The sequence below is a fragment of the Helicoverpa zea genome, chromosome 23 (genome assembly GCF_022581195.2).
Source record: "Helicoverpa zea isolate HzStark_Cry1AcR chromosome 23, ilHelZeax1.1, whole genome shotgun sequence".
In the NCBI taxonomy this organism is placed as follows: domain Eukaryota; kingdom Metazoa; phylum Arthropoda; class Insecta; order Lepidoptera; family Noctuidae; genus Helicoverpa; species Helicoverpa zea.
In genome coordinates this window covers 9,312,102-9,456,280 of record NC_061474.1, presented here as the reverse complement: position 1 = coordinate 9,456,280, position 144,179 = coordinate 9,312,102, and the positions used below count along the sequence as shown (strand labels likewise).

The 144,179-nt window shown below is 35.5% G+C and overlaps 5 protein-coding genes across 5 annotated transcripts; 2 read left to right on the top strand and 3 right to left on the bottom strand.

The window, feature by feature from the left end:
- Positions 1-954: 954 nt before the first annotated feature.
- On the top strand, positions 955-4,816 carry LOC124642062. Its single transcript, XM_047180362.1, has 3 exons — positions 955-1,109; positions 1,941-2,196; positions 4,145-4,816. The coding sequence occupies exons 1-3, from the start codon at positions 972-974 to the stop codon at positions 4,465-4,467; spliced, it is 717 nt and encodes a 238-aa protein (XP_047036318.1). The 5' UTR covers positions 955-971; the 3' UTR covers positions 4,468-4,816.
- Positions 4,817-18,070: 13,254 nt separating this feature from the next.
- On the bottom strand, positions 18,071-18,916 carry LOC124642009. Its single transcript, XM_047180300.1, has one exon. The coding sequence runs from the start codon at positions 18,909-18,911 to the stop codon at positions 18,111-18,113; it is 801 nt and encodes a 266-aa protein (XP_047036256.1). The 5' UTR covers positions 18,912-18,916; the 3' UTR covers positions 18,071-18,110.
- A 19,642-nt stretch (positions 18,917-38,558) lies between these two features.
- On the bottom strand, positions 38,559-47,352 carry LOC124642090. Its single transcript, XM_047180397.1, has 3 exons — positions 47,058-47,352; positions 43,613-43,725; positions 38,559-38,772 (listed from the first exon to the last, which is right to left on the bottom strand). Exons 1-3 carry the CDS (start codon positions 47,350-47,352, stop codon positions 38,587-38,589), a joined length of 594 nt encoding a protein of 197 aa, XP_047036353.1. The 3' UTR covers positions 38,559-38,586.
- A 16,351-nt stretch (positions 47,353-63,703) lies between these two features.
- Positions 63,704-100,953, top strand: LOC124641968. Its single transcript, XM_047180247.1, has 5 exons — positions 63,704-64,116; positions 85,640-85,726; positions 93,365-93,557; positions 98,456-98,706; positions 100,419-100,953. Exons 1-5 carry the CDS (start codon positions 63,783-63,785, stop codon positions 100,496-100,498), a joined length of 945 nt encoding a protein of 314 aa, XP_047036203.1. The 5' UTR covers positions 63,704-63,782; the 3' UTR covers positions 100,499-100,953.
- A 9,933-nt stretch (positions 100,954-110,886) lies between these two features.
- On the bottom strand, positions 110,887-120,189 carry LOC124641729. Its single transcript, XM_047179895.1, has 4 exons — positions 120,172-120,189; positions 115,943-116,100; positions 114,458-114,657; positions 110,887-111,113 (listed from the first exon to the last, which is right to left on the bottom strand). Exons 1-4 carry the CDS (start codon positions 120,187-120,189, stop codon positions 110,887-110,889), a joined length of 603 nt encoding a protein of 200 aa, XP_047035851.1.
- Between the last annotated feature and the right edge of the window lie 23,990 nt (positions 120,190-144,179).

Genomic DNA, 144,179 nt, shown 5'->3' with positions numbered 1-144,179 from the left:
AAGGTATTATATTAAAATTACACATATTTTAGTTTCACATCCGACTCAAAAGAAAGTATATAAATTATGCGTGTGGCTTTAATTCACGCATTTATTTCTTTTAAGATATTAAAGAAAATTATTTTGATACTTAGGCTTGGGTATATTTTCTCTTGTGTTCGTCTATCCTAGTAGTTTCCTGACCTAGTGTAGACCCGCTTTGCTTAAAGGAACTAGTTGTGCCCCCGATACCACGCACACTATGCTAGCCTTCATTGATAGAACTAATGAACAAAACGATGTTTATAATATCGTATACCTTCACAAAAATGACATTAATGAAGAAGAGTTAGTTAAAGTTTTAATACATGAACTTACAGTTAATCCTAAGTTTCTTTTGAATTTGACCTATATACATAAATCAAAGATTCAGGAAGCATAGCAACAGTAGTCGATAAGCAAGAGACACATATTTCTAAAAATATACAACGATACTAAATTTAAAATTCAAATCAGTCTATCAACCAGTTTTTATGGTTTCTTATGCAATATTACATCAGAGTTAACACATTTACCAAAATATGAATAACTTATATGCATCTGACCATCTAGTTTCAACGTACTAATTTATTAAACTCACGTGTCAAAAAATTTCACCTTAAATTACGCCCAATTTTATTACTAATCTTGATAGGCAGCTTTGCTACAATTACGTAGGCATTGGCTTTTTGAATTGCGGCTTTTAAAAAGAGAACCTACAATTTCGTGTACGATAAAACAGGACCCATAAAAATCAATCTTCCCTACATCATAATCATCACCATCATAAAAAAAAGTATTCCACCTGTATTCGCTTCTATCACATTCGTAACACGCTCCTCACTTGCGCATTTCGGCTCGTACCCCGAAGTGGGGGGCCGTAGAATAAAACCGCTTTCTGGTAGTCCCCACACTACATTTCACTTACCACCGTGAAGGAGTGTAGGACCAAAATGAAGGCCTTTATTGTACTCTTAGTGTGTGTGGCAGCTGTGAGCTGCAAGCCAGCAGCTTCTGAGGATGACGTCCTTGGATCAGTCGTCGGGGTCGTCAAGAGTTGTGCCGAGGAAGATGTCTGGATGTGCATTAAGGTGTGTTGTGTTGTGTTACAAGTGTGTCCTCTGGACTTGAGCTTTGGTCATCATCTTCGGTCCCTTTAATCAACTTCTTCATCATTCTCAATTTTTAACTCTTCACTAATTTAAAGCTCTCTTTGCTATTGATTCTCTGTCACTTTATTTATTTTTTTGTCTTTAATTATCTAAAAAGTCCCAATGTTAATTAATCTTAATTGTGCTACTTAAAAAACTATCTCAAATCTAGAAAAATCTGTTTATTTTCATTCATTAGATTCTATTTATTTCATAATTAATTTGTACTATAGCACAAAAGCTAATTACAACAATGAATCTTTCAATTTTATTACGACTGCCAAAAAATCTCCATTTTCAATCCAATTAACACCTTACTATTCATACTTAACTCTTTATTCACAACATTTGACTGTCCCAATTATTCAATCAAACTCAAAAATCTACTTGAAACTGGATCATCTCATTTAACTAGATCTGGTTTATCTTTAACCGTCCAGTTATTATTTACTTGCAAATCACTGCCATCACGCTCCAACTGTGTAACAACTTAATGATTTAGCACTTCAAGTTAAACGGCAAATGTTTGCAAAGCTATTTGCCGCTAACTCACTGTCTACACAAATACTTGCTTTCTTGTCTAGCAAGCTTTCAAGTTCATTGGTGTATTTGTATTGACGCCTAGAACCTTCGTAAATAAATTACAATGACATAGTAATTAAACACCTTACAATTTTAACTTTAGCATCAATGCCCATATTAATCACATTTAACTTCTAAGTTAATATTAACCAATCTAAAATACTTATCCTTTATTTTCTCTTACCACAGGAAAAATCGATGAGATTCCTAGAAAACGCGGCGTCTGCGCGGGAGTTGAAACTTGCTGATGGCCTCGCGATCTACAACCTTGGCACTTCTCGCTCTGCCAGGTCCTATGAGCCCCTTCCTGAAGAACCTCAAGCTAGGGAAAACCAGGTGGAAGCCAGGCTGGTGGATGCTGCTGCCGACTTCATGGAGAACCATGTCATCCAACTGCGCATGCCCAAGAGCACTGTCGAGGATATGAAGAGGTCCCTTGAGGAAGGTTAGTATCGATCTTTTGTTATTTGCGAATTAGTACTGTCAATGAGGCGAGCTACTTAATCGATTAGTAATTTTAATCGGAGGCAGAAGCAAAAAATATAGAACACATTTTTTTCCGCTATGCAAAAGCTCCATTTCACGCTAAGCTCAAGAGACTATAATAGTCAATAAATATTATGCTAAAAATAGCTCTAACAAAACTAGGCTTCCATTAAGTGAAATTAAGGAAAAGAGCAATTCTGAACTTCCTAACACACTTCTCATAAAAATGACTCGTGCGTAATATTATTCTCACAAACTAAAAATAATTACACGTGTATCGTCCAATAACGATGTTCACACAAAAAAGCACAGATTTATCACCATGGAACCTGTATTTAACATCTACTATATCATTAAGGTGCAATTCTCGTAAGTGATCAAATTATTTCAACGAAACAAGTGAAAGTATATGAGAAATACAACCATGGGCAGTTCCCAAAAGATTCACAATGAAACCTTGTTAAAAAGGGCCAGAAATTCTCTCAAAAGTTCAATCAAATTCTCATCATCTATAAAACAAAAGCTGCTACTAATATAAGTAGTAATAACACAAGTATGACTAAACAATTTCACGGCTCATTGTCGGTTGTTTAAGACAGTTCGTTCTGCCAATTCGTTACGGCGATTATGAAACTGAATATTATGTAAGCAGCTCATTCTCGAACTCACAAAACTGGTTTCAGGCAATTTCGATGGTATCGATAAAAAGTTATGGCCTCCCAAATTGCAAGTCACTGTTGTAGAGAAAACCATCCAGAAAGCTCTCAATTACATTTAACATTAAACAAGTCACGACATAGACTCTCATGGTAACATCATAAAAGTAAAAAGTAGTAAGTCATGTTCATATAATTCCCTGCATAACTCTCGCCAAATAAATTAAAACATGCCAAAACCTGTTCTGCGCGCATGAGAATTTTAAAATAGAAAGTACGATCAAAAATTAATCTGATGTTACACATGACGGGATGATTAATACCGAAACTAAAACAGGTACATTACGAAATATAGAAAATTTGAAACGGACATCCGGAACACCATGAGAAGCTAGAAAACGTCCGAACGAGTCTCAAGAGGGTTTCTCTAACCCATTAACAAGGTTGATTATCGTGGAAAGCGGACTGTTTCTGGTTTTTGCTAGATGGCCATAGTACACGTCGACTATGTAGGCCCAACTAGTTCTCAAGTTCCGCTAAGACGCGATCGAAATCTCTATCAAGAAACGAGTAAAAGTAATGCTCCAGGCATAATCTTGCTAACGAAATATGGATGTAGGCTCGAAGCTTTCCAATTGCTACCAAACACTTTCTAGGTGAATGGGGTTATGCAAACCTGCTGTTACATGGTGAATTTCAATTTCAGTTGGTAAGGACATTGAATCTCAATGAAGTTTCCATAGTCGATTAACATTTGAACCTAAATAGTAAATTATCTAAACTGGGCACGCGGCTATTTTAAATTCTAATACCGCGATTGCCTACAAACACCTTTTCTTATTCGACCGACTGCAAGTACGTAGTATACAGTAACCTCGACTAGAAAGTGTATTAAGTTAATTAAAATTTATAAGCTTCCGAGCCAACGATGTTTTGCTATCGATGCTGTGCTTTTTAGATAATTTTAACTCATTACTTTTAATAATTTATTGCGCATTATAAATTCAGTCGTCTATTCATTTTATGTGGTCGTTTACGGCTGCTAGATTTTCTAATTGTGCATTGAATTTCCTCGGAAACTTTTACTTCATTATAGACTTTGTTGGAGCAAATCCAACCTCATCATAGTTAGACATTTCAATATTTTATTTCGTCTTTTAAATCATTTTCTAAACTTCAATAACGTTAAACAATCAATTTCTAGCAGCTGATCATCAACAGTCTTCTATAAAAGTTTTGTTTTCTTCACAGGCCGTGGCAAGAAGAAGAAGCTGAAGCAGCTCCTCCCCATCCTCGCCCTCCTCCAGCTGAAGATCCAGTCCCTCATCCCTCTGTTCCTCGGTATCATCGCCTTCGCTGCCGTCAAGGGTCTGATGCTCGCCAAGGCTGCCCTCCTGGCCTCCGCTTTGGTCCTCCTCAAGAAACTCCTGTCGAAGAGTGAGCACCATGAAAGCTACGAAGTCGTAGCTCACCCACACCATGAGGAACACTTCAGTCACGGAGGTGGCGGCCACGGTGGTTGGGGCAGATCCGCAGATGCCCAAAACCTGGCCTACAGCGCATACTCCAACTAAAACCTAAGATAGATCTAAGTCCCAAGGGCCATGGTTAATCTTCATGTAACTTAGTTTGGACCTCATAACGATTTAATTTATTATTTAATAATTTATTTAAATTATTTTATTGTTAATTGTTGAACGAGTGAATCTTGTCTCGAATTGTTTCATTAGCATCGCCGATTTCTTTTTAAATCTTGACGTCTTTCCTTTACTTTATTATTACTACAATGTACCTGTTTTTATTATTAGTATAATTTTCTTAAAGTACAAATGTATTTACGATATCAATAGCTTTAATTATTATTTTTTGTTCACCTCTAACCGACTGGCAAAGCCAAGGAGGCTATTTTTTTTTTATTTTTAGTATAAATTATCAAGTATGTGTTCATTTCCTACTAGTCGATCTATATTTTCATTTTCTTTATTTACTTTTATATAGCTTTTGTAAATATGTTTCGTATTGACGTATATAAGTAAAATATTATTGTTTGCATCTTCGTTTGTTGTTATATTATATGTATTTATACTATGTATATATTTATCTTAGGTGATGTCTTCGTGTGTACAAATCTTTGCTCATTCTTGTAGCTGTTATAATTTATTATGAACCACCCAAATAAACTAAATATAACAGTTGTTTTAATATTTCTTTGTGTTATTTCATCCTCTTACATTTTTTTATCAGGCGCTTATACCAAAAAACTTCCTGAAAGGAAACAAAAAACTAAAGCTTTACATTATATTTTAAGAATTTGGGCAATACTTACAAAAAAATATACAATAGTTGACGATTCTTTCATCCATAGTTATACCTCTACCAGTATTGACAATGTAACTACACAAATACACACCTCTGTTTCCCAACCTACCTATAGTAAAAGCCAATGACGGTTTTCGATGACAACACAATTAAAATTCAGATCATCCCCCAAAGTATACAACAGAACAGAATATGCTTATCAAACAGGTCCGTATAGGTCACCACATTCCTCAGTAATGACCCAGACGACCAGTTACTGGCTACTAGACTTCAATTACTTACTACATAGTAACATTCTTGATGACCTAAATGTTGGCAAAACTTCCGTCTGGCTTAAACGTGAGGTAGATGCCAAAAAGATTAAGTTTCTAACACTGTTGGCATTTGTTGTGAGTGTTTTCCCTTTTGATGTTGAAATAGGCAAAAGGTAAAAAGTGTTTATAGGTAAAAAGTATAGGATTACAAAGGAAGAAAGAAGATACATTATTCGTGTAAGTTATGTCGCATACACACAAAAACGGACAATAGAACAAAAATATAGCTTATTATGAATATGCTTTACAATCGCGCAAAACCCTTATTCAAACGCAATTGAGTAAAATGAAAGAAAAAAAGACCAAAGGTACTAGTATAATCATGAAAAAGGGAGAACATGCTTTTTCAAAAGAAGAAAAACAGGATGATAGACATTCATCTCGTTTTTATTTGTCAAACTAAAATAAAATTGCTGATTTTCTAAGTTTATTTTTAATTAGTGTAAAAGAAAGTCTAATTAAACAACAATAAATTAATAATGAGGAAAGTAAACGGTCCTATTCAGAGTTCAACTTGACTCTCAATTTAAAAAGCGTAACGACACGTGCTAATACAATTATAAAAATACTTTTTATTTTAAATGACATTTACGCAATATTTTATGTTTTAGGAGAAACTTGTAGCTTCTGTGCTTACTGTAGCATTTACGGATTAAGTTTTAAGATTAAATTAATCTCAAAAAACCACCATAATACTGATATTTTATGTGTTGTAATCTATTGGTATTGTAATCTATTTGCCTTTCCCAAAAAATAAGCTACCTAGCATTGAAAGCTTTTTTCAAATCGAACCGTTGGTTCCTGAGATTAGGGCATTCTTGTACAACTGGTTCATACTTCAACAACTGGTTGATCTTGGACAACCCTAGAAATTCAATAGAAAAGCGAAATCTTCTAAATCCAATAAACTGCAAAATCTATTTATAAGATTCGAAGTTTCCATAGACTCGGCTGACGGTTCAAAGTAACCATCTATCAATTCTGATTTCAATACACTTGAAGCCAGTTCACAGGCCAATTACCTATAAAGTTCCCACACCATAACGCCTAGCAACCACATAATCTATAATCTTTACTATATCTATACAAAACTGTGGAGTGAGTTTGTTTGTTTGATCGTATCCCTGAAGCTAAGAATGTGATTAAAATCTTTGGATAATCTATTTGAAAAGGAATTTAGGTCATTTCAAATTATGCAAAGGCTCGAAATCTATTCTATGGATTTCTGGAAAAGATTGCTCTTAGAGATAAGACCGCACAACATGTCATCTACTTAAATAAGTTCTAAAGTAAAAAATGAAATTATTGGTGTACCCAATCAAGTATATCTATCTAGAGACATAATTATAGTTCACAAGTCAAATGACAAAAATGCAGCATACGTGAATCAGGTGATAGAAACAGGTGAAGTCACAGTTCACAACAAGTATAACAACAAAACAGAAGCTAAACAGAAAGTGTACAAACCAAACAATGCTTCGTAAAACAATAGCTTTCAATTTCTAAAAGCGTGCGTTTGACAAGACAAGACAGAAATACTTGATACAGTCACGCCTCTGATAGGCATGAGTGTGCCGATTGACTCGACGTGACATGCTCTTGATTTCGAAGGTGTTGAAGAAATATATGGAACAGTTACTTTTACTGTTCTTGTTGGTTTTGAAGATCCTCGTGAAGGAATTTTTGGTGGAAAGTGATTGAATTTTTAATGTACATTTTGTTTTGTAGGAGTTTCAATTTGATGTGGTGATCATTAGCTACATAGTCTTTTTATATGTATAGGTAAAGGTTTTTATTTGAGGAAAAGATGAGAGAAAGAATAATATAGACATGCCGCACTTACATTCATCTCAAGACCGATTTATGAGTCCGATGTAGACCGACTAAACGATGCAGTGTGCTCTAAATCTATTTAATTAAGGCAAGTGATAGGTATAGCCTTAGCGATATTGAATTTTCCGAAAATCCCAAATCACTAACATTTAATCATATTATTCTGCTACAATTCACAATGTAGCATTTCACGTTCCCAAACCGTGCTACAGATCAATTACTGCCCACATTAACCTACCCACTAAACCGTAACATTACATTATTAAAACCTCCTTCATTGTCTTAATCTTCCTTATCATGAGCAGAATCGCGTGCATCAATAGTATGTAAGTCTTCATTCGTGGTTTCCTTTGCGTTTCCTCTATGTTATGAAGAGGAACTCACGAATGTACTGACATGCATACATTGTTACATGCTAGATAGGTAGGTCATTTGTTAATGTACAGAAGCGATTAGCCTTGATTTTAGTTAGCAAAATGTTTATTATGAACGATGACTTCTGCTGGTGCTTCAGCTATAGGAAATAAAATCCTAGTAATGAAAAAAAGAATTTCGTGGGACTAGCAGCGTTTCCCAACTACACTAGAGTCGGCTTCCAATCTTAGCTGAGTATCAATGTTTTACCTGAAACATACTGCCTATCTGAATTTATACCAATCCAATAAGACAGATTACCACATCCAAGAATTTTCCAACGACAGCCGGGATCCACCAACAGGTAATTTCTTTGAGCTTTACTGAATCTTCAGACTAATCTTAAGACAATTTTTAGTTCAATTTGGTGTTAACTATTGGCAATTTGAGTCTAACTGCCAGCTAAAGCGTCGACCTCGTGGAGTCTACTCCTCTCCTATTTTCAACAGTAGCTGTATATAGACATGTATGTACTTACTTGCATGTTTAGTCTAGGCAAGTTTCTAGTTCGATGCAAAGCTAGCGTTTGACCTCCGCAACCCTTTGGGAAATCGAAGTTTCTCATTATGATATAATTGTATGGATAGGTAGTAGGTAGTAGGTTATTTGTCTGAGAATATCTGAAGATGCAATAATAATTGGCTTTTATAAAATGCTAAAATATCTTGTGTGAGAAGATGTCTGTGCATATTATAATTGGGAAAGTAAATAGGTACATAAATAGGCTGAAAATGGACGTCTGCTTCAAAACTTAGCACCAATCTCAGTCCTGGAAGCTATGGTAAACTGCTTAATTGAAACTTATAAAACATATCATATCAACGCAAATAAATCTTTAACCAGTTCAATAATTATTTTTAATAAATCATGTTATCTGATTTAAATAAATAATCAAAATAGAAATAATGCCATCTATGTAAAACAGAGAAAATCAGATAAAGAAAACCGATAGAGTTTCATGGCGAAAGACTTTCTTTTCAAATTGCCTATCACTTTTGCAACTCAACTTCGCAATGTTGTCCGGTTTTTAATATTTTTTTATACGACATTTTTTTACTGTGTTTAATGTAAAAGTTTATTTAAACAAATATTATATCAGCTAAAATAGAGAACTATATACTCAATTTATTTCAAAAACACTTCCAGAGAAACTTAAAACAGTGCCATCTCTTGTCACGTCGCGGAACTATTTTCACGGCCAAGTTTGTTTACAACGACAAGTTTGCAAAGAGAGCAAAAGTTCAAGGTTCCTCCGCTGCGCGAGAGTGCAATAATGAGTCAACGAACTCTCAGTGAATATAGATCTTTATTTTTATATTTTTTCAAGATTGCTATAGTTTTGTTAGTCTTTGCTGTGAATGAATTGCATTGCAACCTAGTTTGTTTAGTTTTTTCGTTGCATGTTGCGATCTGATTTATTTGGTCTAGTTGTCTAGCCAGACAGTTATTAATATCATTACTGTAGTTTTATAATCTTATTAGATTAGAAGTAGGTATGCTTATTATTTTTAGCTATCTATTAGACATGACATGGTTTAATCTTGATTGCAGCTGATTAGATTGTCTAATTGAAAAGAAAATGAATGTTACAAAATGATCTCTCACAAAAAAGCTCGAAAGTAATGATAATAACCTATGTGTAAATAACAATCTTAATTTATGTTTTGTTTACACAACTTATAGGTATCCGGTTTTATCAATAAAATTACGTTTTCATTCATAAAGTTTTGCTTACCAAGGTTACGCGCCGTTTCTTATGAATGAAGTCGTCGGCCATGAGAGTAACATTCTTTTTGTTCCGCACTGCGGCAACTAGATGGCGCTATTTTTTGTTTTTATTGCAAAACTCGGTAACTGTGGCACTGGTAGTAGTTTATTTACTTTGTTCGTCTTATTTTTATGTTATGAGGTAAGTTATTTAATAGTAGCTTAGTTTGCTTTGTAGAACGTTGCTTTTTTTGTTCTTTATTGCAGTTGCAGTTATGTTCTTTTATTCGGTATCTAGTTTAGATTATTGATATCAAGTTATTGTGGCATCAATTTAAATTGTGATTTGATACACTGATACCTAGTTTAGTCTGGTACCTAAGAAAGTATAAGCATTTTATCATAGTGCTGGAAATAGTTCCCTTGGGATGACGGTGATACTAAGTGCTGATTGACAGAAGCTATTTAGGAAATTTATGAATTATTGTAGGGAAATGTACAACCAGTCTTACCTAGGGGTTGCCCAGTAAACTGGGTTGAGGAGGTCAGATAGGCAGTCGCTTCGTAAAACACTGGTACTCAGCTGCATCTGATTAGACTGGAAGCCGACCACAGCATAGTTGTGAAAAGGCTAGGCAGATGATGATAGGCAGGTAAGGTTAAGGTTTTCAAGTTTAATTATTATCTTTAATAGTTGGCTTAGAAAAAAGTCGTGGTGACCTAGTGGGTAAAGGACCAACCTCTCAAGTATGAGGGCGCGGGTTCGATCCCAGGTCAGGCAAGTACCAATGCAACTTTTCTAAGTTTGTATGTACTTTCTAAGTATATCTTAGACACCATGGACTGTGTTTCGGATGGCACGTTAAACTGTAGGTCCCGGCTGTCATTGAACATCCTTGGCAGTCGTTACGGGTAGTCAGAAGCCAGTAAGTCTGACACCAGTCTAACCAAGGGGTATCGGGTTGCCCGGGTAACTGGGTTGAGGAGGTCAGATAGGCAGTCGCTTCTTGTAAAGCACTGGTACTCAGCTGAATCCGGTTAGACTGGAAGCCGACCCCAACATGATTGGGAAAAGGCTCGGAGGATGATGGAGTTGTCTTAGGTATGTCTGCTTACACTTCTAAGTACATAGGCGTGAATATAATCTCTCTGTATGTGTCGTCCGTTTTTCTTACGTCGAACTCGTTTTCCGAGGCAAGTTCCTGCTTTTCCGACCCAGTTTACAAATATCTGGTATTTTCTCTCTATAATCGTCGTATCCTATTGATTGGAAAGATTGTGCTGTTTTTAGATAGCTCTGTTAAGTGTTTAATGTTATTAAAAGACAGAAAAGAAGCAGAAAGCTCAATGACCATGTGTTTTCCTCGGAAGTGGGTTTTAGTTAGATAAATAACTTGGACTATATAGTAAGGTTTTGTATGTAACCAAGGCAAGGTTGTTAAGGCAAAATTCCACCGTTGTACGGCACTGTGTCAATCACAAATGTTTATTCTGGCCTACTCGGTCTAGCAAGCAGTAACAAATTGCATGGGAACATTATATCCAAGCTTACAGACCAAAAGCTAAGATACAAAGACCAACAGCCTTACTATAAAAACTTAAACATCTGTTGAACACTTGTCTAAAAAATGTGGCTGCAAAACGGACCTTATTTTTAAACGGTTTTATTTAGCTCACCCCGTTTGTTTTATTTATTCTTGGGTCAAATTTAGTAATTCAAATGTAAGTACCTTCCTGTTGTCAGATTGATCTGAAATTTGGTACACACCTTTAATTCCGATGACAATACAATATAGTAATATCAATAACATTGTAAATCCAATATGGCCGCCGATACAAAATGGCGGATTACATATTTTTCTACAACCCCCTCAATATGGGTATCAAATGAAAGGGCTACTCAAGTAGAATACTGTCAGCAACCCCAGCGTTGCCCAACAGGGCCAAGGCCTGCCTGGGCTGCGGGATTGTCCGAAAGAGTGACCGTGGTCGTGGTACATAAAAGGCCTATGACGAAACACAACGGTTTTTAGTCAGTAAGAGTCTGGCACTCCCTCACCGCTGCTGAACCATATATAGAAAGAAGAATATTCGGTAGGCATTATCATTAAATACTAAAAACTAGAAAATAAAAAATTGGTAAAAAAACTTTTAAGTTAAACGGTTTTATCTTATGTGCACTGAAAACTAAAAAATAAAAAAAGAGTTACTTACCTGTCAACCTACGTAGGTGGTCCCGGTCATATTAGACTAAAATAAAAACGTGGGGCCCTCTGAAATCCTACCTATGGCAAAGCATATCTTTATACTCTGGTAGATCATGAGCTCGGCGTTCGCTGGTTAAGCCGCTACGGCTGATTATTGATTGTCAAAATCTCCAGTTACGATTATAGTAAGTCGATGCAATCCACACCTATAATACCTCTAGAAGAAAGTACTACAGCTATAGTTAATGGGCCCCACGTTTCTATTTTAGTCTAATATGACCGGGACCACCTACGTAGGTTGACAGGTAAGTAACTCTTTTTTTATTTTTTAGTTTTCAGTGCACATAAGATAAAACCGTTTAACTTAAAAGTTTTTTTACCAATTTTTTTCAACGTCATAATCTGTAATTTTTTAGAGAAGTGTTTAACAGACGTTTAAATATTTTTGTGGTACATACGACGGCAAGAGCTTGACTTAGTTCATATAGCCGTTTTTTATACTGGGTGTGCAGAACGCAAACTATACGAACAAAGTATAGAAGTATGAAAATCTGCATCAACTATGAGACCTAAGCTAAATCAAATTAACTAGAATAAGCTCTTTTTCTGCATGCCTTCTTAGTATGAGAAGAGGCCTGTGTTCTGCAGTGGTACAATAAAAAGACTGCTGATGAATTAGAACGGTATCGTGGATTTTGTTAAATTTTCATTTTATTCAAACAATTCTACAGTAATGCACTTAACAATTACTTACGAAGTGAAAGTTTTAAATACGTGATGAAATGTAAAGTACTCGCATTTTTGTTTTGTTTTAGTTTTACGCGTTATGATTAAATGTGTTTACGAGATTATCGTGTGCATGCGTTTCTCTTTGGTAGTACTAAGCCAAGGTTATTTGAATAAGATATCAGTTTTTTAAGATTCCCGTATGTAGGACGCTTGTATGAAAACGATCTATGTATGTATGAAACTCTTTACTGTATAGTAAGTCGATCTATCATAACGTTAAACAAGACTTGGTTTGTCCATAGACGCTATTAGTAGGATCAGCTTCCAATCTTAGCCGGATGCAGCTGTTACTGATTTAACCAGTATTTCACATAGAGCGACTTCTACCTTATTCTTCTTCGACTGCTTCGAAACTGACTTACCTAGGCAACCCGATAACCCTTAAATTACCATTGATTGTCAGATTTTCTGGTTTCTGACTACCTGTACTCTTCTATTCTTACTATAAAGATGGGCCTTCACATTATTGGTACAAAAAAGTTGATAGCTATAAGAAATTTTACTTTTATCGTACATACAAACGTGCGCGATGAGTGATTTCTCCGGAGTCCGTACACCTTTCTCTGTTAGGGGCAACAGTCCGACCTGGATATAAGGAAAGCTGCGTGGTGTATGTCATAAGCGGTAGCGGGGAACTTGAGAAGAATTAGAGTATATAATATTGGAATAATGTACAGGGTGGATCGATCATTCTTAGGTATGCATAGTAGTATGATAAATGCGAAAGTGGCTCTGTACGCCGCTATCTCGGATCTACACACCAAAACTACTAAACCAATAATGAGAAAGGTACATACATATTTGTTGTTCAGGTTGGGATAAATTACTGGCTGTTTCCCGCCGATCCATCCACATCTGAAGGGCACTAATTTCCACATCTAGATATAAAGTAAGCTATGTCCTCTCTCAGGATCTGTCCTCTATCTGAGTATCAAATCGAAATCGTAAATTAAATCAATTCATAAGTTTTGGCACGAAAGCTTCACAGGCAGACAGACAGACTTACTTTCGCACCTATAATTACAATGAGTAAGCATTTCATACTTAGTAAGCCAGTAAACTGACCACAGTAACCACAGCATTGCTATGAATTCATTCGCTCACCGCAGCTATTATCGACACTAAATCACCTGATCTTGTCAAGTGTATTGATAAAACGTGCTTGTGGATTCCTTGCTTAGTATGGTGAGATTTCTTGAGATGAAATGCGTGTTTTCTCCTTCTAATTTGATCTGGTATGCCGATAGCATCCTGATTGGATCACTAACTTAATTTTTGGGGGTGCTACTGTCAATTTAATTGATACGATAAAGTGCTTAATTATTTAGCTTTATTTTAATACATGGATAATTTATTTTTGTCGGAGATATGTTAGTTTTTATCGGGCTGCAAGATTCAGTTCCTTTGGTACGCGGACAAAGTCGGGGGCCAATAGTAATCTGTTACACTTACATATTTTTGAATTCGGTCAAATTGCAAAAGAAACGTTCCTTATTTTACAAATTAGGACACAATTAAACATTTAAAATATAATATACAGAGTTAGTTTTACTCTTGAAAACATCAATACCAGTCGGGTAAAAAAAAACGGGAAATAATGAGTGTAGCCACAAAATTATTTATTGGACACATGATTAAACTTCTAATTTTATAACTAAGCAACGGGGAAATGACATAGCCTCTAAAAAACTAATTCGTTTTTTTTACAACGCCAACTACTAGAAAGCTTCAATAAAAGATCATCAATTATTGTAACTTGTCCTTCTTATTTATACATTGTCATCTAATTTACTAACTCGGCCTAATTTTTCCAAAAACGAGCCAAGAAAAACGAGATCAACGTTTTTCTTGGCTCGTTTTTTTTTTTTTTTTTGATGGTAGAATTTAATTTGGATTCATTTTATTTAGCATATTGCCATTTATAACCTTTAATTAAAAAAAAACATTGTATTAAAAATTGAAGTTAGTGACGAAAACGAATCGGTGCAAAACCGACTCCACGTAGTCTTGTCTGCCCTACCCCTAGAGTGCAATTCAAAACCGCGTAGGCGCGGAGGGGCGAGGCGGCCTGCAAACTGAGGCGCAGGTAGTTTCAGCGCTCGCCGCCGCGGCTGAGGCTGCGGTGGTGAGCGTGAAAACCATCTGCGACGTTAAGCTCGCATGGGACCGCCGGAGCCCCACAGCGCCGGAGCTGTGACAGAAGCCATGCTTGCGGCATGTTGCATGCTTACTTCCATGCTGGGTCAATTAATATGGGATGAAAATATAACATTTCAAACAAAAAACTCCGTAGGTTTTAAAAAGTTAAAAAATTAGAAGGTAAATAAATATTTTTATGATGTCATTTAATAGTATCTAAGAAGTTTACTGTTAGAATACATGCTACAAATTTAGATGAAAAAAAATAACCATCATGCTGAGTTGTATTTAGAGTGGAAGATAACTCTTGGCTAAGATAGTATTATTTAGATGCTCGACGCTTTATTAATTGTGGCTGACTTAGTAATTTAGAAAGCAACATAAATTTTTGGGGGCGAATAATGATATTAAAAAGAAGCCTTTTTAATTAGCACCCAAAAAAAAACACCAACCACAAAAATTAAGGAAAAGTAATAATCGCTTTGTTCTCATCGCTTGGCCCACACCAATTAAAGTTAACTCATAATATTTGTACAAGGAAATTATAATAGCGCTATCTCCGTACGCGGAAACACTATACATGCTTGTTTATGCACGTTTGGGTTTGTTGTTTATGGTGCATTTAGAAAACATCTCGAATATGTATGGACTTTTATAAAGAAGAATTTTGTGAAATATGTTCTCGGTATGATAAGATTTAACGTTGTCACTGGTGTTACTCTTGATAATACATATGAATACCTGATGTAAAAATAGAGTAATTATGCCGCTGTAAGCGGCTTATTATAACAAAGAATCATTAGCATTGACTGCTGCCTTGCATATCGTGGGTTCGGTATCCGCCCGGGTTCACTTTAAGTAAGGTACCTACAACAAAAAGTAATCACACGTTGTTTCAAAGGCCTATAATAACATCAAAGTGATTGAGTCTGAGCGTTGTATGCATGATTGGTGAATGAAGAAACTTCTGGCAAATTTTAAAAACAAAGATGTTCTATAATACAACCTTATGAAAAGAAAATAATTTCAACTCTATCTAAAGCTTGTGGAAAATAAACATATTAATGTTACACATTTTAAACATCGACTTGAAAGATCATTCTTACTGGTCAATACTGAGAACTTATTACACTCTAATTCCAAAATAATTGTGAGAAGAGATAGTTTAGAGAAATTACAAAGTAATTACGTTCTTACAATAGTTAAGTTCGTGGGATTTGACTACGAATTTTTAAACCACGCAATAGATTCCCATGATAATGAGTGAGAATGCTTGTCTATGAAAAATTAAATTGAAATTAAAAGATTTTATCATAATTTGTGTAAAAGTTTTACTTGTAATAAAAGGGAACTATAAAGACGTTAAAGGTGTGTGGTACATTGACGCACACAAATGTTTCTTCTGGTCTATGCGCGCTATCAAGTTACTTGCGAACATTTCTAAAACGTCCGCGAAATTGTCACCCTTGTAGCTATGAAATCATGCTGAGCAGTAGTAGAGTTTTTACACCAAGTTGCTTGGACAATCCATCGTCGTCGTCGTAGTTATCACACGGCCTTAAAACGTCCACTGCTGGATAAAGGCCTCCTCAAAGCTATGAGAATTTACCCATAATCACCAGTCTGTTCAATCCCACACCCTTTAAAAAAAACTTAAGTGGCCTTATTATAAAACGTAGTCTTAAAAAGTACCGACTTTTGTGCTAGGTTTAGATTAGATTATTAACTTTATTTGTACTAAATTTTGGATATGGTGGAAAAGTTTGCCAATACTTGGCAGCATTACAACAAAATATAAGTACCTACTACATGTAGACTAGATCAAGATTTCTATACATAACGAGCAATAGACAGACAGACACGTGCACATTAGATATATATTATAAAGTGCCATTTCTATTTCTTTACGAGCACATTACGATTAAGTAGACTAGTATGCCATTACTGAGGAAGAGCAGTTTGTATCAACTTATATTGCGATGTTATATTTTTACGAGAAATGGAAAAAAGTTTCTTTTAAGACTGTGAATTTTTATCAAGTTCATATTGAAATGAAGTAAATGTGTATTTGTATTCTGCAAATATCTACATAAATATTTATTTCATTAAAATAAAGGTCTAAGTCAAACCCTAACGTGAAAAGTTGAACATCGTTCATTGTGAACATTGGTCAAAATAAAAAGAAAATAAAGATAGTTGTAATAGTATTATACCGGTGATAATCAAATTATAGCTATCACAAAGGTTTTTGAAAATTATCAACGTCCATACTGCAATTTTCAAAATAAAAGAAGCTTAAGGACAGGGGTGAGGCTTTTTGAATAAAAAATGTGGATTCAGATGTGGACGTCATGAATCCTTTTTATCTTAATCTATTCAATGTTTCGGGTTACCCTTACCACATATTACTTAATAGTTATGTACATGTTAAGTACTTACTTTATTTAGGTGGTCAAATCTTGTAGATTCTTGGCGACCGAGTAAGGAATTTAAATAAATGAAAACATTTTTCCCCGATCATCCAAGGATTTTCAATGGCGTATTCCAGTTGTAGGTACACCTACATAAACTCGCTTATATCTTAAATCAATATATTATTTCAACTATATACCCATGTTTAAAATGTTTTGATCAAACCTATATGAAAACTACTCCCTTTGTAGCATTCATTGACTAAAGCTTAGACATATACAATACAAATACTTACAAACAGTAATTTGTCACAGCGATGAATACCAGTTGCGTAATATAAAGTTCATGAAAACTCATATAAGTATTTGTTAAAAATAAAATATTGGATTGGAAAAGCTTAACCGCATGTACTGAAATAGTTTTTCAAGGTAAGAATTGCGTAATGTTTCTAGGATTATCTGCACACGTCTAAAAGAAAAAGATTCTGTTATTTTGTCTATGCTTTATTTATTATTTTAATAAAAAACACAAAACAAAATTGCATATTTTTATTTGTAATAATATAACATTTAAACATCTTTGTATCGTTAATTACATTATTACATCGATCATTATTTATTTTAATGAGTATTTAGGAAGAGTCAGCTATATAACAATAATACACAATATTACATAACAAAACATATTTAACATTTTATACCTAACATACTCGTGGGGAAACATACATAAAATAATTAAATACATATACAGTCTTACATATTAATTATTACTTAAAAATATTAAAGCCAGGTACTGAGTTTTAAATAAAAATATACATTACCAACTAAATACTAACATAAAACAAAGTATATACAAATAAATACATAGGAAAAAGATAAAAAAACAGACTTGACTGGAAGTGACTAAGAAACGAAACGGCGAAACGTCACCTAACAATTGGCGAGTGATGGCATGACGTTAATAAATTAATAAATAAATCACACAATAAATAACGAGCACTCACACATCCATACAAGATAAATAATACTTAAATACGTTGAAGATCGGAGAAATCAGTGGAAATGGGGCCACGGAACCGGGTCGCTAAGGTTTCTGCGCGGAATACGCGATGCTCTGAGCTTCGAGCGAGCGCCCCCAACCGCCGCCGCCGTGGCCGCCGCCGCCTCCGCTTCCGCTACTGCTGTACGAAGACCCGCCCGAGTCGCCGCCGTACCCGCTCGTGCCGCCGCTGTAGTCGTGGCTCGACGTGTGATGAGGATGCGCAATAACCTCGTACGTCACATGCTTCTGCTGCGACAACAACTTCTTCAACCCAATGATCGCTGACAACACTAACGCGAGCTTGCCAATCAACAACGCCTTCCCAGCAATCAACGCAATCGCACCAATCGCCAAAGGCATCAACGCCATCATCTTCAAAGCCACAGCCGCAATCAAAGGACCCAAAATCTTCGCCGCCTTCTTTTTCTTTCCACGACCTTCACTAATTTCATTGTCTTCAGTAAACGATGACACTGTATCTTCCAACGCGCGCCCTGCACTTGACACCGCGTCAATCACATCCGAACCTTTCACTTCAACTCGTAAGGAATGCGTTTCGAAGTAATTCTTCAACCGCGAAACAGGATCTAGAGCCCTCGGCGCTCCGGTGTCGGTAGGCACGTCACCGGATTTGACGACAGTCACTCCATCGGTTAGGGAGAAGGATTCTTTCTGTCCGATCATTTTGTCGACGAATGAGAAGAATTTGTATTTGAGGCATGTTGTGGATTCCTTTCTGAGGCAGTCGGTGAGGCCGTCGATGTCGTTGTCTGTGTGACTGGAGTCTTGAGCGGGGAGCGCGTGCGCGGCCGCAACGAGGAGCAGGAGTGTCGTCCGCCTCATGTTGAGAGCTGGGTACATCTGAGCGCCGCCGCTCGCGTCGCCTCTATATAGCCTCCCTCAAGTGAGCCAGCCTCAGAAGTGGACTTTCTCAGCCTGGAAGTAAAAGTAAGTCCAGGTTTCATAACGAAAGGTTCGTGCGGTCATTGCAAAGGTCGCGAACTTGGGATGAGTGCGCCAAGGTAGTACTTTTGGCGGTCACGTATGTAAGGTTATTCTGAACTACATATTAGTAGGTTAGTGCAGTGCGAAAGTTCAGTGGCTTTTTTAATTGTTATTGTTTGGTTGGGAATTGGTTTACGGTTAACTGTTTCATTCCATGCTTTTGAGTCTTGCCTACATTTTAACGGAGCTTTGCATTTTTTATTGTAAGTTTAATTTACTTTACGTATGTTTTCACTTTCGAAGATTTAACGGTTTAGCCAACTGGTTGAAAACACTAACTGGTAAATCCATTTTGCAACGTTTTTATCTGCATGTAAGTAACTGTATGTAAATACAGTTGGAGGAACCACCTATTTTCACTTATCATGACTTTGTGTTTTCGTTTGAATAAAGTTCAAAGGCCTTGTGGTTTGAATATGATTTGATAATAATATCTATAAAAACGCTTAACCGTACTAGTACAAGGAAAAGTGCCTAGCCGAACTGCATTTCTGAGACTTCAAACAACACCTACCTATATAAAACTTTCCTTATTAATAGGTCCCTTAATTTAATATCACGATCACCTTAGTTTTCCTTAATTGGTTCAGGAGTTTGTTTTACTTTGCTTTTACTTTATTTACAACTCAAAAAAAATAAAAGAAATGTTGTGATAGGTCCAAATAACAGCGTGTAAAGAAACGGATAACCTAAAGTTACCAATCCACTTTTGCTTTCATACCATGCATCTCGACGAGTCACAATTTGGCAGTAAGCAAAAATAATTGCCCAAACCCTGTGCTTCAACTTTAAAATTGCATAATTCTCTTTTGAATATAACTTTTACTATTTTTTTTTAGATATAAAAGCTTAATGATCCTTTCAGACGAAGGTATTTATGGACTTTCTGTCTGTAAAAAAACTTTTATTTTAAGTTATGTAATATTTTACTTAAAGAGTAATTATGGTTACTATCACTTTAGGTTGTTGACTTTCGTTTGTTCATGGTAATTAAACTGTTAAATCCATGTACCATATCTAGTAAATGTATGGAAAAAAAACTTTCATTTAGTTGGGTTAATAATTTATGATTCTCATGCCCTTATCACCATTTTTTTTGTGGTCAGCGCAGCATATATTTTTCCTCCGAAGTGTTTTGTCTGAAGTCATCTCACCTAATAAAATAATTTACCTTACAATCATATTGTAGTGTAATAATTATCGATGGTATATTAATTACTGTAAAATCTCTAACATTAATTTTCACACGCCTACATTTGACCTGACCTGACCTAGAATAACCATCCTCTTCAAGTGTATTTTTTTACAAGAAAATATAGTAAAACCAACTGTTTAGTCACTACGACTATATTTGCGTATGTATATTATGTTAAACATTAAGTATTCGAACTTTTACATAATTATGTGTATTAGCTAAACTCGGTTTTCCGGTTTCAAGGCCGGCGGTCTGTCGTTGATGTCGTTCTGTTCAAAAACAAGACTTTTCTCTATGTACTGTTGATAGTGATCAACAGTGTATTTATGATGATGATTTTTTATAGGTGTATGACCTAAATTAGATCTATAAGAATAAATAATAAAGCTGACTTTTTGTTTGGTTGGTTGTATACGCAAATTCATGTTAAATACGCAACTACTTGTCCATTGTGAAGAAAAAAACCCTTGCAGCCAATTTATCGATAAAGTCTTAAAGTACATATATACCTAGGTTAGTTATCTCCGGGTGCACTAGGTAGTTCCTACAGGATATTATGAGTTAAGCCATGATTTGACACACTAATTAAGAACAATTATGTCAGGGAGTTTTTGTATGTTTCAGAGAATTACTTATTTAGTTGTCACAGAGCATGCGAAATCGCGGGAAACAACTAGTAAAAACATAAGGAAATCTAGTAAAATACCATCGGCAATTACTAAAAGCAATATAGTAATTTATATTGTCTAACTAAAGAAACGCTTTCGAACTTTCAACGCTCAATGACCGGCAGAAACTAGTTTCATTAGGTTCCTGGTATATCTATGGGAAAATCTTTTATTATTATAAGTTTCGAGTACTTTGAATACTTTAGTATTTTTAATGGTGTTTGAATTTTGAATAATTATTTAACTTGTAAGTTCACCGCTGTCTAGTACTGAAATATTATTTGAAACTGCTTACAAATTATTGTATGGGACATATTTATGTAATTTTAGTAGCCTTTTGTTTTTATGGGAAGTCATCAAATGACTCTTCCCGCTGTGGGTGCAGTGTGAAGGACTGTCAAACTTTTACTGACTAAAACCCATCATGTTCCTTCTTAAAACAGCTTGATGTACCAGGGTCGTGGTAACTAAGTTTAACTGCCTAAGCAGTAGGTATATTTAAGTAACTATTTATATAATTAATATGGACAGTTATGCGTCACAAGCTTAAATTTTTATTTAAAAATAATTTTAAAGGACGTAACGTGGTTATAGAGAATCTTGGGAAAGCTAAGGAAGAAAGAAAATAACGAAAAGACACTGGTCATTTTCATCCCATAGTCATAACAACTCTCTCACTCACTCTTTTCCTAAATCTGAAAAATACTGTGCTGAAAACTTCTTCAAAATAGGTTCAAATATACAAACAGATCAAATTGAGAGCCTCTTTTTTCTGAAGTCGGTTAAAAAAGATGAGCAAGCCGACAAACAAGCTTTCGCATATAAATACCTATATAATAGCAGAAAAGGTGAGAACTTTGAGTAAGTAAATGTCAGGTTATTGACCTCTGTGGTGGGTTTATAAGTAATTAGAATCCATTGACGCCATGATGGCGAGAATAAAAAAGAAAGGTGTATGGAAAGGAGCTACAGTTATTTTGCAACTTTTGTGAAGAATGTATGGTTTGCAAAGTTTTCTGATATGGTTATTTTTTAATGTAAATAATTTACTTGCATGTTTATATAGCTTTATAAGTCGAGTCTGAGTTAGTCTTGATCGGTTATAAGGTATAGCAACGCTTGGTGTGGTTGGTCCGTGGATGAGTGAGACTGTGTCATGACAAGTTCCTCCGTGTTTCAGGAGGCACATTATATAGGAGGATCTTAGTCTTGGGGATTTGAAAATCTTTTTCAGTGGTATGGGTAGTCAAAAGTCAGACAATCGGACTACCAGTCTTTCCCATTGGTTTCAGTTTGCGCAGATATAGTTATAGATATAGATACAGTTATAGATAGATATAGTTTGGGTTGATTGGGGAGGCAGTCATTTTATGTAATACACAAAATGTGCCTACCTCAGCTGCATTCTCTCAAACTGGAAGCCAACCTCAACATGTGTAGTTGGAAAATGGGCAAATGATTAGTTCGAAATTTCCCAAACTCAAAAGAACCACTGCGACCTTCATTGACCTTAAGATTACCAACAAAACTACAGCCTTCTTCACATAATTATACTACTTTCATTATATTAGATAATGTTGGTATTCAGGATACAACTTTCTTTGAGTCTTAGTCATAAGAATATCTTCACAAAACGCTACTGCATTCCGCTGCATAAATAAGCGCCAAGCTGAGGTCATTGTTACTGCAATTTTAGCTATGCTAGCTATGAACCGTGGTATCAGTCAGGTTCTGAGGGAATGATTTACTACACCTGAGTGAAAAAGAGTCTGTACCACAGATTAGTTAATAGTCACTACGTAACCTGTACTTTATATTAGATACTAAGCTATTTTTAATGACCTGGTTCAAGAAAATCTGTTTAGTAGATTTTACTTGAAAGGGAGTAGGTAACTCTCAGGTTCATAATATCAGTATAATACCATCTACGAATCTAAAATATTTTAGGAGACCCAAAGAGACATAGGTACGACGAAATATCTTTCAATTTCAAAATAAAACACAAAAGAAAACTGTTTTAAAAAAGAAAGTCACCAGTTAATATGGGTATTCACCAGGCTTACGAAGTTTCTAAACCATAACAGTTAACTTAGTTTCATAAAACACATATTGCGCATACACTTCAATATTACAAACTTTTAGCTACACGCATGCGCAAGCATCCATTAAGCATATTATTATAACCAAACCAAAGTACCCAAAATGTACATCTTCAGACCACGGAGGAAGGAAAGATAGCGGAGATGCCGTAAGGAAGGTAGGTCAGGCGCCTTCTTGTAGGCCGAGTAACGTACGGTAGGCGTTTTCAGTTACTAGATCTAACGAGGCTTTCGGGTTCCTTGTCAAATTAGACGAATCTGTCAAAGATTGATGTTGATTGATTGGTGATTTTATATTGAAAATAATATACATTGATTTTATATTGTTGCTGGGGAGTTTGTTCCACCATTTTTTCTTCCTACCAAAAACTCAGAGGACGTGGTGAAGGGCGGGCGTTTTAGAGACTGTCTTTTGTAAATTTGACCTTCAAAAGTGCTGATTTGCAGCCTACTTTGAATAAATGACTTTTTACTTTTACATGCATTGCAAGTCAAATAAATGTTTTTTATAATGGGTGGGTTCCATAGAAGGCGTGTAAGGGCGGAGCTATTGACGTTCGTCGTTCCCCAAACACCCGCATGTTGTCGCGCTACTTTCTTAGGAGATTTTGCGTTATGACATCTCCGCTAGTCATTTTGTTCTCCATGTTGAAAACCCTTTCACTTTTTTCAAAAGTTCGTCGACTCTGCATATTATTTTTATACTGTTTTTTTTTTGTTGTTAAGTGTACTTTGAATGAAACGTGATTATGGTTAAGTGTGATTGTGTGTTTGTGCGTTTATGTGTATGTATAGGCTGTTTTAAGTAGAGATTTTTTGATAGTTTTGAGAATAAATGGAAGGTAGCTGGGAAACATATTTCCTTTATAAATAAACTCGTATATGAAATCTTTGTCATAAATCTGACGATATTTAACATACATAAAATTAATATAAACCTACTTCAAATATTATGAAATGTTTAAAAGCTTTTGTTATAACGATAAAGGTTAGAATCCAATAGAGGTTTCATCCGAGTGCGTGAAGTTTTCAGTAGTCAGTTCTCACAGAAGGAGTATAGAAATAAAATAAAAAATAGTGATTCCCACTTATCAATGTAAGTGTGAGCTTTTAAAGCTACAAATCACGTTAATCAGGTAATCAGTAAATTTCAAATTCAAATTAAATCAATTAATTAACAACAGCTGATTTCCTCATGATGGTCTCTTTGACAGTTGATTCCAAGTGACACACAACGACTGTAGAATATACCTAAGTAATTCACTACTTAAACATATTTCAAAATCATTTAACAGAAAGGCTTTGACAACACCAGCAAAGTGAGTTACCTACTACCTACGAAAAGCTTTAATAAAATGCTAATCGCGCGACTTGCCGCTGATATTGAAGCTGAAGTTTCAGGAGCGGCGTGTGTTGATGTGTTCGAAAAGGTTTATTTGTGCAATATAAAGTTTCGTTTATCACATCGTTGTTTTATCGCATCTTTGGCATATTTAAAAACAACGACGAAATACAACATAAAAGTTTGTTTGTTTAGTTACAAGTGATTCAAGAGATTGGCGATTTCTCTGTATGTAACTGTTAATGAGCCGTAGGTGTCAAGATTGTATTAATGTAGCCTTAATTCATACGTGTATTAAAAAGATATTTCTTTTTGAGGTTACTATCGTTCTAAGTGAATAAGTTCATAGAAAGATCGCGGGTAGGCGCTCGTGTAATGCGAGTTTCATGCCATTTTTTAAATGAATTCGGGAGACCTGTGTTCAAAAGATGATGATGGTGATAATGATCATGGTGATGATGATGTTGGTGATGGTGATGATCATGGTGATGACGATGACGATAATATTGATGATTATGACGACGATGGTGATAGTGGTGATGATGATGACGATGAGGATAGTGACGGTGATGATGATGATGAAGTAGTAAGTACTCAATTAAATTCTATTTCGTGGATACCAATATCATACCTTTCATATTCGCATTTAAAAAATAAATAGTGCGTTACTTCTCCATAAGCCTCGTACAGCGGCTGTAGTCAAAATATTGAAAATAATGAGACATTGCCATACTGGTTGCGGAAAGATGACTACTAGATTAACACAGTATCTATTTTTTTTTTAATAATGTCAAAACATGTATTGGTACTGGAGAAGCAAGAGAAACTCCTTTAAAATCACAAAAAAGTCACGTTTTATAATCCTGGAGTATCCTACTAATATTATAAACGCGAAAGTTTGTATGTATGGATGTATGGATGTTTGTTACTCTTTCACGCAAAAACTACTGAATGGATTTTAATGAAACTTTACAATAATATAGCTTATACATCAGAATAACACATAGGCTACAATTTGTAAACATATTGTTCGAAATACTAAACCTGCGCAGACGAAGTCGCGGGCACCAGCTAAGTTAAGTAATAATTTATGACTATCGAAAGAAATTATTGTAATTAAAATTGTATTTTATGTATAAAGCGAGCCTATCATCATCATGATCATCATCTCAGCCATAGGGCGTCCACTGCTGAACATAGGCCTCCCCCTTAGATCTCCACAGTTACCTGTTGGAGGCGACCTGCTTCCAGCGTCTTCCGGCGACCTTTATAAGGTCGTCTGTCCACCTCGTTGGTGGACGTCCTACGCTGCGCTTGCTAGTCCGTGGTCTCCACTCCAGCACTTTTCGACCCCATCGGCCATCTGCTGTGCAAGTAATATGGCCTGCTCATTGCCACTTCAACTTGCTAATCTAATACAAAAATCTCAACATTTCATCTACTCAAATACCTTTAGGATAACGTAGCAACCGTAATTTCTAAAATTCCTTGTACGGTACCAATTATTTCAGAAAGCCCAGTCACTACTTACAAAGATGGTTAAGAGCAATATGACACTAAAAACAAAACCAACAAAAAACAAAAATAACCTACCAAAAAAGCCAGTTCCAAAAATTAACATCCATACGCTAAGAAACACTGACCTTCATTACATAAACCACGTAATATTTAACAGTTAACCAGTCAGGTTAAACTGCTTTGTCAAGTTCAATGTCATAACTGTTTGGTTATGTCAAACTGTCTCGCCTTGTTCGTTTGTTTATGCGTCATCCTTGTTTGATTTTTAAGTTGACAAATGTTTGTAAAGTATGAAATAATCCATAGAGTTTAACTATGTTTTTTGTACGTAGTCATCATCTGCCTAACCTTTAACTATGTGTATCAGTGTTAGAGCTTTTGGCAATCTGACCTCCTCAGTAAGCAGGCATCCCGATACGGTATCCCTTGGTAAGACGGATTGTCAGACTTTCTAGCGTTTATCTACAAAAAAGACTACCAAAAAGGTCCAAATAATAGCAGAAAGAAACTTACCGTCCGAAATACATAGACATGATGGTCACCTATCCACTGACCAACCGCACCGAACCATTGCTAACCTTATGACTGATCGACCTATGCCAATGTTACTTAGGCTACTTCTCTTCATATAATTAGATCCACGGGAAATATAACTTATCTAATGACCCTATTCAAACCACTAAGTCAATACCATCAACAATTAAAGTAAAAACGTAGACTCTACATAGAGTTCGCACGAGCACAATGCTGCATCGTTATATGCTCTATGTCAGTAGAGCGCTTACGGTAGAGTCTAATGAGGTATGTGATACACCAAGGTTTGTGTGACTGTGAAGCACATGGGTTTGTAGCTAAGTTGTAAAGTAGTGAAGTTATTGGACAAAGTAAGATTAAAGAACATTTTCAGAACAGTATAGACAAATCTTACGAAGCTAAAAACTTCTATTTTGTTCCCAGAAACCAAGTTGACTAAAGTTATTGGTTAACTAGATTCTACCATTTTTACTCCTTCTTATTCTCAACTTGTTTACTTTTTATAAGCCTGCATTACCTACTCCAAAAAGTGCAATTTGAAAAATACGACTGTTATGACCAGTCTTAAACCATCTTTTGTCCCTTATAATCATCAAATAACTCCTGCTGTGAAACCGACCATGTTCCTTCTTGGACCCATTATGTACCAGGTATTTTTGCCGAAAAATGCTGCACTTACATTCGATTATACCTACTAAAAGCTAGCCAAAAATATGTATGTTTCTCTCAGCTCCGGTAAATATAAAACAGCACAATGACTTGTAAACTTACCGTAACAATTCACTTCCACATCGAATTGCTACTGTATCACTAAATTTCATCGCGCCTTACTATAAAGCTGCCCTTCCGACGAACGTGTTGGTCGCACGTGGCCAAATGCGTGTACTCGCCGTATGGCAATGTTTGTAATAACTTCGTAAAATATGATATCGACACCTTTCACACACGGATAGTTAGCCCTATGGTAGGCTATTAAATAGCTTATGTTATGGGTGGAAGCATCATTAATAAACTTCATATACATGCATTATATAACACGCAGACCACAGCCAACGCACATGCTCACCACACAAATGTTGAGTGTACCGGGAATCAAACACGAGACCAATATTAGCATTCTGGCATGGTGATCACTGTCCCAAAGAGTTCTTAATGTCTGGCGGCGTCTCCAAGGCATACAACAGAAACGTGAAGCCAACGATAAATGCGTGCGAGAGAGTACCTTAAGATATAAGTTTCAACACATTCCGTGTGAATCTGTTTGTAAAAATATTACTTTCTAAGTTTGTAATGTCGCGTAATCTTTTGGATCGATGTTCCGTGCGGTGAGAGCGAAGTTCAACCAGGGTTCATGAATGCTATCATAGTTTATTGTGAAATGCACTTGAAGTTTGTAATGATTAGATATTATTGTGTGTAATAGGTGTCCCAAAAGATATATTTTATCTCTTTAGGATAGTTTGATAATGTGTTAAAGAGATAGTTTCTTCATTTGTGTCAAATAAATTACACATGGTAAACCTTCTAATTTGTGTGAACGCGATAATCTTCGAGGTGGTATACCTAGTTATGTTTTCCATCTATTTCTTTATCATATCTTTAAATTATATATCTTTATATCATAATTTTAAATTTATCAATTTTAAGCTTTTAATAAAAAATGCGTTATTCACGCTAATGATTTTATTCAACCAACTTCTAAAACAATTCATATATTTTTTCGCTTTTTTTAGCCATTTCTTTAAACCATTTTTCACCAGTCTACACATTCACATGAACAGTTAACCCGATCCATTCCGGACGCGGGTATTATTTAACCCGTGCTCGCTTTCACCCACTCTCGCTTCAACGCTGACCGCCACTTTAAATTAATGTGTGGAAATGAACGCTGGGGGGTTAGATTTCTTTCAACATTAGTTCGTGTGATGATGAAGGTAAAATGGTTGAGAAAATATCTTTAAAGTTCGATAACAATAAATATTACGATAAAAAATAGGTCACCAGTCTAACCAAGGGGTATTAACTGGGTTGAAGGGGTCAGATAGGGCAGTCGCTCCTTGTAAAGCACTGGTACTCAGCTACGTCCGGTTAGACTGGAAGCCGACCCCAACATAGTTGGGAAAAATGGAGAAAAGGCTCAGAGGAGGACGATAATAAATTAATAGGATAGGATGTTTTTTTTTTTTTTCAAAATATGAATCGATTAAACTGCTGTCATTTGAACATCTTTGGCAGTCGTTACGGGTAGTCTGAAACCAGTAGGTAAGTCTGACAGCCAGTCTTATCGGTATTGGGTTTCCCGGGTAGCTGGGGTGAGGACATCAGATAGGCTGTCGCTGCTTGTAAGACACTGGTAGACAACTGCATCGGGTAGTACTGGAACCAACATAACAGGCTCGGAACATGATGATTCTTATCCCACTCAAGTACAAGGCAAATAAACTCACTAACAAATAATTGGCAATCAATTTTATAAAACACAATAGACGGATTAAGCTTTTCATTCATATATCTTTATAACAGTATTAACAAATGAAAGTGTCGCCTATTGTTATGTCAAGATCACATTAATTATTGCTCATCAATTCTTAATTAACAGGTAGGAAATGGAAACCATACAAGTATGTTTGAAAGTCTAAGAATAATATTGATTGTGGTATTTAAAAAAAACTTGGGAAATAATGGTAATAGAATGTGAATAGTACAATTAGTTTTGAACGTTGACGTTGACGTTAGAAAGATGCGAATCCAAATAGCCACGTTGATAGTAACAAGTTTTGTATTGAATTTGACTGACTTTTATATTTATTACATTCGACATAGGGGTAGATTTAATGATTAAACACATGGACAGATAAAGGTGACTAAACTTGTAGAATTTTATTAAGACCTAAAACAGATGGGTTTAAGCCACTTTAGTGCCACTTGCTCTTGCCTTAGAAATGGTCATTTGACCAAATAAAATTCCCTAGCTCATGTTTTTTTACATTGAGTATAATAATAATTTTGTGAATCCAACCTGTCTGTTGTTTTTCACATTTAAAATAAATACAATATACGCTTACATTATACCTACTCAACATGGAAATCAGCCAAGACAGTTTACACTATAACATACTTAATTCAAGTTCAAGAGTTCTCATTCAAATGAAGTGTACCACCGTCTATTGTTTTAGTTTTTGTCACGGGAGGTTTCCCCTAATAGGTTATTAAGTGTGGGAATATGTAAGTAAAAGATTTATAGGGTCGTGAATAAGCTGCTATGATTGTGTTTGTTAATTAAGGTTAGCTATAATTGAAAATGTGGGATAGGCTTTGTTTGTTTTTACGATTATGGCAGTTTTTACATAAATTAAACCCATTTATTTAAGAAGTAAAACATAAATGCATATTTGTTTTACTTACAGTGCAACCTGTTGAAATAATTTGTTAGTGTTTAACAATCATTTTATGATATAAATTCAGAAATATACCAACATTATCATCTGCCTAGCTTTTTTCTATCTATCTTGGCGTCAGCTTACAATCTAACCGGATACAGCTGAGTACCAGTGTTTTAAATTAGATACCTCCTATCTGACCTTCTCAAACCCAATTATCCTGGATACCCGATACCCCTTAGTAAGACTGGTTATGAGGATTTTGACTACCCGTTACGACCGCCAAAGACATTAAATGACGAAATATGTTCAAATCACAGCCAGGGCCCTTTTAACGTGCCTTCCAAAACACAAAGCTACAAAGAGAATCAACCTTTACAGGCATCTATCAAAAATTATTCCACCCGACAGTTTTAATAATGTTAACACCATCACAAGATCAGCTCATAAACTGCTGTATTCCATGTCCGGTTTATATGTTTCGAGGTAAATCGCGTCGAGACTTTCCAAGTAAATTGCACGTTTATGTCGAACGACATCGTGAGTCAAATGGGAGACCATCATCACTGCTTTAGATGTGGTTTTGATTTGATTTTTTCTGATGTTACGTGGTAATTGATTTTTATATTTTTGTTTAACGGCTATTTCTAATATTCTATCTACACATTTGTCGTTTTACTTACTGCCTATAGGAACTTGACATAAGGTCCTTGTATAGGGTCAAAATTCTATCTCTAGAAAGTACATCATCAGATAACAATATTGGGGATGGGCGCAAGACGACAACATCCAATACGTCACAATAGAAATTGGAGTAATGGCAGAAGGATTACAAACATGAGCACAATTTCTAAAAGAAGTAGGTATAAGAAGCAATCCAGTTTCTGATTACCTAAACCAATACTTGACCCGCTTTTAAAGACACTGAATAATCTGAAATGCTTAAATTCCTAAAGCTGTAGAGTTTTGTTAGTTTGAAAACGTTATACAGTCAGAATTATTGGTTGAAAAATTATTTAATTCTTACGTAGGCCATGTATGGAGAAGGTTAAATTATATACAGAGGCTACTTTTCATCCGTCGTGTAATCCTCACAAAATGCAGGTGAAACCACTAGCAGAAGCTAGTTACATCACAAGATAAATGATCACCCATGCACTATCTGACCGCAACCTTGAATGACCCGTACAAGCACATACCCTCTCGATCTAAATATAGCTTTGGATCTGTACCTACTAAAGGGTGATGACGTCACAACTTTAAGACCTAAAGCCCTTTTCTAGACTTCAGAAAAAGGCTCGTTAGCTCAGCGGTTAGAGCGCCCAGTTAATGCAAGGCGAAGGTGGTCGGGGGTTCAAATCCCTCACGAGCTGGTGAAAACCATTTTTGGCTGAGTTTTTTGTGAATTTTGGTTGTATTTTCTGTTTTGGCTTGTATAGAGTCTTGAATTTAAATCGGTTTTTCTTATCTTAATGCACGATAGCCACCTGATTTTTCAGTGTGGACAGTAAATTCAGCTTTATGGTAAGTGACATCTAATTTTGCATTAGGGGTTCACTATAGATCAAAAAACAAGAAACTGGTGACAGTGCCTGCAGCAAGACCCATTTCTTCTTTAATTTTTGAACCTATGGAGATCATGGTGCCTGAACCCTCAATCAGTACCTACTTTATGTTATTAAACTAAAGAGTTTTTAGTTCAAACGATTTAGAAAAGACGAATTTCTGAACACTCAAACGATTAACCTAAAACCCTACATTGAGAGATGTGAAGCTATGCCTAGGATGAAGTAATTTACATTCAATGGATCAATTTAAACGGGACTCCTTTCCAATAGACGATAGACGTTGAATAATGATTTTTGACAATTTTCGGATACAAAGAAAGTATCCGAATTTAGGTATATTATTTATTTATGCGTGGGCAGTGAAAGGGTTACAATTAGAAATGTTTTTATTGCGGACTTAATGTTACAATGGAATGCATATGTGTTGTTTTTATTATGTTTGTAAAGTACCGAAAAATCGTATGTAAGACTAAATCACGATGGTCATAATCTTTGAGTTACGTTAACATAATTATTTTGTAAATACTAAAAACAAAAAAGAAAACAATTACCAAGGGCGTGACTTAATTATATCGATAACGAAACCATAACCAGCCGTGAAATTCTCACTCAGCTGAAAATGATTCGGATATCCTTGTACCTAGTTACATGTTGTGAGTCACCGTAAAGTCGAGATAATCCAAAAACTTGACGTGAATAATATCTAACACCAACCATCCAAATAAACTTATGAATACAAACAAAATAAAAATCGACCTACTAACTACCATCTAAATCACTTATACTAGAATTACCGGCAATTATCTAGCCGTAATAATTCTACAAGCGTTAGTCTAGTCTAGGCTAGTCAACATTCCAGCTATGTTTACGACGAGCGATGTCGCGGGGTAAGTATATAGAGCTAGGTTTCTAGTATAACAAGGCCAGTGGCGATAAAAGGTGGGTACAGTCGCGTAGAAAAAAGAAATAGAAGTTAAGAAAGATTTTAGTGTCAGTCTACTGTGATAATATTAAAAACTGTACCTAATGCTACAAAACTAACTATATCTTTGAAATCTACAGTATTATTTTCCGATAAGATACACCTTTTAATTTAACATAACATTTATCACAGACTTTTGTTTGTTGACCTCAAGGTATCTACTTAAGCTATTTTAATAAGATCGACGCCTGTAGGTGCAACCCTATATTTAAGGCCAAAGTTCATCAACAAATAAACGTTAGTTTTCATAAAACCTTTTTATTTTGAATTTGTAAGTTCAATTGACAAAGGAAACAGTTGTTTGGTAAAAACAGCCGCTTATGTTGATGGTGAACTTTCCCCTAAATGATAAAGAGATCCTATATTAAACATAGAGCGAAAACATAACACATACTACAACTGGTTTTATATCGAAATATTTTTGACTCATTTAAAAACATAAGTTTCAATTTACACGTTACATATTTAGTTAGCAGCTGTACCAACCAGCCAGTACGCCCGGGAGGCGCGAGCGCTGGTCTCTAAACTGCGGCTTCCTCGGGACGTCCGGCCGCCGGGAAATCTTAGCTCACCTATTACGAGCCCTAGTTGTTGGAGAAAATGTCTACGAAGTTATCTGTTCTGTTATCTTAAGAAGATGTAGTTTCCTAAGGCACAATTAATTGGTAGGTCCCGGCTGTCGCTTGAACATGTTTGGCAGTCTTAAAGGGTAGTTAGAAAAGCCAGTGAGACAGACAATCAGTCTTACCAAGGGGTATCCTGCCGCCCGGGTAACTGTAATCCACTGGTGAGGTTGCAATCCAGAAGTCATCCTCAACATAGTTGGGAAAAGGCTAAAAAAAATCATCATCTGCCTAAGATGATGATTTTTGGAAAAACTGCTTTACATACATAAAGTACCTATGTGGGATGAATGTCAACATTTAAATAAAACTACTTTTACGGATTTTATCGCGTTATATTAATATTATTTAATCCCGACGTTTCGGATCCTTTACAGCATCCATGGTCACGGGCAGACTAAGGTGTTGGTCGTCTTGATATATTAGTTACAAACAGCTACCCTACATTTTGTTGATTATTATTGACAATCCGATTCACGCAAAACGAGCTCACTGTATCCATAGGTCGAGCAGTTGTAGGCTTGGATTTTGATTTAATAGTTTCTATGATGGATAACGCGATAAAATCCGTAAAAGTAGTTTTATTTAAATGTCTAATATTCGCGTAAGTGTCAGAAATCAATATGAATGTCAACATGTCAACTCTTCATATCACACTGCCCCGCATGATGCAGCGTAGTGCGTGGATGCGTTTTTTTCCGTTGTATGGAAATATCTCCGTTTGTATGGAAAACACGCATAGTCCAACACACTGAAAATGCATCCACGCGCGTTCATGCGGATCACGCACATACATACGGAGAAACACGCACCCCCGCGCGTAGGTGCGGGGCGAGACGCAAGGTATGGCACACTGAATCCCGCAGTGCCGCGCGTGATTTTGAATGGGCGTGACGTGTATATTTGAAAATGGAACTCGCTGTGCGTGAATTTACAAAACGCACCTACGCGCGTGAGTGCGTGAAAAACCCGCACGACGATGCAGATCTGCACTCCCGCAGGAAGGCGATTATCACACTGCCCCGCATGATGCAGCGTAGTGCGTGGATGCGTTTTTTTCCGTTGTATGGTAAGGCGATTATCACACTGCCCCGCATGATGCAGCGTAGTGCGTGGATGCGTTTTTTTCCGTTGTATGGAAATATCTCCGTTTGTATGGAAAACACGCATAGTCCAACACACTGAAAATGCATCCACGCGCGTTCATGCGGATCACGCACATACATGCGGAGAAACACGCACCCCCGCGCGTAGGTGCGGGGCGAGACGCAAGGTATGGCACACTGAATCCCGCATTGCCGCGCGTGATTTTGAATGGGCGTGACGTGTATATTTGAAAATGGAAGCCGCCGTGCGTGAATCTACTAAACGCACCTACGCGCGTGAGTGCGCGAAAAACCCGCACGATGATGCAGATCTGCACTCCCGCAGGAACGCGCGTAGGTGCGTCGACACGCAAGATGCAGCGTGATGCGGGGCAGTGTGAAGTTCACCTAATATCTCCGTTTGTATGGAAAACACGCATAGTCCAACACACTGAAAATGCATCCACGCGCGTTCATGCGGATCACGCACATACATGCGGAGAAACACGCACCCCCGCGCGTAGGTGCGGGGCGAGACGCAAGGTATGGCACACTGAATCCCGCAATGCCGCGCGTGATTTTGAATGGGCGTGACGTGTATATTTGAAAATGGAACTCGCTGTGCGTGAATTTACAAAACGCACCTACGCGCGTGAGTGCGTGAAAAACCCGCACGATGATGCAGATCTGCACTCCCGCAGGAACGCGCGTAGGTGCGTCGACACGCAAGATGCAGCGTGATGCGGGGCAGTGTGAAGATCACCGAACGCGCGTAGGTGCGTCGACACGCAAGATGCAGCGTGATGCGGGGCAGTGTGAAGATCACCAAGTGTTCCAAAGCTTATGAAGTTATTGTTTAAAAAAAAATAAGTTTAGGGTCTACAAAAGAGTACAGCGCTCTTCATACCTGTATTACCTTGAATATTTTACTTAACATACTATAGATAGTATTTTCAAAGAGACACTTCGCACTTATAAAGTGTACAGCAATGTGAAAGTTCCAACCGTAGCGCCATCTATGTGAAAATGCTAAAACTATTACGAAGTGAAAGTAAAAGCTTGAGAGAGTTACATATTACCTTTAGTTAGTTAGTTACTTAGTTAGTTATCTATTACCTTTTGTTAAAAACACGTTCACGAAATTATGCACTAAGTACTTTCTTCATCACGTAGAAAGCTAAAAGTTTGACAAAATTCTACTAGATTGCGCTTAAAACAGCAAAAACAGAAACAGCGCCATCTATTAACTTATGTGCACAACTCGTACGCTTTAGTAAAGTAAGAGAAAGTAGGAGAAAGTACCACTTTAATTGTGACGTACTAACCCAAATAAGATTTACTAATTCTCTACTAGGTGGCGCTTTTAAGAACATGGTGATGATGATGATGAGATGTTTCAGTCATGTAATTATTTCAATATCTATACTAATATTATAAAGAGGAAAACTTTGTTTGTTTGTTTGTTTGGTTGAAATTGTAAACTCAAAAAATACTGGACTGATTTTAAAAACCTATTCTTTCACCATTAGAAAGCTATATTATATGCGAGTAACATAGGCTATATTTTATCCCGGTGCGGGCAGTAGCTCCCACAGGACGCGGGTGAGACCGCGGGAAAACAGCTAGTATATAATATTTTATTTGCACAATTGATAAAATTGTAAAAGTTTTACCAAAAGGTGTAATGTACTTTTGCGTGGCCGTATAAAATCATAAAGTCATTTCAGGAATCTGAATGTTAAATATCCCTTATTATGTTCCCTTACATAACAAATTCAGGAAAGATTTCTAGATAACTCGAAAAAACTGCAATGACATAACTGCAATGACATAACATCTTGTCCAATTTTCCAGTGAAAGTACAAAAAAATTTTATACTTATTTATCGTTCAAAAACTAAGTGAAAGTGAACGGACATTTAAGTTTTTTGTGTTGTTACCTTTTTCTTTGTTTACTTAATTCTAACTTGTTTTCAGTTCTTATTACATTCTTGGGAGAGAAAGATATTAAATTTTGGTGTGTTCTTTTTTATTCGATAGGTACTTTTGTTACCGATATCTTGGCTATTTGAGTTCTTACGAACATTATGGATTGAATTTTAGCCTTCATAAATTTTTCTTCAACTGAAGTGTTGTTAATACTTATTGGGTAATTAATGTTTTAATACTCTGTCACTAATTTAGACCTTCCGTATACGTCACGATGTACAACTGAGGATAAGCGATTTTGAGTATATATGTTACCGTAAGATTACAAACATCGTTAGATTACAATCTATCTCGAGAGATTGTAAACTGTCGAATTATTGTGAACCGTAACATCTGATTGCAATTTAACGCATTATTCTTCGCTATATTATAATCTATCGATGAGAAATTGTCAAATTGTCAACTGTCCGAAAGCTCTCTCTGATTGGTCAGTCTTTTTGTAAGATCGACCAATCACGACCAGCCGTTCTGTTCCCATGGAGTTCCCGTAGAGTTAGGAATGAAATAGAGGTGTCAGTTAAATAAAATAAATGCTCTTCAAAAATTCTTCAAGTATTAAATTTATATAAAAATAACTCTTATAAAAATACAGTTAGGTATTTTGTCTTCAAATACAAACTAATATTTAAAAATAAAATAAAAGGGGTGCTAATTAAACAGGCTTCTTTTTAATATCATTATTCGCCCCCAAAAATGTATGTTGCCTTCTAAATTACTAAGTCAGCCACAATTAATAAAGCGTCGAGCATCTAAATAATACTATCTTAGCCACGAGTTATCTTCCACTCTAAATACAACTCAGCATGATGGTTATTTTTTTGCATCTAAATTTGTAGCATGCATTCTAACAGTAAACTTCTTAAATACTATTAAATGACATCATAAAAATATTTATTTACCTTCTAATTTTTTAACTCGTACCTACTGAGTTTTTTGTTTAAAATATAACACATCCCATATTAATTGACCCAGCATGGAAGTAAACATGCAACATGCAGCAAGCATAACTTCTGTCACGGCTCCGGCGCTGCGGGGCTCCGGCGGTCCCATGCGAGCTTATCGTCGCAGATGGTTTTCACGCTCACCACCGCAGCTTCGGCTTGCTGGCCGGCAGAGCCGGCCAGCCTCAGCCGCGGCGGCGAGCGCTGAAACTACCTGCGCCTCAGCTCGCAGGCCGCCTCGCCCCTCCGCGCCTACGCGGTTTTGAATTGCACTCTAGGGGTAGGGCAGACAAGACTACGTGGAGTCGGTTTTGCAGCGATTCGTTTTCGTCACTAACTTCAATTTTTAATACAATTTTTAATTGTGTGTAATTTGAGTCTTAAAAATTAAGTACAATTTTTGATTTTATAAAAAATTAAACCATCACTTATTTTTGCACGTCAAAGAGCTGTGACACCGGGAGTTGCAAAGAACATTGTCTTTTTTGACGTTCTACCAATCAGCGCGCAAGATGCATTCCGTTCTACGCCAGTTGACAATTTGACCGCTCTACATCGCTCTCGATCTTACAAAAAGACTGACCAATCAGGGAGAGCTTTCGGACAGTTGACAATTTGACAATTTCTCATCGATAGATTATAATATAGCGAAAAATAATGCGTTAAATTGCAATCAGGTGTTACGGTTTACAATAATTCGACAGTTTACAATCTCTCGAGATAGATTGTAATCTAACGATGTTTGTAATCTTACGGTGACATATATACAATTGATTATCATACACATTCAGAGATAAGTGTGGCAGTACCTCTAAGAGGCCATGATCGAACTGACTAACTAAAGTCGTAGTTTGGATATAAGATACTGATGAAGTAAAGTTTTCCTTTTCTATTATTCTCCTCATAATATTTTTAAATCATAGTATCACATGGGGGTACTTTTAAAACCTCCCACCCAATCTGAAAACCTCACCATCTTAAAAACAAGATAAAAAAAACCATTGATCTACTCAGTCTCTGTAAATCTCAGTGCGGTGGCTTCGCACTAATTTGGCCACAATCGGTGTTTACAATGGAGCCTTAATTCCTTGTAACCCCTGGGAGGATCGTGACCAGAGTGCAAAATAGTTACATGGTGAGAAAAGATTTGTTACGGTGTTTTTTTTGCTGTTTTCCGGTCACAAATTCAATGGTTTTCCTGTAGAAAATAACTTGGCTTTTCCGAATCAATTTGATTTATATAGGAGGCATTATTTCGTAAAATCAACTTAAAAAGATGTTTGAATACATTTTTAACAACAAAATATAGCTTTGGATCATATCCCCTTTAAGTAACATACTTAAATATTTTATTGAAGTTGGAAGTTCACTTGAATGTTTATTCTTTTGAGACATAGTTTATGGTCCGAAGTTAGCGACTTGTGATTTCATGATCATTTAAACAATTGTAACTAACTTCTTATAAAATTCAGCAAAAACCAAATAAAACAACCCAATCTAAGAAAAAACCTCAATAATTTAATAATAAATTAAGCAATAAATTACACTGCACAACAAATAAATTAGGCACTCCCATTTTTCCTAAAAAAATCACGATGCATTTTCGTAATGCCTCCATCCTCGGTAAGGTAAGGGGGTGATATCCCTTCTTCTTCTATGGTGTCCATGGTGGCCAGCGTATATGACCTGATGATCTTCGCCACCGTCGTGAGAAGCCAGTTTCTTGACTCCTACAATGGCTGCCAGCATTAGGGCGAGAGCTGATGCAGCTAAAGCCTGGAAGATAAAAGGAAACGGTTTGTGAGTGAGTCTGGAACATTTTTTTTTTTTTTTTTTTCTGGTGTTAAGTAAGGATTTTGATATTTGACTGATAAGAGCAAATTTTATCTTGAGTAATAGAACGGTGGGTAATGCAACGAGCAACAACCACGTTTAAATACTATTTTTCTTGACCTTCCGGTGAAATTCTGTAATTTTTGGACACTGCGTGAAAACCTAGTTCCAGGAAAAAACAACCCATTTGGGAATCAAACCCACAGCTAGGCATCAGCCTATCTAATTTGCTGTTGATATGACGATTTTATTTTCTATTCAAAAGTTGTCATTATCTCCCTAGAAGATTCAGCGTTTCGGCTAACATACCTAATACTTTTAACCATATCATATTTTATTATTACCTGTCTTACATCGGGTGTATCAAATCTAATCACATTAAATCCTATCACATATATTTTATGGTATTATACGAAGAATTTTAAAGTTTGATATGTTTTGAATATTCGCAGTCACCACTAGATAACCCATTAATTCAGGCTTTTGTTTCCCATGCCATATAACGAAGAACGTGCTTCCCAAGCCACGCGGCAGACCCGTAAAATGGCAGCTCATTCATCTACGTATCAAAAGCAAGCCTAGCCTAAGCTTAATTGAAAGATCTGGACCATCATGATACGTCAAATTGCTACAGAATTTACTAGGAAAAGGGATGACTTTGGTATATTTTGGAAACTATTCTACATTGTAACATTAAAGGGGTAACTATATTGCATTGTAATATGAGGGGAAATGTTCAACCCAAATTGTTGGTATTTCATGCACATAAATATAGCAAAACAAGCTCAAGTTGAACAAAAAGTTTTTATGTTTTTATTTTAAGTAAAGCAGTTTACGTTTGTAAATATAGTGTACAAAACATACATTATTAAAAAATCGTAATAAAAATCATTTTTTTCTGGGTTCCTCTAATTTTGGCAGTATGTGTACTTCGGTGTCCACAAAAAGGTGTAACAGTATATCTTTAAAGTATATACGCGAATATTGGTCTTATATTTTTTGGGAAAAATATGCATACTAATCACATAAAACAGTGTATCATGAAATCATAAACTGTATCATAATATTAATATTATACGCTATATAATTCCCCTTTTATGATACCCCTAATTAAATGTTATCCAAGTACATTATCATAATAATAGGGTTGTAAAAATAGGTCAGTTCTGTAAACAAAACTATACTTTTATGGGGGAAATACCATAGAGATAATATCTTAACGTCCCCTTTTTTATAGTAAACCATCAAATGACCCCTCCCTTTGTGGGTTATCAGCAAGAAGGAGTGTCAAGCTCTTACTGACTACAACCCATCATGTTCCTTCTTAAGTCCTTTTTGTACCAGAGCCGCGGTAACTATTTTGAACAATTCTGTAGCCCCGTATAATCCCGCAGCCCCGATCTTGACGTCCCCGTGACTGATATAATATTTGACACTACACACCTATTTTTACAGTTTTGACTCGACTTGTATGTGTATTGGTTTGCCATTTAAAACTTTTCATAGGGATTAGGCTCATTAAATGCCCTGTACGACACACATGTCTCCTCTTTTACAGAGAAGGAATGGGCGTTAATCACGACGCTTTGAAAGTGCGTTATAACATAAGGAAAGTTACATTGGTATCTGACTACCTTGGAATCGAATACTTAAAGAGCAAAATATGTTACATTCAAAAAATATAAAGCAAAACCAGTATCTACAAATCGACATCAAACAAACCGTACCGTCGATATAACTTCTAATACAAAACACCGACTGTCTACTAGAAGTATAGGTACTTAATAGTAGTGCATTTAATTGGTAAAAGTGTGTAATTAGTCCGGCCAGCGCTGCCGTGACGGAGATCGTCGGCGCAAGCGCAGTGCAGTGAGCTACATAGTCTACGTGTTTGTGTGCAGCATATGTTGTGCAGAGTGTTCAATTTATAAGGATTCTTTTTAATTTTTATTCCAGGAGGAATCAGAAGCCAGAAAGTCTGACCGGCCGTTTTAACGAGAGGTATTGAGCTGCATGGGTAACTGTTGAGGAGGTCAGATAGGCAGTTGCTTCATGTTATCCTGTTATTGTATAGCTATCGGTCAGACAACATAGTTGGGAAAAAGATGATGGTTTTAGAGGCCCAATATTTTGCCCAGTTATTTATGGTGTGGTGCTGCATCCAACATCTTCTACTGCAGCTTAAATACAAGCTAAAAGCTCTTCTATGACGAGGATTTCCGAACGAATATTTATGCACATAAGAATGTAATACAGTGCAAACTTCTCGAGGATAAAATAAGCTCACACAATGGTAATTAAGTTGTACACAGTGAGGTAATTTAACAGACACATTGAATATATAAAAAAATGTACGAAAGAAAGGAAACAATTGAAGTGGCCAAAGAGGATCGCTCTCGGTTGCATACATACTCTGTGTTAATATCTGATGATCTATTAGCAGTATGAGCTCATTAGCGGCCTGGTAGGAACTGCTTGAAGAATAAATAAGATCAGAGATAGGAGGATAGTAGGAGATAGTAGACCTAAGTAAATAAAGTTTCTGAGTACATTTTCTTTTGATCAAAATTTTAAAAAACCCCCGACCCAAAAAAGCACGCAATTATTATGACAAAAGGTTAAAAACGCTAAACCCTATAAAAAGCAAAAAATAACTTTTAACACTACGTAAGTACCAACTAAAGCATGTCAGACTAAACTAAATTTTGTCGTGTCGGGGGACCGCTCTAATTTATTAGCTTAACGCAAAGAGTAAAGTAATATATATATAGGGAAAAGAGAGCCCACTCACGTGTTATTCTTGCAACCCAATTTGACAATGCGCCATCTTTCTCTAAATTGGCCCCGAACTACCTACATAGCTATAGCTATAAAAATATTATAATTATGCATTATATTCATAACATTTTCTATTAGGGTAAGTAGCACCATATAACTATAACATTGGTTATCGTTATAGTTACATGGTGCTACTTACCCTAATAGAAAATGTCATCGTTAATATAGTAAAAGGTCGAAGGAAAACAAATAATTATTATATATTACTTTTTATTTACGCGTGTATGCGGAATGCAAAAAACCGCCATATTGATATTATTATGATCGGTTTTGTTAAGTTACTTGGAATACTGACACCAGGTCTTTTTAGATGAAATTTGATATTTGTGCTTTTTTAAACCGTATTTAATTTATTCGCCTATTTTATCTTTTTTTAAAGTGTCTAATATTTTCCTCATACTTTTCTCTAATTAATATTGCATAAATAATTTTATATTAACAAACAAAATCGATTATAGTGTAGTGCCATCTGTTGGTAATTTAAGGTATCTTTTAGATAGTAAATAGTTTCCGGGCCAAATAAAAGGTGGCGACTCTTCGTTTACTTAGCTGTCAAAATGTACGGAGTGTCCCCCCCCTGGCTTAACGTTAGAAGTAATTATATACTACTACATTATATATACTTCTTATAACTTTTTATATAATTTTGTTTAGATACGTGTTTTTTTATACGAATGTTGTAATTAAGTAGGTATCATTTGATTAATGTAGTATTTTTAAATGTAAAAAGCGGTCCCCCGACACGTCAAAATTTAGTTTAGTCTGACATGCTTTAGTTGGTACTTACGTAGTGTTAAAAGTTATTTTTTGCTTTTTATAGGGTTTAGCGTTTTTAACCTTTTGTCATAATAATTGCGTGCTTTTTTGGGTCGGGGGTTTTTTAAAATTTATAATTTAATTTTATTTCATGCTTTTTGAAGGAGCTCCTTAATTTTTCCTTCTTTCATTTAATTTCTTTTATTTTAAGATGTGGTCGCTATATGCGATCTCGGCCAAAGGAAGCTGTTTAACAATCCTCATGACAAACTGGCTCTGGGAGAATTGCACAGATTGAGAAACAATAAAGATTAACCTTTGGTCATTTTAGACTTTCAGCAAAAATACATATAAATCGGTTTATCCGTTTCATTCCGGCATTCCAGGGTTTCATCCGCCACATCCTATTTCCAGCATCAGGTTCTAGTCAATTAGAAAAATGAAGAGAGCTAGTCAAGACAAATTCAACGAGCCCAAACTCGATGGGTTTACTAAAAGGCAGTTCAGGGTTACGTCTCCTATCTTCGTGTCCTAACAGCAGACCAGCTCAGTGGTTCCAGAAGACATTAGTGTTTCAAATTTCTGATCCCACATATGCTTGCAAGTAAACTGAGCGTGTAACATTCCTATCACACCTAACAAACGAGCTGATGACCTTGAAGACCTGAACCGATTTACACCAAACATAGCTAAGAACACTCCCGAATGACATACCTTTCAAACAAAAAAAACCGCATTACAATCGGATCATCCGTTTGGGAGCTACGATGCCACATACACACACACACACACACACAGACACGTCAAACTTATAACACCCCGTCGTTTTTGCGTCGGGGGTTAAAAAATGGATAAGTATAAGAAGTGAAGTTTCAGAGTATTTTTAGGTCAACAAATTATAGAAGTCAGAACCGCTTATGAAAGAAAAGTATGTTAAATAGTTAATAATGCTAACCAGACTGATTGTCAGGCACGGGTAGTCTCCCTTAAAAAGACCAGCCAGCTGCTGCACGGGACATAATTTATAAACATAGGTACAGTCCCTATTCCTTCACTCTTATAGCATGATGGGATGGCAATCTGACATGACCCAATAGACTCTTGTCTGTTAGCTCTTAGCAACTACTTTTACAACAGTAATTTTGAAAACTCTTAGTAACAACTTACACAACAGTAATTGTTTACATACCTTCATAGTAAGCAGACCCAGACCACCGATACCGATGGCTCCAAGCGCCTTGGCAAACATGAGTCCTAGAAGCGCCACGCCGCCGCCGCCACCGCCCTTGCCTCTTCCAGTCACTGTGGATGTAAAGTATAAACTATATTCGTGTTTTTAGCCGAGTTAAAAACACACGTTTGACGTAATTCATCTTAATTTTTCAGTAAAGTATGTGTCTGACTTATGAGAAGGATTTCGGTGAGAACATTATTGAAGTCAATTTTGTTTGATTTTTTAAGTATTTATAAGTATTTTTATGGATTTCTAAGAATTTTCTTTTAGGTTTGGGATGCTTAAATAAAAATTCTATTTACATAATAATCATACAGACAGACAAAGTTACTTTCGTGTCTATAATATTATGAGTACTAGCAAGGGTTTTATTTTAACCACTTATATCTTTGAGCACTAGATTTATGTAAATAACTGACAGATAATAAGATAATATTAATAACTAAACAATGTATATTCATTAGACTTTAAATAAGCCCATTATGATGTATTAGATTCTGATAAACAAGGTAAATGTAACGGTCTTAATAAGACCTAAGATGTTTCATGTATCAAATCTCAAAGTTTAACCCAAGTTGTGGTTGTAAAGTGTTTAACGAGAATTTGAAATTCTATGTATTACATATTTTAATTAGAATATTAGATTACTGGTTGTTCCTCGCAGTTTCACCTGGTTACTGAGAGCTACCTTACAGACGGATAAAAAATAAGTCATATTTTCTGACTCTCTTTCCCGCAAAAAAATCTGAACCAATTTAAATGTTCTACTATAGTCTATTACTATAGTCTACGAAGTCGTGGTGGCCTAGTGGGCAAAGAACCAACCTCTCGAGTGTGAGGGCGCGGGTTCGAATCCAGGTCAGGCAAGTACCAATGCAACTTTTCTAAGTTTGTATGTACTTTCTAAGTATATCTTAGACACCAATGGCTGATAAAAAAGGTGAAGGAAAACATCTTGAGGAAACCTGGACTATATAGTCTGAAATCAGCAACCCGCATTGAGCAAGCGTGGTGATTAATGCTCAATCCTTCTCCGTGTGAGAGGAGGCCTGTGCCCAGCAGTGGGACGATAAAAAGGCTGTAACTGTAACTATAGTCTATGAAACAGGTTCCTTTTACGTAGTTGTTGAAACCAAGTTGTTCTCCCGGGACGCGTATGAAACCGCCGAAAACAGCCAGTATTTTATACCACAAAATCAAAATCAAAATCAAAAGTCATTTATTCAAACTTGGCTGCAAAACAGCACTTTTCGAACGTCAAAAAAAAAAATACAAAAGACAGCCCCCAAAACGCCCACCCTTCACCACTTCCTATGTGTTTTTGCTGGGAAGAAGAAGTGGCGCAACAAACTCCCCAGCAACACATGTCTGTCTGTTCGGTTAGAAGAACCTTAAACATTGTTTGATATGTACATTTGTATACAATTTACAAAGGCATTTTTTTTAACAAAAACCTATAATGAGTAAGTATCTTCTTGAGCGAGTATACTTATATTCAATAGTTTCAAAGCTTACATCAGTCAGATTATGTAACTATCTCTACACATTACAGTCATAACAGACTTCAAATGAATTAGTTTCCAAAATAATATTTTAAGACATGCTATGATACTGCAATTATCAAACCAGCAATTAGTCCAGTTCTTACACATGGACGGAAGAATCTAGAATCAGCGCCAATTCTAGTTTTTTTTTTTTTGTTTTAGCAAGGTGAAAGCAATAGTAATTAGCGTGCATTGGAAATAACATATCTGAGATAGATAACTCGCCTGCGTTCGAATTACGAGGGACCTACTCAATCATTATTTATATTTAACTAGCTTTTGCCCGCGGCTTCACTCCCGTCAACTGACTTCTCTACTTTACCCTATTTTTTTTTTCATAAGAACCTTCTCCTGACAATAACAAACACAACAAAAAAAGAATTAGCCAAATTGGTCCAGGCGTTGTTGAGTTATGCGCTTACCAACACATTTTGCGATTCATTTTTATATTATAATTTAAATGTCAATTACTTTCTTTCATAGATAAACTTACACTGAACAAATTTTTCAATTCAGTTCAGTAGTTTCTGAGATTAACGCGTTCAACCTAACACAATAACAATCAAACTTTTCAACTTTATTTTATTATTATGTATTATAACAATAAAAAATATATATATATACACATATCTAAAAGGCGTCAAAAAATTCATCCCCATCGCTGTCAACTGGGAGCGTACCCAAGAGGCTGGCAGCATTACCTCGTTGGATGGCCATGCTGATCCGTTCTACTAGGAAAGTTTTTTTTTGTGTTGTAAATATGTATATAACTTTGTAAATAAAATATTCCTTTTTATAAATGTATTATAATATAGTAAATTATAGTTTTAATATTGTCTACATAAAACCACACACTTGACCTTGCAAAGGTTAACCTTAACATAGTGGTCAATTTCCCCACGCCAGCTATAAGTTACTACAAAAAATAAACGCAGGTAAACAATAAAGGCTCGAGCAGACCGGATGCGTATGCGTAACCACGTCGTAGTCACGCGCGTAGTTACGGCGTAACCATGAGTTGTAATGTATGGAAATGTATGAGACAGGCCACACCGCTTGCGTAACGTAGACGTGCGCGTCGTTACGCAAGCGGTGTGGCCTGTCTCATACATTTCCATACATTACAACTCATGGTACGTGCACGTCTACGTGCATGTCTACGCTTACGTCTACGCATACGCATCCGGTCTGCTGGAGCCTTAAATCCGGCCCACAATCTATCCATTATAAAAGCACAATCACTTTAGTTCCAGCCTGAGTGAGCGTTGATGGGAGCCGGAAATTGCGTTTTACCGGAAATTGGATCAGCCATGTTCGCAGACATTTAAACTGATAGCACTTTTTTGTTTCAAGTTTATTTTTTTAATAAAATTTTGGTTAAAAATCTTGATTCAGTAATTGATTTTCGTTCTATTTGCCTTGAAGTGTATCTTGGCAACAGATATATGTTTTTTGTATCCCAATTCAACTTAGGCTGTTTATTTTTATAAAAAAAAACATTGTCTTTTTACAAACACAACATTGTTTTTTGTCTTCAATTAACACGCTTGGATTATTTTAAAAAATCGACATATTCTTACTTTCACAAAACATTTCAGTCGTAATTCACTCATTATACCTATTAATGTATTCAGAAAAGTCTAAATTCATTGAACTGCTATGATATTTTAATAAAAAATCACAGAAAATCTACATCTGAGATCTAACACGTAATCAACACAATCACGATTATTATAAAAAACAAAATCACCGATGCGATCTATCTGTCAATCTGTTTGCTATAAACACAAAACCTACTGCACAAATTTTTATTCGAGGAAGCCACAAATGTTTCTGTATGTACATCAAACACTCACCAGCATTCTCCTTATAAGTCTCATCAACCACCTTCAAAGAATCAGCTACAAACTGCGTCACGCGATCCTTTTCAATCAAATTCGGCAACTTCACTTGCAACTCATGACCTTCCAAGAATTTCGCCATCCTGAATAACGGGGAGTTCTCCCCAAAAGATCTTCCTTCATCTTCCAAAGAGTTCGTCACTGGTATCTTCGCTAAACGCACTCCATCTATCAGGTCTATATCACCGTCCAGAAGAGAGGCTACTGTTAACCCGTATAGGGTTACGAAAACCGTCACCTCTCGAAACATTTTGGTTGCTGGTGAATCGCGCAATAAACCAGAAAGGGAGATCCAGTGGTTTATATAGTTGGTTTAAAAAAATAAGAAGTAAGAACGAACGATTTCTTTGGCGCTGTCGCTGTGAGTGGAAAAAAGTGCGGTCATTCTGCAATCTTTTGTTGGTAAGTTGTGTTTTGTTTGTCTGTTTGTGGCGGTGTATATTTTGATGTGATTGTAGTGTTATAATTTTTAATTTTAATTTTTCCAGTAGCTAAAATATGTATATTTGGGTCTAATTTTTAAGCCTACTTTATATTTTTTTATTATAATATGTAAAAATGTGTTATTAATACTAAATCTAAATCATTTATGTAATTGAATATTTCTGACACAATTTCCATGAACTTTCACACAGGTATTACTAAAGTATATTTATTTCAATTATAAAATAATCCATTAATAGTTTAAATCAGTCGATAGTTACCGGTTGACCATTTCTCTATTTTATTTTTTATGCCATTTCACAATTAAGTATTTTCGCGAAAAAACTGTTACTTTTAAATTTGATTTTCAATATTTTATTTGAAAGTCCTTTTAAATGTGCTTATTTCATCATGTTTATGTATGAATATTTTTCATAACAGTTTTGTTTAAATATATTTTTCGTTTATAACAAAAGCCAATACTCTCCACTAGTATATAAAAACTTACACACTCTGTTTGTTCATAAAATAACAGTTATTACAGTGTCCCTCAGGCTGTTAAATTACTTGGCACTTGACACTACAAGTGACAGCTAGATTTTATTTCAGATTAAACCAATCATATTGTTTGTTTGTCATTATTAAACTATTATGTAGAAGTTCTCTTAATAATCTTGTCCAATATAATTCTGTTTTTTTCGTGTGATATGTCATGATTATTATTATTGTTGTCATTTGAACATCTTTGGTGGTCGTTACGGGTAGTCAGAAGTTACTGGCTTCTGACAAACAGTCTTACCTAGGAGTGTTGCCCGGGTAACTTGGTTGAGGAGGTCAGATAGGGCAGTCGCTCCTTGTAAAGCATTGGTAGTCATACTGCATCCGGATAGACTGGAAGCCGACCCCAATATAGTTGGGAAAAGGCTCAGGGGATGATGATGTAGAAATTTTGTTAATATTCTTGTCCAAAATAACTCCGATTTTTCAGCGATATGTATGGAGTGATTATATTGTATATTTTTATTTCATAGTACCACGTTATTATGTTCAGCAGACGGTAACTAATGAATTTATTTATTCAGAAAGTGTTAGGTTAAAAATAGATTTTATTATTATAGTGGTCTAGATTTTTGTGTTTAATAATTATATTTTACTGTCTATGCTCGAGAATGTAGGCTACATCATGTTTAAAAAATGATAATTTTATACACAGTTGAATTTAGTCACAAAGCTGTACAAATCTGTTATTTAGTTATGTTCAGTTATAAAACATGAGATGGATAAATTAAGATACAAGTAAAACAAAAACATTAAAAAAGGTGATAATGTAAAGTTTTTATCATCGAAAACGTTTTTTGACGTCCCAAATGTAATTCAATTTCTAGAACTGCAAGTTTAAAGTATTGTTATAACTAGCCGACTTAAAAAAAAAGATAAGGTTTTCAATTTGTCGAAATATTTTATTACCTATCAATTTAATAAGTTGATCTTTACCCACCAAGATATTTTATTTATCTAAATTATATTGCCAAATATTTTCAGAATAACTCAGCTATAAAGAGCGAGACATTGAAAACGCTCTAAAATAAAAATAAAACAATAGTTTACACCTTATAGAAAAAATATAATGATCACTGGAAGTGGCAATCGAATGGACCGTCTCGATAGTACGAATTAAACGTCTTCAAGCATTTAAAGAAAAGATAATTATGTCTATAACAGTAATCAGTAGTGTTGTGAGATTTTGTAATAATACAGTAGTTACATTTTTTCTCGACTAATTGCTTGACAAGTTACTTTCATTCAGAACATACACAATGCTTTCAAATACATAATTTCAGCTTAGCAAAGAAACTAACAATTATTTAAAAAACCATTCTCACCTCTAGCCTTCAATTGACAGCTCTTTATAACTGTCACTCCTTCATATAAGAGTTTTTTCAAATCCGCCTGCAGGCCTCTGACGTTGAATTGTAACAACGACTGCTACTGAGTAGCATTCAGGACGGAGGGCTTTACATGCTCTCATAGGCACGGGGGTGTAACACCGACAACTTCCAGACTCTGAGCTGCTTTGTTAAAGTTTTTAAAAATATTTTCAAATCAAAGAATCGAACTCGGCACTCTGTGCATTATGGCTGCGCTTGCGATTAACTAATGTCACATCTAGAACTCATAGTTCCATGTTTATAGATAGTGAAATAACATTACATTTTCTTTGTCGCTTCCATTTTCTTTATTTTTTCGATCAGTAGGCGAGTAGTTGTAATGAAGGGTTTAGGAAAACGTTTCTTTCTAACAATAGTAGTTATCTCTTTTAGATGTTACTAGAATTTTTTTGTCAATTAATTTAAGCTGTACTTCATAGTAGTTCATTGGCCGTCGTTACGGGTAATTAGAATCCAGTAAGTCTGACGCCAGTCTAACCAAGGGGTATCGGGTTGCCCGGGTAACTGGGATGAGGAGGTCAGATAGGCAGTCGCTTCTTGTAAAGCACTGGTACTCAGCTACCTACATCCGGTTAGACTGGAAGCCGAACCCAATATAGTTGGCCAAAAGGCTCGGAGGATGATGACTTTATAGTAGGAACTATCTTTCCCACTTTTACATATGAAGAGTAAATTCCATATTAATAATATTGGTAAGGATAAAAGTAGATTCGATTGATACATGCCAGTATGTTTGTGATCAACATAAGCCTCTACAAACACATTTATGTGTCGCATTGAATAAGCTTTTAGTAGAGTAAACATTTCAAACGTATTTTGTCATAACCAATGATGTACATGCGAATATTAATATCTCTCGCATTTTCATGACAAAACTACTGAGTTCAGTAGGAACTTTTATATATGTAGATTATTGTAGATCTATTATAGGTTTTTTACAGGTAGGTACAGGTTCCAAAGAGTGGGACTTATGGAGAAAAACCGGCAAAGAACTTAAATACTCCATGTTTACAGCAAAAATTACTTACGCTAAAACTTAACACTGAAACAGTTTACTAAATCGGTCTAGTAATTTCTAAGCTAAGCATAGTCAACCAAGCAAATAAATGAACTTTTTAGCTAGGTATAATATTATAGTAGGTATAATTTTACTGACGTCTGAAAAACCACAGAAAGTTGTGCCGATTTACGTAGGTATACTCATCGGCAAGGATATTGAGCCCTGACCTTCACCTGCGCAGAAGTGATTTATTGGTTTATTGCCTTAAGTGTACAGTGCGCAAAGCGATCCCCACTCTTCCGCAGAGAGCTCATTATCCGTGCCGATAACTATAAACGCGCAGTTTGTATTGGGTAAAGCCATACAAACCAGATAGTCTTAAAATAGAACGAAAATATCATCCCCATTTATTGTTCATTTTAATTAAGAACTACCCCCAAGCGATTGTTCAAAACTAACCCTACAATGCGTACGGAATAATTGTTATTATTTATGCAGGCTTTTCGTATTGTGCTGTTCACTCTAATTAAATAGACCGGCCGTCCAAATTCTGAGTACTTACTAGAGTCTGGTAAGTTCGTTAAGAACACTCCCGTGGTCTAGAGTGGGACGAACGCAGTGGGGGTGATTACAGAGGTCGCGCAGAACGGCAACTGCTGACAGGACAGTCAGACGTGAACATTGAGCATATACATAGATCAAATTTACTATTGGAAATGTCAGAACGCAAACACTCCTAAGAAAGTAGCCCACCAAAATCCGGTGTTCGGCAGACGGCGGTGTTACTAACTCGCCCACATACGTCGTCTCTCAATTAAATCCTTAATCAGTCAAGAGCAATTTTGACAGACTGGTTTGATTTGATAAGAAACCCGAACGCCTCTTGTGTTCTAGGAACTGATCGTTTTGATCACGCCTGCCGTACGTTACTTAACTTACACGAAGACCTGCCTCCTGGCATCTCCGCTATACATATTTCTTTTCTCCGTGGCCATGAGTTATTACCATGCGTCCATTTTAACTGTTAAATATGTAACGTCGCTATTGACAGTATCTTTCCCCTGAACATCCTTCCCTCCCCCAAACCTGCGTGGACCATGGGAGCGTCATTAACGAGTTTGCCAAACTGTAGTTTAGTCTGTTTAGAAAATAGGGCTTATTATTTATGTCATTGTTGAAGGGTTTAGTACTTGTACCACAAATGACAACTCGCTGGAAACTTGTTGAAATAGTATGAATAAATGTTTTTGTTTATTTATACTGAAAAATAGGTCTGTTATGAAAGGTTCTTGGTTCTGAAAGAGAGGATTTACTTATCGTACCTGAAAACCTTTGTTTGGAATATTTTGAAAATAATAAGTTCTAGGAATATACGTGAAATAAGACTACTATTTTATTATGTTTATTTTTGCATAGTAACACTACGTTCTGAATTTTGAGATGTTTATTGAAAAAAAAAACTGAAATAATATGAAAAGATTAGCTGATTTCATACCCTGTTTTTTGACAAACTAACTATAACCTACTGATATGTACATATATAACTGTTAGATTTCAATAAAATCCATCCCGTATGTTTTGCGTGAAAGAAGAACAAACATCCATTTATCTATACATTAAAACTTATTTTGCGTTAAAATGTGAGAAGAATAAGGAACCATATTATCACTAAAACCATTGTACGTTCCTTTACTTCACAACCTTTCAGCACATGCGCAAATCAAAATATCCGTCATCAAACGTCAATCTAACGTCACAATATTACCCAAAACTATCTGAACTAACGTAACCGATCGGTAATAACTTTCATTTTCAACAAATAAACTTCAAAAACCAATCATTGTTACTATTGTACTAACAAAAATAGGAAAAAAAGAACTAAATTAAACTATTTTAGGCTTTCTACGTGCGCTTGACTTGATAGCACTTTCACTGTTAAACGCGCAGCTGACAAACTAGTGATCTCTCTTTTTTACGTAGGCCTTTTGTATATTGCTGTCTCTGTCTCGTATGTATTGGTTTTCTATTGTATTGAAGTAGTTATTTTTCTTTGGTGTGAAGTTGTTATATGTGACGTTCAGTTCGTGTATTAAATATGTATAATAATGGAGGTATATAATGTCGGGACATGTCGGGACACCTTTTCACACACGGTCGGTTAGCCCCATGGTAAGTTATTAATTAACTTGTGTTATGGGTGCTAACACAACTGATAAACTACATATATACATATTTATAAATACATATTGTAACACCCAGACCACGGCCAACAAGCATGCTCATCACACAAATGTCGACCGAACCGGGAATCGAACCCGGGACCTTAGGTCCGGCAGTCCGGCATGGTGACCATTGCGCCATCGAGGTCGTCATCAGGTATAGGTATGTATAATGAAGGTTTGATGTTACTGGGACAGATATTATATTGTCATAATTTTTATTTTTTGTTCTTATTAGGTACATACATTTCTGAGTAGTTTATGCCTGGGGCGTAATTCTAATTAACTATAATACACTATCGGCAAGTTTCTTCATCAAAAGTTAAAGTTAAAGTAATGTCTAAAGTAAAAGTAACGGTCAAATACGTTTTTTCAAGGCTAAAGTGACAGCAAAACTAATAGAAAAATTGAATTTGACCGTTACTTTTACTTTAGACATTACTTTGACTTTTACTTTGGCTTTAACTTTTGATGAAGAAACTGGCTGTATGTAGATATTTCTTCTAAAATAAGCTACTATATCGCAGTCATATTATTAAGGAATTAAACATACCTACATTATCATAAGGAAATAGTGTCCCGAAAATGCATTATCTGTTACAAACAATATTTTAACAGTCTCTACTTTAACAATATCGATGTAAAATTCTAGATTACAAACTTATTTATTTTCAGCTGAACATTTAAGTAGACTATTTAAAAACTAGCATTACACGAACTAAGTGAAAGAAACAGCTCTATTTTTATTGTTTTATTCTGAACATCATTCTACTAAACAGTTAGTGTTAGGTAACTGAATATAAGAGTACTGTGTTATGTCACGGTATTTAAGTAAAATAAAATGAGTTCTATAGTCCGCGCCAAATAAACGTGCAATAAAGTTTGTTCACCTCCTTCTACTAATGTATCCCAATATTCCAAAACGATACGAAAAAAATGTATGGGCAGTGTCGGTAATATGATCAAAACAAATGTATCGTGGTAAGAGGCGTCCTTGTCGCAAAGGATTACAAACCTTTGGTCAAAAGTATGATCAGTCAGTAAAACTTTCCGAGTAGAGTACCTACACAAGTTGAGTAGTCTATCCCAAGCGCATTCCAAATTCGAAATGACGGAAGGACATTATTACAAAATGGCGGACAGGTGATGCGCTCCTGACGGCAGGGCGGTTGAATGACCTTTATTGCAAGTTTATTTGGCGCGTACTATAAATGATGTAGCTTGTATAACGACTGAGAGGATTTGAATAAAACAAGAATGTGCATGCAGTGTGTTTCAAACTCAAAAACATATACATATCTATATCATCTATATATAGATAAATCAGCACTTTTCGAACGTCAAAAACAAAAGACAGCCCCAAGACGCCCGCCCTTCACCACCTCCTATGTTTGTAATTAGGATGAAACTCATACCGCTACAAGTTTTTTGAAAGATCTAATTGCCGCACGTCGCTCCAATAAACGGGCTATTAACCAATTTTTTGATCAGGCCAAACAAACCCTTTATGTGCAAATATAATATTGGTAATATTACCTTGGATATAGAGATTACATACAGGCTAAGAAAATACAAAATTATGGTACTTAGGTATATATACAAAGTAAATAAAGTATAGGCTTAAATATTTATTTTGTTCTTGTCTTGTAACTTGTTATTTTTATATAACGAACGATCAGTTTATTTTTAACCGACTTCCCAAAAAGGATGAGGTTCTCAATTCGGCCGGTATGTTTTTTTTATGTACCGATTGAGTACTGTAATGACCTACGTGCGTAAGTTTACATAGCACTCAATATTTCGAGTACAGTTTCATAGAAGTAATACATGTATTTTTCACACCTTATTATCACGAATACCGTTACCTGTCGCCATAAATCTATAATTTACTTATCACATCAACATTTCAATAAGGGGTTTTCCCATAACTTAGTAATCATTCATTAAAATTTTAGAAGGTACTTGTTGTACAAAGATAAATGCAGTCATAAATTATCATGTAGATAGGTAAGGGCGGTTTCAGATAGGAAACTTTTAGGCAACGTATTGGTAGACCTTGCTACATGCAACTTATTTATCTATCGATACGATTTATATAAAGACCTGAATGTAATTAACTAAAAAAAAAACCATATAAGTACTAAGAAATAAATGCTATTCATTTCTAAGTTTCTCTCTCTCTTCTCTTTTTACACCGATAAAAAATACGAATAGTAATCGCCTAGTTTGCTGAAGCTCAATTGGTAGAATCACAATTTCAAGTCCAGATGGGCTCACAATTAAGTCAATGGTTTCCAAAAACACTCATGGTGTAAAAATAACTTTTAACAATTACATAAATTCTTGTCAGGTAAGAAACTGCATAACTTCAAACTTCTTACTTGTGACACTAGTTCTTGAAGCCAGGATTTAGCTACCAGGCCACCACGATACCACGAACAACAATACACATTCAGTAAAAGAACGCTAATCAGAAAGGACCTTTATATGCAAGTAGGAAGCATATGCATCACGACATTGTTATTTGCACGATTTGACACGCCTTTCTGTTTTGCGGTAGCGATTTCTGTATGTGATTTTCTGTGCTAAATAGCAACTTGATAATCTATCATGATTTAGTGTAGGCTTGTGGAAGATTATGGTTTAGGAAGTTGAACTATCATTATGAAAGAGGGTCTAGATTTTCAATTTGAGTATATAGTAGTTAATAAGTGCAATGTAACTTGGACATGATTATATTACATGCTTTTAGAGCCATGTGTACTGCAGACTAAACTTTCAGTTGATTGGATTTTGAACGTTATCGTGAATCCATTTTTTTTGTCGGTCTGATTCCGACCATATGGTATGGTTGTATGTGGGCACTACCATTTATCAAAGATTTGCAGTATGCTGAGGCTATGTCTTTGATCTAAAGATATAGAAAGATAGTACTTAGCCGCGGCGTTTTAAGGTCGCAATTTGATTGACATCTACCTATATAAAAAAAATCTAAATACTGAAAATTTCAGCTACCAAACACAGGAAGCAGAGATAACTGTCTAGGAAATTTAAATACCTAGTGGAATAATTTCCTGACGATAACGGAAACATTGGGGCAGTCGCAATTACATGCGCACGAGTCTCGTGCTACATGACCACCCGTTATTATCATAGAGTAGGTAGTCTTGCAGATGCGACGGTTGGTAGTAGGTAGAATAGTTAGGTGTTTTTGCGTGGGGATAATTAGAGACAATACGCTTCAGAGATTACAATTAAAAAATAATGTTATCTTAAGAGAAACTTAAAGTTAAGCTTAGAGTGAAAATCGTTCATAAATAGAATTGAAATTCGTTTATGGCTATGATTCAAGCAAAACAAAACGAACTGTAAAATTACAAGCAGTATTGACAAGTATCTTTAATGGTCAATTCGATACATAATCGTAATAACAATAAGAGCTTATTCCACAGCTACCTACAATAAATATGTATAGACTAAGTAGAGAGATAGGTACATTATGTACCCCAATTCATTTTAAAAGTAGGCATAAAACGATCGTCGACTGTCTCCTCTGAACCTACCTAATCTATGTGAATAGGAAATTAATCATTATGCGCTGACTCTGGCCATGCGTGCATCGATTTTATTCCTATTCTTGTAACTTTGCTTCCTAATAACTGCACATTCACACCTTAAATCATAATTGTCAATAACGACTGACAAAAAAACAAGAATTTCATAATGATAATGAAGTTGTTTCATTTTTTCTGACGGTGTCAAATAAAGTGTGCACGTTATTGGTTTGTCTGCCTCGTTGGTCTAGGCCTAAGCGACTGCTGTGCATGAGGTCTCGGGTTCGATCCCCTGGACGGGCCAATATTGCTTTGAGGGTTTTAGAAACTTTCACAATGCACCCTAGAGTCTGGAAGTTGGCGGCGTTACACCCCCGTTGCCGTCGTTGTTACAATGCCCATCAGGTGGATTTGAGAAAACTCTAATACCAGGGCTTGCTAGGCAATTAAACCTGCAGCTCACCCGATAAGAAGAAGTTATTGGTTGGGTTTCCTTTTAGTGAAAAGTGGGGGTTACCACTACTGCTTGTCGGTAATGAAATGAAGACTTGGCTGGTGCTGAGAATACTTGAACAACTGACGATCAATGCCTGTAAACGAGTATGGTGGTATGACTTGAACTTTATAGTGGGTCCATACCGAAATCTAAAGTGATGTTTGTGTACATTATATCAGTGGCGCAGAAAAAAATCTATGAAATTCTGCGTGAAAGTTGGTATCGTGTGGACCAGCATATCTATGCTAATAAAACAAAAATTAAATACATATTTGTTAACATGCTATGTAACTATGTAATGGAGTAAGGTAACCAATTTAGCCATCTTCTAAGGATCGTAGCGTTATGACAATTGGCAGTTGTGAATAGTTTTGATGACAAAACAATAATATAGTATTATGGAACTGATATGATGATGGGATGATAAGCAGGTAGCAAAGTGTAGTATGAATGTAGATGCATAGAGAGGAAGAGGAAGTCGTGGTGGCCTAGTGGGTAAAGGACCAACCTCTCAAGTATGAGGGCGCGGGTTCGATCCCAGGTCAGGCAAGTACCAATGCAACTTTTCTAAGTTTGTATGTACTTTCTAAGTATATCTTAGACACCATGGATTGTGTTTCGGATGGCAAGTTGTGTTTGAACTTGTTAGAAAAGTAACTAGTATTTTTTAACTATTATTTTGTTCAAATAGGGAAATGGCTAGTTATTTATAATTTATAATACACATAAAATTATTAACGTAATAAATAATTGTGTCTTTATTAAAATTATTAATTGATTACTATATGCCACAGCTGTAATAGGATAGCGTGCTTCATACTAATACAAGAAAATTGCGTATCGTGACTAATACATATGTAAGAATTAATAATATAATATAACTTATAAATAAGTTTAAAACTTTATTAAGTCATGTGAATATCTAGCTAAACTATCGTTTCATCGTATCATAACGTATTCTACTCTAGATTATTTTACTTATAATAGTTCTTGCACATTTTCATTAACATCCCGAGACAACTACTCCTTGCACCCGGCTAAAGAAAAGCTAAGTATGTCTTTTCTTAGACTGGACTTATTATGTACCAAGTTCATTTAAGTACGTTAAGTAGTTTTAGTGTAAAAACGCAGCAGGCAGACATTTATTTTCGGTGTGATTCCTTTCAATGTTGGACATTACAGGAAGACAGAGAATGAAGAATGGAGTAAAATTGCTAAGAATTTTAATGAGGTGGGTACACGATACACAGAATTTTGGAGTGATTCCATAGATACTTCTAGCATAATACACACGTTACTTGCACGATACACGATTCAATTTACACAATCTATTCTTTGTTAAAAACAGTTAAAAGCAAATTAACAATGTCATTATCTTTACGACAAGTCGTTAAACGCAAAACTGACCGTTCCATTCCACAATTAACAACAAAAAAACTAATGATTGATGCCTAAATATCATACTTTCAAGACGTTTTATTTCACCAATCAAGTACTAATTTAACAGGCGGGACATTATTTTAAATTAAATAAACATTAATTTGATTTCGTAACGTTTCGAAAGAAACATGTTGATAATAGACATTGGGTAAAAACTTTGACGGTTAGTAAACGGTTCATAAATCTATCTGTCTTATTGTAAATAGTTAGGAACGTTGATAAACATGAATATAATGTAGGAAACTGATGATATTTTATGGCTTTCCAGTGGCATGTGTTGAGTCGATAAGGTTCATCTTGACAGTTTAAATGAACAGTCAACTACAAATGACGCTTCACAGTTGTCATATTGTCTTTATTTATTATATACTGTCTGACCGTCCCATCGGGCTATGATGTGTGAAGTGAAGGAATAGTGTGTGTACTCGTGTCTGCGCAAATGCTTGTGCACTATAATAAGTCCTGCGCAGGTGTCTAATCTCCTTATTAAAACAGCCGCCATGGCCGATAGTATAATCGGCTAGGGAGACATCTTTGATGTTGAACAAATTTGATTTTGATGTTGTTTGTTTTTTGGTGGCAGGTTGTTTGATAAATTATCTCTTTTCGTCTGCTTCAGTCACAGTGTTATTCGTTGGGAAGAAGATTTTTTTTCACTAAAGTAGGTGAATCATAGGTACTAGCGAGTGCAAAACACCTCAATTGTCTTTATATGACTCTTATGCATTAACACAATGGGGATGTACTAAGGAGGAAGGAAAGATAGCGGGGATGCACACAGTAACGTACAGTTACTAGAACTAACGAGGCGTTCGGGGTCATAAGGTTAAGATTGGACTTGATTCGTTCCTCGTCCGCCGAACAATCGCATTTTGGCGCGCTAGTTTCTTAGGATATTTTGCGTTATACCATCTCCGCTAGTCGTTTTGTTCACCATACCATGTACATACTAGAGGAACCTAGATCATGTGTAGTTCTCGCACAATTTTAATCTACTGCAATCAGCCATTCGATGGACATTAGTCAAGTACAGTCAAGTAGCCAACTTTGGAACTTAGTGCTGAGAAACAGAACAGTACCCACCAACCCAATAAATTCTTTGTAGATAAACAATTAGATTCATCAACTGTGTATTCTAGACTATGTTGGTATCACCTTAATTGGAAGCAACTGAGCAGGTACCAGTATTTTAAAAGGAGCGACTGTCAACCTGACCTCCTCAACCCAGTAACCCGGGCAAACAAAAAACGACACTAGGAAAGACACATTTTCAGGCTTTCTAGCTTTTAACTAACGACTGCCAAAGATGTTCAAATGAAAAGCTCAACCAACCAGTCAACGTGCTATTCGAAACACGGTGGTACTCAATCTTTGCGGCACCAGCTGTTAACAAGCATCGAGCCTTAAGTTTATTCTTTTCTTTGCCTGTAATAGATATCTATTGTCAGCGTATTTTACTAATTGTAAAGGAAATGAATGTAGGGCTCAATATAGACACAAATGCGAGGTTCCGGACACAACTATGATATATCCTTTTTTGTTAGTGGAACACAGATTGCGTGCATTTCGTTGGCGATTAAACAAAATAAGTTTCATTTGTAAGTACCGTTAGCGTAATAGAAGTTCGTTTACGAAAGATAATGGTTGTAGTGATTTTTGTAATGCGTTTTGGTTAGGACTGACTGCAAAATACCTCTATTATAGTTAACCCTGATAAATACCGTGCAGAAAACATCAAAAAAATTGACCAAAACAAACGCAGGATCATTATTGAGCACAAACATACACACAGGTCACACTGAGGACGCTTTTTTTTTTTTTTAATGCCAGGACACCTTTTCACACACGGTTGGTTAGCCCCATGGTAAGTTATTAATTAATTTGTGTTATGGGTGCTAACACAACTGATAAACTACATATAGCTACATATACAGGGTTACTGGTAAGTAGACCGCATCCTTTCAGGAGGTGATAGTATAGGTCAATACGGACAAATTTGACCATGGGATACACTGGGCAAAAGTTAACCCGTTTCAAGATAATCGAATTGCAAGATCAGTCGTCTAGGTACACGTATAAAATTTCATTATTAGTCAAAAGTCTCGTTTTTGAGGATTTTTGTGTGTTTTTGGATAGAAGATGAATCATTTCATTATAACAAACCATAAAACTGTACAAATCACAGAGGAAATTTTAGCAAACAGCAATTACTTTTTTAGTAGCAATTTTCTCAAAAATATTACTCTTCATTTTTTTGTGCAGAATACTTAAAAAACATCTACATTTATCTAGCTATCCAAAAAGGCACAAAATACACAAAAATCCGCAGAAACGAAACTTTTAACTAATAATAAAAATTCATACGTGTACCTAGATGACTTGTAAAGAAAAGATCTTGAAATTCGATTATCTTGAAACGGGTTAACTTTTGCCCAGTGTATCCCAGGGTCAAATTTGTCCGTATTGACCTATACTATCACCTCATGAAAGGATGCGGTCTACTTACCAGTAACCCTGTATACATATTTATAAATACATATCATAACACCCAGACCACGGTCAACAAGCATGCTCATCACACAAATGTCGACCGAACCGGGAATCGAACCCGGGACCTCAGATTCGGCAGTCCGGCTTGGTGACCATTGCGCCATGGAGGTCGTTTTTTGAAGTCGGTGATAAAAAAAAAAAACTACATATGTTGGTAAGACATCTGTCGAAATAATATAAGCGAATGTGCCTACGTTCAACGTTCAAATATTTTGATAACTTTTTACATGAATTCCTTCGAATTTTCCTTCTAAAGCATCCTGAAAAGTGTAAAAGTGATACCAAGATGACATGTTAATTCCCAAGAGGCTCTCTCATGTTTTCTTAAATCATTAATTCCTTCATTCTAAGTTTCCACTGCATTCAGTTTTCATCTTACGACAAAGCTTTTCTTCGAAATGAAGTAGAACCACTTTCTTGAAAGATATTATTATCGCTTTTTATACGACTGTTTTACATTTTAAATTGTTCGCAGCCAGTTCAGGAACTTTACGAGGTTCGTGGTCAGAAAACTCATTTCACATTCCAAGGATTTTATTATTCTGGTCTCCTCTAGTTCTATACTCTTGGTCTGGCTTTTTGAAATGTAGTATATTTTCTTCTTTTGTTTCTTTGAGGGTTTCGGAATCATGGAATTTTGTCATAGGCAGGTGTAGATGTAGATATGTTCATTTATATGGTGGGTTTAGTCAGTAAGAGTCTGACACTTCCTCAACTCAGTCATTTGTCATCAAAAGATGGTTATTATATTATATATATTATATTATATATTATAAACCATCTTTTGTAAAAAAATGTTATCAATAATAAACAAAATAATTTGTTTCATCACATAAAAAGGTACCTATAGATTTTTTAACTCACTATGTAAATGATAATGCACAATGTTTTTATACGAATCGGAGATTCGACCACTACCGGCTGCTCCCGAGCTTACACACACAAAAACAGGGTGCATGTAATCATGTTTGTATATTTACCTCTACACACACAAGTATGGCGCACCCGCTTTCATGAGATATGACACTGGTACTCAGCTGCCAAACCAAAACCAGTGGTTGTCAGAGAACCAAAGTCATTGACAATGCCCACCGAATCAGCAAGCTGAAGTGGCAGTGGGCTGGCCATATTAGCCGAAGAACCGATAACCGTTGGGGTAAACGAGTTCTAGAGTGGAGACCACGCCTCGGCAAACGTAGTGTAAGACGTCCTCAGGCACGGTGGAGTGATGACTTGTGCAAGACGGCTGGCAGGACCTGGATGCGAGAAGCCTAAAATCGATCTCAGTGGCGTGCACTTGGAGAGGCCTATGTCCAGCAGTGGACTGCGATAGGCTGATGATGATGCTGACTCAGCTGCAGCCGGTGACATTGGAAGCCGACCCCAACGTAGTTGGGAAAAGCCTAGTCAAATGATATAATGATAAGCAGGAGGATGATGAATTCTATTTCTCAAAAGCCGCAGATCTTAACTAAAATTCTAAACTAGAACCGCCACACTTGGTAAATAATTCAGCAATCGCAAAATCAATTTAAAACTGAACTCCAACTTGTAACACTTCAGTAATGATATGCGTAATTACTGAAAATTGAAAGTTTCAAACTTGCGCCAGATGGCAGCACTGTAATCTTGTTAGAATTTTCATATTTTGGTAGTAAATAATCTGTGCTTCTACTTAACGTGTTAGGTAAGTCTAGATTTTCAGCTCATCTAGGTTATATGTGTAACTAAAATAATTAGTAACTTTAGTTTATTCAACAGTCGAGGGGTTAACGATTAAGAGCAAACTATCATCTGCTTAAGACATTTTGCACCAGATGACTGATGTACTCTCTATTCTGATATTTTCCAGCCACTTTATCTTCTTACTTAATAAACTCCAAGTTAATGCCACATATTTGGATAAATTCATTCATTCGTTTTTCATTGATTCGTTTATTCTTCATTCATTTAAAAAATCTGAATGGATTTTGATGAATCTTGGCAGCAATGTAGTTTATACGTAGCTACATCAGAACTAAACACTTGATACTTTTACCCATGTGCGGGAAAAGTTTATACGTAGGTACAGCAGAACTCCTCACAGGATACCATGTGCGTGAAATAGTTCCTTGGGGACGCGGGTAAATGGGCAGAGGTTTGTCAAACTTAAACAGCATTTAGATAAACAAATAATGACTGTGTTGCCAGGTGGCCAGTCAGATAATATTTCATTCAAATTAATAAATCACCAAATTGATTGATGTTCAGAAAAAAATATAAATAAGTACAAAATGTAATAAATCTACGTAATCTTCTATTAAATATCGATAAATATATAAATAATAATAAAGAAAAACATATTTACGACTTTACCGATGTTTTCAGAATTTTACGTTTTCATAAAATAAATGTGTTTATATTTGTAGGTTTAAGCTTGTATAATTTATTAAGTATACGTATATGTATTAACAAAATTCACAAAATCTTTTTAGAAAGTTTTATGAAAAGGGCTGTTGTATTCAATGTTTTAGAATAATAATTGGTGGGCACCGGTTCAGGGTTCGAATAATAGAAAATATAAATTTTATTTAGTTTGTTTTTATTATCATGATTATTTATTACCTCTATCAAATCCAGACCCAAATAAATGTTTTTTTGCCCAAATTATTTTGCTGACCATACATATGAAAGTAAAATATTGATTCACTATACCTATTAGCGACGTATACCAAAGCGAAACGAAAACATTTTTTATGTCACACATCAATAATTCGCGATAAAGCACCTTAAATGTGCGGATCACGGAAAATTCTTGAACAAAAACGTGTACAGTGGAAAGAAAAGTGGTGTAGTGAACATACATGCAAGTGAAGAACTCAATGAAAAAAATAATGCACACGCCGTCCGTCGTGGTCAGTGCAGCGTGACGCTAGATAAAAATGATCAGGCAGCCATACAGGGACTCATTAAACCAGTAGCCATCGATGCAGATGGTTCGGAAGGCGTGACCCACAAATGGATTGGTGAAGACCTGTGACACAGTGTTGTGAAAAAGACATAGGTGAAAATGAATCCCCTTGCCCTTTTGGTCGCTTTTATGCTGATGGGGGATGTTAGGGCGATTGTTGAACTGAACTGTAGTGATAATGCTACGTGTATCGATAATATGGCGAAAGAGATTTTGAGGAGTTTGAAGCAGCAGAAATCTGTGAAGGTGTTCAATGTGCTTACGATAGAGCCGTTGAGGATGAGGCAGGCGAGGTCAGAAGACTGGTGGCTGACGAATTTCTTCGACAGCCACGCCTTCAGTTTCGACTTGAGTGATTATACCTTCAAACTCGCGCAAACGGATGGAGGCGACGCCTTGGATTTGGAGATCTATCAGGGAAGAACTGCTAAAGGTACGTGTTTAGTGTCTTTTAATTGCACTTAAAAACAATGTTGTAGAGGCCATAAAAGAAAATTCAAAAACTAGTTAAGTTAGTAATGAAAATGAAGCCTTGGAACAACACAACATAGAATTTTAATTTAAACTTAACATAGTTTTTATGAAATGTAAAAAGTACAATTTTAATTAGCCTGACCGTTTTAATAAGTATTTTTATAAAGAAAAACATAATCAAAACCCTAGGTTAAATAAACCCAACTCATAAATTGAATTAATGTAGCCGGCTCATTTTAAAATATTGAATTCATTAATCTTATCTTTTAAGTCCCACGTACTCATAAAGTCATGATTAAATTCTCACAATCCATTATAATCTAGCTAGATTAGACGTTATCCATCCTCCGAGCCTTTTCCCAACTATGTTGGGGTCGGCTTCCAGTCTAACCGGATTCAGCTGAGTACCAGTGCTTTACAAGAAGCGACTGCCTATCTGACCTCCTCAACCCAGTTACCCGGGCAACCCGATACCCCTTGGTTAGACTGGTGTCAGACTTACTGGCTTCTGACTACCCGTAACGACTGCCAAGGATGTTCAATGACAGCCGGGACCTACAGTTTAACGTGCCATCCGAAACACAGTCATTGGTGTCTAAGATATACTTAGAAAGTACATACAAACTTAGAAAAGTTGCATTGGTACTTGCCTGACCTGGAATCGAACCCGCGCCCTCATACTCGAGAGGTTGGTTCTTTGCCCACTAGGCCACCACGTTATAATTAGTATCAATTCTCGAAAACGTTGGTTTATCTAGTTTTTACATATGGCCATCTACAGTATCTATTTCTTCAATTGTAGCATCCTTAATATAAGCATTGCCCATCTCATGGGTCTATGAGAGTGAAGAAATAATGAGTGCACCTGTGTCTCCACAAATGCTTGTGCACTATAATATCTCCTGTGCCTGGCTCCTTATATGCACAGCCGATGAACAGCCGACGTGGTCGTGGTCGAAATTGGCCTTGGGCGTTTTATTATTATAAGCATCGTAAGCTTCTTCAGTGAAAGCATCACCATTAATCATTGCGTCATCGGGCTATTCACTACTAGATGTATGCCCCTGCTGAATAGCTTTATATATTTCATTATCGAGAAGTTGCAAATACTCTTCCTTCTTATAATTATATTTGTGACCAACCACTATATTAAAAAGAAAGTTAGAAACAGCCAATGAATTATCAAGTGCAATCAGATTAACGTTTACTGTGTGCTAATTCACATCTGCACCACGCTTCGTTTGACGCACCAGACCGTTACCATTTAAGGCAATGTCTACAAGATATGCTTCTGATATTGTTGTTTCAAGTAACGTTCGTGGTAATTTATGTTTAGGTTTTATGACTAATGCTGTAAAATGTAAGATACGCTATAATGAGAGAAGCTGTACCTCTAGAAAGTGCTAGTGAATTGTTTGCTTATGTGCTATTTAAATTATCCATAGAATTAGCATTGTGGTGGGTTGATGGTTGTTCTTGGTAGCAGGATAAAGATATTGTCAGTTACTACAGACTCAAAAAATAATAAAGAAGTTGCTCGGTTGACAGTGATAGTCCCCGGAATGTTTGGAGTTCTACTGGTTAATTGTTTCTTCCGTTAACATGAAGATAGAAAACTGTGCCTCTTGGGTTTGAAGTAACATGACCTCTCTCGCTATGAATACTGTGAGAAGGGAGACATCAGACTTTTACTGACTTAAACCCACCTTTGTTCCTTATGGAGCCCTTTGTATAACAAGGTCGCGGTCACTTTCGCACAATTACGCAACCCCGGTAGGGGAAATATGCTTGACAGACTCCAATAGTTTGTAACTATCACATAATTAATTTACATGTATTCTGTTATTGATTGCAAAATTTTAATCATATTTTGTATGCTTCATTGTATATTTTCAATCACAACGATTTAATTTTGTTTTGTTCATACTTGTTTATTATCAGGAATTAATTACCCACATCACATTCTATTGTTATCAAAATTGTGTGCTGATTTATGACTGTTGCAATTTTAGATATTATCTTCATTGTTTTGAAATGAGTTATTAGAATTTACACTAGTATGTGTTGTGCCTTATTCTTCATCAAAGTCATGATCAACAATAATTATCTCGTTACTATATACTCGTGTTCCGGCTTTCCCAAACAAGAATTCAGTTTGAAATCTTTCACGAAACTACTTAGATACCCAATGAATAATGTATAAAAAAACGCTAATCTTTGTATTTTCATGTTCAATTTTTAATTGAGCGTCTTAAGCCTTGTTTGAATATTTTCAGCTTGTTTCTTCCGTGTTTGGAATAATTTAAATTGCTAATCAGTGTTATTTTGGTTCTTGATGAATTTGTGAAATTGCTTTTTGAAGTTCATTATAGTCACTAAAGTTATTTGGTTCATTTCTTCTGGGCAAATGATCTTGGCTATGGCGACAGTGGCTATTTGGATCCTGTTTATGTAAATGCATTAATACCTTTGATTTTCCTTTGTAAAACTTAAGATCATTAAATCAAGCAAAAATTCAGACTTTTCGTAAATTTGATAGGGAGTGAATTTTCATCATTAGACTAGAAAATTAACTATGTACGGTGCAACCGCACATTCCGCACATCAGCATTTTACGCCACTTACATTTTAATTCATAATATATGTTCAGTTCGCGTTGAGCTACCAAGTTGGTCAAGCGTTCTCGTTACAGCCAACAAGGGCTGCGTCACTCATTTCATTCACTCATAGTCCATTAAGCTCATCTTTACCTTTAGTACGTTTCGGTTAATACAGTAGTGTTCAGTACTTAACAATCTTTTATTCCTTTCCACCATCATCTAAAGTATTGTAGGGTCCAGCAAGGGATCATACATATTTATGGTCCTTCGGTTGTGAACATTGCACGCTGCATAGTCCATATCGCGCGCGTGGACAGTGCAGCGGTTAGCTAACCAGTGACTCAAAACTTGTGTGAATTGTGTTGAGTGACTACAAAACTTTGGGACTAACAAGTGACCCAGGGTCATCAAGGACCCGCGAACTATAAGGAGTTCAGTGCAACAGACTCGAGACTAACAGGTGTCTCAAGAAGCGCTTCATCATCAAAATCTGAGGCTAACAGGTGTCTCAGCGGATCACCAAGGATTCGTAAGCAGTTATCAAAAACAGTCAAGTAAGATCTTTCCATTTATTTCTTACTATAATTAAATCCTCGTCATGGAGGCCTTACATGCAAATCAGGACGAACTTTACACAGCCATCCTAAAGTTGGCTACAAATATCAAAAAAGACTCAGCGGATCGTAAGACTGCTGACTATTTCAAGCGACGTTTAGATACTTTAAATCAATATTGGTCTGATTACCAGTACCATCACGAACGTCTTCTCATGGAAGAAAGTAAGACTCATCCCTATTTCATTGGCCGTAAATACGAAAAAACAAAAGAGCTATATATCTCGACTAAGGAACTTATCAATCAACAATATCAAGTTTTGTTGATGAAGATGAAAGAAACTCAACAAGGAGATTCTACACAGGAAGAACAGGGTCCTGCATGGTCTGAGCAAGAAGATCCGGTGGGACAACAATCGCCGCCTGTCGAGACATGCTCCAGAGGTTCATCTAGCAAGCTTGATGAACTATTGAAGAAACAAGCAAGCAACTTCAGGGCGCTGCAGCGCACTGTGGCAGGGATAAATTTGGATTTTATGTCCGAAAAGTGGGAGTTGAAAGATGCCTTGCGTATTCTACAGTCTCGATGGTCTATTATAGATTCCTTACATTGGGAACTAGACAGCGAATTAGAGGGTACGAATCAAGAATATGAGGTGTCTTATACGAAGCAAGAAACTATTTACAATGAATTAAAAAATGCAATTAATAGAAAACTAGGGTCAGTAGTTCACAAAGAGAATTGGACGCCAAAAATCGACATCCCGTTCTTCAGTGGCAATTATCAAAATTGGGTGTCTTTCAAGGACTTGTTTACTGAAGCTATCCACAGTAACATCTCCTTATCAAACGCCCACAAGATGCAGTTTCTTAAAAGCAAGGTGCGAGGAGAAGCTGAACGTTTGATACAGCATTTACAAATCAGTTCTGACAATTACAATGTCTGCTGGGAGATATTGAACAATAGGTACAACAACAAATGGTTGATTTTTACATCTCATCTAGATCTCGTACTGAATCTTCCAGTAGTTCAACAAGCAAATGTTTTTCAGATCAAGAAAATTCACGATACCACTCTAGAGTGTTTAAACTCAATAAGGAACCTAGGCGTTAACATAGACAGCTGGGATCCATTCATCGTGCGTATTTTATTGCTGAAATTGGATGCGGACACGCATGATCATTATTTGGAATCTCTGAAGAAACCCAGAGATCTACCAAAATTGACGGAGTTTCTAAGCTTCTTAGAGAGCAGATTCACCGCATTGGAATCTTCACGCAAGAAAAACGAAAATTCCAAACCATCAACAAGCAAGCAAAATAAAACATCGTCATCATTCTTCAAGAATAAATATTCAGCAGGTAAGACTTCGGTAAATAATATCGAATTAACATGTCCATTATGCAAAGAGTCACATGGAATATACTATTGTAATAAGTTTTTAACTATGACGCCAAGTTCGAAGCGACAAGCTATAACACGATTACGTCTGTGCAAAAATTGTCTTTATTCGCATGGGGATAAGGAATGTACGTCCGAAAAACGGTGCCGCGAATGTAGCGGTAGACATAATACACTTTTACATGAAGCGTTCAACAATAAGTCTTCATGTAACACAATTACTGAGAATAAAACACCAGTGGTCCTTGCAACGCAAAATCAAGAATCTCAAGAAAATCACGTTGCGCAACAAGGCAATAACATGATCGAAACATTATTAGCAACCGCAATGATCAAAGTTCAAGCAAGTGACGGATCATACCACAAAATGCGTGCGCTAATAGATCAAGGCTCTCAAGCCTCTCTTATCACAGCGAGAGCGACACAACAGCTAGCTTTATCAAGAAAGTATTGCAAGGCCGTCATCTGCGGGATAGGGGAAAAGGAGAGCAGTAGCAAGGGCGTTACGAACATAACATGTTGTTCGCATTTCAATGACTTTACATTTAAAACAGATGTAGTAATCATGGACACGCTGATTAATCAGTTACCAAGATGTACATTTACCAAGCCAACATGGGCACATCTAGCTGGCGTGCAACTAGCCGATCCAGAATACAATGTCAGCCGTCCTATCGACATCTTATTGGGAGCCGATGTGTATTCCCATATCATTTTAGAGGGCATTATCAGGGTGGATCTATCATTACCGGTCGCGCAACAGACACGACTGGGATGGATCTTATGCGGAAACTTAAACACTTTTCATTGTAGCGTAGTCCTGAATCAAGTGGACGAAGTACAAAGATTTTGGGAGATTGAAGACATCTCGGAATCATCCAATTTATCTGCAGAAGATCTACAATGCATTGAGTATTACAAGAAAACCACAAGAAGGCATGATAATGGCATGTATGAAGTAAGATTGCCTTTTCAAGAAAACTTTGAGGTACAGTTGGGATTGTCTAAAAATAAAGCAATGGCGCAATTTCAACAGTTGGAAAGGAAATTTCACAATAATGAAGAATTAGCAAAACAATATAAATTATTTATTCAAGAATATAAAACGTTAGGACATATGATACCGGCGTCCGGTAACATGCAACCGGATTATTATTTACCGCACCATTGTGTATTGCGAAACGATTCCACTACGACAGCACTTCGCGTAGTTTTCAACGCTTCATCAAAAACAACAACAGGAACTAGCTTAAATGACGTCATGTTAAAAGGCCCAAATCTACAGCAAGATCTCCAATCTTTACTAATAAGGTGGAGACAATATCGCGTTGCTTTTACGGCAGATATCGAAAAAATGTTCCGTTTTATTTGGCTAAATGAACAGGATCAAAAATTCCAAAAAATCATATGGAGGGATACTACTGACATGCGTCATCAGGTATACCAACTATGCACGGTTACATACGGCACCAAGGCCGCACCATTTTTAGCTATGATGACTTTAAAACAACTGGCTGAAGATGAGAGACAAAATTTCGACAGTGTTGCAATCAAGGCCTTGGAGCAGTCATTCTACATGGATGACGTCCTTCATGGGTCGCATTCTGTCGAGTTAGCAGTAAAACTAAAGCAAGATTTAATCACATTGCTAAAATCAGGGGGGTTTAATTTAAGAAAGTGGTCGTCCAACGTATCAGTCTTACAAGACGATGCAATCAGTGCGAATAGAGAGCAAGAAAATTTCGATTTTAAGGAAATGGAGACATCAAAAACATTGGGATTACGTTGGAATTCAAAACAAGACTTATTTACATTTCAATCAAAAATGGAACCATCAAACAAAACACCAACTAAAAGATCCATGTTATCAGACATATCAAAGTTGTTTGACCCTCTTGGTTGGCTGTCACCGTTATCAACAAAGCTAAAACTACTATTTCAGCAAGTTTGGATGTCAAGTAGTCAATGGGATGACAAGTTACCCGATCAAATTAGCAAAGAATGGCTAAACATTAAAGATGACATGCACAAAATCAATCAATTCAAGTTGGAGCGTTGGCTGGGTACAGGAGAAAACAACACGCTAGAATTACATGGATTCTGCGATTCGTCTAATAAAGCCTACGCATGCGTTGTTTATTGCAAGACTGAAAACAACGGAGTAACAAAGATTTCTTTGGTGGCAGGAAAAGCAAGATTAGCTCCAGTAAACAAATCAATATCATTACCAAAATTAGAGTTGAGTGGTGCTTTATTATTGTCAAAATTGTTGGCTAAAATTAAACAATGCTTTATCAGTCATAATATCAAGATATATACTTGGACAGACTCAATGGTAGTCCTAGCCTGGTTACAAAAAGAGCCAGGACGTTGGAAGCCTTTTGTCGCCAACAGGGTGCGACAAATATCAAGCATAATACCGATAGATTGCTGGCGTTACGTCAAGTCAGCAGAAAATCCAGCGGACTGTGCAAGCCGCGGATTGAGTATCGATCAATTGAAAAATCATTCGCTGTGGTGGGAAGGACCGTCGTGGCTCCGAAAATACGACCCTGACCATGAAACTGAGCAAGCAGTGTTTACCACAGACGAAGAAGCACGAAAAGCCAAGAAACTTATTAATCACATATCGCAGCAAGAAAGCGATAATATTTTGGATGAATTATTAGTAAGATATAGTACACTCGCTAAACTAACAAGAGTTTTAGCATGGATATTAAGATTTATCAAGCAAGCGAGATACAAGAAAAAATCGCATGCAAACTTATTTAACATTACATGAATTAAAAAATGCTAAGCATAAAATAATATTACATGTACAGCAGAGAGAATTTGCTCAGGAAGTACATTATTTAAAAGAAAATAAGCCGCTATCAGCAAAAAACAAGTTATTGCAATTAAATCCATTCCTTGACAACGAGGGACTTCTCAGAGTCAAAGGAAGACTAAGCAAGGCCAATATCAATCAAGACATGATGCATCCGATTATCATAGCTCACGAAGGACATTTAACAAACTTAATTATAGATCAAGCACATGAACTTACCTTCCATGGAGGAGCACGGGTGACATCAGCATTCATTCGCAAGAATTATTGGATCATAGGCGGTAATCGAGCCGTCAAAAAACGTATACGTACCTGCGTTACCTGTCGTAAACACAATCCAAGCAAGATGACACAGTTGATGGGTGATTTACCTACGCAGAGATGTAACATTGCAAAGCCTTTTGAACATACAGGCGTCGATTTTACCGGACACGTGCTCATAAAGGCCAACAAGGGCCGAGGAATTAAGACTACAAAGGGCTACGTAGTGGTATTTGTCTGTATGGCAACCAAGCTTGTTCATCTAGATTTAGTCTCGGACCTCACATCATCAGCATTCCTAGCTGCATTGCGACGAATGGCTGGAAGAAAAGGCTCGCCGAAACACTTGTATAGCGACAATGGTACAAACTTTGTTGGTGCTAACAAAATTTTACAGGAAGAATTGGAACAAATACAAAAAACATTTGATCAAGATTTCATCAAAGAAATTACTAGCCTGGAGATTGAATGGCATTTTAACGCACCCTCATGGCCCACAGCAGGAGGGCTGTGGGAGGCTGCAGTTAAAAGTTTAAAATATCATTTAAGAAGAGTCGTTGGAGAGCAAAAGCTCACTTTTGAAGAGTTCAGCACAGTTCTGGCCCAGTTAGAAGCAGTACTTAACTCAAGGCCATTGTGTCCTCTTACTGAAGACCCCAACGATCTAGATTTCCTCTCTCCGTCAAGCTTTATCAATCTAAATCAAGATATGACTATATTAGAAACAGAAACTGATATGCGGACAAGATGGCATTTAACTCAAAAAATAGTACAAGATATTTGGAAACGTTGGCATGCAGAATATCTCACACAGCTGTCAGCAAGAAGCAAGTGGAGACATTCTCAACCAGACATTCAACTAAATGACATCGTCACAATTAACGATGCAAACTTACCTCCTGGGAAATGGGCAGTTGGTCGAGTCGTCCAGCTGCATCCCGGGGCCGATGGCCACATCAGGGTGGTCACATTGAAAACAAAGAATGGGCTGATCAAGAGGCCTATTATCAAACTGTCTATTCTCCCTGTGAACGATAGAATCAACAAACAAGAGTTGCGTTCCAAGGAAGTAAAGGATGGCAAGCCATATCAAATCAAAAGAGTAAACTACAGCTTTTTTTCGCTGGTAATGTTACTCTTGTCTTTCATGAGCATTTTGACCACAGCATACGGTTCATACAATGTAACACAATTAAAAGACAATCAAGGTTTTTATTTGGACAAAATTGCAAACATGCAACTAATCAGAGATGAATGGAAGATAGTCACATACTATGACATGAATTCACTTTGGCAAGGTACCGAAGCATGCAGTAAATACCTCGGCTACTTAGAACAGCTATGCAATAAGTTTAAAGAAACATCACATTGTGACGTAATTCAAGTTCAACTAAAGCATGAATTCTCAGAACTCGAGTACTATAACCACCTGCTGCTGAGTCAGCATACCGGCACGCGCCGCGCACGAGACCTGCGCCGCCGCAAGCGAGGCCTTATCAACGGTGTAGGGTATCTTGCAAACAATTTATTCGGTGTACTTGATGAGAGATTCGCAGAACAATATAAACAAGATATTCAATCCATACGTGACAATGAAGATCATTTAATCTCGCTGTTGAAACAACAAACAACGGTAATTGAAGCAGAATACAACATTTTGAAAAGAAACGGGCAAGCAATTAATAAGCAACACAAGATGCTTAATACATTATCAATCAAGCTAGATAGAATAGAAAACGTTTTATTGAACGAATCAGAGAGAAATCGAATCATGAACGATTTCAGTACGGGAGCAATCGCTACAAGCAATGTTCTCAGACAGCTAAAAACAATCCAAACAAGTTTATTAGATACCGTAACAGATGTTTACCACGGAAGACTCAATATTCATTTATTGTCACCAGAACAACTGAAGAACACGCTGAATACAATATCGAGTCATCTTTCAAAAGATCTTACGTTACCGATCAATAACTTACAAATCAACTTTAAAAACATTTATCATTTATTGACAGTCAAAGCAAGAATGACTGAAGAGTTTTTAATCTTCGAATTGAAAGTACCTCTGGTGTCTAGAGATACATTTTCCATCATGAAAATTATCCCAATACCTCAATCTGTAGGTAATTCAAGGATGGCTACATTAACTCCGATTGCTGAACATGTTGCAATCAATTTAAAGAAGGACTCGTATTTACCAATGTCCATATCCGACGTTCAGGTATGTCTAAGTGACAATGTGGACAATTATCTATGTCATATAGAGAAGCCAATTTATCATCTCAAGAATAATGAAAAATTTTGTGAACTAGAACCAGACTCAAGCAAATGCAAGATCAGCATTACGACTTGTTCGAACCAATGGACAGCTCTTAGCAAAATAAACAATTACGCATTTTTCTGCTGTAGTCAGTGTGAAATAAGAGTTCTATGCGGCGATAATGTGTCGCCGGGGCAGATAATAAAAGCAGGCATATTGGGAGTCGAACACGACTGTCTAATTAAAACTGAAAGTTTTACCGTTTACTCACGCAATGAAGCTTTTAGCACTTTAAACATAAAACCATCGTTAAAGCTACCTGAGATAGAACCAATTAATCATATCATAAACGCAGGCATCTCGACACCACTGATACAAAACAATACACTACTCTCGAGTAACGAGGAGTTCGACGAAATCAAGAAACAACTCCGCATACTTAAAGCAAGTGAAAAGTTACCAAATCAACTTTCCTATCACGATATCCATCACTACACAGCATTTTATGTGATGATCGGAGTTGTGTTGGTGGTTGGAGCAGGCTTCATGGTACGGCGTCGGCTGCACAACAGGCGGACCGCTTCTCTCGAGGTGGCAAGGGCCGCATTGGCAAGTCTACAGGCAACGCAACACATGACCCCGGCACGGGCAGAGGCTGGGGCCTCTCTGTCATCATCCACTGTGGAATATAGTGCTAGTGCGCGTAATCAGTGTGAAATTCCGTGTGTGTCAGATTACAGAGAAATTCCAAAGGTGCATAAGTTAGACAAGTGTACAGTGCCTATATCACGTAAAACGGAGTTCAAGTAGAGACTCTAAGCATTAAATAAGGACCAATTGGAATCACCTTGTTAATCATCAAGTATAAGGACCAATTGGCATCACCTTGTTACTCATCTTATCATGTTCATCTCATACTCATCTTCCCGCTCGGGAGCATGTACGGTGCAACCGCACATTCCGCACATCAGCATTTTACGCCACTTACATTTTAATTCATAATATATGTTCAGTTCGCGTTGAGCTACCAAGTTGGTCAAGCGTTCTCGTTACAGCCAACAAGGGCTGCGTCACTCATTTCATTCACTCATAGTCCATTAAGCTCATCTTTACCTTTAGTACGTTTCGGTTAATACAGTAGTGTTCAGTACTTAACAATCTTTTATTCCTTTCCACCATCATCTAAAGTATTGTAGGGTCCAGCAAGGGATCATACAAACTACAACTAATATATTTATTTACTTAGTACATTTTGTTGCTTTGGAAGTAGATCGAGTTTTGAATCATTCACGAGTTTCCTCTCAATGTGAGAACTTTTTGCTGCGTATCGAAATTCCGATATCAAAATAAAACCAACAATGGTTGTTTGTACAATTATTGAACGCAAACTGAATCAAAATTCCGATTCTATTGGATTTGCCAGATAACTATTACAATAGATTTTATTATTTTTAGTTGAAATATTTTCACATGATGGTCCAAAAAGTTGGACAAATATCGAAAACATGGTTTGTGTTTGAATTGACAATTTGCATAGTGAAATAAACATACCAGCATGTTGCACAATTGAAATTGTTACGTAGCTAAATGTACTAAAAAGGGTAGTATTTTGTACCTCAGTCTTACTAGATGCAGCTGAGTATTAGTGTTTTGCATGGATTGACTGCTTATGTGACCTCCTCAACCCAGCTACCTGGGCGACCCGATAATCCTTTATAAGACTTTTTGCGACGATTTTTAAGGACGTCCAAATGACAGTCCAAGTCCGGCCATTTAAATTACCTTTCAAAGCACGGATTAACTCGCTGGAAGAGATATTCATACATTATGTACAGACCAACCACACTAAACGCTGCTTAACTTTATGATCGATCGACTCATGCTGTTATTCATAGGAAAAACATCCTCATTTTTAAATTGTTTCTCTAAATAATTAAATAACAATTGATTCCAGACCTCTTTTTAACGACGTCAAAAATCATCTCCCTCCCGCTGTGGGTCAGCAGCGGTGAGGGAGTGTCAGACTCTTACTGACTATAAAACCATTTAAAAAACCGTCGTGTTCCGTCGTAGGCCTTTTCTGTACCAGAGCCGCGGTAACTGTTTCGAACAATCCCGCAGCCCATTGATTCCAGACCTTCGTTTGTATTGTATTGTAACATATCGTACATACATCATTTCATTATCAGCTACGGGCTAAAATCAGCCCCACGCATCCTTTGTAACCCTCTCTGAAAGGAACAATTTAACAATATCTCAAACAATACTCTCAATAGCTTTGATGTTAAATTAATTATTGTTTGTTAGCATTTCCATGTCGTTTGCAAACAGCCAATTATAATTATGGGATAATTTAGTAGCGTAATTTTGTTCTAAGTCTATAAATAGATTTAAATGCGGTTTTACGCACATGGAAATGCAACATATTCTAACACGTGTTATGGGTGCTTACACAACTGATGAAGTACATAGAATATACATAATACATATAAAACCCAACAAGACAACAACGAAAACAACCCGAGCCAACAAGTATGCTCACACAAGTGTTGACCGTACCGGGAATCGAACCCAGGACTATTGCGCCATTGAGAGCGTCATATTTCACGATCTAGTCTAGTACATAAAAGTATCAAAGTAGGTCTTCAGGAGACAAACCGTGTCGTATGATTTTATAAGTATTGTCCCAACTACATACTACAGGAGTTTGCTAGACTCCAAACTTTAATTTTATTACTAACTTCCACTTGAGCACTAGCGTCCCATGAGAACTACTCCGTGCAGGATAAAAAGCTAGCCATAGACTTCCTCGATAAATGGACTGTCTAACACTGAAAGATGATATATCTAACAATGATAAATAATGGAATGATGGATGGATCAGGCGTCACTTTTTTTTAATGAAAAATTGGCCCAGTAATTTATGAGATTAGTCCATGCAAACAAACAAACTCTTCAGCTTTATGATATAAGCATAAATATTCATATTATTGTGTCCTGAGGATTATCAGTTGGCACCAGTTTTAGCTAATAACATTTGGATTTGCAGTTCAAGTGTATCATAACCATATCGGTTTAGATTTAATGTACCTCTGTGGGCAGTTTATGATGCTCTTAGGAATAATGTGAAACTAACTATTTGCCATTTAACCAAATCTATGGTTTGGGTTGATTTGAATTGTTATTTGTCTTCATCTTGCTTGTTTATAATTTACTAGTGACGACTTGTGTTTTCTTGAGGAAACCATTTCACACAACTGGATTTAAAGTAGCCTGTTGGACTCTTCAATAGTTGGTCTATCTTACATTGTCTTTTTTTCAAATTGTAGCAGTAGATCCTGAGACACTTAAAAATAATACGAATAACACAATAACCTTTATAACATTTATATTTTTTAGGTTTATATCTATTTTTGTCTATGAAATCATCCATAAATAATGATTAGTAACATTCCCAATAATTCATATTTTTAACACAATTTTATTTACACCTCTGTAGGTACGACTTTCTAGATTTCTATTCGTCTGTACAATACATATTAAATAGGTACACTTTTATCACACTGTATACATAATATTAATTTATCTGGCATGACCAGGGACCCGATTCTCCTAATTTTACTTAAGCAACATACGATTCACGTTCGACTCGATTCGACTGAGATCCAATCCCGACTCGATTACGATTGAAGCGTATGTGGCATTCCGCTATTTTTTCTTTGTAATAAACGTTTTTATCCTTTTCTGTCATTCAATAATGAATCATTTTGTCTGCAAATGATTTACGATTGCAAAATGATTGAACAGCAAACTACCGTAAAGACCAAAATCTCCAAAATAGCAGACCAATCGCACACCAATCAAATGTCAATCGAATACGATTGGTCTTTTATTAGTAGCAGAATGCCCGGTATGGTTAAAACTGCAATTGCGATCATATTGTGATTCGATTTCTATTCGATTTTGACATTATTGACTTAGGAGAATCGGGCCCCAGGCAGGACATTCGTCTGACACAGTCGTCTGTGAACGTAAACTCACCTAGCATCGATCCATAACATTACATAACTTACGTAGGTAAAAAAAAAATAAACGTGGGAATATCTATTCGCGTCTAGACCTTATTTTTTGATGATAATACTCACACTGTACTACGGTATTTACCTTATGTCGTTATATTTCACATAATGAAAAAACTGTTTAAGTGCGAGTCTGACAATTGCAAGAAGGATTCCGTAACAATCTCTATACAACGGCTTTATCACGAAATATGTGTCGTATGGGGAGCCCCGTAATATATATTTTTATTTCTTCTGAGCGTATTCTATGAAAAATGTAAACGTAGAAAATATGAACATCAATCTTTCAAAACTTCAAATTACCTAACTACCACAATTCATGAGATTGTCGGCTGATAGACGGACGGACAGCAAAATCTTAGAATCAGGGTCCTATTTTACCATTTTGTTAAGGAGCCCTAAAAAGAGACAGTAGTAATATTTACTACATTTTTATTTCGGTATTTCAGTAAGCAAAGTAGGGTCTAAAACTCAATTACCTGTAGTTACTATTCGGATCTCATTTGGCAGAGAAATAATAAAAGTTTATACACTAGTTATAAAGATAAAGAATAGAGCCAGTCGTAACAGTAGGTTATATAAAAACATTATTATTGTTATAAAGTACTATTAATCTTTGTTATTGTAAATGCAAAAGAGAGTTTGTTTATTTGTTAACTAGCTTGTGCCTGCAGTTTCAACCGCTTTCTGAGGGAGCTTTCTGAGGGGCTTATCGCACCCGAATAAAAATAAATTTTATGTACTCATGCTTATGTGTATGCTATAGGTATTACTCCCAAGTTTCATAAAAATCCCATCAGTTGCTAAGTAACTTTATTTTTATAATTACTAAGTCAATTTACGTCTATATTTTAATTACAGTTAATTTCATTAAAATGTGGTTTTAATTTTCATCTGCCGTAAAAAGGTTTTATGCCTTAGGTTTTTCCGAAGAATAATAATAACTAAAAGGTATATTTTTTATGAGTTTGTATACTAAGTTATATTTTACGCTGTTGTAAATTGAATAATTAACTGTGTTTTTATTATTTGTTAAACATTTTCATTAAAAGACAGAAAGACAGAAGATTCGAGTGTCAAATAAACTACCTTTGTTTGTGTTGGGTAAAGTTTAATATTTTAAGGAAGAAGCTTGATATTTTATTTTATGTTTACCAAACAAAAGTTTTCCTATGGAGAAGATCTAGACTAAAAACCTTGCATTTTTTTATTATATTCACTATAATCGTTGTTCTTTCTGGAATGTGACCATTTCTACGTTGTAGGTAATAAGTACGCAAGTATTTTTTTCCTAAGATAAATACCGCAAAAAAACAAAAGCTAGTTTTGTTTGTGGTATGATATTTATAAGCAACTAGCTGGTGCCCGCGACTTCGTCTGCGCAAGTTTAGTATTGTACGTTCGTACTATATTATTGTAAAGTTTCATTAAAATCCATTCAGTAGTTTTTGCGTGAAAGAGTAACAAACATCCATACATCCATACATAGAAACTTTCGCGTTTATAATATTAGTAGGATTCTTGATTAAAAAGAGGGAAAACTGAATAGAATAGTGAATGTTTTCATATTTATGCTCGACGTGAATAAATAACATTGTTTGCAATAAGTTAATCATGTACCTAGGAATATAATAGATTACTGTACCTTACTTTTCGAACGTAGATTATTGTTTGACTAGCTTCCGACAGAAGTCGGGCACACACGGATAAAAAGTTCACTTTCTCGATAAGTAGGACAAACCGAAAAAAATATAGGTATTCCTGAGATAAGTGTGTCTAAACAAACTTTATTTTATTAACTATACTAGCCGTACCGTTCCAGATCTATTTACGAAATAGTACCAAAATATATCCACATTAAAAAAATATTTGTTTCAATTCTCTTTCTAGGATGACAATATCAACTGTGACAACAAAAGGGTTGAAAAAAACCTAGACTATTGACAGTAGTACCACGGGTAGTTTTTTCTTGCCCGTGGTACTACCAGACCGCTTGGTAGTACTACGGGAAGAAAAATTTACCCGTGGTACTACTGGTAGTACTATTGGTAGTACCACGGGCAACAAACGCCATGGGAACTACTACCGGTATGTACCGGTATATAACATACATACATAGGTAGCCTATCTTTATTAGTCTTGAAGAGTATAGACCACCAGAGAATTTTTTTTTTAATCTGTTCAGTAGTTTCGGAGCCTTCAGGCTACAAACAAACAAAAAAACATTTCCTCTTTATTATATCTACAATATGTGTAGATAACAAGATGAGCTTTTTCAACAAAAAAAAAAAAAAACATTCCTGCGATCTATATTTTAACAAGCTTAATTGTAACATTATTCGACGTCTCGCTTAACAGACATCAAAATTGGTTTCCATCTAAGACATATTTCCTTTTTCTTCCATCGTAAGTGAACGTGAAATTGCCTTCCTGCGGGTATCGTCTGGGGTACATTTCAGAATATTTAAACATCGGTTACCCTCGTTTTATGAAGATTTAGTACAATTCTCTCCTGATGGATTGCAGGCGTGTTTGAAATGTATCCTTGGGGAGAATTGTAGAATTAGATATCTATAAGGAGTATTTGACATTAAGCTTTGATCTGAAAAATTATAATAAAAGGCGGCTTTAATGCGGTATTTCTTAAAATGTTTGCTTTGGGAATTCTTACGTAAAGTCAACCTAACCAACCTAAGATCAATACGCAATAGATATAGAATAGTATAGTATATAGAATAGTATAGTATAGAATAATATAGAATAGTATAGTATAGAAGTTAATACTCTTTAAAGCCTTTTTTAATAAGTGATTTTTGTTGAGTCGGCCTTATAATTCCTGATCTTTTTAAGCTGGTTGGTTTGAACGCGCTAATCATATAGGAAACAGAATAATAGAAAAAAGAATAGCAAAAACACATAATAAGTGGTGAAGGGCGGGCGTTTTGGGGGCTCTCTTTTGAAGATTTGACGTTCAAAAAGTGCTGATTTTCAGCCTACTTTGAATAAATGGCTTTTGATTTTGATTTCGAATCTCAAAAAATATTTGAGCGATTTGAAAAATTTATTAAGTTTTTTAAGCCTATGAAACCAGAAAAGCCATAGGCTACTTTTTATTCCGGAACGCTACGCAGTTTTAAAGGAACACAGATGACGGCGGAACCTAGTGAAACATATAGCATGATCACACATATACACACACACACTGACACAAAAAAATCTAAAAGTATTATCATCAAAAAAAATGTCACAACTACAACATGTTTAGTGTACCATAAATACTTCAAAGCGTCTAACAATGGATCACCCCGTATTGTCAGACCTTCTGATTCGTTGGGAATTCCAGTCCTATTGTTGGGGAATTAATCTCTAAGGACAAAATGTATTGTTGTTTGATTTTTTGTTGGCTTATCATGTTTCGATTGTGACATGTGTGTACTTACATAATACAAAGACGAAAATAGATACCACATTGATCGAAACTAAAATAATAAACAGGAAAAAACTTATTTTTGTGAGTTATGGATAAACTCAGAAACAATTGGCTCGATCTTTGACGACCTCGATGGCGCAATGGTCATCATGCCGGACCGCCGAACCTGAGGTCCCGGGTTCGATTCCCGGTTCGGTCGACATTTGTGTGATGAACATGCTTGTTGGCCGTGGTCTGGGTGTTATGATATGTATTTATAAATATGTAGCTATATGTAGTTTATCAGTTGTGTTAGCACCCATAACACAAGTTAATAAATAACTTACCATGGGGCTAACCGACCGTGTGTGAAAAAGGTGTCCCGACATTATTTATTTAAAAAAATCTTTTACTGTCGGAAAGCTCCACTTTTCCCGAGTAACATACTTTATGCTGGGTAAGTAGTTCCCATAAACGAACTATTGAAATCACGGGAAAACAAAGTATGTAATACAAAAACAAAAGAATATGTGTGAAAATAGATCCAGTTCAGCATTATGCCAGACAACTAATGCCTGTTGCTGGTTTTCAACTGAACCTACCAAAAAGATTAGACACTAGAGTAATACTAAAATAAACTTACAAAACCATCTATTATTCCATAGTAACAATTAATAGTTGGTATCAGAAGTAAAGCTTCCTTCGCATTTACGTCGGGTATCTGCCTTTGACCATCAGAGCCAGCTTAAGACTATCAAGCAAATTATAATGACATTGTCCGTAGTCCCTTTGAACTGAGCTTTAAACCAGCTTCAAAAGATGGTTCCAATGTTTGTCCCAGCACTACCAGTTATAGGAAAATTGCAAATGGTAATGGATTTCTTTTAAACGTAGTAATGGTATTTATTCAGTGTATTAGTTAGTTAGTATATAACCCTCATCCCGAGATAACTGCTTGCTGCAGCCATATGGTGACAAGAACTATGTCCTTCTCACGGTTCTAAGCTATCTCTCCTCCAATTTTCAGCTTAAACGGTTCAGCCATGCTTGAGTTGTAAAATGTGTAACTAACACGACTTTCTTTTATATTTATAAGATTTAGGCAACAATTTGTACTATTATGTGGAAAATTACAAATGTAACAGAGCTCTCATACTAGTCGGTTTTATCGCATATACGCTCGGATTTCCAACCTTCTAGAACCTTTCGCGCGATTTCACGTGTATTTACCGGTAGTTGTCAATTGTTTGTTTTCGATCGAATACGCGCGATACCAGCCGTACGAAAATAGCGTTGCCATGCGGAAAAACCGTGCAGAAAATCCGCGAAAAAGGGCTGTTTGTTAGAAGATTATTTTCATAATATTCTCACCACTACGAACTCCCAACGTTGCGTTGGCAACTGTTAGAGCGCGCGTACACTGCAGATTATTTCTAGTCGGCCCTTTGTAGGATTTTTTTTTTTTAATAATTTATTCAATGTTTTTAGTCGGGCTGATACCGAACAAATACCTAATCGTTGTTACGTGTGTAGTTCCATTCATCTTCATACTGGTTTATGAGCAAAAATCAACTATCGGCCCACTAAACCTTTGTAGTTAGAAGAGTATAAGGAGAGAACTTGCTGCGCCGACCCCAAATAATATTGGGATAAGAGCAGGAGGATGATGATGTTCGCACACTCTGAAAGTCACTTCTATTGACACGTTTGGTCGAACAGTGGCTCCAATCTTGGTACCAACGTGTAGCCAAGTGAGTTAAGTCAGTTAATACCCGGAAGGTCTCTCCAAGCTGTCATAATACGATTGTCTCGGAGACCCGAGGGATTAGAAGATGGCATATTCGTTTTATGGGTAGTTTAAGTTTTGGGCCGTTTGGGGAACGGAGCTTCCGTTTTCGCTTCCGTTAACAAAGCTTTCGTGTTTACACTGTTTTAGAAAAAGTAGTCAAGAAATTAAATGCATCTGTGCACCCTGAATTGATAATCAAATCAAATCAAAACGTTTTTCCGCGTTCATGACGCATATAGGCTATGTGCGCGACGGTGGCGACGCGTAGCATTTACAACATTTGCGGAAGCTGTCAAATAATAACAATGTAAACATTATAATTTTCTTTGCAAATATAAATAAAACCTAAGATTAAAATAGTATTGTTGACATTATTTAAGTGCAATTTATTCAAGAGTTTTACTGTAATATGAATACAATAATAAAAACCGGGTCTGAAACATCCGCATTTGTTTCCAATTTCTGCCGTGTTACGCGCTGCGGTCGTTATCTGTCCGCCACTACTCGCTTTGCACATAGCCAATAGGACAAAAACAGAAGCGACTAACATGTAACGTCAATCGGCGTATAAGCTGAACTAAGTATATAAAATATTAAATGTGTTATATATATTTATATAATAATATATTGATTACTTATATTGAATACTAGCTTTTGCCCGCGGCTTCGCTCCCGTCAACTGACTTCTCTACTTTACCCTATTTTTTTTTCATAAGAACCTTCTCCTAACAATAACAAACACAACAAAAAAAGAATTAGCCAAATTGGTCCAGGAGTTGTTGAGTTATGCGCTTACCAACACATTTTGCGATTCATTTTTATATTATAGATGTCGTGTGTAAGGGTGAATTGCTAATTTATATTAACTATCGACAACCAAATCATAACCGGCCGCGTAGTTGCCGCCCTTTGATAAAATCGGCGATTTGTCAAATCGTAAAAGCTTTTGTGTAAAAGTTGTATAGTGAATACCATCTCCAGTGTAATATTTAACGACTTATAAATGAAACAATGGTGAATATAATAGCATAATGTGATCAGCGTAACTTTCCATCACATATTCATTCATTGTTATTTCGGACTTCCAACTTATTTTTACATCTAAAGCTTTATCAATAGAAAGACTTAACTCATTTAGCAGAGACATACAATTCACAGTTCCCGTACAAACATACAGTAACATTTCCTTTCCGTACGTATAACATTATTTATCATTTTGACATTTCACTAAACAAGCGTTTCTTTGTATGTCGCACGGAGTAAGGAACTAGCGGAGATTCCATAATGCAGGTAGGTCAAGCGTCTTCTTCTAACTCAAATTTGTACGGTGGGCAGGACTAAAATGATCAGTTACGAGTGAACTAATTAGACGTTCGGGTTCTTTTTTAAATCTATTAACGATTGAAGGTATTACAAAAAACCGGCGAAGTCGGAATCGCGCACGAAGGGATCTGTACCATTATTTAGAAAATAAGCAAAATAATCACGTTTGTTGTATGGGGGCCCCCAAAATATTTATTTTATTCCAGTTTTCAGTATTTGTTGTTATAGCGGCAACAGAAATACATCATCTGTGGAATTTCAGCTTACTATCTATCACGGTTCATGAGATACATCCTGGTGACAGACGGACGGACGGACGGACAGAGAAAACAATAGGGTCCCGTTTTACCCTATGGGTACGGAACCCTAAAAATGATCTGGTCCAAAGAAGATGTAAAAGTGCGAAAGAAGTAACGTTCCTCGTCCCCCGAACACCCGCATTTTGGCGCACTACTTTCTTAGTAGATTTTCCGCTATGGCAACTCCGCTAGTCATTTTGTTCTCCATGGTATGTCGTGATATTTTTGTCGTGTCTGGTGTTTTGAACAATTTGTCAAAACGTCTGGAAATCCCTTGGTGATAAGGAGTGTCCTATTGTGATTAAAAATGTCGTTTGGTTTGGTTTTATTTCGTTGTGTTGGTTTTTGGAAGTTGTTTCCTTGATTATTGTGATAGGTTTTTGTGTGGTTATTGTCAAAGCAACTTATTTTGTTGTTTTCTATAAAACTATTCGTATCGTGTACTTTTTTTATTATAATTAGGTTCCTTGCATCCTTACTAGAATATTTTTTATCAAAACAATTAGACAGGGTATATTTAAGATCCGCTATAATCTTGTTGTTATAATGTAATATTTTAACGTTCTAAATTACTAGTATCTACTTTGTCATCAAACGTTGTATGAAATTAAATAGCTCATCTTTGCTTCTCGTTGTTTAGAAGCTTAATGTTCTAATCAAAATAATCTGTGTTTTCCAGATGTTTCGGATCCAAACGCGAAAAAATCAAGCAGCAAAAACGAAGATGAAAAAGAAGATGATAAGAAAGCCAATAGATTGGGTCTACGTAAGTACAATTTTTTTTTTAATTAAACTATCTATTACCTCCCAAACCCGTCTATCTCAGACATCAATGACTGTTTTTCGGAGGGCACGTTAATCTGTAGGTCCCGGCTGTCATTGAACATCCTTGGCAGTCGTTATGGGTAGTCAAATGCCAGTAAGTTTGACAACCAGTCTTAGCAAGGGTGTTTGGGTTGCCCAGGTAACTGGGTTGAGGAGTAAGGGCCGGCGCTCACTGACGGCGTGGCACGGCATGGCACGGCAGGTTGTAATTGTGCAGTGGTATCCCGCGGCGTGCAATGGCATGCCGTAGCATCCAGCTGAAAGCCCAGCAACTCTGGCATTCATCAGTTTTGCGCCCTATAATGAAATGATGCACAAGTTTCAACCTTATTTCAACTAACTAGGAATTATAATTCCTTGACCCCAAAGTGTCCCATACGTCTCGCGGGATGCAGTGGCGCGCTGAGTCCCTCCTTGTAAAAGACTGGTGCTCAGCTGAATCCGGTTAGACTGTAAAACGACCTAAGCGTAGTTGGGAAAAGGCTCGAGAGACGATGATCTATTACCTCCTACGCATGATTTCACCCGGGGCAACAACTTCGCATTTTCTAATAAACAGCTTTGCCTTCGTGGAAAAATGGACGGTCTGACTCTAAAATAATTTTAAAATTGGATGTAGGAGTTAAGCAATTCCTGAGATCACTTCTATTAATTAATCCGTAAAGCTAAAAGACGCTTAATTTTTTCCATTGTTTATTTTTATTTCAAATTGCCGGTCAAAAAAACATATATAAGGCATCATTTTCCAGGAATCCTTCATATTTCTACTTTGAACCAGGTTTTATTTTTTGAATTATAAATAAAGAACATTATACGTTATACTACAAAAATCATATGACAATATCTTCACAAACAAAATAAACAGTCGAACAGTAAAAGATGTCAATCATAACATTTTTATGTCAAAAGATAAGGAAATAAAGATAGGTATATTTTATGGACTTGTCGGGAGATAAATAACCGTTTACTCAATACTAAATTCTTTATTAGTTTGGACCATTTGATCGTACATTTTTATTTTCTCTGTAACTTAATAGACTATGAATTTAAAATTTTATGCTACTCCATTACAGATATTATGTAGTTAACCCGGCGGGAGTGTGGTGGGGTGTAGCATACCCCAGCATTGATTTACCTAGGTATATTTTTTTAACTGGTAACAACTAGATTTCGGGGCTTCGTGTAGCTGGAGGTAAGAGGTTGCAGTAGAGGATAGTGGCATGATCTCGGTGTTACGCCGGCTGGTGATTGAAGTGCAAGTGCGTAAACGTCCGTGGGGTAGGTCACACCCCGCCACATAGTTCGCGTATTGTTTTCGTATTTTTTATATGTATGTATTTTTACATGTATACTTATATTTTTTATACTTTTTGAATAAAAATGGCACTGGAGGCAGTTGAAAGACGTATAAGAAGCATTATTGATGAAGTTTTAGCCGAATCTTCAGATGAATCAAGTTCTACCGAAGAATTTGATCATTGCATTGAGCATGAGCTTGAATCATAGACGCAAGCAGTGTGTGATGACTTTGAAGCGATTAGCAGCGAGTGGGAATCGGATGACGAGGATGTGCGGATTGTCCTCGGAAAAAAGATCGGAACACAAAACATGTCTGTGCAAACTGCAAAAAATCACATGCAATATTTTCTTGCAAAAATTGTGCTGGCGGCGAGGCCTCTTACTAAGATATTCCATTTGATTCCATAAGTTTTTTAAATTTTTAATTGAAAGAAGATCTAATTTTTTGTTAATTTAGAAGTTTTTATTTTGTTTTAATCATTATGGTTGATTTTATGAATATTTTAATAGAGCAAATAATTTTTTGTCACCAAAAAGTTCTCAAATTGTTCAACTGCTAAGTAAGTAACAAAAGTTTAAAAAATATGTATTTATTTGGTTATTTTTTTGTTATAGGGGTTCCCATTCATAATACTTAGTAATAATTTTGTACAATTTTGGAGAAATACTTAGTTAAAAGACGTTTTGTTCCGTGGGGTATGTTACACCCCACCACATACTCTATGTAATCTTTGCGCACCACACTCCCGCCGGGTGGGCAACTTAATGTTAATACGAGCTTTGATTACTATCATCCTCATGCTACATATAATGGCTCCCTCATTATTATGGAGAACAAAATGACTAGTGGAGGTGTCATAACACAAAATATCCTAAGAAAGGATCTGTGAAGGAACTCTCGTGAGTTCTAGTAACCGAGCACGCCTACCATGCGTTATTTGATCTACAAGAAGGCGCCTGAACTAGCTTCTTTTAATCATCTCCGTCATCTTTCTTCTCTTCGTGCTCGTTACGATTAAGATACAATCATTAGGTAACAAAATAACATTCAAATGAGTAAGGTTTAGAATATGTTCTACACCAGATAAAGGAACCTTAGTGCACATGTGTCTTGTGGCCAATGAAACACACATGTATTGTCCCAAGAATTCCTGGAAAATGTAATATAGGAGACAAGACAGCTTCCTGTTTTCAGATTGACAACTGGAGCAAAATACATGACACTACCACTTCCAATTTCTACACAAAGGACCTTTGAGCTTTCCTAATTTAATTAACTACTACGAAACGTCTACATTAAATACCATTTCCTGAAGTCCAATGAAAGTGATCCATTAGGTAACGAAATGGAATCCCCAGTCAATTTCATTATCGATAAAATTACAATAATTAACCAATCAAAGCGGTATAATATCACTCCAATAATCCAATTTACCCGAAACGTCATTTATAACTCATCAATGTCAAAAATAACGGCCAATTTAAAAAAGGAATGACACACAACTGTCATTTAATGAGCAATCAACGAGGGAATGTTTGAAAAAAGAATCGAGCCAAAGAATCTTTATACAGCCAAGTTTTCATTGGAGAAGTTTCTAATATGGCGTGTGAAAGAGGCGTGCAGTAATTTTAATTGGAGAACATTTTACTTTTCTCTCAAACGATTTGAAGTATATTTAGGTATGTCATGAGATTTCAATATTTATCTGCGAATGAGCGTTCCGATTCACTGGTGGCGACTTTCCTCGATTTTTTGTCGGATTTCCATTCATAATTAGCAAATTCGTACTTACATATTCATACGTCCGTTTATGCGGTTGTCGAAGCAAGAAGGTTGCATGTTGGACGTTGAAATTAGCATATAAGTAATTTGTGATCGAGAAAAGAAAGTCGGATATTTGCTTTGTCCGTTCTTCTTGTCACGCGACAATATAGGAACATTGTTAATTAATGGGCTGATTAGTTTGTCAGTGTTTGTAATTAACACCTTATTAAGTTTATGTTATGTATATTAAGTTGCATTAGTGAAGGAATATGGTGAAGATATTATATTACAGGAAATGTGATACAGTATTTGAATTGGTAATAATTATAATGAAGTGTTAGGTATAAATAAGGTAATATTCTGAGGTGATAAGCATAATTTATGTATCTTATGGAGTAAGAAACCTTATTGATACAGACGTGGTGTTGCTTCATATTAACATTAAGATGTCACTGCTTGATTATACCTAGTAGGTATATTTTCATGCATAATATCATCAATACAAACCATGTTGGGGTCGGCTTCCAGTCTATATTCTCGGATTCAGCCGAGTTACAGTAATACTTGACATAGAATTGTAATAAACACTTCTAGTCCAGTAATAGGGGACAACAACTTAACATCAGCTAATACAGCCATTGTTAAATTGCTAATACTTACTCATGGAAACACTACACCACTAACTACATAAAACCTAAAAAACACAAACTGTTTGAATTTCAATACCCCTTTTAAGTTATAACCTTCACAGCTCCTATCAATAAATTACTATGTTAAAATTAAATATATATAGCAAAAACCCAAAATGATACTCTTTAAGTTTTACGGAAATTAGTTCATCTTTTACAAGTTACAATTCCGTACCGGAAACAGAAACACATACATACACACGCTACACTTAAATTCGAGTTTTACATCCAGCTTAAAAAAGCAAAAGAAAAACTCGACACAACGTTTCACCACGGAAAAGCATAAATAACTCGTGGCTAGAAGCTCATATTTTCAGTGAGGATTTTACAAATTAACCAAAACATGACCATGATTTATAATCTAGCTGCTTTTAATTTATAGCTGTAGGTTTTACTCTCTTTTTAGTTTTTTTCATGCTGTATTTTTTTGTGGTAAATATACTTCCCTTCAATCTTAGCAGTTGTTGCGGGTAGTCAGAAGCTAGTAAGTCTGACGCCAGTCTAACCAAGGGGTATCGGGTTACCCGGGTAACTGGATTGAGGAGGTCAGATAGGCAGTCGCTCCTTCTAATGCACTGGTACTCAGCTGAATCTGGTTAGACTGGAAGCCGACCCCAAAATAGTTGGGAAAAAAGGCTCGATGAAATATACTTCTATTAGCATTTGTCATGGTATGGGCCAGTTACGAGAACGGATGAAATACATGCATGTGAATGTGGATGAATGGAGAGGGAGAAGAAGACTGAAAAAAAGATGAATGGACTTAGTCTTAGAGATATGAAAAGGAAGGGAGTGTATGTTTGTATGACGACTGACAAATAATATTGGGAACAAGGCAGGAAAAAGCAATTGGTAATGAGTTGTTATGAATGTTTAAATCCTGAAAACCTTTATTGTTATGTAGATTTTTTGTTCGTTCATTTCACACCATTAGGAATCCATCTTAAAATAAACCGGTTTTAGCCTTGTGACTTTAATATATTGGTCATGTCACCCGGCTCCCAAATAGCTGCTAACCTAGAAAATTATACCTCCACAAATATTTGCAAAAACAAAGTTATAAAACAATAACATCGAATATCTTTTATTTATTGGCCATTACTTCTCACGTCAGTTTCAGCTCTCAAATCTGACTTTGTTTTTGTTCAAGATTCTAGAATTTACTACGTCATAAATAATGTTTTATTCGGTACGACTATTCCTTTATATTTTGATTGTAGAAACATAAATCTCGAAGAACAGAATTTATTTTATAAATAGCTTAGAGAATTGAACCAACGCGAGACGCCTTCAAATGCCTTCTCCTCTAAGGTACAAGGGTATGGTAATCATACTCATAGCTGTTTTCCCGCGGTTTCCGCAACACGCGAGAGTTTCTTTCCTTGCGGGCATAAAATATATACTTGGGAATAGCGTAGCTTTCTAATAGAGATTATTTTTTTATCGGTTCAGTAGTTTCGGACGCTTCAGGGTACAAACAAAAGATACAAAAATATGTCCCCTTACAACTCTAAGACTGCTAACACACTTCGCGCTTAAATTGACAGACTTTTTTTGGATAGAGAATAGTGCTGATGGCGTTTCCAGTTGTTCAAATGCTCTTAGCCAAATACTGTGAGTGGCAGAAATATTAACATGTACCATTTCGTTTCTGGCTGTCAAATTCATGTTCCTAGAAATGTTACGCCAAGTTTCAAATCGATTTTTTGATAGATTTCAAGTCCTTTAGATGCATTTGATGTAATACCTTTATATTTCCATTAAACTACAGTTTATTATATAAATAGTAGTTTAGTTACTTACTAGCTGTTTTCCCGCGTTGACACCTGTGCTCCGGAAGTACTTCTTCCCGTACATAGATAAAATGTACCCTGTATATACTATAGATCTCAGTGGCGTGCACTTGGAGAGGCCTATGTCCAGCAGTGGACTGCGATAGGCTAATGATGATGATGATGATGATGATATACTATAGGTATTACTCGGGAATATTGTAGCTTCGAAATATTGAAAGAATTTGAGAAATCGGTTCAATAGTCTTTAAACATAAAACAAACTTATTATATGAGATTAGATTAATATTATTTATCACTTCCCCTAGCCTACCTATCCGTTATAAATAAAACCTTTGACAAATAATCGAAAACAATCGAGTATTTACGACGCTTTTATACGTTTACGATGATCAGTAGTAAAACAATGAAATATAGAAGTTTTCGCCACAAACCGAATATTTTATTGCGTGTCGATTCATTGGCAATCTAGTGTAAACGTGTCGTAAATTATATTTGCCGATTTTATTATGGGGTTATTCTTCTTTTTCTATCTGATATTAATATTTTTAAAAACTCTGGTACTCCACCGCATCTGGTACTCACACATTCTAGTACATCTGGCATACTGGAAGCCATAGTTGAAGATAGACAGACCATAGTTGGGAAAAGGCTAGGCAAATGACTCTCCATTTTCTGTCTTTATCAGTTAGTTGGTGACTGGAGTCACCATAGTGGTGAAACTGTCTTTGGATTCGATTCCCGGCCCAAGAACGGCAATACCCACACACCGCTTTTCAGTTTCTAACTGAAACTACATTCATAGCTATACTCCTACACAGAAGATACTATTTCTGGATACATAATAATGCCTATCCATGCAGTGTTTAGTACTGATATCTATTAATACCCACGATAACATGAACTGTGTTTGTAACAAGACCTCTAAGGTAAGAAGCCATCTTACCTTGCAATATATTATGTAAGGAGTATATTGTTCGTATCTACCTGATATTGGGTATCGATCGATATTCTCAGTAAGAACCCTTATTATAATTACTTCCAGAAACAGTTGAATGTGCTTTTCATGACCAGAACATACGATTATACCATGGAGAATAAAATGACTAGCGGAGATGTCATAACGCAAAATGTCCTAAGAGTATGGTGCGTGTGTACGGGGGACGAAGAACGTTACTAGCTCCGCCCTTACTCGTCTTCTATGGAACTCACTTATTATTTTCAAATAAAATTACCAATCAATCAAGACCAATCAAGACTTTGATATATTGGTTTTGATTTGACAAGGAACCCGAACGCCTCGTTAGTTCTAGTAACTGATCACCTTAAATTGCTTGACCTACAAGAAGGCACCTAACCTACCTTCCTCATAGCTTCTCCGTTATCTTTCCTTCCTCCGTGAATTTTCATCACTTATTACTCCAGATATTAGAAAATCACTCGATTATTCTCCGAATCGATACGGATTCAACTTTCTTTGTAGCCGGACGTGAATCGATTTGACACTGATCGCAATCCGACCAGCACTAACGACATCAACGATAGAGATAATTCTACTGTTGGAATGTATGCCTTATATGTTCTAGCATTAGGTTCAAATTAGAATGTGTGGTGTAGTGTAATAGATTTTTTTGCAGTATTAAGCCGGGCTTGAGTTTTTGGCTTAAAAATGTTGGGAAAATTGTTATAGTAGCATTTTTGTGTTTGGTCAAAATTATACCGGAATGGTTAGTGGGAATAATTACCCTGATAGAAATAATAAATGAGAATTTCTTTTGTTGAGCGGCAGCTGTCTATAATAATCTTTCTATTCGTGGTTTTGAGATAAGTGATTAACTTATGAAAGACATAATGTATTATGGAGCTATTGTCAAAAGATCTGTAATCGCAAATCTACGTAGAGATAGGCTATATAAATCCAACATTAACTGAACTCTTACAGTGGTAGATACTGTAACCAATGTAAAATTCTTTAAAAATGAAACAAGACTTACCAAAATTAATACTTAATGTTTTCCTTCTCAAAATTCCAGGCCGAAGACAGAAGAAGAAAGTGATACAGATGATAATCCCTATGCTATTCGGGATGAAGTCAGCGGGGATGGCAATGTTTGCCATGGCACTAGTCACTGCATTGACACTAAAGGCATTCTTTGCCAGCAAATTGGCACTGTTGGTTACCGTGGGCATGGCTGTCAAGAAATTGTATGAAACTTATGGAAGTGGGTGAGTAATGACTTTTGATAATATTTTGGATAATAATTTTGCAGTAAATAGTACAAGCCTATTAGATTTTGATGAGGTATTCATTGAATTTGATTGTGGTGATGAAAATGTTGACAAAACTGTTGAAAGATAAAATTATGACACAAAAATTAGAACAGTTTATTTAAACAATTTAATAGAAGATGAACGTATAAAAGAAGATGCATAAGAAATTAATATTAAGATTGAAATAATAGTGATTTAGATAGCTAACTTAGTGTTGAAGCTAGGAAGTCTGGTATGACAATTGTTGTAGTTACCAAGTTCCAGAGGGAACAATTATTTGTATGGCCCGCATACATCACATAATATTTACATTGTGAATCCCAGTTCTGTTTATGTATGCAAATCTACAAGATAGGAGAAATGCAAAGCAAGATAATAATGTTTTGAACAATTCCTTGTTTCTACACATTTTATTGACATACAAGAAACACGTTTTATGGGGCAAAAATTATTTAGAAAATACTAACTTCTGCGATCGGTTTCACCTGCGTCCCGCGAAAACCCCTTTCTGCAGTTGGGTAAAAAGTAGCTTGTATGTTATTGTGAGAAATAAGCTATATTACTTTCTAGTTCCACCAAAATCCATGTAGTCGTTTTTGCGTGAAAGTTGAACAAATATCCAAACATCCATACATACATACAATTAGAAGGATTTCTTGACAACATTATGATATCTTGATTTTCATTCTATGTAGTTTTATCCAAAATCATTTATTAATTATTTATTTTCAGTTTCTCTTTCATAGTGAGATCTCAATTGTTCATCTAAAGATACCATTCAATCATTATTGTATACCTGATAGATAAAGGGGTACTGTTTGCAGTTTGCACGAGGCTGCCTCCCGTTCGTTTGGTTTTGATCTATTGCTGGGGTTACGATTCTTGGCTCCACGTGCATGCAGTAATATTTAACAATATAATATTGTGCTCGTGGCTACGTAACGGCCATAAAGGTTGATTGATGAAAGGGTTAAACAACACTTGGTGTAGTCAGTCCTTGGATGACAATTTTTTCATGTCAAGTTCATCCGTGTTTTAAGCAACGCGGTCAGTGAATGGGTGATCATCTTGTCATGACGATTTCTTCCGTTTTTGAACCGCAACTTATGTGAGAAAACGGCAGACGATTTTTCTTTTAACTTCTGTGTTTAATATAAGTCACTTCATGTTTATTGTTTTAAATCATTTCACGATTTAATTGATTAATGAAAGAGAGGGACGATATTTTTAAAGGATATCTTTATACTCATTATTTCCTTGTTTGACTTTATTTTCCTGATTAATTATCTCTCTTTAGGATTTTACTTAAATATTTTCCTAATCCTATTTATTTTTGTATCTGTCTAAATAATGTATAAATAAACCAGGTCCCCAAAATACCCCTTTCTTCCACCATTCCAATTTGGGTCACTGATTGGAATTATTTCACATACCCATGGATTTAATGGAAACTGTCAGAGGGTCCCTTTTTCACGGTCCGTCAAATATAATGAGAAGGAAAGGGACACAATTAAATTAAGGTTTTTAGTTACAAATTGATTGACTTTAGTTAAAAATAAATGGGGGTTGAGTTAGCGGAAGCAATTTAAAAATTTTTGTTTGAGCTATTTTTATAAAAAGAAACTTGATGTGAGGTAGTTATAAATAATTTTGAGTGATTTCTTGCTATCTATGTAAAAATGATACTGATTTTTTTTATTCTAATATACTTATATTTTTTATTTAAATGATTGGAGATAAGATTAGGTTACCTATCGCTTAGGTATACCTATCATGTGAAAACAAAGTATTTTCACTGCCATTTTGTTTAATTTTCTTCATGTTTTTTTTAATTTTTAACAGCCTTTTGTCGACATTTCATCGGATTCTTCCTCGTTTTTTTCATAATATTTGCGAAGCTTTCTACAACGTAAACAATATAAAATTCGGAAGCTTACTTTTTTATATTTAGCTTCATGGCCAAATGTTTCGTGTACTTGATTTCAAATACCTCTTCAATATCTATTGAAATGAAAATAATTATTTGAAATCTTTTCTTATTTTTGTTACTTTAAGGTTTATCATTATTTGAAATATTATCATTATCTGTATGATGATTGTAATCTTCACAATTATTTTCATTTCAGTGTTTTATAAGTGTTTTTGTATGTTTGTTTTGTAATATTTTATTTGTGTTACCTAAATATTGACCCAATGACTGATAGACAGACTATGTTTAACTCAAACAACACTTGACTTTGACAAAAATGATTTCTTTTCTTTTTTACTTAAATCTATAATTTGTACAGAATTTAAAGGTCTACTTAATAATGTATCTTTAAACTTTTTATCTTCATATACCAATGTGAAATTTAAATAGCATCCTTTGAGATCGATTTTCTTTTGTTTTTTGTTCTTGCCTATTCTGTCTTTATGTGGATTACAATAACCGACCCATATGCTGTTTTTCGATTGAAGATTAAAAGACATAATTTATATGAAGCTCTTGTCAAGTTTCAATCTGTAATCGAAAAACGAGCGATGGATCAGTTATTGAATTCCACAGTGAGTCATTATAAACGACAATGTTAATACGATCTACTAAGCATGACTGGAATGACTGTTGACTGACTAACACACGAAGATATTTCACTTGAAGAAAGTTCCGTTAAAGTGATCATTGGTGTTGCACGAGATGAAAATATTAACAGTGATGATGCTAGGTGCAGCATAGCGGTTAACATATATAAGGTAAAGGAATAGATAGTGATAAAGACATAGTGTAGATAGTCATTAGGTACACGATTTGGGGGTAAGAAAAGAGGGGACATGGTGGGATTTAGTCAAAAAAAGTCTGACACTTCTGGGAGGGGTCATTTAATGATATCCCGTAAAAATATTCCTACAATTATATTAGGTAAATATTCCTACAATTTTAAAGTAAAAAGAGTAGTGATAAGTTATAAAAGCAACAGAGACAAAACAGAATGATCTTATTATAGGTACGACAAAATATGTAATTCTCCACCAATTTTCTATGAGAAGCATCTATTTTTTATGTCTCGCCTTCCAGCCTTTTGTTGAATATTTTTACGCTTCTAATAATATCAACAAAAACACTTTTCCGTGAAATGTTTTCCAGAAATTGAACATACCACATACTTAGAGTATCTGCACACAGCAGACTAAATAGTGGGTCGACAGTTGACCCGATTGTTGTTCATTTTTTAAAGAAAATTTTGATTCCAGTCAAAGTTCGGTTGCTCTGATACCGGCTCTGATACCGGCCTGTTCTTTGTAATGTGCGCACTGTCATTTATCTTCACACTTCACATTTATCTTCACACTGAGTTAAACTAACTATCGGCCGACTAAAAGTTCGTAGTGTGCAAGCTACCCTTATGTATAACGTGTTTCTACAAAATACTATATTATTAGTGTTTTGGTGAAGGTCTATCGACAAGACTTCAATAAGCCCTTTTATAACATTCTGGGAATACAATATTGCCTTATGTAAAAATAGGTAGACTATCTAAGGGGTGTCTGTCTTTTGGTGCTCTTTGACTCAAGTTGAAATAGACAAAAGTCCTTTTTGTCCTAAAGTATAAAGTGTGTTACTATTTTGACATTGATTAATAGGACAAAAATAAATATATAAGAAAAATATGTACTGGTACTGAAATCCTTCTCAAATAAATATAAGAACAGAATAGGGCAGACAGCCAACAGATAATCTATCATAAAGCAATTCACACACTTACCTCGAATTCGTTTTTGCCAACGTGAAAATCCTAAGATCAAAAAATTGTCTCGTTTCGTAGAACGATTTAGACTAGATAGACATATTTTATGTCTGACACTATTTCGACAAATTGAGTCTCCATAATACGGAATCTATTTTGCTTGTATTAGAAAATATTTTCAGCAAAACCAAATCGAATTAAGACGGAACTTTCTTCCAGTACATTTTATGGTTCATGTATTTTTTAGTTCACACGAGTTTTGGCTTTACGAATTCGTTGAATAGAAGCTAAAATATGTTGCAAAGTTCAACATAAAAATAAATTATGTTGTGTGCAATCCTGTAGTAGAAAATGAGTATAAAATAAATGAACCATTTCTATGTAAATTGAGCACTGTGGAGGAGAATGTACAGATTTGAAGTAACCACACTGAGTATTATGTTTTTCCTGACAACGAGATTTCTACTGAAAAACTACTGACATTTATTTGCTTTTTATTTCATATTTTTTTGAGACACGTGTTAGTAAAGAATTGTTATAAGTTTCTAGACTTGACTGACTGATAAAACCGTTGCTGGAATATTAAAGACTGACTTTGAAATACCTAAAGATTTATTTGATTAAGTTGCAATGATTGGCATAATTATTCCAAAAAAAAACTAACAGGTAAACATTCGTAGGACTTAGAATGTTCTTTCTTTCAATTTTCTCTCAAACAAATATTGTATGTGTTTCTATTTTTAAGTGAGATCTCAAAGTAATTTTTAACCCCCAGAGTTTCAAATCTACAAAAATAGGCCAAGACAACAAAAATAGAAGCGGTCTGTCTAATGGTAAATCGATATGAGAAAAGTTACACCACAATTTCTGTTCCTAAGTAGATTTTAATGTAGGGAACTTTGAACATTTACGATAGTTCTAGTATAAGAAAATTCTTACTGACTTTGAAGCTTGGGTCCCAAAGTATGTCAATCTTTGCAACTTATATTTGACGCAAAAAGAAACAATAGATGGGATTTGAGATAAAGACAGACATGATATATGAAGACTTTAAAATGACGATGACAATGTACTTCAAAATGATTTATCGATTAAACCAACAATCGATAACATTAAAATTATTTATTCCAGCGTCGGTTTACAAAACCACCCGTATCTTTACTCGCAATATCCGATCGATTTTCCGAGCGCCTCGTCGCACGCATACTCCGTAAGCGGAGTGAGCCCACAATTCGCGTCACCGGAGATGTATGGCCCCACCGCGATGGGTGCGCATGCCCAGACCAATGAGATAATACACCAGAGCGACGCGACCGCTCAGCAGTCGCAACAGGCGCCCACGTTACTCGTAAACTCAACGAGAGCGGCAGAGAGATGGGATGGTAAGTCGAAGCTTCTCAAATTTCTCGAACCGATCATTGGCGGTGTCAGGTCCATATTTGATCCAATTGCAAACGCTCTCTTCGGAGCCATGCCGGCTACCTTCAGAGGTCTAACATCCAGTGCCTCAAAACCCAAAAGCGTTGAACCTGTCGACGATGATCTGGATGAGTTGGAAATTATGAAAAAACCTAGACAGATATTAGTCCCCCAACCTAGGAATATAGCTCAGAGGAAAATGAATTATAGAAAGAATAGACATAGGCCAAAAAAGTACGCAGATTTAAAAGTGAGTTTGGATAGGTTGAAACAGAATAAAGATTTGTACGAGTACATTAAAACAAAAAAGTATAAATACAACTATCCGAATACTTTTTTCTATCCTAGAGTCAAATATTTTGTGAATCCTAATACATTTTATAAACCTAACAATAGTAGACTACTGCCATACAAAAAAGAAGCTTCAGAAGTAATAAACACCACAGTACTAAATGATTCAGATTGGAAACCAATTGTTATATTGAATAAGACATTCTCAGAGAATGTGACAAAAAACCCACGTCGAAGGAGATTTCGTAGAAAACATTCGAAGAAACGACGCGTTAGATCAAAAAGAAGTGTAGATTTAAATCCTAACTACCGTAATGTTAGTGCAAGAACATATGGAAATTCAGGTACATTTGGTACTGGTAGAGGTTTTCTAGATTTCCTACAAATCTTTTTCGCCACAGATCCAGTAGGTAACTTAATACAGCAATCAAATGAGTACACTAAATCAATTTTTCAACAATCCTTAGAGTCTAAAGAGCCAGGGTTCTACACGGTAGCTTATAATATGGTGATGATGAGTCTAGACGTAATAGAAGGTTTGTTCAATGTAAATGAAGCTATAGAGAAACATGTGTTTGGTGATGATCATAAGGCTAGACGAAGGAGGAGGAGAAAGTATAAGAAAAAGATTAATAATAAGGCTAACGCTGTTGCTACTAATAATTGCACAACTACTGATAAATCTATTGAAACAACTACAGAGGAATCAAAATCCTGATTCTGATGTAACAAACCATATAAGTTGTCAGAATTTTGTAAAGTATTTTAGAGTAATTTCAAATCTGTTTGGGAATTAAAGATTCTTAGCATTTAATCCTATCCTATCGTACAAAATTCTGGTAGCAACCTGATTAATATTATTTGCATTTAAGAAAAGCATTTATTGTAATTTATCATAATTAAGACCGGTGAAGGGTTTTATTTCAGGATGTACTATAGCGATATCCCACTGATGTTTAGTTTTAGCGGGTATTTTGTTGTAAATATCAATGAAAATTATTCTTTTAACCAAAATAGAATTTAACTCGAACGAATTTATTTCAGTTCATCAAATAAAATCAGAAAACGCTATGCACTGAGATGAAACATAATATAGCCCATACTGAAAATTATGTACATATATGCAAAAAATATCGAGTTAACTTCTTACATACGCTCAGTTACTGAACTATTTGAAATGAAAAATATTTTCGTATTTTCGATATTGTAAATCCTGCCGTCATTAACGTTTACAAGAATTCCATCATAATCCACGAAGATGAAAAAAATGTTCATATTGAATTTAATGCCTTTCAGGAACTGAGCTTCTATAATGCAGAAACCAAAAATTTGAATTGATATTTGCACTATAACGTTATATATAATCATGATCATTATGTTATAGGCTACCGGAGACGTCCAATGTTTTATGGGCAGTCGCGCGCTACTTCAGAATCCTTTTCGGCTTACCGGCACCGCCGCTGAACCCCGCTCAGACCATGGCTATGCCTATGTACGTTATGCCACAGATGTACGCACCTCCTATCACCATGCCGCCGTCCCAATAGACAAAATTGGACACCTTGGATCAAGTGGCGATAGTTTAAAACCCAACATTGCCAAGCTAGATGCCAGCCTGTTGCGTGGCTTGATCCTTTTTGAGTGTAACACGTGACAGTCTGGCATTTAGCTCAAGTTTGAAAGCATTGTTTTAATCTCCAGGACCTACAAATTTTCTTTTTGCTTCGTTTTTTTGGTTTTTGTCTCGTCCGGATTTTAAAACATTGCGAGTCCCACCCTTAAGACTGAATGCTAAACTTTGAAATGCGCGAGCCCGTCGACTTTATTTTTAATTTGTTAATGTAATTTATTTTTTAATTTAAGTTGTTAAGACTTATTTATTCAGCACTTAGTTAAATAAAATAATGTTAACAAAGTCATTGTTTGTTTCATTTGTTTTTTAGCTCCCTGATTTCAGCACCAAATGATTGCCTACAAAAGAAAAGTAAAACACAACCTATGAATGAAAAATGGCTTATAATTTAGCTGTTTCTGTTGCGTAGGCTATCAAGAATATATTTTTGGAAATGAAAAATGTAGGTAACATGGATAGGTACTGTAGTTTATAGGCTACATTAGTCATTTTCCAAAAGATTGTTATTATCATGTTTTCAGTTGATCGAGGGTCTGAAATTGATTGCAGACAGGCAAAGAAATGAGGTTGTGGAAAAATAAATGTACAGGGCTATTTTACTGTTTTGGATATAAGAAAATCAATCTGGAATAAAATAAAACTAGGTCTGATTTACTTTGGCAATTCATTTATTTTGTCGTTAACAATTGAAATACTGTGATGGTTTAATTTGTACTCTAGTATGTTTAGGTTTGCGAAGAATCTTTAAGAAACCTTTACCCCTTTGAAGACTACGATACATACCTACATTTACATACAGGGTTGAGGAAGTTGCATCCAGTTAGACTAGAAGCAGACCCTGACATATTCAGGAATAGACTTGGTAGATGATGAGTCAAAGATGAAAAAAAAAATCGAGATTATTTTAATGAAAATGTTGATGAAAAATACAATGGAGAATTTGATAACATTTATTAGTTTAAGCTCCTTGCCAGCTATCTGGTAATCTGAGGTTCTTGACGATATTTCTCTTCCAATTATCCCAATCGTAGTACAGACTTGGATCCGTGAACACTTCATAAGTGATGTTCTTCTTCTGAAATTTTGAGCAAAAACATATTTTATGGTCATGAAGTTACGGTTTGTTTTCACCTGATACCATGACGGGTCATTAAATAAAAGATTTTGATTTAATTCATTCTGACCTTTTCTTATTTGAAGAGTTTTGGTATTTGGTACTTACCTCAAAGTTTCAGACCATTGTTACACCATTTCCATGATTAGATCCAAAGCCCAGTCGTTTAGTAGTTTTACCTGAAGAATAAATATTACCTACCCACCCCAAGTCAGTTTTAAGAAATGGATGGAAACGTAGCCTGTAGTCTGTAAGTTAGTTCCTGAGATGGTACGCAGCCCCGAAAGATCCATAAGAGACCATCACATGGATTTGAGGAAACTCGGAAATCCAGACCTTGATACTAGTTAAAAGATATACAAATCAGATTTAAGTTCTCAATAAACATTCAAATAAACAAATAACACCATAGACTGTTAAATTAACCTCTGTAGTAAAATCTCTCAGCAAATCTGACGTTTTCCAATACAGTTTGTTTAACGAAAAACAATTTTCCGCTTTCAAGCTTTAATTATTTGTTCAGTTTTTTGAAGTGCATAAGCCAGCTGCTACCGTTGTATGAAGCATTTTTTAGCAGAAAGGAATCAGTTATTTTTCAACGATTGAAAACTAAACAAATACGTTGCATAATTCGTCTTGTTAGTAGAATCTATCTGGGAATTACGAGTTCTATTTTTCGGGAGGCCCGTTAAGAAGTCCCGTCGTCATTTGGACATCTTTGGGAGTTGTTACGGGTAGTCAGAAGCCAGAAAGTTTGTCAACCAGTGTTTCTAAGGGATATCAGGTTGCCCAGGTAACTGGGTTGAGGAGGTCAGATAGACAGTTGCTCCATGGTAATACATATATCCAGGTGCTCAGCCGAATGCAGTTAAACAGGAAGCCGACCCCAACATATATGAAAGAGGCCTAGACAGATGACGATGATATATAACAACAAATAATATGACATTCTACTATTTCTCCATTTAATATCGTACGCTACAAAACGGTGCCATTTCCAGCACATTGGTTCAACATTTCGCGAAGATATCCAATAAATTGTTTTGACACATTGAACAAGTATGAAACAGAATTCAATTTATTTCCAATCAAATCTGTGCCCTCGCTTTTGTTTTTACGTATTGAAAGATACAGTTTCTATGTTATTCTTGCTCTGTGAAGGTAATTTTGGAAATAAGATTTTCTAGAGCTTGACTTTATTTGCTTAGTAATGTGTTGAAACTTTGCGAGAACTAACATGTTCCAGGCTTTCTTACTTAAATATGGCACATTATATTAAAACTAGATTTTCTTTTTTTTATTTTCTTTAGAAGTACAGTTGCAAGTTGTTTAGTTCGTGTTCGAAATGTGCCTACGTAAGTTTTGGTACCGTACTATAGTAAAAACTGCAGCCAAAAAACATGGACTAAGCACTCCACCGGTGCCTCCCTAAAAGCTGGATTTACCCATACTCACCGCACTTCGTATGATGGGCGATAGTGAGCGAAATAAATCCCTACTAATATTATAAATGCGAAAGTAACTCTGTCTGTCTGTCTGTCTGTGTGTTACGCTTTCACGTCTAAACCACTGAAATGATTTTAATAAAATTTGCTACAGAGATAGAGTTGACCTTGAGAAAGAACATAGGATAGTTTTTATCCCGAACTTTTGAAGAGTTCTGTTGGATATGCGATATAATCGAATTCAGTATACACCGAAGTAAATATGTAAAGTAGGTAACTGAGCTGTATAAACGTAGATCAAAATTACTTTGTTAATCTTTCTTGGTACCTAATAATAGTTGTTGGCGTTATCCTCTTGTGAATATTATAACTAAAGCTAATTAAGACTTTAATTACGAGGTGCTTGTAATGTTTTACGTTAAGTTTTAAGCGCCTTAACTTTTACTATAGCAAATCACTGCTTTGTTACAGAAATAGATTTTTATATTAGGTGTTATTATTCTCGCTGAAGAAAGTCATGCTTAGATAAAGAGTTTATATAAAACTAGCTTCCGCCCGCGGCTTCGCCCGCGTAGAATTCGCGTTTCCAAAAGAATTCTTCAAAAGTCCGGGATAAAAACTATCCTATGTTCTTTCTCAAGGTCAACTCTATCTCTGTACCAAATTTTATTAAAATCAGTTCAGTGGTTTAGACGTGAAAGCGTGACAGACAGACAGACATGTACTTTCGCATTTATAATATTAGTAGGGATGTATCAAGTTATTATGTGTGAGGACACAAAAGAATGGGTTAATGTACACAAAATTGTATTACCATCGATTGGCAACAAAATTATACGAAGTGTGTTACGGAATAATGAGAGTTTTGTATGAGCTTCCTCATTCTCTTACTTGGGGAATGTTTTGTATTACTACCAATTTTTGTATCACTGTAAGTACTTAAGTCATGTCTGTGTCAAATATCATGTTTTATAGACTCATAGGATAAGTGGTTGTAGTGCAACTAAGTTTTATTAAAAACCTTTAATGTTATGCTTGGTTGTTTTTCGGTGATATTTTTATTTAGATACCTCCTCTTGACTTATTCGGATTCACATTTCTTTGTACTCAAGCCTTAATGAATCGACGTTTTTTTCTACCAGCTAAAGTAATTAGATTAAAGCTACGACTGACTTGCACCTATTCTCTTAAACAAATTATTCATCTTAATTCAGTTTTTATTTCTTATTTTTCCGTACAATGACTTGTCAGCAGAATAAACAACCTTATCTCTCTGAAAATAGAGTTCAGATCTAAAGGGTTTCTTGCTATTTTCATGTTGTGGCTACCTGATGCCTGCATCTGGGTTACACGTGGTGACCATTTTGTTTTGCAATACGATAGAAAACAAGTGTACGTGTAGAACTTGTATGATTTAGTGGACGATCAGTAAATACACACTTCATTTGTAAGTTGCTTCCGGAAAAAATACGAAAGTAACGAAATGTAAGTAAAAATTAAAGAAAACTGTTCTAAAAGAATAAAACTGATTTCAATAGTATACACTAACCCACCCCTAAGTCTGAAAAATACTATCCTGAAAACCGCATCAAAATCAGTCGCGCACAAACATACATTTGGGTTAAACTTTAACTAAGAACCTGCCTTTTTTAGGAAGCCTGAGAAGCCTGACTTAAGAAGTTTCGTGTAGGTAGTTGGTATGTTAATACAGCTCGTAGTCAAGGTTGATATCGATATGGTTAATTTAACTATAGTTTCCCCAGAGTTGTTATCATAATATAAGATTACTGATTGTTTACCGCAGTTACACCCGGGTCTCGAGGGAACTACTGCCCATTAACCGGACAAAATAAAGCCTATGTCACCCGGAGATGGTGAAGCATTCGAATAGTGAAAGAATTTTTCAAAGGGGCCCGATTCTCCTAATTTTACTTAAGCAACATACAATTCACATTCGACTGCGATCCAATCACGACTCGATTACGATTGAAGCGTATGTGGCATTCCGCTATTTTTTCTTTGAAATAAACGTTTTAATCCTTTTCAATTCAATCATTTAGTCTGCAAATGATTTACGATGGCAATATGATTGTAGAGCAAACTACCGTATAGACCAAAATCACCAAAATAGCAGACTAATCGCAAACCAATCGAATGTCGTTGGAATACGATTGGTCTTATATTAGTAGCAGAATGCCCGATATGGTTAAAACTGCTATTGCGATCGTATTGCGATTCGATTTCTATTCAATTTTGACATTATTAACTTAGGAGAATCGGGCCCTAGTAGTTAAGGAGCCTCTAGGACACAAACCTAGAATATTTCCTCTTTATCATATCATTAAGATTAGTTGCGTTAATAGGGTTAGGTACATTCAAAATCAAAAGTGTTAGTATTCATTCGTTTATTCCACAATAAATAATATTAGTACAATTAATGCAATTTTTAAAATAAATTATTATAATATTAATTGAGGCAAATGCTTAGTTATTTAAATGCGAAATTAGCATCATTGTACAAGTTAGTAAGTAAAACTAAAGTTAACATGATAATATATAAATAAATAGTGTTATTTACATTAATAATACGTGTACACTTAATTTAATAAAATGAAAAATAATAATAATAAAAGTTGACAAAATTGAGCTTTATTTTAATCTGATAAAACAGCAGACGGATTGTATGCTCATTTTGTATGACTTATTTTGCGTAATATTTTTTTTTGCTTTTTTGATAAGTCATGATTATTTCTTTTTCATTTTTCTTTGGTACTTTTTGTCAACTTTTACATAAATAAAACCTATTACACCTTTTTTATGCCTCACTCGCTTTTTGGTGCCATTTCATACACATAAGTACAATTTTATTTCTATTAAGACACTTTGTGTAAATTCTGATGGCGTTAATTTTTTTTGCTATGAGATGTTACACAATTCTAAAAAAAGGAGATTAGTTTTTACTCTGTCTGTTTAGTTTATTTTCACGTATGAAACCACTGCTGATAAACTAAGTTTATGATACACCTTCAGTACAGTCACACACAAAATCTCTTCACGATTTTTTGTTGTACTCTCCATTTTTTTGCAATTTTTTTCCAACTTTTTTTTTAACATTCCTAGCAATGAAATTGTGTAATAAGCCTCATTTTATGGTTATTTTGTTGAGGTAAGTATCGCCGTTACTCCATTCAGTGTCAGTCATCCAATTGACTTAGTCCTTTTTGACAATAGCCTGAAAAGTATTCGTACTTTAATTTCTTTTAACTTAAGTATATTTATGTACTCTCATTAAAAGATTGTTACTCAGTTCCAAACGATTGTCTTGAATCGATTGACTGAAAAGAAAAGAAATGGTATATTGATATTATTAGTTTTGTTAGTTATAATTGTTACTGGGTTAGTATGTAATATTATTAAAAACCAATCATAAATAAATACGAACAGTAAATAAATAAATTCAAATAATAAATAAATAAATGAGTTTAGGACTCAGGATATAAAAAAGAGTTTTTTTTTTTCAAACTTTAGCATGAAATGAAAATCAAGTTTTTTAAGTATCTACTAATTAAAGCATATACAAAATATATATGGGCTAAAGTAAAATAATTAAATAAAACATAAAATACACATTAAAAATAAATAATTATATTGGGCGATGTATTTACAAATAGTTATTATACCTACGATTAATAAAGTGAATCGTTTTGGTAGAAAACCTCATGCAATCTGTACAGTTAATAATTATTTCAGTGCATTTAATTGTTGATAATAAATTTTAATATTCAAAATAGACCATTGAAATGTACAGTTTTTTTTTTTTTAACATTTATTCGCGTTCGTGACACACAAACATAAACGAATATACATATAAAATCAAACAAAAACAAAACAAGAATAAAATAGAAGAACAGAGGAATATGGTGAAAGGAAAATATGCGTCACAATCACGCGAAATGGCCCTCGCTCAGCATATGCAGCGACCCTATCCGTAACAGAGTCGCGGCGCTGGTTTTCAGCGATGGCAAACACTGACATGTGACGTCAATCGGTGTGTAAGCACTAAGTAAATACATATTAAATAAAATAAAAGTATTTATAAAAGATAATATACTACTATAAAAAACACACTTAATATAAATAAGAAAGAGAGAAAAAAAAAAAAATTGCCAACAAAACATCATTCTGAACGAATGTGATGTAATCTATGTTTTCTATGGTCCCTGCCGTTGACCAATGACCATACACAATACAGACAATTTGTGGTGACAAGTTAACTTGTAAAATTTTATTCTAAGCTGATGTAATTTTAATGAAATATTCACTTATGTTTGCACATCACGGTATGATGGGCTATTCAAAAAAAAAAATATTTTTAATAAACAAGGATTCGTTATTAACAAGTGACCTCAGAGTCACTTTTTGTACATTTACAAGGTTAAGATAAAGCCATAAAAGAACTTTCAGAGCCGACATCCAGCTGTCAAAATCCTAATGTGTTATGACAGGTAATTATCGTTATCTAGATTTTGATTAAAAATCCTTCGAAATGGATCTGTTATCTTTCATCGTCACGTGCGTATCAAGATGGATAGGTTTTTTATGATATTTAATGAAATTCTTAGAATCTTTAGTGTTATTTAGTTGTCATGGAAATAATTTAGCAAAAAACATTATGCTTTGGTTGTATAGGTACAATAATATGTAGAATTGATCATTACCTAAGGTAGTATTCAATGCAGTACACATAATGTAAATGTCTTGAGCTATAATAATAAATAATTATTTATTCAAGTAACCATGACTCAATAATGTTAGTATAAGTAAATCTATTTACCCACATTATTCCCAGGATTTTTTTATATTTTGATATCAGAAAATTCGTTTTTTTTGGCAAAGTCTTTTTTTGTCTATAGATTACTCATAGACATGCCGTTTGTTCACGCTACTGAAGAGACAAACCAACATAAACAAACATACACTCAAACATTAACATACATACATTCGCCTTCTTAGCATATAATCCCCTTTTGTCTTGTTTCTCTAACTAAATGTTAAGTTTAACTATTAGCATAACGAGTACAAGAGCTTAGCAAGGCAACATAAGAACGACGAAGTTCAAGGAGAATTGTACCCTTTTTGTTTTAGAAGAAAACTTAACACTTTTCTTACACCTGTTAGGAATTAATGAGGCTTTGCACATTGCACAGTCGGGTCAACATAATCTACTAACTTTTTTTAGGTAGAATATCATAAGGGGACCAGTGTCTGATTTTAACTGGTTAAAACCCACCTTTGTTCCTTCTGGATCCCGTTGTGTACCGGGGCCTCTGCATATGTCAAAGGGTTATGGAACGATGCCGCAGCCTTGGCAGGCTTCGACACTAAGAAGCCCTACTAACCTATCTACCACCTTACGCTCTGTTAGAAAAGTGTGTTTAAGCATTTTAGGATCTCATACAAACTTTTAAAAAAACTAGTTGGCCACTTTCATTTATGACTTTACTTTGCACACTCTTTCTTAAATCAACCAACAGTAGTCATATTCCTGCAATCATCGTTTAAAGATTATAATAGCATATAATTCCTTGAACTGTAGGTAGTATATAGCGAGACCTCTGCAAATTTGAATCGCCATACTCTTCATTTTGAATCAACGCGTACAAAGCCAGAATTCACTGCATACTTAGTAAAAACGTTGAATATTCAATAAACGTATTTAATAAAAAATCTACAAAATATTTCATAGCCCTGCCTCCCTAGGGCCTGCTGGAAGAAATTTCATTAGAGATAAGCTGTGCCCTTGTACAATTTTTTCCTATTATTTATTATTGTTTGTGTTCTATGTGTACAAAAGTGTTAAATAAAATAAATAAATAGCTTGCATCAGACATTGAATTCCGAGCTATTGAGCGCAAAGTCACGTAAAAACGAAAAAAAAGGTTTTTTTTTTAAACTGACGTCTGAATTATACTTAGAGAATTTAACCAAATGGATACGTAACTCTTTCCAAAGCGCCGCTCATATGCGTATAAAGGTACTACAGTGCACCTTTCCTGCTGACTACTATTCAAAGAAAAGTCTTTATAGATTACGCATTCTAGGAAAGTATAATATCGTTTATTTAAGGCCATTAGGGCAAAGCCAGAAAGTGTTTTTTTTTTTTTTTTAATAAGCAAAATATTATCTAGTGGTGTTCAGGCGGGTGTGTCTTCGATAGTACATGCGTGTATTGAATTTTACCTGTGTTTGTCAATTTTGTCGTGTATGTGAGTAAAGATGTGATCAAAAAAGCATGAGTGACCTATATGTATATAGCTTTTGACTGCATTATTTCAGCCCCCGTGTAGTAATTCACAGATTTCTTCGCATAGAGATTTGTACCTACTCTTGGCTGTGCCAGTAGTTAAGTGCTCTAAGGAATTATATTGAAAGTCAATTTAAATTCCTGTTTTGTTTTCACGGGCTATTTCTCTGACGGGGAATGTAGACTTTTGATACCGTTTTATATTGAAAATGAGTATTTCTAGAAATAGTTTTAATCTCGATCAAATAAAATACATAATTTTCTATTCGTTTCAATTTTAGAACTGTAAGCAAGAAAGTTTGGATAGAAAATGTTGTGTCATGCGTAACGTAAAAAAACTTAGTGCCTAAGTACATGTTTTGTCTTCTTTTAAAAAATAAACACACGTCAAGTTTTTTTGCAGACACTTTTGAAAAAGCAATTTGAATAATTTTTACAACGAAATTTTAATTTTTCAAATTACCAACGTTTTCCGGCTACCTGACTCACGAGAAATTAAAAATGAAAAGGGTAATCAGACTAACATTTAAAAATTAATTACGCTTCCCTTTTTGTGAGAATTCAAAATTGCTCAAATTTTTATACAAAGGTACTTTTTTACTGTGGAATGTGAGTAATTGATGAATTAATACGAAAACCACTTTACATAGAAAAAGGTTTTTTTAACTATTGTCATTTAATTTAGATTTAGGATAAACATTTGATATAGACGTTTGATAAAAACTCTGTTCACTGTGTTTTTGTGGAATACATTAGAGAGCATTACGATATTATGAAAAAATAAAAAAGGTAGTTTTACAGACAACATTCAGGTGCAAATCATGCATGTGACAAACGTGGTACAAAAATATGGTGTACGTGCAAAATCTTTAATGCGTCGAAAAAGTTTTTCATGCGTCATATTTTGACCAAAGCCCTTCATTATTTTGATACCACCCTATGTAAGAACTTAATTTTAGTCATTTGATAAAATGACCTTGAGAATCGAACTCAACAGTCTTTTTAATTTATAGAATAAGTTTCTACTTAAATAACATGCACAATTCTGTAGCATGCAACGTCATGCGATTAAAACAAAAACAAAACAAAGTCGGCAAACTCAAACCACAGAGAAAAAGGCTTATTAGGTACACTTTACTAAATTCAGTCTACTAAATGATGCTGTTACTTACTATAATCGCATTTAGGAAGGTAGGTGTCCAAAAGAAAAAAGTACGAGTACTGACTCTCTTAATCATTTCGAAACCTAATTAGGCTACTAAATTTAGTAAAGTCTAATAAGCCTTAAAGTCGGAAAATTCAAAAAAACAAAAGAGAGACACTCGAAAACTTTAATCATGCAACATGCTAAATGATCTAGTCTGTCACCTGAGAAGAGAATAGCTTCTTCAGTCCAATAATGGTTGACAATAACAGGGCTATCTTCGAAATCAACAGGGCCTTCCCGACCATGAGGGCTAAGACCTTAAAAGTCAGGGCTCCGAAAAGACCGAACTTCAATGCGGCTAGCGCTAGGACTGGCCCAAATGGCTTCTGACGGCCTCTGCCACTTTCATATACTTTTGGTGGTTTCATGGATACACCTGGAAATCAAAATAAAAATAATATTAAGAACCAGTCTTACCTAGGAGTATTGGGTTGCCCAGGTTACTGAGTTGAGGAGATCAGATAGGCAGTCGCTTTTTGTAAAACACTGGTACTCAGCTGCATTCAGTTAGACTGGAAGTCGACCCCAACTTAGTTGGGAAAAGGCTCGGCAGATGATGATAAATGTTGGCAAAAAAATTCTTATCAATTACAAAAGTTCTTTATCCTCACTGTCCCACAGAAAGCTACTAAGGTTGAATCAATTGCAGTATATTTCAAAGGTATAAATTACAAAACAATAGCCAGAAGAAAAGCCTTTCAATTTGACATTAAGATAAATGGGCAGTTTTACTTGATAAGTAATTTTACACTCATTTGAGGAAAATTTGCGTGGCTGCTCTTGGGTTAGTTATTTTAAGACTTTATTGACTAGAAGCGCTCTTATAAGTGAATTCATCTATATCTATATCTATACATATACTAAATCTGCAAAAAAACTGTGTCTGTACATTGAATATATTAAAAAAATAATAATTGGGTGGGGTTTAGAAACAGTAATGGAGCACAAATCCAAAAAAAAAATTCTGTCTGTATGTCTGTATGTCTGCATGTCTGTATGTCTGTATGTCTGTATGTCTGTTTGTTTGTACACGCTAATCTTCCGAACTACTGAACGGATTCCAATGATTTTTTCTTTGTTGTATAAGTATTAAGCCTGGTCAACATATAGGCTATAATTTATCTTCGAAACTTGAAGACCTGATGCAGAACTCCAACAGACCAACAAAACTATAAGAGATACAAAAATGGTGCCATGGCAAAAATTGTTTCATGTGATGAGCATTTTCAGCTGAGATAATAAATTTGAAGATCTGGAACACCTGATGTGGAACCCCAAGAGCCCAGCTTCTCTGTACCATATACAGGTATGATGTTTTAGCAAAAGTTGTTCAATTTGATAAGCACTTTCTATTGACTTATACAAATTGAAGATCTAAAACACCTGATGTGGAACTCCAGGGGCCCAGCTAGACTATAGCATATAGAGGTATGACGTTTTAGCAAAAGTTGTTCAGTCTAATAAGCACTCTCTGTTGACTTATAAAAATTGAAGATGTAAAACACCTGATGTGGAAACCCAGGAGCCCAGCTAGCTTATAAAGATATGACGTTTTAGCAAAAGTGGTTCAATCTGATAAGCACTCTCTATTTTGACGTATAAACATCGAAGATCTGGAACACCTGATGTGGAACTTCAAGAGCAATACTACACTTGAAATGTATAGAAATGAATGTTATGAAATAGGTATGGCGAATCAAAAAAAAGTAATTAGTCCGTCTTTTAGATAACCCTAAAATAATGGACACGTATTTTTCTTTTCTCTCTCTCACAAACAAATAATAACGAAGATACAACACGCTTGAATTTTGTGTTAAGTCACTGCTTAGTACAAATTTTACATACCTAGACGTAGCGTTACGAGCCCCCACTCTCTGACTTTGTTGCGTTATATCTCATTATTATTTTGTATGTCTCTTCCAGACCTCGGGACCACAGAGTTCCGAATTTTTGGGAGGTAAACGTGGGGCCGAAGCCAACACGCTGAAGACCCTTTGAGACAACTTTAATGAAATGGTGACACAAAACCGACGATTATCCCTTTATACGCTATAGAAATGAACCCAAGGACAATCCCCGATGGACGTCGTTAAAAAAAGACAATCCCCGGTTCTGTGCTAAACTATTGCTAACTATGGAGGAAAAGTACTTGAGCTATTGTGATGGGATGTTAGTGGATGACAATGTATTAGGTACATGTAAAAATGGCAGGTGGAGACTTGCCACCTCACTTACTGGGCCCCCGGGAACCAGTCACTGAATAGCAACAAGAGGGCAACAGGTACATGAGCGGCTGTAGGGTGAGGATACCTCGGTGGACTTTAAACGCTGATTACGCGCTCCCTGTGCTTACCATGAGGCACCTACCCTCCGAGCAGGGCTACTAATCCTGCTCTAGCGACTCCACTCTGGACGGCCAAGCCAAGCCAGAGGCGTGAGACCTACCCCCGTCATGGTTCACTCCGACCGGCCGGAGATGGGGGACAGTATACTCTCCCTGGAAAACTCAGTATATATAGCCCCGCGGGGTCGCTACTCCCCGTCATCAGCCTCAGATGTCCTGCGGTGCCTGTATCTCATTATTATTGTCGTTATTATCTCAAGAGCCTTTGTCCCAAATTATGTTAGGGTCGACTTCCAGTCACGATGCAACTGAGTACCAGTGTTTTACAAGGAGCGACTGCCTATCTGACCTCCACAACCCGGTTACCCGCTCAACCCAACACCCCTTGGTACGACTTACTGGCTTCTGACTACCCATAACGACTGCCAAGAATGTTCAATGACAGCCGGAACCTACAGTTTAACATCCCCTCCAAATAACGGTCATTGGTATCCAAAATATACGTAGAAAGTACATAAGAACTTAGAAAAGTTGCATTGGCAGGCACTTGCCAGACCTGGAATCAAAGCCGCACGCTCATACTTGAGAGATTGGTTCTCTACCCACTAAACCACCACGACTTCCACTAAGTCACCACGACTTTGTCATCTATTTAATGTTTTTTTACGTAATAATACGTGTACCTAATATTTTTGCCACTCACAACTTAAATGCGGACTAATTAGAATCACCACTTTTATCCCTATGGTCACGTCTATTGCGGTTCAGTTCTCAGCGTTTTGTTTAGTCTACTGTGCTTTTGCCGTTAAAGTACAAAAATTAAATATATGGAACGTTTCTAATGGTTATGCGTATTCCGTTGTTTCCAAGTCAACGGGCCCTTAAAATTAAATATCAGACTATTCAGATCTTTGATTTTGCTGACCCCGTAGTCGCTGGCATAAGGGACAGGATCCGCGTACGAAGTCGCGGGCAGAAGCTAGTTAAAAATATGCACATCCGACAAAGTTCTTATGTTTTTAGATCATTCAAAGACGGAAGGTTGGCAAGCCCAACATCACAACATGACCCCAGATAACATTTTAACGTCTTTGGAAACGCGTTTTCATGTTCAGTAGACTCGATAGTTTAGCGATACACATACTATTTATTTGTGATCCCCTCAAGGTCCAGGGTATATATTTTTCAGTATGTAGGTAAAGTTAACGTTAAAAAGTCATTAATTTATTCAACGCGGCATAAAAATCTGCATTTTTGCAAGAATTTCCCAAAAGACAGCCCATGTCTTATGTGTTTTTGTTCTGAAGAAAAATGGCAGAACAAACTTTCCTTTAACACCGCTTAAATATTATAATCTTTGGATTCATCAGACTTACCAACACCAAGGCTTCCATCCTTCTCCTGTTTACCAGAAATGACGAGGTCAGCGTCATTCAGAAGCCGGTACCTCAAGGACCGTGAGCTGACGAAGTACCACAGCTTGTCCATGATCAACTGCTGAGCCTGGTCTTCTAATGATGTACCGGCTCTGGCGAGGGTTTCTGATTTTATGGGGATTTCTGCTGCGGCGCCGTGGCTGGAAGTTTTTGCAAGAATTTGTTAATCTTCTATAAACTGTGGTAAGTTTTTGAATAATTAGAGGTTGGTTTCACAGTTCAAAGCTCAAAAATATTTTTCTGAAAACAGCATTTTATATAAACTTAAGCGAAAGTTAGAATGATAAAATTAGATGAAGAATGGAGTTATTTACATAAAAAAACACTATAAAACTACTGAATACAGTTCAGGTCCAGTTAAGGTACCTGTATATTTCTATGGTAAAGCTTAAAAAGTGGGATATAAAATAAAAGAAAGCTACAAAACTCTTGTAACATTGAACATTCAACCAATCCCGAAACATTTTGCCGTACTTTAGGATAAAAAGTTTTTCATTAATGACGGAATAAATTAGGGTCTGTATGCTTTCAAACCTTTTTGGTAATAACCTAAGAGTTTAGGGGCATGGAGAACAAAATAACTAGCGGAGGTGCCATAACTGAAAATCGACTTAGAAAGTAGCGCGCCAAAATGCGGGTGAACGGGAGACAAGGAACGTTACTGTTTTCGCCCTTATACGCATTTGTTGGACCCGATAATTTTTTTTAATACCAAAAATCATTGAAAGTTGTCTCGAAGATCCCTAACGCCTTGTTAGTTCACTCGTAACTGGTCGTTTTAGTCATGCCCCCTGTCTGAATTCGACCTAGAAGACCTACCTACATTATGGTATCTCCACTCATCTTTCCTTACTCCATTGTTAAGGGATTGTAAACATTGTTCGTACATATTTCATTTCTGTCCAACTACCCCTTTTTAATTTATGAGTAGAGTTGAAACTTTTTTCTTGTTTTTATCGTTGCTTGGTCAGGGTAATTTGTTTGGCAAAAAAGGAGTTTGAGAAGAATATTGATTGTTACTAAGATTATATGATGAAAGTTTGTGGACTTGGATGTTTGTTAGTACGATTTCAGGGCTGAACGTATTTTAATGAAACGTGGCTGTAATAATTATAACACTAAACTAAACAATTGAGTCCATTTTAATACACATAGATGCTTAGAACCTGAAAAAGGGCAAGGATCCTTTTTTCCGAGAGAAAAAAGAGGCCCCCTCAGAATACGAGTAAAACCGCGAATAATAGTAAGACTACTTATACTTCAAGACTTAATTGAATTGGCTGAAAATTACTGGCACTCAGAGGTAGCTCGACCCGGAGAAGGGACATATGATTCTTAATCCCCATAGGGGGTATGGGAAGTAGATTCCTCGGGACACGAGTGCAACTACAAGGAACAGCTAGTTAACTGCAATAAGGGGCTCACCTCTCATCAACAATCATGACATCTTCCCCGAGCTGGAACGAGGCTGCCCTGAGCATCCGATCCACGTAGCCCACCAGCTCGATGGCGATACACGAGGATGTCTCCCGTTGGACACATTTGTTGGTCAGGCCTCGCTTTAGAATCTCTTCTGGGGATTTCTGGAATTAAAGAATGGAGAAAATTAGTTGAATGTTTGGCTGTATGTGTGAATATAAATTATCGGTAACTTTTCCACGCATGTCCAGTAGGAATAGCTACATCGCGTATCTGGATAAAAACTTTCCTTGATATAAGAGGAAGAGATATTTTTTTTATCAGGTGGCTAATTTCTGTTGTTGGGCATTAAAGCCAGCAAATGAATAAACTTTTCAGCATTATATTGATTCTAGTTTACTTCAGGCTTTCAGAATTGACTTTGCTTATAAGTGTCTTTCTGGTGTAACTTTCTTGATTCAGTCGTTTAGCTTGAAAATTAATAAACTAGCTGTTTCTTTAAATTTTATCCGCATTATGGGAAAACTTCCCTTACCCGAATAAAACGTAACGTGTCATTCTTCTAGTAAAATATTTTTTTTAATCGGTTAATATAAAAAACAATTTTAAAAAATTATAATAATTACGACGTAATAATTGAACACTAAATCCACATACGTTGAAATATATATATATGTATATATATATAAAAAAAAAATAAAAAAAAAAGCTGTTAATAATGAATTGTACAATATTCTTTTTGAGAGATTTAGGATTATGTTTTTGAGCACACTGTTGCTGTTTTACATGAAAATAAACGAAAACCAAAAAGACAATTGGTACATGACTATTTTAGGTACTTATTCATAGAGGTTCAAATAAATAATCATCACCATTTATGGTAGGGTCGGCTTCCTGTTTAACTGAATGCAAGTATTATTCGATACCCCTTGGCAAGAGTGATTGTTAAACTTTCTGAACTCTGACTAAAAACTGCTAAAGATGTCCAAGTGACAGCCGGGACCCATTTTAACTTTCCCTTTAGAATACGGACGAATTCTTCATGACATAGATTCCCATCCACGGACTGATCGCACCAAGCTTTGTTTAAGGTCTCTGATCAATTGACCCGTACGGCTTACTTATACAAACAAATAATAAAACAGCTTCCTATACATATAAACAATCTTATTAGTACAATGTAATCTATCTCAATATATATGGCAGAAAAACTTCTGCCTACATAATAAATTATTCTGATAAACTGCACATACGTAACGATCATAACACTAATCATTTATTACGGTTTTCTTATAGATTTATCTCTCCGATTTCTTTATTTTTGTTCAATATTAGTTTTTCACGATGTTTTCCTTCATAGATTGAACTTTGGTATGATTTGCTACAGAAATAACATTATTATTAAATAGTGTATATACTATGACATGTATGTACATATTGTACATACATTGACCTTTTGGCTTATAAATAGTCTTAATACATTATCATATACTTTATTATGCAATGGGTCATTTTGATACATGAAACTTAAATAATATAAGATTAAATATAATTATATATGGTATCCTAAAGTTTTTTCTGGTTACCCTTTCAAAGCTACATAAACATACTTGACAAACATATAAATCTATTCGTACTTAGTTTCTGTGGTTAGAAAAACAGCTTTTGAACTAATGGAACGTTATTTATTTTGCAAATGAATGGAAAGTACAGAAACTGCTTAAGTAGGAACTGAAAGTGAGTGATATATTTCTAGAAAACATAATAAGTCTAGTCGAAAAAATAACCAGCCTATTTTACTGACTAGAACTTAATTTATTTTACGCCTTTGTGATCACCAAAAATAATTCCAAGGTCTATAAAGTAAGTTATCTCTAGATGTATAAACTTAGTCGATTTGGGATGTTATATTTTAAACCAAAACCTGTTTATATTGTTAATACATATAACGGTTACGCGAATAGATAGAGTGAGGAATGAGTATATAAGAGGAAGTTTGAAAGTGGCGCCGGTATCAGAAAAACTGCGTGGAAACCGGCTGTCGTGGTATGGACATGTGATGCGGAGGAATGAGAGTCATGTTGTGAGGAAGGTGATGAGTATGAACGTGGACGGATATAGTGGAAGAGGAAGACCAAAAAAACGATGGATGGATTGTGTGAAAGTAGATATGGTAAGAAAGAATGTTACTTGTGAGATGACGGCAGATAGAAGAGTATGGAAGAAGAAAACATGCTGCGCCGACCCCAAATATCATTGGGATAAGGGCAGGAGGATGATGATTAACTTTTTGACTACGATAAGCATAATATACTCCTTGAGATAAAAAAAATAAAGCACCATTTCGACAAAAAAGTTGGAAAAAAATATTGAGGTATTTAGCGGCGTTTAAAGTCCATCAAAAATTACGAACAATTTAAAGGGTTTGAATACAAAACATGTTTTTTTTTTTTCAATATTATTATAAGGCGTATACTATTGATGTTACATTTGTGAAATTGAAAGTTTTTAACAGTTTTGACCAGATCTTAAACAAAAACATACCAATAAAGGTTGACTGATATTTTCTATGTTTTTGTATAAGTAATACCCATCATTACAAAATCATGAAAATAATACATGTAAATTAGGTATCTAAATTGTTGCATTTAAAAACGGCCAAACCACAAAATACCTAATAATATCTAATTTAAATTGCAAAGCTAGTTGATATTTTGTATTTATTAACCACATCAAAATAGTTTGTAAAACCGGAGGTATTGATGTGGTCAAATTAAAAGCTTTTATAACATTTCTAATTACTATTGTACTCGTATAATGTTGAATTAATTTGCTTAGCTAGTATGAAATCATTCGTTGTTGCCTGCGGGTTTACAGTATCCTTAGAGAAAGTTAACTTCCCCGATATTTTTTTAACTAAATCTGAAATATAGTTTTCAAGTTTTTGAGATTAGTGCATTCATCCAAAAACGGACGGACGGACGGACGGATAGAGCAGCAAAAACAATTAGGTCCCGTTTTACCCTTTGGGTACGGAACCCAAAAATATCATAAACACAACAGATTATAGTCTAAATTGTAATAAAATTATAAACCTTACATTCAAAGAAAACTAATCTAGTCACATTCACAACGTCTCTATTTTGTACTAAAACAACAACATCAGAAGCCTTGTACAGAATTTGAAACGTCAAAGTTCTGAAAACTGATGGAAATCGGTACAATAATCCGGATTCAGCCTATAAAACCTCCGGCAGGATATTGTGAAGCTGAAATAGTTTGGACAAAGCCCGGATAGACCAAGAGCCTGCGGCTACCAGACATGAATTATTTTGATAGATTGCTGCCCCAGCTGAAGTGGTTCATATTGATGTAATCTTAAATTATGTATAATCTAAGACAAAATGGTGTAAAAATATTTGGGTAAGGCTTTTTTATGTCTTTAAAGGCAACGATCCGTCAAACGTTTATCTTTAACGGCCTGTGAATTTTCTTACCAGAAATTTTGACATTAGCTCCTTATCAGTAATGTCAAATTCCTTTCTCTAGTAGGCAAAATAAATGATAATATGTTGGAATTTGTTGCAAAATTAACGATTTGATTTGAAACGGTCGATAGATCGTTCATACTCACTGCAAGACGTACACACAAACTTAGACCTTATTAATAACATACATAAAATAACGAAGGCCTCGCAGTCACTGGCTCCTGGACTAAAAAGGGAGGTTTAAGGATTTTGATTGAATAATTTAAAAGCAACCGTCCGTGGGGAACCAAAAGTTATTTTCGAACACATTTTGTTTACAAAATCATCAAGTTTATTTGGAAATTCTGTTTGTAGTAAGTGTTAAATGCGTATTCTTTTGAGCAACTGTAGTATGCAAGCGGATGGAGCTAAAATATTAAATTTTTATGGATGGATTTTATGCTTGTCCATCATGCTAAAACTGGGTGCTAGATATGTCCATATTTTTGCTTTGATGCAAGCTCCATTAGGTTGCGTTTTTACTGCCTATATTAACAAAAGAACAAAAACAAAAGAATATCCTTTCATAGTCTTCTAGTACTAAGTTTAGAATCTTTGAGAACGCAGAGAGAAGAACGAAAATCTTATGTTTACATTAAAATAATTTGACAGGGTGAAAATAAAATGAGCATCATGCACAGGTCCATAATTACCTAGCAATAGCTCAAAAATATTTTCCCGTATAATGTATTACCATAATAATATTACCCATTTCCCTTCTACCATTTCATTTTCCTGAAAATCTCTAAAGCCGACCAATAATTTCGCCCCTTTCAATAAACTTACATTCATAACTGCCTCTTGAAACAATATGGATGCACGTATCAATAAATTACACTTTCAAATACACAACTGACAATTTCTTCCTCTTCTCAGTAAAACAACACAAGAAGTAGATTAATGTTAGTTTTTTAAGATCATCTTAACTGCTGGTAATTGTCGTGATTATCATACAATGGTTTGACGACATTGTCACTTATTGGAATGAAAGTAGCTGTTAATGCGATGTTTGAGCGTTTATTTATTAATTAATTTTGATTTGATTTGTTTCATTTTTGCAATTTTTTGGTCTTTTAGACCCGACTAAGTGATAGGTGGCAGGAAAAAAATCGAAAGAAAAGAAGAATTAGTGACTGATTTCTAAGCCTTGTTGGTCATTCGTTGATTTTAAAGTTAAGGTATACTAATTCAGCTTCTGTCTGTGGTTTCGTTTTTGGAACTACTTAGCGCATCTGGATAAAAAAAAGACTATCCTTGCAGGATAAATGGTAAGATTTTTTTAAGACAGGAAATTATTATCTTCAAGAGTTATGGTTTATAACTCTTCAGCATTTTAATATTAGGTAGAGGTTATTAAAATATACCACCTGTATAACATATGGCATGCTAATAAAGAATTCAGTATTATGTTTTAACCCATCACTGGCAAAAATATATTAAAGTTTTTCGCTATAAAATATCTAATTAGTAGCTTAATTAAATTCCAAATGAAACATGGAAACACTTATAAAAGATGTCATAGACAAATGCTAATTAAAATATTAAAGTCCTAAATTTTAAAATTACTTCAAATAGGCGTAGCTTAACCAAAAGCTACATTTTACCGACAAAATAAGAGTCTGGGTCCGAAATTATGACCTTTATCTGTTTTTTATAGACCCTTTTATTCAAGGTCTTACCATTTAATAGTACGAACGCTTTGCATAATTCCCTTGTCCCTTATTTCCCTTATTTTCATGGAATTCAAGAAGGGATGAAAGGGAATTTAGAACGATTCTGTGTATTTAAATCTACAAAGACACGTGTTGAAATATTGTGTTTGTTTTTTTTGTGTAAGAGAGAGAGAGATAAAAATAATGAGATGAAAAATTTACAGTCAAACATAATCACCTAATAACGCATTTCCTCAGGAACTAAGTCAGTAATTATTTTACAATTTTTTAAAATCATCGAAACAAAGGCTTTATTTTAATCCGGCACAACCGGAAAACGGCTACGAATAAATAACATAAAATTCTAACTAAAAAACATTGTCACTCCTATTTTAGACAGCAAATACCTACTCCTTAAATTTTTAATGTCACTATCATTCAAAGAAACCTTACCCAAAAAAAAAAACGCACCACGAAATAAAAATAAAGTCTCCCACAGACATACCCTTAACAGCTGGTTCTATTCACACGGCTACACCACTGGCCTACTTTCCTGACAATTGATACCTTATATCCAATGACGGAGCCCAAGGTACGGGGGAAAGCGACTTTCGATGCTGGTTTGTTTTTAATTACATATAGGTGTAGTGGGTTAATTGGAGCGGGGTGATGTGGGTGTAAAGTTGGATGAGAGTGTTTTTTTAGCCGACATTAAAAAAGGAGGTTGGGGTTGGATTGGTTATCTTAATTGTGGCTAAAAAAGATCAAGGTTTTAGGTAAATGATTGAAGATTTTAATTTAATTTTAAAGTTTTCAAATAAAAATTTGTGCATCGTTTTTCAATCTATTGAAGTATTGTTTAATTACGAAGACAGAAAAAGTAACAACCAAAGTGACCGCAAGAGTTGAAATAAATCTTAATAAAGGGCACAAAGACTCCGCAGGGCATCTGAGGCGGATGACGGGGAGTAGCGACCCCGCGGGGCTATATATCCGAGTGCTCCAGGGAGAGTATACTGTCCCCCATCTCCGGCCTGCCGGAGTGAAGCATGACGGGGGATAGATCTCCCACCTCTTGACTTGCCTTCATCGGCCGGTCAGAGTGGAGTCGCTAGAGCAGCCCGCTCGGAGGGTAGGTGCCTCGTGGTAAGTGGCGAGTGGGCCGGCGATGCTGGACCCACAGGGAGCGCGTGATCTGCGTTTAAAGTCCGCCGAGGTATCCTCACCCTTCAGCCGCTCATGTACCTGTTGCCCTCTTGTTGCGATTTAGCGACTGATTCCTGGGGGCCCAGTAAGTGAGGTGGCGAGTCTCCACCTGCCATTTTTACGTGTATTTATTACATTGTTATCGGCAGATGCCATAGTTCCCGTAGTTTCCCCATTCCTAGTCCATTAGCATCCCATCACAATAGCCCAAGTAGTTTTCATCCATAGTTAGCAATAGTTTAGCACAGAACCGGGGATTGTCCTTGGGTACATTTCTATAGTGTATACAGGGATAATCGTCGGTTTTGTGTCACCATTTCATTAAAGTTGTCTCAAAAGGGCTTCAGCGTGTTGGCTTCGGCCCCACGTTCGCCTCCCAAAAATCCGGGACTCTGTAGTCCCGAGGTCTAGAAGAGACTTAAAAATGCGATACTACTGGATATTGATAAAACTAAATTTACATATAGGTAACACACCTGTGTCAAATATAGCATGTGTTATTTTGATATGTGTTGCAAGCAGCTCGCTCGGGACTCGATTGCAAACGCAAGACGACGTATTAGTAGATGCGCAGTTTTAAATCGCTTTGTGGGTTTTAGAAGACTTTCACAAAGCAGCCCGGAGCCTGGAAGCTGGTGATTGATACACCCGTGCATCGGAGAGCACGTAAATGTCGGTCCTGCGTCTGATCTCTCTCCGGTCGTGTCGGATTACCGTCCCATCGGGCTATGAGAGTTAAGGAATAGTGAGTGCACCTGTGTCTGCGCAAATGCTCGTGCACTATAATATGTCCTGCGTAGTTGGCTAATCTCCTTACATGAGAACAGCCGCCGTAGCCGATAATCGGCTAGGAGGACATCATCATCATCAGATGCGCAGTTATTTAAATAGCTTACTCTTTTTTTTGAAAAAACAACATTGACAAAATCATTCCATTTAATAGTTTCCAACATAGTAATCTATTGATATCTGACACTTACGCGAATATTAGACATTTAAATAAAACTACTTTTACGGATTTTATCGCGGTTATATTATATTATTTAATCCTGACGTTTCGGATCCTTTACAGCATCCATGGTCACGGGCAGACTAAGGTGTTGGTTGTCTTGATATATTAGTTACAAACAGCTACCCTACATTTTGTTAATTATTATTGACAATCCGATTCACGCAAAACGAGCTCACTGTATCCTTAGGTCATCTACTTTCATCAGTAATCTACTTTAACTTACCAAGAAAAAAAAAATCCTAAAATCGCTATCCGCTCACCACTTACAAACTCATCAAACAATGTTAATGAAACTTGGATATCGACGCCGACTCGTTGATAATTACAGCGACAAGTGAAAACGTAATTATAAAGTTCCGATGTTTAACCACGGGTTAGTTACTAACAGTTATCCAAAGAAGAGTTATGGATCGAGATTAATGGTGATCGCTTTTCTTAATATGTTAGTTAGTTTTTAGCAGTTTAGTCTTCATTAATTTCGAAGAGTCGTGGTGGCCTAGTGAGTAAAGAACCAACCTCTCGAGTATGAGGGTGTGGGTTCGATTTCAGGTCAGGCAAGTACCAACGCAACTTTTCTAAGTTTGTATGTACTTTCTAAGTATATCTTGGACACCAATGGCTGACAAAATGGTGAAGGAAAACATCTTGAGCAAACCTGGACTATATTGTAGTCTGAAATCACCAATCCGCATTGAGCAAGCGTGGTGATTAATGCTCAAACCTTCTCCGTGTGAGAGGAGGCCTGTGCCCAGCAGTGGGACAGTAATAACAGTAAACGACCGAGCATTGCGTTCCTTAACCTTAAAATCGATCAACCTACACGGCTGTTAATTATGCCACAAACCCCTCATTTATATCATCAGTTTTTCTTTATGCAATCTAAATTATAACACCTTAACTCGATCAAAAGATAATCGGACCCTTCCAAACCATTGAAAACCTTAAGTAATTCAAATCTGAATGCCCAATGTCAACTTAAACTTAGTAGTAACTTAAGTTAGAATTTCCAAGTAACCAATGGACAGCAGAGGCGTCACTTATCTATCTAACGTTTCTTGATAGTTTATGTAATCTTGCGGTCCTTTGATTGAAGTTTCAATTCAATTAGCAGATTAAGTTGAACTAAGATAACGCTTATCACACTTCGGGATAGTCATCTTTCAAAATTTGTAAAGAAAATTATGTGTCTGTCTTCATTTCTTATTGAGTGAGCTGTAAGCTTAATCACCTAACAAGCCCTAGTGTCAGAGTTTTTTCAAATCCGCCTGACGGCCTCTGACGTGGAATTGTAACAATGACTACTACTGAGTAGCATTCGGGGACGCCGGCTTTACGTGCCTTCCCAAACACGGGGATGTATTATGGCTCACTTCGCTCATAACAAAAGATTTATTAGGTAACTTTAACATCCCAAAAATGATATCTCAAAAATTCGGTTACCCTGAGGCACAATAAATAAAAAACCAATTAACACAAAATCGCATTTAAGTGCCTTATATTCTATCAAAGACAATTGCCATTGAAGCTTTAACCGTGCCTCAGGATATGTCTTTGTACAAAATAGATCTAATTTCCGTATTTCACTGAGGGTATAATTATTAGTATAAATAAATATCTTTAACGTGCCTTTAGAAGTTATAAATATACAAGGAGTCTTTGTTACTGTGTTTGTAGTACATTAGGAAAACAAGATATAGGAATAGTGTTTTAGCTCAAATTCTGTAGAACAAGGTTTCAAATATACAAAGGGGTTTGTGTATGTGAAATAGCTGGGTATTTGTTGTGGTTTTATTTACTTGAATTCTAACAGTATCTATATACTGTTGTACTTGGAGTTAAACTGATGAACGCTGGCTGCTTTGCCGATGATATATGCATAGTGAAGAGTACACTCATATTGCACTAATCTTATAAATGCAAAATTTTGTTAGTGCGTGTGTGTATGTTACATCTTCACGTGAAACTTGACAGTAATATGGATTCTACATCAGAATTATTATCTTAGAAATGTGATGTAGTCTTTATCTATATACGTATATATGTATATCTCAGATTACAAGACAGTACATAGAAAAAACAGCTTGTATAACTATGTATTAAGATTTATTATCAAAACAAACCAAATTGTAGCAAGTAATCATAATAAAAGATATCATAAGTAATGATAGTGCTAATATAATAATATTAAGCACTTTTAGCAGTGCCCATAAAGTGGCTTTTAGTAGAGAAATTACATTAAAAGCTGTAGGTAATCATGATTAATATAAATTATAACATTTTATTGAAGTATATTATAATGGATGCCCTTTATTTGTCATTTTAGAACACCTTGTAGAAATAGTAAAGAAAATAAGAACTACTTCAAAGTTAAATTGCAACTATTACAGTATAAGCATATTTTTAAGTGGCGTTATTTACTAACTTTATGCAATCAAGCTTAATTAGTCTCATTGATATTTTTGGGTACATATCAAAATCAGTTTCACTACTTCACTTATAAAATATAACAAAAATACAATACCAGTTAATTTTAAGCTATAGCATAGCTTCTATCGCAGGCCTTGAGCGCGGGGACCAAATCCAGAAATTCCGTAACGAAAAAACCTCACACTCCCCACTCCGACGGGCACGGAGGTGTGGCTTGAAGGCCGTGCATCGTCTAACGTCGTGTCAGTTCGGCAGTCTTCGACACGGCGCTGTGTGTCGTGCGATTAGACGTATTGTACGACTTTTGTCAGTGACAGTTGATACAGAATGCTATGCAATAGCTTTACCGCGGCAGTCCCCGATTGCCACACGTATTTTTTTATTTTTTTTCAAATCTTGGCATGAGTAACAATATCATAACAAATTGGCCATGTGTGTCGTCAATGTAGATATCATCACCTGCCTAGCCTTTTCTCAACTATGTTAGGGTCGGCTTTCAACCAGAGGCAGCTGAGTACCTGTGGAGCTACTACTTATCTGACCTCCTCAACCCACCAGAATTTACAACAATAGTTATTCATTGTTTCTAGTTCAACTACTTATAGTTCGGCCATTCAGAGAATGCGTTCCTGACACGTCGCGATTGAACTGACGACGTAACTTTGCAATGGCGTTGCAGTTACGATAAAAATATTTTTGCTGGTTGTTTACCGTTTTAACAATTGAGGAGCATTAAAACAACATTATTATATCAATAATCAATGAATGTTATAATTTTGTGCCAAACTGAGTGTCAAATAACTTGGTAAACAATATTTTTCTAAATCTATACTGCGCTATTACAAGGTTATGTCAGCGGTTTATATTTTGTAGTGCTGTGCTAAAAATAACAGGCAAGTATCGTAATCTGTTCTTATACAGTTATAATATAAAATAATACGTTTTGATTTTCTTTTTAAGAATTGGAAAATAATGGACTATAAGACTTAATTATAACGTTTATGAAATATAAAAATAAAACTATGACCAAACCGCATTTTTATACTTAGATTAAAAATGGTAACCCCAAATGGCGTTATGGGCCGCCATTTTGTGACGCTAAAACAGTCGTCCGTTGTCGTTTCGTGCGCATAGACCACGTTTTTCAAGTGTTTTCGATCTGTTTTTATTTGATTACCCGGCTTTTGTTAGACCGAGATATCAGGATTGATTCTGTTATTGATAATAATATAATTATACATGTAGGCGAAGATGATGATGAAGACACCACCTCCTCAAGCAAATCGGAGTCTGATTAATATTCTGTTCGCACATTCAATTCAATGTACTTGTAACAAAGAATAAATAAAACAATTTTATTATATGAATATTACCTTTTTTTGGTTTCCACTTAAATAACTAAAATATAAAACAAATGATTCCGCCAATTTAAAACGAAAATAATCTTAAAATAATGCGGCGGTTCATTTTGAAGGAACGGTAACGAACTCAGTGTTATGTTGTGCCCATCACTAGTCGTGACTAACTGATAGGTGTCAGGAACGCATTCTCTGAACGGCCGAAGTATAACAGGTTACTGATAACTAATTAGTTACGACTAACTGTTTGACTAATATACATGGCTGAGATGTGATGCGAGTAGTTAACAGTAACTTCAATTAAAACACGCGTAACTAGTTGTCCGTTATGTTACACACGGATGTCAAGGTTGGGTGACTTATTGGCCAACATTTTATCGGTTTCCGACTTAAAGGTATAAGTGTATGTATATTTAAATGTTTGCTATAAACTGGTGTAGCTAAGTTACAATATTTATCAACGGACCAAAACATCCAAAATCACGTGCAAAGTAAGTGTGGTTGAAAATTAAAATTTATATTTTTTTGTTAAAAGCAATTTTATTTCATGTTATTTTAATTTTATAGTCGCGTATCTATCAATTAACTTTATAGTTCAATCTAGGAGCTAGGTAAACAACCAAAACCAGCTACTACTATTGAATAACATATAATAAACAAGACTTCTTTGAACAAAAAAAGAAAATAATATTTATTTTTGAACTGTCTCTATTTAACATCCCATGTAAATATTTTGTAAGCAACATATTAGAAGCATTAAATAGACACGACTACAACATAATAATAATAGACATCACCATATTATGCTTTATGTTGACAATTTACGTTTCATATTCCATTTCAAAAGAGTTTATTCACGGACAAATATATTGTTAAGTCCTATAAATTAGGAATATTTTTGAAAACCTGTGATAAATCTATCGTTCGGGGAATATATTTATATTATTTTCTATAGTAATTGAGAAGAATATTATTTTGAGTAGATAGTATATAAGTATATTCCAGATGTTTACATTTAACATTTACAAAGCTTTTGCAAACAAAATCACAAATAAACAACCATCGACCGATTCACGACTTTGTGTATCCACATGAAAACCTTTATTGCTTTTACTTTTTAATTTAGATTATTCTATTTTCATTTTCAGTATGCAATCTCAGGTTATGACTGTAGTCTTTCATCATCATCATCTCAGCCATAGGACGTCCACTGCTGACCATAGGCCTCCCCTTAGATCTCCACAGATACCGGTTGGAAGCGACTAGTCTTTAAAGTAAATTAATGGCCATCCGAAGCCGAAAATCGATCTCAGTGGCGTGCACTTGGAGAGGCCTATGTCCAGCAGTGGACTGCGATAGGCTGATGATGATGATGATGATGATTGGCCATTCTTCCCACCAGTATATCACAATATAATGCGCCATAACAATTCAAAGGAAATTCATAAGCGTTGCGTGAACGCACTCAAGTGTACCAGAGCACCGCTTTCAGTCAAATACCGATAGTCTTGATTTGTAGGCATGCATGTGATAATTAACTATATTGCCCAGTTAGCTTTCCACACTTTTTTACGCGTTAAACGACAATCTGTTTTAATTGGGTGGGTTTTATTGATTAATTGTCTGTTCTGTTTGTTAAAAACTTCTCTGCTTCGATGGCTGTCATTTGAACATAGCTAGTAAGTCTGATAACCAGTCTTACCTAGAGGTATTGGGTTGTCAGGGTAGCTGGGTTGATGACTGAGTTGTAAAATACAGATACCTACTCAGCTGCATCTGGTAAGACTGGAAGCTGATCCTAACGTAGTTAGGAAAAGGCTAGCCAGATGATGTGATCTGGAGTGGTGGAGTCTGGGATACTCAAAGAAAATTTCTCCTCACAAATAATACTTGAAAGCAAACTGCACTCAAAGAGATTAATATCGGCGTAAATACGAATGAGTGTATATTGTGTGTTATATTCTCCAACAATCCTTACTAATATTTAATAACTAATGCGAAATTTATTCTTTTTGTCTGTCTGTCGCGCTTTTTCGCCAAAACTTATTTAAGTTAACTTTGAGAGACAGAAAAGATAGTCTGGATTTGAGGAAGGACATAAACTATTTATTCTGCTGCAAGAAATTTGTCTCTTCGGCCGCGGGTAAAACCACGGGTAACAGTTAGTATACAATATTTGCAGATTATGCATATTTACTTGAGTTATGAAAAATCCTTTTTCCGATAGATATGATGAGGATTAAACGAGTAGAGATAAAATATTTAGTTCAGATAGAATTTAAATGTGTGTCTGATTTCTGAAGGTATTATGATTTTCCATTAAATCTTGTATTTAGGGCTTTTGCGCACTGTAAAGTTTTTGCCGGCCGATAGTTTGATCAGGGTCATAAACTCGTAGGGAGACAAATTGTTATGAGTATTGTAAAGATCAGGTCACACCGACTAAAAAGATTGATTGGATTGACGATTCGTTCAAAACAGTACGTTTTTGTAAGAGATTTCATCATAAAGATAACGTAAACCACGTCAGCAAGATAAATGAAAAGAAACTAGAGCCTGTTAGGTGATAAAACCAGTAGGCCATACAAAAAGAAAACAAAACGGTTTATACATATTAGCAGCAAGATTTTGGCCAAAATTCGTGCAGATTAGAGACGTGACACTTAAATAAATGAATAAATAAATGAATCGATATTTTCTATTGGACTTTTTATAATTAACAATTATTATTCTTAGTAAATGTTTTTTTAAAAGTACTTCATTAATATAAGTAATAAAATTATCATAAGTTTTTCGACGGCATCAGAAATAATTTTTAATTGTCTTTCCAATTAATTGATTCCATTAGTAAAATTGTGACTTCTCATTTATTCGGAAATCCGAATCAAAGGAAATTGAGATGCGCTGATTACTTTCATTTAAATGATGTGAAGTATGAATAATTCATTTATTTCCAATAAGTACACTGGACGTTAATTCGAAGTATCCTATTAATTGATTAATATTGTAAAGCTCAGTAAAAGAGCATTCGATAAATTAATGAAATCATTGTAATTCGCTTGTTTGTGATAAAATTAATATGATTTAATTATCTCGAGACTTCACAGTTTTGTACAAGATAATAAAATATTTTATTCAAAAGATTCACAATATATATAAAACCATGTAAAAGCTATGTATACCTGCGTAATTAAGAGAAATAAAAGACAAAAAAACTTCTAAAAAAAATTACATCACATATCTATAAAAAACCAATGAAAACTCAAAATTAATTAATTAATTAGCAGCAGTTAAGAAAACTTCACACACTTTATCGATACGAAAAAAAAAACAATAATTTCTCACCTCTTTATCGATTTCACTCGCTCTCACGATACCGAAAATTAGGACCGCTAATAGGTACGCGCTCTTCATTTTATCGATATATTTATAGTCTTTTCACTTCACTAACACAATTTCTGTCGATATTTCAATTGGTACGCGCATATAGCAAATGCTTGAAACTCTGATGGTATAGTTTTATATATGAAGACGCATCACTGATTTTCTGCAGTGGGGCATTCAATGCACTATTGAGAACATAGTGCAGTCGTGTTTGTTTGTCTGTCAATTGTACAGAAGTAAAAATATTGCTACATAGATTTCTTTTTTTTTTTGGCTAGATTTTCCCTTAAATTGTGTTATAAATAAAGTCAATTATTTGGAGATTACAATGAATTTTTAGCCCATAAAAGTATCCGCGTACTACCGACTAAACAGTCGGTCGACAGTTAACACGAAGCATGGTTGTTTTTTAAAATAAATCGTGAATTCAATTTAGTCGGTCTAATACCGTCAAAATACCCAACTTTTGTAATGTACAAACATCATCATACTACACTGATTTATGAGCCCAAACAAAATATCGTACTAACTATACTCTAAATGAGCAGTATATCAGTATAAAAACGAATTACCAATTCACCAATTCCTAGAACAAAGTGAGCTAACATTTACTTAACATAAGTGCCCCTAAAACGGAATCAAAGGCAAAAAGTATTCCCATTTAGGCACGAAGATACTGTACAAAAATGTAGCTATTTTTATATCTTTTATAGTCCCTTACATTACTCCTACACTGCAAACTTTTAGTCGGCCGATAGTTTGTTTGGGCTCATAAATCAGTATGAAGATGAATTACATTACAAAGATCAGGTATTTAGCCGGTATCAGATCGACCGAAAACTTTGATTGGAATTAAGATTTTATTTTAAAAAAATGGCCAGACTGTCAACCGACTATTTAGTCTACAGTGTGCAATTTTTTGTTTACTACTCTACAAAAATCACAAATAGAAATTGTTCCCCCTTATTCCCCATTGTGTAGGTAAAAATTATACGAAAATAACTTCTGGAAAAATATTTTTAATATAATATCCGAGACAGGTAAAAGGGTATCCCACGCGTAAAGTATCGTTTTTATAAAGAATGAAAAAGCAAAAAATAAAAAGATTATAAGCTGTTTTTATAAGTCCCAATTAGTGTGTTAAATTGATTCGACGAAAACTTCGTTCAATTCTGTAAACAATCAGTCTAATTATGTTATCGATTTTTCTATTATTGTGTTATGAGCATGTACTTGATTGATTTTATCAGGTCTAAAAGATAGACAAAAATAATGAGAACTGAAAGAGATATTCACATGTTAAATAGACTGTAAATACTTCGCGTCAAACTTGCCTGTGTTAGTAATTTGTCGTTATGGTAGAGACGATCAATTAGTGGTAAAAATTTATTACTTAGGTTTATAACATAAAGCTTTTGCCCGCGACTTCGTTCGCGTGGAATAGTGACTTCCGACAGATTTTTGGTTTGACCAATAGATGGCGCTATATATCCGGAATAAAAACTACCCTATGTCCTTTCTCAAGTTCCAAACTATGTCTGTACCAAATTTCACACAAATCGGTTCAGTAGTTTAGGCGTGAAGAAAAGACAGACAGACATACAGAGTTAGGTACTTTCACATTTATAATATTATATAGTTAGGATGTAACTGCTTACATACCTATGTAAGTATCTACCTACAGGTGTAAGTGTTCATAACAAAATATTAATTTTTCATTAAATCTACTGCCATCTGCAAATAAAATATATTAAGATATACTGATCTTTACTCAATTTGCGTTCCAATTCACGAAGCTGATCCATTACGAAGCCTTTCAGTTGAAGTGTTCGTCAATATAATTGGTTTTCAATCTAGGACTTCAATTGGAGATATCTTTGCTTACAAGTGGTGGCCATTTTGATTATGAATAATTGAACTCTGTATTTGCGTTTGAATTTAATTTAAAGTTGGGAAAATAATTTTAATTTGACTATGTTAATTATATCGGGTGTGTCGTTCATAATCACATTAAATCATATCGCATATACTTTATGATATTCTATGGCGAATTGTAAAAAAACATAAGGGACTTTTTTTCAATCATCAGTGAACTATTTACCAGGCATCTGACATATTTTCTTTACAAAAGCTGTCAAAACGTCAGCTGTCAAAAAATAACCACAAGAAACAACAGTCCCTACAAAAACTATTGCAATGAAAAATACGCCTAAGATCCCAAGCAAACCCGCAGCACAAACATATCTCATGCGTACAAAGGTATGTATTGTGTATTCCGCATTGGCGTAACAGAATGCAACAGCTGTTTCTCATCCCGCCATTTTGTAAAAGTCAGCTGACCAACTGGGAACAAGTTTGAAGATTCAAGTAAGTAGTGTTCAAGTTTTTCAAAGTCAAAGACATGAAATAAAAATTATGTAGACCTATCGCAGATTCCCAGGAAAAGTCAAAAGATAGGTATAGAACGGGCAAGAAACTCTTTAAATACTTACTCTTGTTTTTTTAGAGGGCTACTTATGAAACCGTTGACAACCAATCATGGCAAGGGATACCGGGTTGCAACGATAACTGTGTTGAGGAGGTCAGATAAGCAGTCGCTCCTTGTAAAATACTGGACCTCAGATGCATCCAGCTAAGACTGTAAGCTGACCCAAATTTAGCTTGGGGAAAGGCTAGTTAGATGATGGTTTTTTTAATATATTCTGTGTTCTTAGATTGTTTTATACAAGGGCTTTCTGCTGCTTTAAGACAATTCCCTAAATAAATTGATAATGGGCAATAAATGCAATGTTTTTAAAAACAATATTCATCTTTGGCCGTTTTATATCATGATAATATTACTTGTAATTTGTTGCATTGTGATGTTGAGCTTGAGATGGCTAAGTTGTGGTCTAGTCGCCAAATCATACAAAGACAATTTACCCACATGTACACACACTAAGGTATTGTTCACCCATTTTCGTGAGTTAAACATCTGCAAAAGGGCTAAAATCCTTTACATGAATACAACATATTTTTCAACTCTTTTCACAACTTAAATGTACTCAAAAGAACTTATTTATATTGAAGTTCAACAACAAACGCAATGCATACTTTGAAAACTAAAACACGGTACAAAACATGAATGAAAAAGAATGTGTGTTCTACAATGGCCCGAGAAAAGCCAGGAAAACTCTTACAATAACTTTTTTATATATATATAGTAAAAAACTGGTCAAGTGTGAACCAATCTTATGTCAAGGGTTCCTTGCTAGTTTAATTCATTTGTAGATCCGCATACTGCAAAAGACTAATCATAAAACCAGAAAGTGTGATAAACCTGTCTCACCAAAGGGCATTGGGTTGCCGCGGCCGGGGTAACAGGGTTGAGTAGGTCAGATATGCGGTGGCTCTATCTTAAACACTATACTCAGCTGCATTTAGATAGACTGGAAGCCTACGCTAACATTATTTGGTAAGGATACACTGATGATAACACAGAAATGTGATCTTAGGGACTTCTTTTGTTCCGAAATAAGATTCTTCCTATCTTGTGGGTTTACTTTACCAACCCGGCAAGCTTTAGTATAGTAATGTCAAATATATCTGACAGCCTCTGGTAGCAGTAGTCACAAGTAGCCGTGTGGAACCCTAAAAACAACGTCTTAAACGCCCACTTTTCGATACCAATAATATATTGTGACTATTGGAAAATGCTTCGAACAAGTTTCTCTCGTTTTGACTTTTAGTATAACATTTTATTGGCTTTCCCAGATAGGAAGGGACCAAAAACTTTTGCTATTTTCTGGCGTCGCGCCAAAAATTGAAATGATGAACGATTTTGAAGAGTTTTGAGATAAATAGGAAATATGTTACGATATTGGAGTATGTTAGAACGCTTGATATAAGTTTTCTTCACGAAAACTTGTAGGTTTTGGTGTCAAGGTATTTTTGAAATATGGCGTTTTGGGAAAATTAGTTGATAGCACTGCATTCGTTCACTTTGATAGTTGCTGGGGAGTTGCGCCACTTCTTCCTAACGAAAAGTTGTAGGAAGTAATCGGGCTGTTTTAGGCCGCTGCCTCGAATTTTGCGGGCAGCGGGGCGGCAGCGGCGGCGGCGCGGGAGCGGCAGGATCTTACGCGTATAATCAAATGGACCGGCCCTCGAATACAGCGGCGCGGGAGCGGGCAACGAGCGGTGAGCTCCAGTCAAAACGGTGACCGAACGCGCCGCCGCCGCTGCCGCCCCGCTGCCCGCAAAATTCGAGGCAGCGGCCTTACCCTTTCTTTTGACGTAAAATTGCTTTTCAGATTTTCAACAAATTTTCATAAACTTATTTTGATTTTCGTTTGATAGGCATTATCTCCCTGTAAAACACGGGTACTGCTGAACCGGTTAGACTGAAAGCCGAACCCAACATAGTTGGGAAAAGGCTAGGCAGATGATGATTGTGTTTCACAGATCATCACAAAAACTAATCAACTTGAATCTAATAAGTAGTTTTCACTCCGAAAGTGATATAATACACGAAAGTGCATCAATACCATTATTCTTAACAACGATAGGTGCTATTTATTTACTATTTTCAATCATGACTATTTCATAATTAAGAGTCATAAATATTACTATTTTAACTGAGTAATTATCATCAGTATAAAGGTGCGTCTTGAAAGCTGGTGGCTGGCTGCAACTGAAGACCGCACATGCCGCAACCACCCGCAACTGCATTAGGTTAATCGGCCGTAGCTGAACTACTGGTTTGTTTATTATGTATGTTATGGGCAACGTGATTAATTGGGCATTATAAATAAAGACCGGCCATCATTATTAATGCCCAAGACCTATGGGCAATACACGTACTGCCCTCAGATATCGAATGTTCCGGGGCTGCGGGATTGTTTGAAAGAGTAACCGCGGCCCTGATACATAAAAGGCCTACGAAGGAACACGATGGGTTTTTAGTCAGTAAGAGTCTGACACTCCCTCACCTCTGCTAACCCACAACGGGAGGGGTCATTTGATTATTTTTGATATCGCAAAAAAAATATCGAATGTTATCATGAAGTCGCGGCATGTGCGGTTGGCATTTGCAGTCGGCAGCTAGTATTCAAAACGTACCTTAACAGTTCAAAGCTGATGTGCATTTTTTGCAAGCAATAAAATTGATTTATTACTCGCACTAAGCAGTGACTAACTAGTTTGGATCTCGCGCGTGACAATATCAACAAATCTATACTAATATAATAAAGAAGAAACATGTTTGTTTGTTTGTACCCTAAAGGCTCCAAAACAGCGGCACCGATTTGAATTTTTCGACTGTTGGAAAGCTACACTCTTCTTGTGTAACATAGACTATATTTTATCCCGGTACGGGTAGAAGTTTCCACGGGACGCGAGCAGAACCGCGTGAAAACAGCTAGTAAAATAAAAATATAAATGTTCGTTTGTTTGTCTTTCAGTTTGATTAGCTTTCAATCAGACAAGCTGCTGAAGTCGTTATCTCTAAATGATGATAAGCCCATAATGTCCCACTGCTGGACAAAGACCTTCCCATCTTGCTTCCACACTTCTCGATCTTTCGACCGAGTCCATCAGTCTTGACGATAGGCGTCTAGATCGTCACGCCATCTCTTCCGGGGCCTACCCCGCCTGCGGTGTCCATCCTGAGGTGTCTACTGGGCGACGATAGTGGCCTTCTTGCTGGATGCATTCGGCTGACTTGCTAACAAAGTTTTGAAAAATGAAAATATTTCTTAAGCAGTAATAGAGCCTAGTTAAACGGATGAAATCACGTTAAACACTTAGTTAAACAGTAATTACTTAAGATCAACCGCGTGCCAGTTGACAGTAACTTGATAGATATTAAACTGCAAAAGTCATAAAACTGCAGTTTATTCGTTGCGTGACAAAATTATAATTATTATTGTTTTTTGTTTTTATTTGTTAACTTGAACGGCTGCGTGTGAATACATTTGGACGTTTATTCGACGTGTTGTCGAGTTTTTTGGCGAAAGTGTTTTGTTGAATGCGTGTTGTGTGTAGCTTTGATATTGTGATGGTTCCGTACATATGTAAATAATTTGATTTCCATAATGCTTCTCGCCCTAAATTGTGTATAATATTTCAGCAAAACGTAGGGTCATAATCCTCCCAACTATGTTTGTGTTTGCCTCCAGTCTGACTGGATGCATCTGAGTACTAGTGTATTGCATGGAGCGTCTGCTTATCTGAGAAATGGTCACCAATCCACATATTAACCGCATTAAACGTTGCTTAACTTAATGATAGATGGACACCTAGAAAGTGATACTTATCCAAGAGTATATTTCCATAATATTGACAAATTCAGTTGTGTAAAGTCACGAACTTCTGTATTTTGAAAATTTTAAAATATCTCATTTATAAAGCCTTTGTCATAACTTGATTTATGACAAGATAATGTTATTATTTCCTGATTCCTTTACTGTCAGATCACGCACTAATTTTGTGTAATCAATCATTTCTTTGTAATTTTCGTGTCAAAAGACTCATTTTAATGTCTTTAGTCTTCCAAAAATAACGATGACTAGTGACAAAAAACAATAGGTAGCTTTTTATTTAAACCTTGCAACGCCTAATGTTAAGTAATAAACTAATTAAACGATCATTATCACATGGACTTATCAAAAATATTATTGTTCGCAAAGACTCGGTTATAATGATACAAATTATCCCCAAAGAAAAACGGGATTATATTGGGTTGTTTCAATGCAATTTCAATTTAAAATTCAAGATAATTCGAAATTTTTTCAAACCATTTTGAGCAAAACTAACGTGTCTAAATAACATTTAGAAAATGAATGCAATTACGGTGAAACTGCAGATTTACCGTTTTACATTTATATATTTTTAATTACTATATTTGCGATAGTGAATATTTACAATGAATAACAGTTATTAATTTAACGAACGAGGTTGTTATGATTAAGGGATAAAATTAATTTATTATCTTCGTTATATTTTCCAACCTTCTTTATAAAGCATAATTTAATTTCGACAGTAAAATATCGTGTAGTAAGTATTTTCAGTACCGCTTTAACGGCACATTAAAAAAATAATGATAAGAACAACATAACATACTTGAACAGTCAGTGGGTCAGAATACACATACATAGTCAGAAACCATTTTCAGGATTTAATCTAAGACATCCAATCTTCAAAATATAAAAAAGGAACAAATAATTGGACTTAAAAAATGAGCAAAAAAACACTTTTGTTATCCCCAAAAATACAGTAAAAAACCAGTAAAATAGTCATCTACTATGAACATTTCAATTGTATTACTATCACAGTTCATGAGATTAATCTCGTAACATTTCCCTAAATAAGTGTCACTTATAATAAGGCCCAAGAATAAAGTTATAACCTTTAAGAATAAAGTTATAAGGGACACTTAAACTTTGGTGAAAACGAAATTCGTATTAAGTGTTCCCATTAAGGGAACACTTAATTAGGCTTTTCTTAGGGAATTCCTAAGTTAAGGTATTTGTTGGTGAAAATGGGCATAAGTCAAGTGACAGACGAACAGGTATTAGTAGTAGGGTTTTTGGCTTTTTCGGCCTTTATGTATGTAACCCTAAAAAGCTATATTAATATGAAAGTAGGCATTATAAATCCAGAAAGTTTAATTAAACCAATAAAACGAGCTGTGGTCCGTTTATGCAACTAATCCATTTATTGTAAACATCATTGAAATTGCAGATATTGCATTTAAAGCAAAACAAATATTGATTCAAAGTGATGCGGACTGAACCAACGATCTCTTTATTTACACAAATATTGTTTGGGTGTTTAAAATCATTTAATACTGGTTATTTTCCGTAGATTTATCTATATAAGTATCTACAGAGTGAATACGAATTTTGTTACGATAAGGTTGGCGATGGCAAACTGGTTAACTGATTACCTAAAAACTGAATAAAGTTACGATCAAGATACTGAAACGAATTCTGTAATTCAGGAATATCATTTGGTATGTATACTACTGTTTGTTTCTTTACGCAACATTTCACATGTAGCCTGAAAGTATCTAACTTAAAGACCACGATAAAAAATAATAATACAATCATCCGATTAGAAATTTTCCGTCTTTTTAGAAGTCGATTAAAAAGGGAGCTCAATTAACAACCTGCCAGTATCGTATTGCAATGTAAAAAAATTGTTTTCTCACAAGCAGACAGACACGAGTTTGTTATAAATAATTATACCAAAGTCCTCATAAGATAACACCACTGTATTGATACTCGCAGATGACCACAAGGTTCATTTTATTTCTATCTTATTACAACACCTATATACCTGTATATAGAATTTTAATAAAGAATTCAGCACACATTTCTTCAATCCTAAGACCTTAAAATTGGAAGTCCAAACCCCTCCTAAACATAGCCCCGTTAAGACAATTTTCTATTTACTCACGTATTCTGTATACATAATTGATACATAATTGCGATACAGGTAAACAATTTATATCTGGCACACAGCTAAAGCATTTTATTTTCAGTTTCCTTCGACAGCAAAAAGCAAGACCTTTTTTTTCTGACTCTTACTGACTAAAAACCGCCGTGTTCCGTCGTAGGCCTTTTATGTACCAGGGCCGCGGTAACTCTTTCGAGCAACCCCCCTGCTGGGCCCTTCTGGAAAAAGAAAGACCTGAAAATAAGAAATCGCAACCCCTACTAAAAATAGCCCCGTTAAGACAATTTTCTATTTACTCACGTATTCTGTATACATAATAGATACATAATTGCGATACAGGCATTCGGTTGCGTGCGCGCCTGCCGTGTTATACTTTCCACGTGAAACATTTACTAGATCTGTGCGACTCGAAAGTAATTTTTTTAGAGATCCTTCGATGTTTTTGGGTGTTAATAGTAGTATTATAGAAACCAGAAAGTTTGACCTGCTTGAATACCAAACTTATTTTACGTATTGGTTACACAAATAATTGGAAAAGGCTGGAGAGATGGTTACTTGTATCAAATCTACTTTTTATAACTTAAAAAAAGTTATTGCTTAAATTACAGGGACCTGCATAGCATACATAAAATTATCCCCTTCACATATTTTCTAAAAATATACAAACAAAATGTCTCACTATTTTCCAATTGGCAGTTAGGCACAACCATTCTAAACTTTAATACACCGTTTAAGAGTCTCTTTTATATACCAAAATAACTTAATTTCCACTTAACGAAATTAATGGTTAGACACCTATCCTCAAAAAATATGGCTATGGTAAAAACATTTAAACATACCTAAATCTTTAAGATTTTGCCCTGTTCAAAACCAGAATTCCTATATAAAGAAATGTTATAAAACACGCCTAAAAAAAAGTACTATTTTCACGTTTTCTTTTATATATTCGACAGCACCGACCTTTGAAACTCCAGTTTAATAACTCTCCTTTGGCCTAAACCCCATCTGTTACAGTTTTCTTTTTTAATATTCTATCCCTACCTTGAGAACGATTTCGGAATATCAAACTATATTGAAAAATATTTCAGTTAAGTCAGCATGAAAATACAGTTACTGAAAACAAAGAATTGTGTAAAAATACAAATAATAAATACACAAATTAATATATTTGTATATCTGTGTCTTAAATAATACAAAAACCTTTTAACTAAAGAAAAAAACTGTTCAATGAAAATTATATGTTGTGTTTAAAAGCTTCAAGCAAAGGTTGAACAAAAGAAAATCTGCCCGAGACTGCGATTCAGTGTATTGAATTTAAATAAAAATACAAAGCAAAGGTTGTTTATATTGCATATGTTCGTAATAATGTATGTATGTAGTTTTAACTTCACCATATACTGCGTGGACTTCCTTTAATTGAAAATCTTCATTCTATGTACTTCCTAATTGGCAGTGACAGTTCTTCTCAAAGTAAATAGAAAAAAACTGACTACATCTCGCATAAAATGTTGTATTTAACCTATCTGCAAAATACACAAATATCATCATCTTACATCAACTACCTTTCGTGCTCTGAGACAGCGGCTTCCCGTAGACGGAGTTACAAAAACTCCCACGTCCTTCTCCCGGGTCTACGCTGCCTCCTCTCTAATTTTCAGTTAAATAGGTCCAGCCATTCACGCGTGCTGGCGTGACCAAGAGATATAGGGAGTCATTATTATATGTAAAGATGTTCGTCATAATTTACTGCAAGTTATGAAGTTAAATCTTGTATACCAATATTTGCAAAATAAACATCACGTATATTGTATCGTCAATTTTCACATAAATATCTAAAGAGAAATGCAACGGAACCCGTTCACAGTGAAATACTCGTTCTTGATGAGTTTTTCATGCGATTTTCCCCGCTGTAATGTGCGTTAATTATTCATACCGCCGCCAGAGGACTCTCATTCTTTTTCAACAATCCTATGTTTATTTATGGATATCCTAATTGGATTCCAATTGGTTTGATCAACATGTTTTTGAAAGGGGGGATTGTGACTCTGGAATTATCGCCATAAGTTTATTGTCTCACTGCGGGACACTGGTTTCTTCTCTTACAGAGCAAAAATGCTGTATGTCACGTTTGCTGTTTAAGATATAAGTACTAAGAAGGAATTTATAATAATATAGCATAGAAAAATTCCTTTGTTACTTGCCTGATTTGGAAATCGACCCTGCACATACGTACTTGAGAAGCTCAGCTTCATACCAGTCTACCAAACTAATCCTAACATAATACTTATTCTAATATAATCTTGAGGATTAAACTGGATAAAACTTACTCTTAAGAGTAAAATAGTCTTAGTGACATTCCATATAGAATAAGCAAGCCATGTGATTTTTATTCCAAAAAGAAAAGGGTGAAATCGTGAGTGCTGTATATTTTTGTATCTGTATGCATTAAGATATGTTTATAAAGATAACGAGAAAATATTTTTTAAATAAATACGAGGCTTTGTATAAGAAGGTAAGATTGTCTGTCAGATTTTCGTCTTTACTAACAGACGTGATCATCAAATCCACAGATTATTGTGTTTGCTGAAGCATGAAAAGCCAGTGAGCAATGACTCGGAGTGAATTCGATGTTCACGGACCAAAGCATGCTATGCCTAATCTTAATAGATTAAGCGGCCATTCCTAATATTCTATCTATCTGCTGGTTTGGTTATCAGAGATAGGAATTTGACGTTACTTGTCACTTGGGATTGGGTTGATGTCAAAATTGTATCTTATGTTGTTAAGCAAAACATCCGATTAATAGATTGGCTGTAAGAGACATGCATATTGCAGATGAAACTGTCGGCCGATAGTTGGCCCGATGATGGTAAGTTTTTGGTCGGTCTCATAACGGCCGGATACCTGATCGTTATAATATTTAAATTTTCCCTCTAACATTCATATCTATACTGATTTATAAGCACGTTCGAACTTATCGCTGGCAGTTTAGAATGCTGTATGTGGTGGCTCTAAACTGACCTGTTATTTAACGACGAGCACCTCAAAAAATTGTAAGTATTCAAAACGTGTGGATTTTAAAAACGATACCAAAACCGAAACGTAACCAATTTTATATTCCAATATAATATTTTCAAAATTATCTACCGTGTAATGCAAAAAAAGTAGGCTCATGATATGTCAGTAGGTACTCTGTGTGTAATAGTGAGCTGTTATTGCGGCGCTCAATGACAATGCTGGCTGAACAATGTACGCACTGAAAGCTTTTACACTCACTGCCAGTGAGCTGACACACTGGTTTTAAGGTAGGCCAACTTAATTTGTTCTACTTTACAAAGCTAGTCTTGTATTGTCATCAGAACTCGGAGCGTGTGCAGAATTTCATTCTTATCGAAGGCCGGGAAATGGTTCAAATTAAGATTCGAAAATAATTTTACATAGGTACATAGTTACAAGTGAAACTAATATAAGCACGTTAAAAAGCAAAAAAAAACTTCAAAAGATAATATGGGATAATTCGTTGAGGTAAAATAAAGAAGATAAGAAAATTATATTCTTTATTGAAAATACAAAATGGTGCTTGAATGACAAAATTACATAAATATCCAACTAGTAAGTTTCGTATAAGTATATTCATAACAGTTTTCAGTCATCATCTGCCTAGCCTTTTCCTAGCGATGTTGGGGCAACCTATACCTTCACATTGTTTTCAGTATTAATAATTATAATTTTGAAAATAAGTAACAAATATTACAGCTTTTTTAGCATTAAAATCCAATTTATTTTTGAAGTTAAACTAGGTATATTATTTTCGAGAATAAAATATTATCAGTAACTTCAATGTCTGACTAACTTATGCGCCGTAAGTATCAAAAAGTGTTCCATATTGAAACAGGAACAAATTTTAAGGTATTCACTATCATAGCCTTTTACATCTGTCGACGAAAATCCGAGTGCACTCTGCGCTCTGAACATTTGTAGACTGTCGCCAAAGAATTTATATGAAACCTGCTTAGGATAAAACTTCTTTCAGGCAGACAGGGAATTTGTTAAAATAAATATGAAGGAAGATCTGCATAGATAAAATCCTAGTATTTTGCTCAAATTTTTTACTTGATACGTCATCTGCCTAGCCTTTTCCCTTTTATGTTGTGGTCGGCTTGGCAACCCGATACCCCCAGGCAAGATCGGTTAGGTATCTAAAGACTCACTCAAGCTACGGGCTCTTCTTTGGGCTTAAGTAATAAGCTAAAATAGATTAACTGTAGAATTATAAACATAATGCATCTTATTCTTATTCTTCTATTTATTGTATTCTAAGTAATATTTGATCCTGTTGTTTCCGTTTCGCTATTTCGCGAAACGCCCAACAAAATACTTAGTGTATTCTAAATGTAACTTACATGTGAATTGCTATTTCAATACTCCAGGAGCAATAATTATCCGACAACACTACATTAAAAGGTTCCAAAACTTTAATTTCAGTATACCCCCAGTCCACAAAAGCCATTATAACTAAAATATTATAACGACGTTTTTATGAAGGGTTTCCGAAATAATATAAAATTTTAGTTTCGTCGAGAAATCACGTCGAAGGTCGTATAAAAGTCGCGGGTCACTTAAGTAAGGTCGTAAAGTTACCATAGTATTAAAATAAAATAGGGATGTCCTGGGATACTTTTATCCCACTTTATTGGACTTTTGGATTATGTAGGTACGTACCTAAGGACGAAAAAAGATTCATTAATTAGTCTTTGTTCAAAACTTCGACTACTGTTTCGGTTTTTTCGAATCCGTGGTATCATCCGTGTTCCATAAACTATTTATCACCTAGACAAAAAAGCCTCTGTCCGTTTTTTTGTGTATCACCTATCTGGGTATGTGCTAAATTACATTTCGTTCGGTTCAGTAGGTTTTCCGTGGTTGAGCAACACACAGAGTTGTTTTAGCATTTATAATAATGAGGTAAAGATTTTTGATTCTACGTCTTGCTTTGATCAGTAAGGTGCGTTTATTTACATTAATTGAAAATAAAATAAAATAAACTTATATATATATACAACTTAAAACTAATACAGTGCATCAAAAAATTGCTCCTCATCGCTGTCACTGGGTAGTGTACCCAAAAGACTGGCAGCATTGCCACGTTGGATGGCAATGCTCAACCTCTGTGCGAAATAAAAGCCAGCCTTTGGGTCCCGGGAAGTGTCAACCAGGCGCTGGGAAATATCCCTGGCA

What these genes read in the sequence shown, in the direction of transcription:
- LOC124642062 (XM_047180362.1), top strand. Translation starts at nt 972, where the DNA reads ATGAAGGCCTTTATTGTACTCTTAGTGTGTGTGGCAGCTGTGAGCTGC. An exon ending in ATGTCTGGATGTGCATTAAG is followed by an intron (nt 1,110 to 1,940) that starts GTGTGTTGTGTT and finishes CTCTTACCACAG; the next exon opens with GAAAAATCGATGAGATTCCT. An exon ending in GAAGAGGTCCCTTGAGGAAG is followed by an intron (nt 2,197 to 4,144) that starts GTTAGTATCGAT and finishes TTTTCTTCACAG; the next exon opens with GCCGTGGCAAGAAGAAGAAG.
- LOC124642009 (XM_047180300.1), bottom strand. Translation starts at nt 18,911, where the DNA reads ATGAGGCGGACGACACTCCTGCTCCTCGTTGCGGCCGCGCACGCGCTC.
- LOC124641729 (XM_047179895.1), bottom strand. An exon ending in GTCATGATTGTTGATGAGAG is followed by an intron (nt 114,658 to 115,942) that starts GTGAGCCCCTTA and finishes AAAAACTTCCAG; the next exon opens with CCACGGCGCCGCAGCAGAAA. An exon ending in GGATGGAAGCCTTGGTGTTG is followed by an intron (nt 111,114 to 114,457) that starts GTAAGTCTGATG and finishes TTTGATTTCCAG; the next exon opens with GTGTATCCATGAAACCACCA.
- LOC124641968 (XM_047180247.1), top strand. Translation starts at nt 63,783, where the DNA reads ATGAATCCCCTTGCCCTTTTGGTCGCTTTTATGCTGATGGGGGATGTT. An exon ending in TCAGGGAAGAACTGCTAAAG is followed by an intron (nt 64,117 to 85,639) that starts GTACGTGTTTAG and finishes TGTGTTTTCCAG; the next exon opens with ATGTTTCGGATCCAAACGCG. An exon ending in TATGAAACTTATGGAAGTGG is followed by an intron (nt 93,558 to 98,455) that starts GTGAGTAATGAC and finishes TATTTATTCCAG; the next exon opens with CGTCGGTTTACAAAACCACC.
- LOC124642090 (XM_047180397.1), bottom strand. Translation starts at nt 47,352, where the DNA reads ATGTTTCGAGAGGTGACGGTTTTCGTAACCCTATACGGGTTAACAGTA. An exon ending in GACTTATAAGGAGAATGCTG is followed by an intron (nt 43,726 to 47,057) that starts GTGAGTGTTTGA and finishes TTACATCCACAG; the next exon opens with TGACTGGAAGAGGCAAGGGC. An exon ending in TGGGTCTGCTTACTATGAAG is followed by an intron (nt 38,773 to 43,612) that starts GTATGTAAACAA and finishes TTTATCTTCCAG; the next exon opens with GCTTTAGCTGCATCAGCTCT.